The sequence below is a fragment of the Urocitellus parryii genome, chromosome 6 (assembly GCF_045843805.1).
Source record: "Urocitellus parryii isolate mUroPar1 chromosome 6, mUroPar1.hap1, whole genome shotgun sequence".
Classification (NCBI taxonomy): domain Eukaryota; kingdom Metazoa; phylum Chordata; class Mammalia; order Rodentia; family Sciuridae; genus Urocitellus; species Urocitellus parryii.
Genome location: NC_135536.1, coordinates 117,718,777 through 117,860,851, shown reverse-complemented (window position 1 = coordinate 117,860,851; position 142,075 = coordinate 117,718,777). Strand labels below are relative to the sequence as shown.

General features: G+C 44.1%; 4 protein-coding genes and 1 pseudogene across 16 annotated transcripts; 3 read left to right on the top strand and 2 right to left on the bottom strand.

Annotated features, from left to right (window-relative positions):
* Window positions 1-19,575: 19,575 nt before the first annotated feature.
* Cyp1a2 (cytochrome P450 family 1 subfamily A member 2) lies at window positions 19,576-25,281 on the bottom strand. Of its 2 annotated transcripts, none has more exons than XM_026387720.2 (7): window positions 25,263-25,281; window positions 23,616-24,455; window positions 22,863-22,983; window positions 22,339-22,428; window positions 21,934-22,057; window positions 21,066-21,152; window positions 19,576-19,897 (listed from the first exon to the last, which is right to left on the bottom strand). In XM_026387720.2, exons 2-7 carry the CDS (start codon window positions 24,444-24,446, stop codon window positions 19,603-19,605), a joined length of 1,548 nt encoding a protein of 515 aa, XP_026243505.2. In that variant the 5' UTR covers window positions 24,447-24,455; window positions 25,263-25,281; the 3' UTR covers window positions 19,576-19,602. The 2 variants fall into 2 exon arrangements, with proteins under 2 accessions (XP_026243505.2, XP_026243503.2); XM_026387718.2 differs by having other exon boundaries at window positions 23,616-24,458; window positions 25,263-25,277.
* A 15,662-nt stretch (window positions 25,282-40,943) lies between these two features.
* Window positions 40,944-46,866, top strand: Cyp1a1 (cytochrome P450 family 1 subfamily A member 1). The gene is made up of 7 exons (XM_026387713.2): window positions 40,944-41,028; window positions 43,574-44,436; window positions 44,958-45,084; window positions 45,169-45,258; window positions 45,352-45,475; window positions 45,616-45,702; window positions 45,867-46,866. The coding sequence occupies exons 2-7, from the start codon at window positions 43,603-43,605 to the stop codon at window positions 46,174-46,176; spliced, it is 1,572 nt and encodes a 523-aa protein (XP_026243498.2). The 5' UTR covers window positions 40,944-41,028; window positions 43,574-43,602; the 3' UTR covers window positions 46,177-46,866.
* A 1,660-nt stretch (window positions 46,867-48,526) lies between these two features.
* On the top strand, window positions 48,527-49,612 carry LOC113182019 (ADP-ribosylation factor-like protein 3 pseudogene; annotated as a pseudogene).
* Window positions 49,613-62,380: 12,768 nt separating this feature from the next.
* Edc3 (enhancer of mRNA decapping 3) lies at window positions 62,381-114,562 on the top strand. Of its 5 annotated transcripts, none has more exons than XM_026387714.2 (8): window positions 62,381-62,525; window positions 73,819-74,000; window positions 74,749-75,068; window positions 83,478-83,513; window positions 90,600-90,935; window positions 107,741-107,894; window positions 109,710-109,927; window positions 112,209-114,542. In XM_026387714.2, the coding sequence occupies exons 2-8, from the start codon at window positions 73,837-73,839 to the stop codon at window positions 112,541-112,543; spliced, it is 1,563 nt and encodes a 520-aa protein (XP_026243499.1). In that variant the 5' UTR covers window positions 62,381-62,525; window positions 73,819-73,836; the 3' UTR covers window positions 112,544-114,542. The 5 variants fall into 5 exon arrangements, with proteins under 5 accessions (XP_026243499.1, XP_026243502.1, XP_077655818.1 ...); XM_077799692.1 differs by lacking the exon at window positions 62,381-62,525 and adding an exon at window positions 72,781-72,858 and having other exon boundaries at window positions 112,209-114,562; XM_026387717.2 differs by lacking the exon at window positions 83,478-83,513 and having other exon boundaries at window positions 112,209-114,532.
* Window positions 114,563-114,853: 291 nt separating this feature from the next.
* On the bottom strand, window positions 114,854-129,639 carry Clk3 (CDC like kinase 3). Of its 8 annotated transcripts, none has more exons than XM_026387708.2 (13): window positions 128,957-129,636; window positions 125,479-125,630; window positions 124,591-124,807; window positions 122,392-122,488; window positions 122,049-122,115; window positions 119,543-119,659; window positions 118,652-118,818; window positions 117,404-117,498; window positions 117,183-117,312; window positions 116,866-116,948; window positions 116,260-116,339; window positions 115,850-115,940; window positions 114,854-115,223 (listed from the first exon to the last, which is right to left on the bottom strand). In XM_026387708.2, exons 2-13 carry the CDS (start codon window positions 125,628-125,630, stop codon window positions 115,047-115,049), a joined length of 1,473 nt encoding a protein of 490 aa, XP_026243493.1. In that variant the 5' UTR covers window positions 128,957-129,636; the 3' UTR covers window positions 114,854-115,046. The 8 variants fall into 8 exon arrangements, with proteins under 8 accessions (XP_026243493.1, XP_026243491.1, XP_026243492.1 ...); XM_026387706.2 differs by lacking the exon at window positions 128,957-129,636 and adding an exon at window positions 128,150-128,297; XM_026387707.2 differs by lacking the exon at window positions 114,854-115,223 and having other exon boundaries at window positions 115,230-115,940; window positions 128,957-129,639.
* Between the last annotated feature and the right edge of the window lie 12,436 nt (window positions 129,640-142,075).

The window sequence follows — 142,075 nt, the reverse complement described above, 5'->3', positions numbered from 1 at the left end:
ATCCCTTTTGTCTCTTTTCCAATTTTTTAATTCCAAATTTTAAATTTGTTCGTATTAGTTATACATGACAGTAGAATGCATTTTGACGTCTTGTACACTCCCCTCTACACAAATCAAAGTTCCTTTATTCTTCCCTACCCTTCTCCACCCCACTATGGCTCAGCATCTCCTTATCAGAGAAAATATTCAGCTTTTGGATTTTTGGAATTGGCTAATTTCACTTAGCATGATATTCTGTACTTTCATCCATTTAACTGCAAATGCCATAATTTCATTCTTCTAGAAGGCTGAGTAATATTCTATTGTGTATATGTACCATATTTTATTTATCTATTCATGTGTTGAATGGCATCTAGGTTGGTTCCATAGTTAAACTATTGTGAATTGAGCTGCTATAAACATTGATGTGGCTATGAGACTGTTGTATGCTGATTTTTAAGTCCTCTGGGTATAAACTGAGGAGTAGGATAACTTGGTTAAATGATGGATCCATTCCAAGTTTTCTGAAGCATCTCCATATTGCTTTCCAGAGTGGTTACACCAATTTGCAATCCCACCAGCAATGTGTGAGTGTACCTTTTTCCCCACATCCTCACCAACATTTATTGTTGCTTGTATTCTTGATAATTGCCATTCTGACTGAGTGAGATGAAATCTTAGAGCAGTTTTGATTTGCATTTCTCTAGTTGCTAGAGATAAATGATAAACTTTTTAATATATTTGTTAATCATTTGTATTTCTTCTTTTTTTTTTTTTAAGAGAGAGAGAGAGAGAGAGAGAGAGAGAGAGAGAGAGAGAGAGAGAGAGAGAGAAGAGAGAGAGAGAGAATTTTTAAATATTCGGCGGACACACATCTTTGTATGTGGAGCTGAGGATCGAACCCGGGCCGCATGCATGCCAGGCGAGCGCGCTACTGCTTGAGCCACATCCCCAGCCCTGTATTTCTTCTTTTGTGAAGTAGTCACTTCTGTTCAGTTCCTTAGCACATTTATTGATTGGGTTATTTGATGGGTTTTTTTTTTTTTTTTGGTGTTGAGTTTTTTGAGTTCTTTATATATCCTGGAGATTAGTGCTCTATCTGAGGTACGAGTGGTAAAGATTTTTACCCATTCTATAGGCTCTCTCATCACATTATTGATTGCTTCCTTTGCTGAGAATAAGCTTTTTGGTTTGAATCCATTCCATTTATTGATTTTTAAAAATTTTTCCTTCTTGAGCTTTAGGAGTCAGGTTCAGGAAGTCAGATCCTGGGCTGACATAGTGATGATTTGGGCCTACTTTTTCTTCTGTTAGGCACAGAGTCTGTTCTAGTGTCTAAGTCTTTGATCCACTCTGAATTGATTTTTGTGCAGGGTGAGAGATAGAGATTTAATTTAATTTTGCTACATATGGATTTCCAGGTTTCCTAACACAATTTGTTGAATAGGCTATCTTTTCTCCAATGTATGTTTTTGGTGGTTTTGTTTAGTATAAGATAACTGTACTTATGTGGGTTAGTCTCTGTGTCTTCTATTTTGTACCATTGGTCTATACGTCTATTTTGGTACCAATACCATGATGCCATTTTTGTTACTGTTGCTTTGTAGTATAGTTTAATGCCTGGTATTGTGATGCCTCCTGCTTCACTCTTCTTGCTAAGGATTGCTTTATTCTGGGTCTTTTATTTTTTCAAATGAATTTCATAATTGCCTTTTCTAGTTCTATGAAGATTGTCCTTGGCCTGGGTATGGTGGCACATGCCTATAATCCCAGCAGTTTGGGAGGCTGAGGCAGGAAGATCACAGGTTCAAAGCCAGCCTCATCAAAAGTGAGGTGCTGAGCAACTCAGTGAAACCCTATCTCTAAAGAAAAGAGGTAGGGATGGAGATCTGGCTCAGTAGTTGAATGTCCCTGAGTTTAATCTTTAGTATCCCCCCAAAAGAAAAATAAAAGAATGTCATTAGGATTGTAATAGGAATTGCATTAAATCTGTATAACAATTTTGCTAGTATGGCCATTTTGACTATATTAATTCTGCCTATCTAAGAGCATGGGAGATATTTCTATCTTCTAAGATCTACTTCAATTTCTTTCTTTAGGGTTCTGTAGTTTTCATTGTAGAGGACTTTTACCTCTTTTGTTAGATTGATTTCCAAGTATTTTATTTTTTTTTTCAGGCTATTGTGAATGGGGTCATTTTCCTAATTTCTCTTGCAGTGGATTCATCACTTATGTATACAAATGCATTGGATTTATGGCTATTGATTTTTTTTAAAGAGAGAGTGAGAGAGGAGAGAGAGAGAGAGAGAGAATTTTTAATATTTTATTTTTTAGTTCTCGGCGGACACAACATCTTTGTTGGTATGTGGTGCTCAGGATCGAATCCGGGCCGCACTCATGCCAGAGGAGCGCGCCACCGCCCAAGCCACGTTCCCAGCCCGGCTATTGATTTTATATTCAGCACTTTGCTGAATTCATTTATAAGTTTTAGAAGTTTTCTGGTGGAATTTTTTTGGATCTTCTAAATATAGAATCATGTCATTGGCATAGTGATAGTTTGAGTTCTTCTTTTCCTATTTGTATCCCTTTAATTTCTTTCTTCTGTCTGATTGTTCTAGCTGGAGTTTCAAGGACTATGTTGAATAGAAGTGGTGACAGAGGGCATCCCTGTCTTGTTCCAGTTTTTAGAGGGAATGCTCTAAAATTTTCTCCATTTAGAATGATGTTGGCCTTGGGTTTAGCATAGATAGCTTTTACAATGTTGAGTTGTGTTCCTACTATCCCTAGTTTTTCTAGTGTTTTGAACATGAAGAGGTGCTATATTTTGTCAATGCTTTCTCTGCATCTATTGAGATAATCATATGATTCTTGTCTGCAAGTCTATTGATGTGATGTATAATATTTATTGATTTCCGTATGTTGAACCAACCTTGCATCCTTGGGATGAACCCCACTTGATCATGGTGCACTATCTTTTTAATATGCTTTTTATGAGAATTTTTGCATCTATGTTCTTCATCAGTTTTCTTTCCTTGATGTGTCTTTGTCTGGTTTTGGTATCACTCATCATTTTTGTTCTATTGGAATTTCTTCATTTCTGCTTTTATTCTGAAGGATAACTTTGCTGGTATCATCATCACCACCACCATCATCATCATCATCATCATCATCATCATTATCTTGGTTAGAAGTTTTTTCTTTCAGGACTTGAAATACATTGCTCTATGCCCTCTTGGTATTTAGAGTTTCTTATCTAAAAGCTTCTGATATTGTAATGGGCTTGCCTTTAAATATAATTTGGTGCTTCTCTTTTGTAGTTTTTGTATTCTTTCTTTGTTCTGTACATTTGGCAGTTTAGCTATAATATGTCATGGAGAGGTTCTTTTTTGGTATATCTATTTGGGGGTACTAAGTGCTTCTTGTGTGGGGACATCCATACATTTCCTAAGAATTCATAATTTTCTGCTAATATTTCTCTGAATGGATTCTCCTATGCTCTCAGCATATAGCTCTTCTCCCTCTGGAATGCCAGTTATGTGGATATATTGTCCTTTAATGGTGTCCCAGAACTCTTGTATGTTCTCTTTGTTCTTTCTTATTCTTTCTCTTTATTTCTGTCTGAATGTAATATTTTGGTTGACTGATTTCACATGGAATCAAGAGTACGGCTAGACTCCAGTCGTCTCCAAGATTCTGGAATTTAATTACTCTGAATACAAAATCTCTGGGTATAGGTAGGGAGGAGTGTAGGTCCTTGTAGATCTGGCTAAATCCAATCTCTGTGCTTTTGGTGCACCTGTAACCTCATTTGCTCACCTGTTGTTCCAGGTAGGTGAGCAGTGTGTGAATCCCAGGTCAGAGATGGCTGTACACCATTGGTGTTCCCAGTGGCCTCAAAACAGAAAAAGATGGTGGTCAACCATGGGGGTGTTGAGCTCCCTGTCTTTGGAAGCATAACAGAAGTTGAATTCCTTGCTGAGAATTGGATGAGGAGTTAATATTTTAGGTTGGTTTATGAAGACCAGACCAAGGAATGACGGGAGTTAGGGTGGGGGTGCATCATTTGAATATTTTCAGCTTCTCAGAGTGTTTGCATAGGAAGGACTTGAGACTTGTCTTGAAGCTGCATTTGGAAAATAAACGCTTTCTTACATTGACCATTTATTTGGTGTTGGGTCACTGGGACTGTGGGTGAGGTCAGCAGCTATGGGAGCATGCATTTCTCTGTGTGACCACGAGGGGGCAACACAGACTGCATTCTCACTGCTACATTTCTCGCAGCAGAGGGTGCCCTCAAATCCTAGCCTAAGAATGGGGTGGAGGCAGGAAGATTCGGCAGAATTGGGCTGCTTTGTGGGGCAGGCAGAGGTAGGCCCCTCTCTTTCCCACAGAGGGGCCTACCTCTTCTTCCCACACATCACAAGTCTGGCTTTTTTTAGGGGCAGGCAAGGTGAGAAGCCTTCCTTTAAACAGTGGTTTCTGCTACTGGAAAAAGTTTGTAGGATTTAAAGACCACAGTTCCAGTTTGACATTTGGGGACAAATTCCACCTGGTTTGGGGCAGGGAGAACATGAGAATATGGCTCCTTGGGGAAAGGAAACCTAGTGCTTAGGGAGAGAGGACCCCCTTCCCCAGGGCACTGCTGACCCCTAGGTGGGAAGCATCAAGTGGGGACTCCAGACAGAGAGAGAGAGAGAGAGAGAGAGAGAGGGAGAGAGAGAGAGAGAGAATTTTAATATTTATTTTTTCATTTTTTGGCGGACACAACATCTTTGTTGGTATGTGGTGCTGAGGATCGAACCCGGGCCGCATGCATGCCAGGCGAGTGCGCTACTGCTTGAGCCACATCCCCAGCCCTGAACCTCAATTTCTATGAAAAGGAGTGAATAATAGTGTACAGCCTGCAGGATTGCCATACAGATTTGAATTGTTATAGGGTAATGAGGAATATGAGAATTGATTGCTGTGTTCCAGGAGTATTGGGTACAGACACTAGAGTGCCATGGAAGTGAGCTTGAAAATGCATAAGGATGCGCATACTCCCATGAGCTCAGGTTTGTATCTGATTGAAGCAACATTTTAAAAAAATATCTATTTTCAGTGGACACAGTATCTTTATTTGATTTTTATGTGGTGCTGAGGATCAAACCCAGTGTTTCACACATGGTAGGCCAGTGCTCTACCTCTGAGCCACAATCCCAGCCCCTGAAGCAACATTTTAAGAGGAGCATTGTGTGTGTGTGTGTGAGTGTGTGTGTGTGTGTTGTGTGTGTGTGTGTACATATGCATACACATGTGCATGCTGGGGATTGAATCCAGAGCCTCATGCACCCTGGGAAGGCACTCTACCACTGAGCTACATCCCCAGCTTAAATTTTATTTTGAGACGTTGTCTCATCAAATTTTCCAGGCTGGCCTTGAACATGTAATCTTCCTGCCTCAACCTCCTGAATAGTTGGGATAACAAGTGTGCACCACTGTACCCAGCAGACATCCAGTTTCTTATTTTTTTCCTCTCTGTGCCTGAGATGGGGGGTGGGCAGAGCCAGGGAAGTACCTGACTTCTTCCCCCCTTAGCCTCTGCTCCTTATCTTTGTTATCCTGGAAAGGCCTCCAAATGCATAACTGAGATAGTACTGAGCTCATGAGGCCAAAATATCTAGGTTGTGGTTACAGCTTTTCTGTTCCCTTGGGGAAGCTGTCTCCTTTCCCTGAGCCTTTGTCTCTCCACCTCTAAGATGCATTATTTCACACATGACTGTATGTTTTCCCCGAGAGTGGTGGTAATTTTCCCACAGGCAAACAGTAAGCCCTTTCCTGGGTCAGGGCCTTTGCACATGTTTTCTCTGCCTAGAATTCTTTTCTTTGCTCTTTTTAAAAATATATATGTATATATTTTAGTTGTAGATGGACATAATACCTTTATTTTATTTATTTATTTTTATGTGGTGCTGGGATCAGACCCAAGGCCTCACACATCCTAGGCAAGTGCTCTACCACTGAGCCACAACCCCAGCCCTGCTCTTCTTTTAAAATTCTACCTCTTCTCAGAAGTCTCTCCTGACCAAGTCATCATCTCTGTCTCTTCATGACAGCCTTGCTTCTTCTTGGTAGTAGTCATTAGAATTTGTAATTGGGTATTTATTTGTATGCTGACTTTTTTTTAACTGTTCTCTTCAGTAGATCATAAGTTTCATGAGAGCAGAAGATAACCATGTTAATCCTCTTCATTGACCCGTGTCCCTCAGCCAGCACAGACAGCATCTGGGGCATAATAAATGTTCAAAGAATATAATATCAATTTTTTTTTGAGAAAAAGGAAAAAGAAGGTTTATTGCTTTGCTAGCAAAGGAGAAACACAAGGGACTCTTGTCCTAAAGGCTGTGACTCTCCTGAGATAACACTGCCTCCCTAATCTTGTTATGGAGTGGGGAGAGGGGAGAAGAGAGAAAAAAAAAAAAACTTTTTTTTTTTTAAAGATAAACCTTAGAGCAATGAGGGCTACATTCAGAAGGTGAAGGGACCACTGTTACATTTCCCCACTGTCAATTTCTTTTAATTTAATTTTTTTTAGTTGTAGATGGACACAAACCTTTATTTTATTTGTTTTTATTTGTATGTGGTGCCGGGGATCGAACCCAGTGCCTTACACCTGCTAGGCAAGCGCTCTCCCACTGAGCCACAACCCTAGCCACCCCCGCCACTGTCAATTTCTACCTTCCATTTCTATGGAAAAGTGGGTAACAAAATCTCCAGGTTATTTCCTGCTGAGAGAGGGCAAAGTTGGGGGGAAGTGACCCAAAGTCCTTGTTTTCTTTTTTTTTTTTTTTTAAAGAGAGAGTGAGAGAGGGGAGAGAGAGGGAGAGAGAGAGAGAGAGAGAGAGAATTTTTAATATTTATTTTTCAGTTCTCGGCGGACACAACATCTTTGTTGGTATGTGGTGCTGAGGATCGAACCCGGGCCGCACGCATGCCAGGCGAGCGCGCTACCGCTTGAGCCACATCCCCAGCCCCAAAGTCCTTGTTTTCTGTCAGGTGGGGCATGGCCAGCTAAGGGTATTCAACATCATAGCAGTCCAAAGGTCCATGGTGGCAGTTGGCTGGTGAGTGGACCAGGTACATATAGGGCAAGGTTATGCTATGACAACAATAAACAAGACAGCAAAGCATTACTTTTTTGGTAACAATTAATATAAAAACAATATAATATCAATTATTTTTGGGGAAAAAGTATACATGTGATATAAAGTTCTAAAGTCACAAAAGAGTGAAATCTCCTTCAAACCCACATTCCCTAGGGACCTATTACTTTCCCTAGAGAAAAAGGTCACTTTTTCCTGTCCAGCCTTCTAATATATTCTCTGCATATATTAGCATATACTTGTATTTAAAAACGTAAATGATAACAAAACTACACACACACACACACACACACACAATTCTGGATAATCTTCTGTATCATGGCATTATTTTGTATGGGTCCATCATGATTTATTTGGTCATTGTCACTATTGCTGGAATTCATGGAACACTGTTTCAACCTAAATAACAGGCAGAGAGAAAAATCCAAAGATAAATCAGTTTATTTGGGAGTGGCATTGCCATGGCAAGACACATGTCATAGTAGACTGTGTGCTGTCAAAGAAGTTAAGGCAAGGGGAAGGGTCTAAAGGACAAATGAGGAGAATGGCATAAATTATTTTTATAAAACCATCTTTGGCCACAGGACTAGTGAAATGTTTTTCAAGGATCAATAACAAGAATAGCTTGAGTCCAAGATCAAACATAATTATTGGGCAGACATCCTTGCAGAAGTATTCTTTGTGTAAGGTTTCAGTGGCCTTTGTACAAGGCTGAGTTTCTGGCAGTCTTTTGTTCTCGTTATCAGGCATACATGCAGGAGATTCCCTCCTCCCTAGCTTCCTGGCTTTATTTATTGTTATTGTTTTTTTTGTTAGTGCTTGATGAAAGTGACTCCATTTTTGATTCTGTAAACTTTCGGCTGCAACAAAAATCCTTGAATATGTTATTGTTACTTGCATCAGCTTAACTGAAGGATGAATTTGTGGAACTGGAGTTGGTGGGTCAAAGGGTTTGTACTTTAAAAATGTTGAGAAGTGGGCTGGGGTGTTGCTCCATGGTAGTGGCCTTACCTTGCATGCTCAAGTTCTTGGGTTTGATCCACAGTGCGCATGTACACACACACACACACACACACACACACACACACACAAAAGGGCAGGTATTGTCAAATTCATTTTTTAAGGCTTCAGGTTTTTTTTTTTTGTATTTTGGTAAAATGTATGTAACATAATATTTACTATCTTAACCATATTTATGTTATTAAGTACATTCACAGTGCTTTGCAACCATCACCACTGTCTACCTCCAGAACTCTTTGCAGCTTGTAAAACTACAACTCTGTACTCATTAAATAATAATTTCACATTCCTCCCTCCCTGCAGTCCCCAGCAATCACCCTTCTGCTTTTTGCCTCTATGATTTTTTAAAATATTTTTTAGTTGTAGATGGACACAAAATATCTTTATTTTTATTCATTTATTTTTATGCGGTGCTGAGGATCCAGCTCAGGGCCTCACACCTGCGAGGCAAGTGCTCTACCACTGAGCTACAGCCCCACTCCCTACCTCTGTGATTTTGATACACTACATTCTTGACATCAAGGGACTCTTACAACGTTTATCTTTTTGTGACTGGCTCATTTCACTTGGCATAATGTCTCGAGCTTTACTTTTTTTCTTTTATGGTGCTGGGCTGTGTCCACGCAAGCACGCTATCCCTGAGCTACATCCTCAACTCTTCCAGCTTTACTTTTTGAACCAAAATTCACTTTCTGCAGTAGCAAAGATGAATGCCTGGCTTTTTCAACTTAGGAAACTTTTTTTAAAAAAATTTTTTAGACGGGGTCTTGTCACTATGTTGCTCAAACTGGATAATCTGGTCTCGAATTCCTGGGCTCAAGTTATCCTGTAGCCTCAGCCTTCCTGTAAAACACACTTTGACGGAGTCTAATTGGACATTTCATCTTTGTCAGTCTGATTTGTGAAAGATTGTACAGGATTTTCATTTTAAGTTATAGTTTTCTTATTATGAGGCCAAACGTCTCTTTGTATTTTAAAACTCATTTATATTTTCCTCCTTCATCAATAATGCATGTCCTTTATCCATTTTTATTGGATTATTATTTTCTTATAGGGATTCTTCATATTAAGGAAATTAGCCTTTTATCTGTGTGTCATTCAGGGTCTCACCCAGCAGGAAATAGATGATATGCTTAAAACAGTTTAACTAAAGGAAAGTTTAATACCAGAATTATTAAATATTAAATTAAACTGTATTAAATTATTAAATACAAAGTGTAGGCAGGGAGCAGGGGGCCTTGTAGGATAGTGCCACTGGCTGAAGCATGCTGACAAGGGATCAGAGGGAAAGGACTGTGTGGAGAGAAGACACATTGCCATGTCCCTTAGAGCCTCCATTCTGTGAATGCAACCAGGCACCCGCGGGCAAGGGGCTATGGATGAGGTCCCTGCAGTCAGCTTCCTGCAGGAGACAAGAGAGGGAATCCAGAGGGTGAAGTGGAAGCTCACTAGCACACATCCATCATGTATCTTCTGACTTTGTTTATGATTCCTTGGAATGCAGAAATGATTTATTTTTATATAGTAGAATCAATCTTTTTCTTTTATAGCTTTTGGACTTGTATCAAACTTAGAAAGGCTTTTTCCATTCTCAGATTATTTTTTTTAAATCAATTTCATCAGCTCTTACAATTTCATGTTTCTTCTGTCCCTTTATGGTTTTATTTCCAACATTTCAATCTTTGATCCATTTGAATTAATTTTGGTGTTATGAAGGAGGAGATGGATATCTAACTTTTTTTCATTCTATGCTTAATAATATATTTTTCCTGTGGATACGAAATGTTGTTATTTATTTACTCATTTATTTCTTGGGCTCAAGCAATCCTTCTTTCTCAGCCTCATGAGTCACTGGGATCACAGACATGCACCCCTACACCTGGTAATGTTACCTTTTTTTTTTTTAAGTTGTAGATGGACAGAATGCCTTTATTTTATTTTTTAAATTTTATGTGGTGCTAAGAATTGAACCCAGTGCCTCACATATGCTAGGCAAGCACTCTGCCACTGAGCCACAACTCCAGCCCAGCACTGTTACCTTTTAATGAGAACTTTTGTGAATGAATGTTTGAATAAATCAGTAGCATTACAGGAATGGGCACTCACTGTTGTATCATCCACTACACAGCATTGTACCTCATTGTCATCCCTAGGCCCTGCCTTAGGCCCATTCCCAAAGCCTTGCCACATCCCTAGGTCTCCAAAGTGGAGGTGGTATGGGTCCTGCGGCTACCTGGCCAAGAGTCCCAGTGGGGGTTGGGGACCAAGGGAACATGCATATCCAAAGCTAGTCCTGGGAGTTCATGTCCAAGCCTGCGGATGTGGAGTGCCCATGCTCTGTGGGTGCTTGTGCATGGGCAAGTGTGGCCAGGTGTATTCATGTGCGTGAGTTCACCAGGTGTGTATTCAGGTGGATCAGCACTCCAGCCAGGTATGTATTTGCAGGTGTGCCTGCAATCCTCTGTGCCCTCAGGGCCAAGGGAGTCTGGCTCAAGTGCCTGAGAGTCCTTCTTGCCAAGAGAAGAGAGAAATTTCTCAGTTCCCAGATTAGCTCTTCCTCCCAGGTAGGGGTGGATGTGGAGAGGTAGTGGCCACCTGGGCAATTGGGCAAGAGGGGGAAGCAAGCTTTGCTCCTCCTGCTCTTTTTTTTTTTAAAGAAATTTTATAATTTTATTTATTTATTTATTTATTTTTATATGGTGTTAAGGATCGAACCCAGGGACTTGCATGTGCGAGGCGAGATGTAGAGCTACTGCTGAGCCATAACCCCAGCCCCTCCTCCTACTTCTTAAGGATGGTTACACCTGAGGCTTCGGAGACCTGGACCTATTGACACTGCTTCCATGAATGGGGGAACTGAGATCCTGTCCAGAGTTTGGGAGGCCCATGGTGAGAAAAATGAGGCTGGGTAAGATCCAGGCAGATTTTGGCATCAGCCCACATACCAAGGGGCCATGCTGAGCCAGAACCTCCACCATATGCTCCAGGCCACGATGGCCCAGCACAGAGATGGTTTCATCTGTTACCCTACCATGTCCTCTAGGTGGGGACAGTGACTCCGAGAGCCTTTGGTCAGCAGCCCACCTGGTTATCCTGCGGGGTGTGGACTAGAATAGTACAAGAGTTGCCCCTGCCTCTATCTGCCCTCACCCCCACCCCTGTCTCAGAGAGCCCCTAGACTGACCATGGAGGTGCTGGACCCCCCTGGGATGGGATTGTGCATGAGAGACCGAGGGAGGGAGGGTTGGAGTATTGGCAAAGGTGCTGGTGATGCGATACAAATTGAGTCTCTGAGTTGAGTATTGGCAGGATTTTGGTGCATATCCCCCATCAGCAGTGTGCCCCATGCTCTCTTGAAGCATTTCCAGGGCCCTAACCTCATCCCTGTATGCAGTGTGAGAGTCTGTCCTCTCATCTTTTCTGGCTTAGCCTATGGGTCCCTGACTGTCCCTGGGCTGACTTGGTTATTCATTTAGTAGATCAGTGCTCATGGAGACTCCTCTGGGCAGGCACAGAGATGAACAGGGCCCTGGTCTCTTGCAGGGGCACCCAGCCCAGCTACAGGGAGGCGGTCAGGGATGCCTAGATGGGATGATCCCCTCTGAAAGAGGGGATAGGGGAAGCCATTCCAGGTGGTGGGGACAGGATACACCAAGAGGGAGAGGACTAGAGCATACAGAGGCCCTTCCTTTGAGCAGCACAGGGGTCTCCAGGCTTCCCTGGGGACAGGCAGCAGGGGAGTGATGGCCTGTCCCACTGGGAGGTGAGTTTCCTTCCGCAGCTCCTTCTCACGCGATGGCAGGAAGAGGTTGGGGGCCCATTGTTCCTTGGCACGCTAGCACCCCTTCAGCCATCCCAGCTTTGGGTGGAGGGAGGAGTGGGAGGAAGTTAGCTGAGCCCAGGCCCTGTCAAGACCCCAGTGAGAGGGTGCAGGGTCCTGGGAATGCTGGCTTACATGTATTGTGCCCAATGTGCTTGTAGCTGCACATGCTATTCCTGTGTATGGGTTTAGTCCTGCCCTAGGAACACCCTTCCCAGCCTTCCTGGTGTACACATGGACACTTGTTGTGTGTGTATCTGTGTGTGTATGCGTGTATGTGCACCTGTGGTATACTCACCTGGCACCTTGCACTTTATACTATCTCATAAGCCTCCCACTGGCCCCATGTGTAGGATTATCATTCCCAGTTGAAAGGTGAGAAAAATCTAGATTCAGAAAGGTTATGCAAGTGGCCCCGGATTAGTGGATTTAGACCAGGATCTGTGAGCTAGCCTTCTGCCTTATCACCTTTCCCTTTCCCAACCCTGGCTGAGGGGTTGGACTCATTTTTAATTACTGGTCCCGGGATGGATTGGGGAGTGCAGAGGTAAAGTGGTGGCCTAGAGAAGCTATCAAATGTCACCATGTTATCCTTCTAAAACCAGAAACATCCAATGGCCTGCAGGAGAGTGCAGGTGGTCCCAGGGAAGACAAGAGGCTGCCTCCCTCCTCCATGTAGATGAGGGGCACTGGGCAGGCTCCTTGCCCACAAATGCCCGTTCTATAGCCCGAGAGCTGCCCATCACAGCTGCATTCCAGCAGGGTCCTGGCAGAGGGGTAAACGGACTGCAAGGCTAATTTTGAGGGATAATTCCTGACAGGAGGGAGCTCAGCTCAGGATGTGACCACCTCCAGTGGCTGCTTCCTCTCAGGGACAGGAACCAGTGACAGGGATAAGGTAGAGAAAAAACTCATAGACTGACTCTTTAAAGTACATCAACTCTACTCTAGGAATATCCAGCCTGTTTGGTACCCCCACCTACAGGGCACTCACTATTGTTTTCAGACCATTTGCTTTGTCCTTAGATTCTTCTGTCAACTTGAAAACCCTTGCTTGGGAAATAAATTGCTTTAGGAAGAGATGTTCTGGGCAGATCTGGGTGAAGGGCACCCCAGGGACTGGGTTCATATGTATAGGGACCAAGGTAGCCATGGGAGAGAAATCACCCTGAGGGTGAAAGGAGCCAGGCAGGACCATCTGAACCAGGGTTACAATCCCCTTCAGAGAAGGGGTGATCTGGTTTAGAGTAAAGAAAATAAACCTGGTGAGGTGGCACATGCCTGTCTCTGTGGCTCCAGAGGCTAATGCAGGAGGATCCTGAGTTCAAAGCCAGCCTCAGCAACTTAGTGAGGCCCTAGCAACTCAACAGGAGCCTGTCTGAAAATAAAACATAAAAAGGGCTGGGGATGCGGCTCAGAGGTTTAAGTGCCCCCCCCTGGGTTCAATCCCTGGTGCAAAAAAAAAAAAAAAAAAAAAAAGAAAAAAGAAAAAGAAAGAAAGAAAGAAAGAAAAGAATGGTCCTTCCTTGAATTTATCAAAAGACTCAGCTTTAGGGTTACAAGAATACTGAGAGGAAGGGTGAGCTGCATTTTTTTTTTTTTTTTTTTTTTTTTTTTTTGCCAGGAGTATAAAGAAGTGAGAAGAGGAGAAAAGTGACACCTGTGTGGCCCTGCTAGCTTTCCTCTATTGTCTTTCCTGGGTCTGGTGTGCTGGGGTCACCTACCAAGGTAGTCAGAGTTTGTGACTTTTTCAGACCAGGGTGGAAATTACTCTAAGGAGACCCAACCACAGACTGACCTGTGACCCCTGACCTGTATCACCTGGCTCAAAAAGATTACCTGAGGGGCTGGGATTGTGGCTCAGCGGTAGAGCACTTACCTAGCACGTACAAGGCCCTGGGTTTGATCCTCAGCAACACATAAAAATAAATAAATAAAATAAAGATATTATGTCCAACTAAAAATTAATATTTAAAAAAAAGATTACCTGAGCAATCAAACTCCTCTCAAGAAGCTAAACTAAGAGATCTGAAGGAAAGTTCTGGTTGGTGGTAGATGTTTGAGATAAGAGAAATTGACAATCTGAACTGGTCAGGCTAGGAGGTCTAGAAAAGTCCCCTAATTTCCTCTGAGATACAGAAGTGAGATTCTTAGCCCAGCTCCTTTTCTACCATTTTATCTTTGCCAAAAGAATCTCTCCCTAGTGCACTGCCCTTGAAAGTTTGCCAGATCTTCACTGGATTTTGTCCAAAGACTTAACCCATTTTGTCCCATCATCCCAGATATAGGACACCTATTAAAAAACTTGAATTTTCCAGGTATGGTGGTACACTTCTGTAACTCCGGAGATTTGGGAAGCTGAGGCAGGAGGATTGCAAGTTCAAGGCCAGCTTGGGCAACTTAGTGAGACTCTGTCTCAAAATAAAACTTAAACAAGGCTGGGGATGCAGCTCAGCGTTAGAGTGCCCATGGGTTCAATCCTTCCAAAACAAATAAACAAACAAACAAATGGGGAAAAAATAAATTGAGCAACATATATACCACTTAGAGGCTGGGGATATGGCTCAAGCGGTAACATGCTCGCCTGGCATGCGTGGGGCGCTGAGTTCGATCCTCATCACCACATAAAAATAAAATAAAGATGTTGTGTCCACCGAAAACTAAAAAATAAATATTAAAAAAAACATATATACCACTTAGGGTCAATTTGAAACAAATATTATGTTATTAGAATTCTATTATTTTGAGAAAATAGGTGGATGATTAGAGCATTTGGAAAAAATATTCTTTATATGTATCACAAACAATTATATATATTTGAAAAAATATCAAAAGGGTATATAAACTCTAGATTATGATTTCCAACCTATTTTAGTGTACCTGTGTTGATTTCATTGAAATATTCTCAGAATTAAAAACCTGGGACTTGTGGCTGGGGATATAGCTCAGTTGGTAGAGAGCTTGCTTCGCATGTGCAAGGCCCTGGGTTCAATCCCCAGTACCACCAAAAAAAAAAAAGAGAGAGAGAGAGAGAGAAAGAAAAGAAAGGAAGAAAAGAAAAGAAAACCTTGGGACTTAATGGGTTAAATGAGATTGGCAAAACAGGGGTCAATGTTGGTACCCCATCTTCAGATTCAGAGGTGGCTGAAGAGGGGGGTCTGAGTCTGGTGACAGGGAGGGTCTTGCCCAATGTCATCCACACCTGAACTTATGTTTCCTAGTCCTCTGGCTGAGTGCCAGAGGCATGCCACCTGGTCAGCTGATTCTGTTTCATTTCCAAGCTGTGTTGTCCTATGCAGACTGTCCTGGCTTGGGGGCAGGCAGTGAGACACAGGCAGGAAAACTCTGGATGTGGAATAGAGCAGAGTACAGTCCTGAATCCCTCCCCTACCAATTCCAGTTTGTGCCCTCTGAACTTGGAGTCCTTTATCTCCAGAGTGGGTATAGCAGTGCCCATCTCCTGGGTGGATTGAGAATAGCCTGAGATGGTGGAAGGGGCAGGACAGAACTGGCCCAGTCTGCCTGCAGCCTGCTGTGGGGACAGCAATGGTAAGCAAGGGAGCAAAGTCTCTGTGTCCAGTTCCTCCTACCTTGGCTCTAGTCAGAGGGGAGCCCTAGGGCAGCCAGTTAAAGATTGGCCAGATGTGCGTGAGAAGCCCAGGCCAACCCAGTTCACCAGGAGCCAGATGAGGTAGTGATCATTGAATGACCACTGGGCCATCTCAGGCCTGTCCTGAAACTCCCCAGGGACCTGGGTCTTGGATTGATAAAGTATGGTAATGTTGTTGCTTGTTGAGGGGTCCTTATATGTGCCACCAGGATGCACCAGGGACCCTTCCACCAGTCTAGGGGCTCTGAAGGAGGGAGCCATGTCTGCTTAGACTGGAGCTCCCAGGGCCAGGCCATGTCTCCTCCCTCAGACAAGCAGTCCATTTCTCTTGGGACTCCCAGGACTGGGTTGCATCTCCCTACTCAGACAGCAGTCTTTGAGCAGAAAAATTTCCTCCTGGTACTGCAGCCCCCAGGCAGGGGTGTGATGATGTCAACAGGGCAATCTAGACAGGTATCAGCAGGGTCAAAGCCCTGTAAACCCACTCCTAGGACAACGGCACCTAAGACCTGCACTGTTTGAACTGCCTTCTGACTAAATTTTCAATCTGAGCTATTAATGGCTCCTTTTTTTTCTACAGAACGCATCTCTAATACAGTAAGAAAGTAGGCTTCACTTGATAGAGATCCTCTCTGCTGCCCAAGGGGCAGAAAGCTGGGGTCATGATGGATGGGTGGGCACAGCTATTCTTTCAGTATCCTTTCTACTTATTTCTTGGACTCTTCCAGAAGATTCCATCATCATTTTCCTTCCTCTATTTCCCACACTTGAATCCTAGGGTACCCTGGAATCCCTCTGTTGTCATTTGACTCCTTCAAACGCAAAGCTGTGTCCTTAGAAAGTAAGGGGCATTAAGGGGACTGAGGGTCAGTTCAAGTGTGTGTGGTGGGAAGGGGTTCAACTTGCTCCATTTGCAAGCTCCGCCCTCCTGTCTCTGTTTTTCAGAGGGAAAGACCTTGATCACATAGAAGATCACTACAGCCTTTGCATCTTGAAAAGAAAAAAACAAACTCATTATGCGCTTCAATTCTTGGGCTCTTAGGAGAGCAACTATCCAACTCTGCTTTTACTTTGCAGGTGAAATTAGGGAGCTAGAGGGGCGGCAGGGGCTCTGGCACTGTGGACATGAGCATGGGACACCATCAGGGACAGTGAGGAGAAGAGGGGAGGACTGAGCCTTTTTTAAATATGTTTTGGCAACATTTTGTTGTATTACTTGCTTTTTTTGCTTTTTAAAATATTTTTAGGAGTTTTAGATTATAGAAAAGTGAGTAGAAAGTACAGAGACTTTTCAGATACCTGCTCCTCTGCTCCCTGTTTCCCTGATATTTTATGATTATTTGCAATGTTGTGGATACATTGTTATTAACTAAAGTCCATAGTCACTCTTAGTGTTGAATGTTCTATGGGTTCTGACACATGTGATAATCTGTGTCTCAGGTTAAACAGCCTCTGCTCTAAACATCGTCTGTGCTCCTCCTAGTCATTCATCTCTTATCCCAAACTCCTGGAAACCACTGGTATTTTTATTGCTTCCATAGTTTTGCCTTTTCTAGAGTGTCACAGAGTTGGAATCAGACAGCATGGAACCTCTTCAGTTTGGGTTTTTTGACTTAGCAATATACATCAAAAGTTCTTCCATGTCATTCTGTGGCTTTGACAGCTCATCTCTTTTTATCAAACATACTATTTTACTGTGTTACTTGCCTTTTTGAGGAGAGTGTACTGGGGATTGAACTCAGGGGCACTTGACACTGAGCCACATCCCCAGCCCTATTTTGCATATTATTTAGAGACAGGGTCTCACTGAATTGCTTAGCGCCTTGCTTAGCTGAGGCTGGCTTTGAACTTGTGATCCTCCTGTCTCTACCTCCCAAGCCCTGGGATTACATGTGCCACCATGCCTAGCACTGATACTTGCCTTTTTAAAACAGACTGTGGTAAAATATATGTGCAATTTACCATTTTAGCCATTTTAGGTTTACAATTAGGTGGTGTTAATTAAGTACATCCACGAAGTTGTGCAACCATCACCACCATCTACTTCCAGAACTTTTCGTTATCCCAAACAGAAACTCTTGCACTCCTTAAACAATATCCCCATTCTTTCCTCCTCTTATCTCCAGTTAACCTCTCCTGTCCTCTCTCTAGAAGTTTAACTATTCCATTTCCTTCATATAAGTGAAATCAGGCAATATTTTCCCTTTTGCGTCTGGTTTTCTTCCCATGTGGTTGAGATTTATCCATGTTGTGCCTGTACTAGAACTTCATTCTTTCCCGTGGTTAAATAGTGTTTCCATGTGTGTGTTTACCATGTTTTGTTTACCCATTCATGTGTTGTTGGACAGCAGGCTATTTTCACCCTTTGGCTACTGCAAATAATGCTGCTATGAACATTTATGTACAAGGTTTTGCTTAAACATCTGTTTTCGCCAGCCACCGTGGCACACATCTGTAATACCAGCAGCTCAGGAGGCTGAGGCAGGAGGATGGTGAGTGCAAAGCCAGTCTCTCAGCAACTTAGTGAGGCCCTATGCAACTCAGCAACCCTATCTCTACATAAAATATAAGAAAGAGCTAGGGATGTGGTTCAGTGCTCAGTGGTAAAGTGCTCTTGGGTTCAATTCCTGGTACCAAAACAACAACAACAACAACAACAGCAATACCTTTTTTCAATTCTTTAGGATATATGCTTAGCAGTTGAATTGTTGAATCATATGATTTTTCTATGTTTAACTTTTTCTTCACAGTGGCTGCACCATTTTATATTCCCACCAGCAATGCACCAGGGTTACACTTTCTCCACATACTTGCCAACATTTCTTATTTTCCATTTTTAAAAATTGTAACTATCCTGGGGGACATGAAGTGGTGTCTCACTGTGGCTTTGACTTGCATTTCCATAGTGACTTGTGTGTATCGGATGTTTGTATATCTTTTTTAGAGAACTGACTTTTCAAGTCTTTTGTCCATTTTTGAATTGGATTTTTTTGTGTCTTTGTGGTTGAGTTGTAGGTGTTCTTTATATATTCTGGGCATTAATTCCTTATCAATATATTTTGTTTTTTTTTGTTTTATTTTGGTACTGGGGATTGAATCCACTGTGCTGTACAACTGAGTCACATCCTCAGCAACCCCCTACCCCTCTTTTTTTTTTTTTTTTTTTGAGATAGGGTCTCAGTAAGTTGCTGAGGCTGGCCTTGAACTCATGATCCTCCTATCTTGGCCTCCCAAGTTGCTAGGATTACAAGTGTGTGCCACTGTGTACAGTTTAATATGTTTTGCAAACATTTTCTTCCATTCTGTGAATTGTCTTTTCAATCTCTTGATAGTGTCCTTTGATGAGACCGGGGCTTTTTTGCAGGCAACCCAAGCACTTCTGGGAGCTTATTCTCCCTGGGTTGTAGATGGATAAATTAAGGCCTCTTAAGAAGTCACATGTTTTACCTCTTGAGAGTGGGATATGAGGAATCACAGTTCAGGGCTGAATCTCTTCCTCCCTTTTCCCTTCAAGTGTTCAAAAACGTGTGTCACACAAGAATGGAAGGAAGAATGTCCATCAATGACTATGAGGAAATAGACCCAGGCCTGGTGTCAGGACTCAGAAAACAGGACTTGTTGATATATGCTTGACATGGGTAGCACTTGTATGAATTATGTTAAGTCAAAGAAACCAGTCGCAGACCACACATTGTATCATTCCATGTATCTGAAATGTCCAGAGTAGACAAATCTACAGAGACAGAAAGTAGACTAGTGATTTCCCGTGCCTAGTGGGGCAGGAGAGGCATGATGGAGGAGCAGTCATTAAATGCTAAGGAGTATGAGGATTTTTGTGGGTAATACAATGTTCTAAAATCAGTGGTGATGATGATTGTGCAATTGTATAAAGACATGGAAGGAGGTGAATTATATAGTATAAGAATTGTATCTTAGTAAAGCTGTTTTTCTTTTTTTCCTAAAAAGAAAAGAAACAAGGGCTGAGTACCCATGAGCACCCCCTCCCCCACCTTGGCATGGGGGTGCTTTCTTCACTTGGAGAAGCGTAACCGTGCCTGGATTTGATCACAGCGGGCATGCTTCATGGTTAGCCCGTAGATGGGGGTCAGGTCCACCTTCACTCCTGGTGGCACACTGAACTCCAGCTGCTGCAGTAGGAAGGCCAGGAAGAGGAAGATCTCCCACTTGGCTGGAATCTCCCCAATGCACCTGCGCTTGCCCAGGCCAAAGAGCATCATCTTCTCACTCACAGTCTTGTTGATGGCCCTGTTGTTGGCAGTGAGGAATCGCTCAGGCTGGAACTCAAAGGGATCCTCCCACAGCTCCCTGCAAGAGTGACAGAGGAGATGGGATTTCTGGGCTAGAGAGGCCCTGGGAGAAAAGTCTTAGGGGAGACTTTTTTTTTGTTTTGGTTCTGAGGATTGAATGCAGGGGTGCTCAAACACTGAGCCGCATCCCCAACCCTTTTTCATATTTTATTTAGAGACAAGGTCTCACTAAGTTGCTTAGGGCCTCACTAAGTTGCTGAGGCTGGCTTTGAACTTGTGATCATCCTGCCTCAGCCTCCTGAATTTCTGGGATTACAGGTGTATGCCACTGCACCTGGCTTGGGGGAGACTTTTGAATAGACTTTCTGTTGAGAACACAAATGTTAGAATAGGTTGAAAGCAATGAAAACTTAGTGAGAAAGTGATCAAACTGAACTTTGATGTTTATTTCTTTTTACAAAATTCTCTCTGAAATGAGCAGCTTTAAAGATAGTGCTTTTTAACAATAATCTGTTGTTTTTAAAAAAGATGCTTTATCTAAAAGAAATTAAAAGAAGAAAAATGGGTCCATCTCCATCGTACTATAGATATAACATTAGCAAGAAGAATCAACAGTATGTCCTGTTTTATGCTTATTATTTTGGAGTAATTATTGATAGCACAAATACCAATAGCACATTTGTATTCAAGAGCATATCACCAGATGTTAAATTCTTTGGTCCCCTTTCCAGTGGACTAAAGTGATGTCTGGGGCATTCCCATTAGAATACCCTGAGGCACCTTCTCCTATCTACCAAAGAAGAGGTCCTGGAGGATAGGGCATAATCTGCAACAAGCTTCTGGGTCCATTTGTATGTGCACTGAAGTTTGGAAAACAGGGATCTATGTTTTGTCACATAAAATAGGCTGTAAAGCAGCTGAGTGCCCTGGTGCATGCCTATAATCCCAGGGACTGGGAAGGTTGAGGCAGGAGGGTTGTAAGTTCCAGACCAGACTCAGCAACTTAGTGAGACTGTCTCAAAAAGGAGGGGTGGGGGTGGCAGGGCTACAGATGTGGCTCAATGGTAGCATGACCCTTTGTTTAATCCCCAGTACTACAACACTAAAGAAAGAAAGAATAATTATATATAGCTATATAGCAATTGAGGCTCCTTATTTAACCAGGAAAAACAGCCTTCCTGATTGCTGAACTTGTACACGTTTTTCCATAAGGGATGTGTACTTACGGGTCGTGGTTGACCTGCCACTGGTTTATAAAGACACAGCGCTCCTTGGGAATGTGGAAGCCATTTAGTGCTGTGTCCCTCGTTGTGCTAAGGAGGGAAGAAGGATCTGTTAGGCTCAGGGTTTGTAAAGCTGTCTTGCTCTTTCATCCACCCCACCCCAATCTGCTCACTGCAGTCTTCATACTCCATTCTGGGAGGGAGTGTGAGAGTCAGGGACAAGGGGAAATATCCTTCCATTTCCTTGGCTTCTGTTCTCCAACTTCAACACATGTCCACTGAACTATGGAGCCAAGAAGCAAGTGGTCTGGGCCAGCTCTGGGGTATTTCAAGCCTCTTACTCCATGAATAACTAGATAAACATGTGGGCAGAAGTAAATGTTTACTAACTCTTAGGATCAAGGACGGTAAGTCCTAGAAGACATCAGAGGATACAGCTGTGCCAGGATGTGTTAAAACAGGTTCTGGGAAAGGGAAAGCCCAGGTCAGGATTGACCTTGGGCAAAGATAGGATTCTGGGAGTCTGAGAAATGTGTAGAAATCCTTCCAGGCAGAAGCATAAGAAAAAGCCCAGCATAAGCAAAATTGGAAGCTGGCTGGATCGTGTTTGTAAGGGTCGGTGAAGATGACCAGGCTGGAGGGGTGGGCACTTGCAGGAAGGATATATGAGTGGAGGTGAGTGACAGCTGAGGTCAAAAAAGGTGATTTTCTTCTGCGAGCTGCATGGTTGGATCAAGACTGGACTGGGTGAGGACAGACTGGAGGCTGGGGTCCTGGCCAGAAGAGCCAGGCCACAGCCAAGCCAGGGAATGAGAAGCTGGGAGGAGGGAACATGGCAGCGACTTGGGGAGTACAGAGTAGGCAGCTTTACCTGTGAGGGATGGTGAAGGGTAAAAAGGAAGTGTGTCGGAAGACCTCCAGGATGAAGGCCTCCATGTAGGGCAATTGGGGTCTGTCAGAGAGCCGGGGCTGCCGCTCCCTGCCAATCACGGTATCTGCAGAACATACAGGATGAACAGAGCTTAGGGGCTGCTCTGACTGCTCCTTGCATCGGTGTCCTCCATTATACTACATGTCCCTCCATGTGGGGGCCATGTCTATTCAAATGTCTGAGATCTCACAAATTCGCTTCCCCCAATGTCTTCCAGGCACTAGTGGGCATCACTATATGCCCAGGATTGCATATAGTAGGCACAAAACAGTTATTTGTAAATTGAACAAATGACATGGGATCCCAAGGTTTCTCCCAGTTAGAGGATTGGGGGACACAATGTACCTAACTCCTTCTGGATCTTCTTCTGTATCTCAGGCTTTGTCACAAGGTACATAAGGCTCCAGGAGATGGCTGTTGTCACAGTGTCAAATCCTGGGAAGCACAGAGTGAGGTGAGAAGGAGGAAGGAAGACAAGAACAAGGAGACCACCGTGGACCAAGCATCCACCAAGAAGGCAGCAAGCTTTGTTTCTCTGGCCACAGCTCATGAGTTTCCTGAGGGCAGAGGCTGAGTCTCTTCAAATAAATTTGAGATACAGACTTCATAATTAGCTGCTAGAATCACAGGGGCTTATATTTACAGGTCAGAGAACTTTTTATTGTTCAGATGGAGACGCAGAGGCCCAGAAGAGGAGAGGGACCTGATTGAGTTTCCACTGGGAGTTGGCGTCACAGATTAAGCTCAAATCCTGATCTTAGCCAGGTCTCTGTATCCTGTAACAGTGGACATGTGTTTGGCAGGTTAGTGGCTGGGCAAGAGTATGGGTGGACAGAGGGCTCTGATGGATGGAGGGGCAGGGGTCTTACCGGCTCCAAAGATGTCGTTGACAAGGTTAACAATGTTCTCCTGGGGGATGAGACCACCATTGGCTCTAGAGGCCTTCTCGCTGTGCTTGAACAGGGCGCCTACAATGTCCTGGACACTGTTCTGAGGGGGCACAAGATTAAAGGCACCCTTGACATTTCCAGGGCCAAACGCTGGGCCTTCCCTGCCACACACACCAAGAGGTGTCCTAGGGGCTTGGCAGTCCCCCTGGCCTCCAAGCAGTGGGCTGGGGCTCAGGGCAGGAGCTGGTAGCAGCCCTGATTTGGCTTAAAATGTCATTTCTTGCCACTTTGAACCTTTCTTCCAATCACCCCATCTGGTTACTAGATCCCAGGGATCCAGTTTCAAAGGAGGAAGAGGTTGATGTGAACACAAGGAAGAAAAAATGACATGAAACTGAGGATTAGCCTCTGTTGGTTTCAGGTCCCTTACAGACCAAAAGCCTTCTCGAGCATAATAATGGCCCCCCACATTACACAGTTCTGCCAGGACCCCATTCAGAGGCCTTTTCTGTCTGGGGCTTTGAGCAGCTGAAGGGAAGCTTTAAAAGATGAGGAAAGTGAGGCCCAGAAAGGAGGAGGAGATGGCTCTATATCACTCAGCTTCTCCAGGGAGTCCCAGAACCTTCCTTGTCCTTAGGGGCACATTAGCTAAACAGACATCTTGGAGCAGGGTAGGAGGGCCCACACCCTGGTCCTGCAGGTGCCTTGTCACCACCTGCATCCCATACTCACCTTGTCAAAGTCCTGATAGTGCTCCTGGACTGTTTTCTGCAGGAAATGCAGGAACCTCTTGTTGATGTTCTTGAACCTTTCCAGGGCAGGGTTGGGCAGGTAGCGAAGGATGGGTAAAAAGTCCACAGGATTCCCAGAGGAGGCAGTCTCCACAAATTCATGGGAGTTCTTCACAATATTGAGCATCTCCTCACTGCTCTGAGGGAAGTGCTTCCCAAAGCACATGGCACCAATGACTTTGGCCACTGACAAAACCACCTCGTTGTAGGGGTCAAAGTGTCCAGAGTCTGCCATCAGCTTCTGGAACCTGCCAATTAGGTTCTCAGCCTCCTTGCTCACATGCTCCTCCAAGTAGCAGGAGGACGCAGAAGTGGGGTCTGAGGCTATGGAGAAACTCTTCAGGGCATCCTGGGCCAGGCGTTTGCGAGCAGCCCACACTGGTCCAGAGTCTGTATTGAAGGTCATGCTCTGGCCATCAGCAACAAGGGTGGAGGTGTAGAGGTCTGGCCGGCCCTTGAAGTCATCACCCTGCTTCACTAGGGCCTGCCGGATGGTGTCCAGACCACTCAGCACCACCACAGGTGTGGTCCCAATGCGGATCTGCAGCACATCCCCATACTTCTGGCTGAGCTTTGTCAGTGCCAGGTGAGGGTTCTTCCCTAGGGTCAGCATGTGCCCTATCAGGGGCCAGCCCCAGGGCCCTGGTGGACTCTTTAGGCCTTTGGGGACCCGAGGCCTTGAGGCTCTTACCACCCAGAATACCAGACAGAAGATGGCAGCAGCCAGGAGCAGCTCTGTGGCTGAGACGGGAAGAGATTGGAATAACACCATCTCTACTGACTGCTGGGAAAAAGGAAGAAAGGCTAGGCTGAGGAGGGAGGTGAAGTCATTCATTCAGTCATTCATCCTTCAATAAGCACTAATACATGTTTTATGCTTGGGTCTCAGCTGGACACCAGAAAGACTAAGATACATCTATCATAGGTCCTATTCCCCGGGGCTCACTCTTAGCACATCACCGAATCTGAGGGCTGTAAAGGCAGGGCAGGATTTCCAACTGAGCATCTGAATTCCCAGGCTTGGCTCTCTCTACCCATTCCCCTAGTTTCCAATTCTGAGGCTAAGAATTGTGGAGAAAAACTGACCACTCTAAAACACGAAAGCCAAGGACAGCCCCCTGGCAGGCCCTGGCACAGGGTGTATGTTGGACATTGTGCCAAAGGGTTCCAGCCAGTGCAGGCTTCCTGCTGATACCGTCTGCATGCCAGGGAACATGGAGCCCCCAGCAACACTGAGGATGCCAAGGCCCCAGGATTGATGGCCCTACCCCGATGGCATTCTTTGTACCAAGAAGGATGCCTCCTCCAAGGCTCAGTACCTATTCCCTCATGGTCTTGAGGCTGAGGTGGGCTACAGCTAGGGCCAGGACTACCCTTGTGCCAGGAGTAGACCTCTTCCCCTTCTCTCTATGCCAAGTGAGGGCCCTTGGAGATGGCCTAGTTGAAAGTGCTCATTTAAAAACAGAGAAGCAGAGGTCCAGAACTGAGCAGAAAGGACTAGAACTCAGGCTCCTATACCTACCCAGGGTACCCCATCTCTCCATTTCTACTAGTTCCCAGGATAGATAGTATGGGTCCAGAAAGGTACCTGTAAAGGCAGGTGCTTGAGATCAGCAGAGTTGTGTTTCTAGCACCAGATGAGGGGGCCTTTTATAAATATCACCTTCTATCAGATTGGCCCGGCTGCTGTCCTGGTCATCTGATATCCAAGTTGGATCACTAAACAAAGTTGGAAGGATCAACCCTTGGCTTTGGGCCATGATCCCTCAGCTCCACCTACTACTCAGGGTCAAGGATAGTGTTTTGGCAATAGGCCTGAAGGGGTTCTGGGTCCCTGAGGATAAACGTCTAGCTCTTCTCCAGGTCCAGGGTAGGGGGCTCATTTATTTCATGCACAAGTAGGGTGGTGGAGAAAATTAGGTCTGTGGGTGGTCAAGACTTCTTTCCCATGGTGCCCATGAGGTAGGGTCCTGTTGGACAAGCAGTTCAGCCAAGCAGGGGCCCATTAAGTTCACTGTTTCTCTCAGAAGAATGCTCCATAGTCCCTTCTAACAACTGTGAAATCAGACAAGGGATGAGTATGTTCCAGTTGTCCCCAAATCTCAGTTCATGTCTCCAATCCAAAAATAAGAAAGGATAAAAATTCTGCATTCTAAAGAAAGCCTCCCTCACCCTCCTCCCTTCTGCGTAAGAATTGGGAAGAGATTAAAGAACTAATGAAAAAAAATCTATGCTTTGGGCTATTCCTTATGGCAACTGGCTTGGACTCTTCAAAATTGTTAACATCAGCTGGGCATGGTGGGGCATGCCTGTAATCCCAGTGACTTGGGAGGCTGAGGCAGGAGGATCTCAAGTTTTAGGCCAGCCTGGGAAATTTAGCAAGACTCTGCCACACAATAATAAACAAACAAAAGAAAAAAATTTTAAAGGGCTTGGGAAGTGTAGTTAAGTAGTGGATTACCACTGTGTTCAGTCCACAAAATGATCAACATCATTATGGGAGAAAACAATAAAAAGGACTAGGGCCTTGTTATGGTTTGAATATGAAGTACCCCCCAAAAGCTCCTGTTAATGCAGGAATATTCAGAGGTAAAATGGTTAGATTGTGAGAGCTGTGACCTAATCAGTCCCTCTACTTTGAATGAACTGGATGGTACAGTAGGCAGTGGGCATGGCTAGAGGAGACGAATCACTGGGGGCATGCCCTGGAAGGGTTCATCCGCCCCCTGACCCTTGTCCCTGCTTCCTGACTCTGGTATGAGCTAAGCAGTTCTCCTCCGCTGGGCCCTTCCCCCATGGTGTCTTGCCTCATCCTGGGCCCAGAACAATGGAGTTAGCTATCTATGGACTGAGACCTGTAAAACTGTGAGCTCCAAATAAACTTTTCCTCCTCCAGGTTGTTCTTGTCAGGTATTTTCATCATAGCAACACAAAAACTGACTAAAACAGGCCTGTTCTAGAACCAAAAGACTAAAGAGACATAAGAACCAAATGCAATACGTGGACTTGATTGGATCCTGGATCTAACAACAATAAAGTATTTGAAGGCATGAAAGACGTTTTTGAGAAAACCGAGGGCACGTGAATATAAACTGCAGATTAAATGATATTCTGGAGAGAATATTAATTTTCTTAGATATAAACACAGTATCATGATTATATGGGATTTTATCCTTATTCTTTTTTAAAAACATTTTTAGTTGTAGATGAACACAGTAACTTTATTTTGTTTCTTTATTTGTTTTTATGTGGTGCTGAGGATTGGACCCAGTGCCTCATACATGTGAGGTAAGCACTCCACCACTGAGCTACAACCCCAGCACTTATCCTTGTTCTTAGGAGTCTAATGCATTATTATTTAAAGGAGAAGTTTCATGATACCTGTGACCTCCTTTCAGATGGTTCTGTTAAAAATGTAGATTTTAGCCAGGTGCCGTAGTGCATACCTGTAATCCTAGTGGCTCAAGAGGTGGAGGCAGGAGGATCCAAGTTCAAAGCCAGCCTCAGCAAAAGCAAGGTGCTAAGCAACTCATTGAGTTACTGTCTCTGAATAAAATACCAAATAGGGCTGGGGATGTGGCTCAGTGGTTGAGTGCCCCTGAGTTCAATCCCTGGGACCCTCTCCCCCAAATGTAGATTTCAGCTGGCTAGGTTGGCATATGTCTGTAATCACAGCTACTCAGGAGACTGAGGCACAGGGATCAGTTGAGCCTAAGAGTTCAGGAATAGCCTGGGCCACGTAGTGAGACCCTGTCTCAAAAAAAAAAAAAAAAAATCTATCTATCTATCTGTTGATCAGAAGTACAAATGAGAAATGTCAGCTCTCAGTGAACCAAGGTGTCGATAACAGAAGTGTTCATTGTATAAAAGGAGACTTTGATAGACTCAGGTTTCAGTCACGTCTAAGAGGAGGATTGGGACAAAGTCTTATATTGAATATGAGAAGTAAATTGTGATTTAGATTAATTTGGGCTCTTTATTCCGGAAAATGAGAAAGTCATGAAATCACAGTGAAGATGTCAAGGGGCAAGGATGGGGACTCTGAGAAACAACAGAGCAGGTTTGAAAAGCATGGATGAGAGGAAAGGAGGGCTGTTTTTTGTCGGTGTCTCCCCCAGGTTTGGCTCACTCAGTAAAGTTAGGTAAAGTTTTATAAAAAAATGACTCTTTCCCTCATTAATTAACTAAAGTCCACAGTTTATTTAGATAGCCTTAGTTCATTTAATGTCCCATTTCTTTTTTTTCAACATTTATTTTTTAGTTGTAGTTGGACACAATACCTTTATTTTATTTATTTATGTGGTGCTGAGGATCGAACCCATTGCCCCACGCACAGAAGGCAAGTGCTCTACCACTGAGCCACAACCCCAGCCCTTATTTGTTTATTTTTATGTGGTGCTGAGGATTGAACCCAGGGCCTCACACGTGCTAAGGGAACACTCTACCGCTGAGCCACAACCCCAGCCCCTTATGTTCCTTTTCTGTTCCAGGATCTGTCTAGGATGCCACACGAAAGTTACCCATTAGGTAGGTCTCTTTGGACAATTCTTGGTGGTGACAATTTCTTATTCTGTCATCATTCTTGATGACTGATGTTTTCAGGAGTCCTGGTCAGGTAATGTGTAGAATGTTCCACTGTTAGAGTGTTTCTCTCCTGGTAAGCCTGAGGTTATGGGTGAGTAGCAGGTAGACCTCAGGGTTAATGTGCCATTTTCTTCATACCATCTCAAGGCCGCACCATCAACATTTTTTGATAGACAAGGTGGCACACGCCTGTAATTCCAGCAACGGATGCAGGAGGATTGCAGGTTTGAGGCCAGTGTAGGCAACTTGGCAAGATTCTATCTCAAAATAAAAAATAAAAATGGTCAGGAATGTAGCTGTCAGTTGAATCCCCAGTAGTGCAAAAAACAAAAATAAAGTAAAACAAAGCCAGCCTTAGCAACTTAGCAAGGTGCTAAGCAACTCAGTGAGGTCCTGTCTCTAAATAAAATATTAAAAAGGGGTGGAGATGTGACTCAGTGGTTAAAATACCCTGGGTTCAATCCCCGGTACCAAGAAAAAAAAAAAAAAAAAAGAAGAAGAAGAAGTAGCTTGGGCTGGCTGTGATGGCATATCATAGCCATTCCAGGAGGCTGAGGCGGGAGGATCCCAAGTTTGAGGCCAGCCTGGGCAACTTAGCAAGGCTCTGTCTCAAAAATAAAAAGAAATAGGAATATAAAGAAGTGTCCTTGGGTTCAATCACCAGTACCATAAAAAAAAAAAAGGAGGTGGGGAAGAGGAGGAGGAAAAGGAGGAGGAGAAGTTGGTGCCATGATTATTCAGAGAGGGAACACAGGGGGCTTCCAGGGCACTGTTTTTTGTTTTTTTTAAAGAGAGAGAGAGAGGAAGAGAGGACTTTTTAATATTTATTTTTTAGCTTTCAGTGGACACAACATTTTTGTTTTATTTTATGTGGTGCTGAGGATCGAACCCAGTGCCCCGTGCATGCCAGGCAAGTGTGCTACCCGCTTGAGCCACATCCCCAGCCCAGGGCACTGTTGATACACAGTTTTGTCAAGTTGTAAAAATTCATTGATCTATACATGATAAATTCCATTTTCTATATTGTTTCTTTTTATGTTATTAACAATGTTTTTAATGTTGAAGAAAACATTACAGGGCTGGGGATGTGGCTCAGGTGGTAGTGCGCTCGCCTGGCATGCGTGCGGCCCGGGTTCGATCCTCAGCACCACATACAAACAGAGATGTTGTGTCCACCAAAAACTGAAAAATAAATATTAAAAATTAAAAAAAAAAGGTTTTTTAAAAAAGAAAACATTACAAAGAAAAAGGAAAAAACTCTCTCATAGACAAATGTCCTAATATTTATAGAAATAATTGCCCATTTCTTTAAATATTTATTTTTTAGTTGTAGTTGGACACAATACCTTTATTTTATTTATTTATTTTTATGTGGCGGTAAGGATCAAACCCAGTTCCTCGCATGTGCTAGGTGAGCGCTCTAAAACTGAGCCACAACTCCAGCCCAATTGCCCATTTTTATTTTATTTTATTTATTTGTTTTAATTATTTTTTTTTAGAGAGAGAGAGAGAATTTTAATATTTATTTTAGTTTTCGTCAGACACAACATCTTTGTTTGTATGTGGTGCTGAGGATGGAACCTGGGGCCACACACATGCCAGGCGAGTGCGCTACCGCTTGAGCCACATCCCCAGCCCCAATTGCCCATTTTTAAAGTGTGGGCTGACCATAGTGACTTCCTTCCAAACATAACAATGTGGAAAGAGGGAGAAAGGGATAACTTCACAGTGGAGAAACCCAACACTTTCATTAGCTGATCAAGGTCAACATTATCAGTAATAAATAATCCTTTTTTTGTTTGCTTTTGTTTTGGGTACTGGGATTGAACTTGGGGGCACTCAACCACTGAGGCACATCCCCCGCCCTATTTTGTATTTTATTTAGAGACAGAGTTTTACTAAGTTGCTTGACACCTCACTGTTGCTGAGGCTGGCTTTGAACTTGCAATCCTCCTGTCTTAGCCTCCCAAGTCGCTGGGATTACAGGCATGTGCCATGGGTCCTGGCCCATTTTAACCATTTTAATTTAATATGTGTAATTCAGAAGCCTTGAATGTAGCTTCTGTTTTTTTAAAAAATTGATTATTATTTTATTTTTTAAATAATTTTTGTTGTAGGTGGACACAATACCTTTGTTTTATTTTTATGTGGTGCTGAGGCTCGAACCCAGTGCCTCATACATGCCAAGCAAGTGTTCTACCAATGAGCCACAGTGGAAGCCCAGTAGTTTCTCTTTTTAACATTTTTTTCTGCCACTCATCTGCAGCATTGACTGCAGTTGTAGTTCATTATCATGGCTGTGTGGTATTCCATCATGATATGTAATAGTCCACCATTCATTCATCCCCTTGACCATTGCTGGGCATTGGGTTGCTGTCTGTGGTGGACTATGAAGAGCCCTTCTGCCATGAGCATTCTTGCACGTGTGTCTGAATGCATGTCTGCTGCGTGGAGACCTAGGACTGGCACTGCTGGGTCATAGGATAGAAGAATCTCCAACTTCGGTAGATTCTACCAAGCAATTTTGTAAAGTACAGAAACCAACGTATATTCCCACCCACTATGGAGGAGAGTTCCAGGTGTGTTTCATCCTCAGCCACTGGATATTTTAATTCTTTCTTCATTTAAGTGACTCTGGAGGACATGTTGACTACTTTCCTTTTTAAGGTTTTTTAAAGTTCCTGGTGGTTTCAGGAGGAAAACCAGACCCTGCCTTAGCACCCAAAGACCCTGCTCACCCTTCTGGCTCTGCTGGCCGCCATATTCCCCTCACTCCATCCCTCTTGTCCTTCTCCATAAGCTCAGCCCTTTGTTGAGACTCACTCCCCTCCTGCTTTCCTGCCAACTCCTGCTCTTCACTTTAAACCCTACTCAGCTGTCACCACAATGGCCAGGTCCCCACCTCTCCTCTGAGTTCCCACAGCTGCCATACCGCCCTCCTCAGCAGCGCCCGTCGCACAGTCTCCTCCTGGGACCATGAATTCCTTGGAGGTTGCTATGAGTGTCCTCCAAAGGCCATTGCATTAGAGGCTTGGTCCCCAGCTTGATGCTACTGGGAGGTGGTAAAAACTTTAAGAAATGGGGGTCTGGGCATGGTGATGCACACCTGTAATCCCAGCAGCTCAGGAGGCTGAGACAGGAGGATTGCGAGTTCAAAGCCAGCCTCAGCAACAAGGGCCTAAGCAACTCAGTGAGATCCTGTCTCTAAATAAAATACAAAATAGGGCTGGGATTGGCTCAGTGGTTAAGCGTCCTTGGGTTCAATCCCCAATACAAAAATAAAATAGAAATGGAGTGCTAGTTGGAGGTCTTTGAGTCACTGGGACATGCCCTTGAAGGGGATTGTGGAACCCTGGTCCCTTCCTCTTTCTTTTTTCTTGTCACTTGCCTGCCATGAGGTGCCACATGTTTCCTGCCATGATATGGCCCCACGACCCAAAGCAACAAGGCCAACTGCTCATGGACTGAAACCTCTAAAACTATGAACCCAAATAAACCATTTATCCTTTTAAGTTGATTAACTCGGGTATTTGTAAAAAGTGATGGAAAGCTGACTAATACAGAGGTCAAGGCAATCTCTGATTCTCTGTGTTTCTAGTCTCTAGCACTGGGACTGGCACTTAGAGATCTGTTGAGTCAATTAGTGTACAAAAGCAAGAGTGTGAACCTGCACAAGAGCTTGTAAAAACTCTTCATAGTGCATTTCCTGCACTGGTCTTACAGGAATTGCAAGTAATAACACTCGAAGTTTATTGAGCAATTACTATGCCCCAAACTCTGTGCTGCATAGTTAACATGGCCCATCTGTTTTAGCTTCACAGAAGCCTATAAGATGGGTACTGCTATAGCCTCATTTTCCAGTTGATCAAAGGAGGTCTAGAGATGCTAAGTAATTTGCCCAGTGTCAGTGTAGAGAAAGAGCAGCTATGAATATTGGGCAGAGGAAAGAGCAAAATCAGGGGCCACTGTGACAGAAGGCACATTTGGAATTTCACCATCCAGACTGTGGGAACACTGCTGGCTTACTTGAAGAATTTATTCAATGCATATTCATCAGACTGACTGGTGGCCAGAACACAGTAATGGCAGTCTCTCACCACTCCTGTTGGGGTGTCCTCCTCTGCACCCCTCACGGGTTCCTTCTCACCTTGGTCCTGGGTATCCATGAGGAACCAGAGTTTAGGGCTGCTCTATCAGCCAGCCCAAACCCTAACACAAACTGTGGCCCCTCGAGGGAGGGACAAAGTTGCAGTCACCTCATGCTTAGATCTAGCAGAGAGGATGGGCCTTTGCAGAGATAGGTGCTGGGGGGTGCACAGGTGAATGATTAACCTGGGGGTGTCTCACCATCTACCAGATATGGACCCTAAGCTGCAGACTTGGGCACCCAATCCCTTGTTGCCTGTGTCTACCCAGAAGTCTGCCAGACTCCTCAATATGTTCAAATCGCCAAATGGTCACCTCTCTGCCCAAACGCCTTACCTCTGGGTCATCACCCAGCCTGAAACCCAGGAATCCTTGAAGATACCACACCTCTCATTCACCTCCTATAGAATACTCAACATTCTAGCTCTTGAAAACCTTGGAGTCAGAGCCTGCTCTCCATTGCTCTGGTCACTCCCCAGAGCAGGCTCTCAGCATCACTTTCCCACGTTGTCCAGGCTGCTCTTAAACTCCTGGGCTCAAGTGATCCTCCTTCCTCAGCCTCCTGAGCAGCTGAGATCATAGTCACACACCACCATGCCTGGCTTCCCAAGCACTTTTGCAGAAACCTTCTACTTGGGTCTACCACCTATAGGCTGGTGTTATCCAGGAGAACTTTCTGTGATGACAGAAAATATTCTATGGGTGAGGATGTAACTTGGTAGTGGAGGGCTTACCTAGCCTGGGTGAGGCTCTGGGTTTGAGATATTTCTCTCTCTTGTGGCTATTGAGCACTTGAAATGTGGCTAGTGCAACTGAGATGCTGAATAATAGTAATAACTAATAAGAATGATAGGTATGTGCACCACCACTGAATTTTTTATTCTATTAATTTTAAATTTAAGTAGCGTTTTGCAGCTTCAGGTTCAGTCCCTTCCTCATCCCTCCAATCTGTGCTCCATGCTGCCACCTAAGTGAGCTTCAGAAATTGCCAATCTGAGCATGTTGAATCCCTAATCAAAATCCCTTATTGATTATCGAGGTATTTGGAAAAGTTTAAACTCCTTAGCTCAGCATGTGAGCCTGTTCCTACTCTTATCTCTTCTCCCACTCCTTTCCGACTCACAAACAACTTTCTTGCCAGCCAGAGGGAACATTATGTAATTCTTCTAGTGTTCTGCCTCTGTGCATTCACGCATGCTGTTCCCTCTGCCTGTAACACCTGAGCCCCCTCCCAACGACTTCTTCAACAAACATCCTCAAGGAAATGCATTGCTTCTGGGTAGGAGATGCTTAATTGCACTGCAACATTATGACATATTAATGAGAAGGTATTCTCACCTCTCCATTAAAGCAAGTACTCCAGAACTTGACTCCAAGCTAGGTGTGGTGGCACACACTTGTAATCTCAATGGCTTAGGAGGATGAGCCAGTGATCACCAATTAAAGCCAGCCTTAGCAACTTAGCGAAGCCCTAAGCAACTCAGTGAGACACTGTTTCAAAATACAAAAGGGATAGGGATGGGCTGGGGTTGTGGCTCGGTGATAGAGTGCTCACCTAGCATGTGTGAGGCGCTGGGTTCAATCCTCAGCACCACATAAAAAATAAATAAATAAAGATATGGTGTCCCTCTACAACTAAAAAAACTCCATTTTTAAAAAAGTATATATTTAAAAAATAATAAAAATAAATAAATAAAATAAAGGTATGTGTCTATCTACAACTAAAAAAAAAAAAAAAAAGAACTATAAAAAAAGGATAGGGATGTGGCTCAGTGGTTGAGTGTCCCTGGGGTCAATCCCCAGTACCAATAAAAAAAAAAAAAGTAAAGTTAAAAAAGAAAAAAAAGAAAACTCGGCTCCAGGCCCACCCCCTCTGGGCCATTTGGACCCCCTACTCTGATCCAGAGCCTCCTTCTTTGGACATAGCTCTCTCAAAGTTCTAACACCAAGGTGCCATATTGCTTGGTGTTGTTCTTCTTCTCTAGACTGTGACCCACTGAACTATGCTGTAGTCGTACTCACTGGATTTTTAGCACAGTGCCTATCACAAGGTAGGTGCTCAACCACTTTCTCTGAGCATAAATTGTGATGCCAGCCACTGATGCAGGAGAACACTTTCTCAGTGAGTGAGGCAGGCCTGCTGTCATGGAGGAGGCTGATGATAAGCAGGTGAACATACAAGTGAAATCATTGCAGACCCGGGCTGTGCTGCGAATCCTCTGTGCCTCTGTGCCCCGTGTGCTGTGAAGCTGAGCCCTGCAGACTGGCAGTGGGCTTCCCACCCTCTGGCTTCCTGCTGGGCTCAGCCAATGGTAGAGTGCAACATGGAGGTGAGCTCTGCTTCCAGCTGCTGGGAGAGTGGGAGGAACGGCGTTGTTCTCTGCCTCTCTCAGTCCTCAGCCCTACAGCTGAGCCAATGAAAGGTTCTGGCCTGAGATGGGAAGGCAAGAGAATAAGGTTCGATTCCCCCCCCCTTCACCCCTCTGTGAAAGTGCTTACCAGACAATTCTCCTTTCCTTATAGTCTCTAAATTCTGGAAATGGTTCCTTCCTTTGGCTCCTTCAGGCCAAGGTGGTGAGGGCTCCTGACTGTTACTAGCTTTCCCCACAAGCTATTTCCCCTTTGGTCACAATATGGCTGCTGGAGTTCCAGCTGGCCATCATAACATCCAGACATGACAAGGAATGGGGAATATAGTTTGACCCTGGTTCCTGCAGGGACTGCCCCTGACAGACACAGGCAGGAGTGTCTTAGGAACATCATGGAGCCTTTGTACCTGGAGAGGAGTGAGCCTGGGGAGGGGAGTAACATGACAGGAGGTCAGAGAAGGAATAGGAATCAGTTCCAGAAGGCCTTGCAGACCATCCTAAGGATTGTTTCCCCCTGAACCTCCTCAGAAAACTCCTCCTGAAAATTTTACCATTGCCAGTCCTGAACTTGGGGAAAGGCTGGCATCCCCTTCTTAGCCAGGAGCTGCAGGGCTGAGGACTGAGAGAGGCAGAGAACAAATGGGGCAGCAGGGACTTGGTGACAGCTACTTGCTTCCTAGGGCATCCTCTAGCCAAGAGCCTCCAGCCAACATGGAGGTGAGCTCTGCTTCCAGCAGCTGGGAGAGTGGGAGGAATGGCAGTGATGTGGCGTGGACTCAACTGGCCAACTCCGCCTCACGCAGGGGTTCTCCCACAGGCACTGGCCAGCCAACAAACCCACATCGTGGGGACTTCTGAAGATACAGTTAGTAGCTTCTAAAAGCAGTTCTGATGGGGGCCATTCAGGCACAGGGGCAGAGCATGGGAAGCTGTTAGACAGGAGTAACTTCTTAGGACTCTGTCCAACCTGGGTAGGTCTTCTAGGGGCATGCACATGCCAAGATTCAGCCACCAGAGAGCTCTGCTGGGTACAACTCCGAGGGTGGCAGGTTTGGGTTATGATTCTTGTAGTTGCACATTCTCAAAACCCAACTCATACTAGAACAGGAAAAGGAGGAAAGAAAGAAAAGGAGAAAGAAGGAAAAAGAAGGGATAGGAGGAGACAGGAGAAGTGATGGTGATTTAGTTCATATTAACAGGGACGTTCGGTGGTAAATTTCAATGGTTTCAGGAATAAGTGGATCTAGGTGCATAATATCCTCCAGACTTTCCCTTTCTCCCTCTCCTCAGTGATTTTATTTAAACATGCCCACTGAAAACTCCAGACTTCAGACTTATTTTCCAACCAGCATAGCCACTTCTGGCAGGAGAACCTCCTTTTTCCAGTGACTTCTTTAAAACACAGAATTCTCATGGTCTTGGCCGGGGGTGGGATCAGCTGTACAAAACCTAATGACTGAGAATAATGGTTTGAATGTTCACCTAAGGACAAATGACTTGGTATTACCAAAAGAAGGGAGAATGGATGCTGGGTTCCACAAACCCCTCAGATGCCGATTATCACTGGGGTAATCATAAATCTTATTATCATATATCTTTTCAGAATGAAAGAGGGCACTTTTAATAATTATGCCAAGACAACAGGCTCAGACCAAGACTGTCCCACGTGAGTGTTGTCACCTTAACTATAGCAGCCAAGAGCCAAGGAGCCAAGGGTTGCCTCATTTGACCCCCAGTCCTGTAACTTAAATCTCTACGGCTCCCTGGGAACAGGAAGGAGAGGAGGGGAAGGTACTCAGGGCTCAGAGCTCAGCTGTGGTAGAGGGTCACTGAGTGGGGTGAGGATATACTGGGAGACAGTCCCAGCTCTGGGCATCCACCCAAACTCCACTCTTCCCCAAACAATACTCCCTGCCTGGTCTCCCATGCTTCTCTTCATGCCATGCATGCTGCCCGTGCCTTACCAGGTGCAAGCACATTCATTGCACTCTGAGACTCTTCTCCAGCTCTTTCCTCTCCAGGTCCCTTAAATGCCTCTGCCACTCTCCCAGCCTTCTTGGCTTCCATAGCATCTCAACGCTCAGCACAGGCTCTGTGTGGGGTGTGGCTCCTGTCTCCACCATAGGGTAGGACTTTGTTATGGGTCTTGTCTGTCTCCCAATCCCCTGCCACATAGACCTCAGCAGTGCCAACTGAAGACTCTAGGCACAATAGATTTGCTAGGCTAAGACCCTCAGCTGTCTGTATTCCTCCAGCCCAGAGAGTCCTCTCTCCTCCTCACTGCCCGCTTCCCCTAAGTTCCTGGTATCAATCAGCAGGGAATTCTAGCCAAAAACCTTCTCACGCAAAGGCATGCAAACTTTGACCCAGGACTGGGTGTTCAGCTCCAGGCCAAGGTCCTCAAACCTCCTGCCACTCAACCTTCTTTTCTGTCCAGGGCTCAGTAAGGGCTCCCTCCTGACTTTGTGGCTATTAGTTCAGACAGGGCTGGCTAAAGCAAAGTGCAAGGCCTCCTGCAACCCCTGGGCACCTGACTCCTCCTGTTCCAGGGTCTGGGGAAATGGAAGCCCTGGCCCAGGCCCTGATCTTGTCCTCTTTGGCCCCCTATGGTTTTGCTTCTAACCTTGGACAGAGAATCACAGCAGGAAGCGCCTTGGCCTGGAAGCAAGAAATCAGAGTTCTTAGTTGATTTGCCACATGTCACTGGACCTTTTCCTTCCTGGCATTAGGGTCTCCACCTGAGAAGGAATTGGCTTTGTTAACTTTGTTAATGAATTTGTTTGGAGTCAAGAGAACATGAGTAACTCAAAGCACCAAGAACAAGGATTTCCTGGGTCCCTGGCCAGGAGCCCCAGCACTAGATAGTCTTTAGGCCCTGCTGAGTGGGCTGCCATGAGTCTCTCAAGCTGGGGCTTTGATGGAGACTCAGGGAAATTGAGGGAAAGGTTTGTAGGCTGCAGAACAGGCTTGGAAGTCTGGGACTGCTTTGCTTCTCACTTCTTTTCCATGGCTTCCACATGGGCTCATTCTACTCTCTATAGCTCTAGTTCCAACTAAAACAGAAGGCCAGACTTCTTCTCAGGCGGAGTCAGGATGTATGGAGTGGAATTACTAGAAGAATTCTGAAAGAGCCCAGCTCCCTTATTTCCTGCCTATTCTGTTGCCCAAGCGCCACCATTAGAGCATTAGTACCACCATGATAGCATTAGCACTTTGGGTTCCACGTCACTCTTGCAGTAATACTGCTGTGTCCAATTCCTTTACCAGACATTAATGCCTTACCTGAACTTGGCACATCAAATCAATTTCCCACAGGTTGATTTTCTGTAAAACCAGAAAGAAGTAGCAAGTTTGGGTCTGGTTCATAGTAAATGTCAAATATACTGAGAATTATTTTGGAGAAAGGTGTTAGAACTGGAGACCAGGAGAAATCTGATCTGCTGTGGAGAAGATTCAGGAAGGCATTTTGGAAGAAGTGATGTTTTATCTGAGGCTCAGAGTAGGGGGGACTTAGGAGTAGAGGCTGGCAGACCTGGTACATTCTGCTAAAGATTCTTGTTTCTGTCCTGAGATGCCAAATCTGTTTTAAAAGGGCGGTGACAGAAAGAGGTTTTGCATTTTAAAAAATATTTTTTTTTAGTTGTAGATGGACACAATGTCTTTATTCTATTTATTTATTTTTATGTAAAGCTTCGGATCGAACCCAGTGCCTCACACTTGCTAGGCAAGTGCTCTACCACTGAGCCCCAGCCCCAGTCCCAAGAGGTTTTGCATTTCTGAAAAGGGCTCCTTGGGGAAGAAAGATTTGGAAAGATCAAGGTTAATGGGAACCCAGTTTGAAGGCTAAGTACTTTAGGGGTAATGATGAAGGTCTAGATGAGGGTGTGGCAGTGGAGCTGAACAGTCTTCAAAATGGAGAAGTGTCCTTGCCTCTTTAGTATATTCTGGGCACAGGAGCCAGAGTGATTGCTCAGCTCAGACCCCAGTAAAATTTCCATCTCACATGGAGGAAGTCTCATGTTTCTTAATGGTGTGCTCCCTGCACAGGTGTCAGGGTCCCCCCTGGCATCTCATCCCTTCCCCTCAGGGAACTAGATGGCAGGAGAATTCCCACGACCCCTACACATTTCCGTTGGTCTCTGGAATTACCACCCCTCTCTAGAAGCAAATGTGGAAGGCTTCTTCTTCTTCTTTTTTTTTTCTGTCTCCTTCTTCTTTTTTTATTACTTATTTATTTATTTTTTATTATTAGTTGTTCAAAACATTACATAGCTCTTGACATATCATATTTCTGTTCCGTTTGCTGGTGCACTCTTCGTCCAGATACCTGTGCACCTAGATTCTTGATTGAAAACTTCTGCTTCTGTAGTGTCATCTCAGCGAGTCGTTTGCCAACCACCCTATGTGGAATTGCACATCTTTTTGTCATTCTTACCCCTTCTATACTCATTTATTTTTTCCTATAGCACTTTTCACCTGCTGCTAATCTCTGCATTTGCTTGTCTATTAGCTGTTTCCCCCATCAGAATGTAAGGCCCATCCGAGCTGGAGCTTCGTCAGTTTTGTTCACCTCTATATCAATCACCGGCTCAGAATAGTGCCAGGCACATGGCGCTTGGTAAATATTTGCGCATTGCATGAGGTGGTATCTGACTGGAGTGGGACGTGAAGGGGCTAATGAGGTTGTTTTCTGGCCTGGGTTACAGGATACATGACAGTGCTGTGTTCCGGAGCTAGTCAGAGAAGGAGAGTGGTGTTAATTGGGGACAGGCTCAGCTAGACACGCGAATAAAACTTTTCTCCCTGGATATATCGCATGAAGAGAGCTCCGTAGGGGTCCTGACCCTGCCTCCAAGGCAGAAAGCCAGGCGTGCAGGGCAGCACAGGGACTGCGTGTTCTGCCGCAGGCGTGGACCAAAAATGTGGACATATGCAGACCTTCCTGGCATGCAGAAGCCTACTCCGCACGCAAACCCTGGCCCTTTGCACCGCCAGTCCCGCTCCATCCAATCGCGCACTCGCGACGCTTTCTTCTCTCTACCTCCACCCCCCAGCCCTACGCCCAGCAGAGATTGTCACTTTAAGAGCCACGCCCCCGATACCCCTCCCCCGCCTCGCGTGACTGTGCCGAGACCCGCGCCAAGCCGGGGAGTTGGGCGTCTGGGTGGCTGTGCAAGCCTCCGGGCTCTTCTCACGCAACTCCAGGGCACCGCGCCCCGGGCCAGGTGGGGCCGGGATGGGCGGCCCGACCTCTGCCCCTTGGAGGGATGTAGCAGGCGCACGCGAGCTAGCTTGGGGAAGCTGCGCGCCAGGCGCCCCCTCCCGGTTCCTGGGCTCCCACCCTCTACCTCGCCCCGAGACTCCTAACCCTCTCGTCGGCCACCGCACGAAGCCCCACTCTACTTTCTCTGTATCGCCAATCAAAGCTGTAGCAGTCCTGGGAATCAAGAGGGAAGCTCGGGGGCGGGTGGGTCCCGGGTGGAGGTGTCCCTGCGTTGCAACCTAAGGTGCCCCTAGGAGGTGGCAGCGAGCGTTAGCGCTCAGCTAGACTACACGCCGTACCATCTATTCCCGCCCCTCCGTCAAGGAGCGCGAACTTCTGCTGACCGTCCAGGCGCTGGGAGAACAGGGCTCTTGTGGCCTTTTGGGCCCCTGTGACCTTGGGGCTAGGGTCGCTGAGCTTCTCATGCAAGCTGGGACTCACTAGCCCCGGAGAAGGTGGTCACCATCCAGCGAACCTGCCCCTGTCTGCCTGCCACCCACTGGCTTATAGTGGGTAGAAAAGCACTTGCCCACCCTGTGTTCTGATGGGCGTAAAAATGATGGAGATGAGTACAGGTGCTCTAGGATGGAGCCCCCATACCCTCTCTTCAGGTTGTCTGGGACTTCTCCATCAAACCCCTCCCTTGGCTGAGTTCTGGGGCTGTCCATGAAAGTGGGGGTCTCAAGTGTCCCCAGTCCTCACCCTCTTCCGTGCCAGTACCTTGATGAGGTTCCCGTAGTGGGTTCTCATCTATACCCCTACCCACTTCTCCTTCCGGAAGCGACCATCCCCCTCCCTGCCCCTCCCTCTGTCCGGTCCCGGAGCTTCAGAGAAGGAGGCGTGGCCGCACGCACAGCCTCCTATAAAGGTAGTGGTGTCTGCACCCTCAACCTGAGGGTGGCAGTTCCCTGGAGCCTTCCCTGAACCTCTTTGGGGTCTCTGCCCCACAGACCACTGTACTTGGCTCAGCACCTCCTCGGAGGCAGCAGCAGGTGAGTGATGGGCAGCTTCTGTCTTGCTCCTTCCCTCCCACTAAAAAAAAAATTTTTTTTTTGGTGACTCCAGGTCTTTCTAGGTAGCAGCTAGTCTAGCACCACCAAAAAAGGAGGCTAAGAGCAACTGTAGTGACTAGGTAGTCTGGACCCTTAATGGGGAAACTGAGGCCAGAGAAGAAAAGAACTTGCCCAGGGTCCCATGGTTAGTAACAAATCTTTAGATATAGACACCCTCCTTTCAGGATTCCAGGACCTATGCTTCCTCTCCATCTCCATTGACTCCCTGACAACTCTGGGGCTATCTGGGATCCTGGAAGAGGACACACAGCTGAGGGAAGCTGGGAGTGTGTGACATTGGGGGTAGACCTTCTCCCTGGGTGGGTAGGGGTGAATGAGGGCATGGGATGGGTTCTTACTTGCTGTACTCTGCTAGCCCTGATGGCCTCTACCCTCCAAGGGTGGCTTATCAGAGCTGAGATGCCCTGGCCTGGTCAAGAGGGGCTGATCACAAGCCAGGCACACAGAAGCACACTGTACTCAGGAGACCGAAGCAGGAGGATTGCAAGTCCAAGTTCAGCCTGGAAAACTTAGGGCTAGAGATATAGCTCAGTGACAGAGTGCCCCTAGGTTCAATCCCCAGTAGGGGGTGGGGAGGTTGATCTGACCAGGAGTCCAGGAGCCTTTTCTACTCTGTCAACTGTCTCCTTTTGTCCTTTGCTGTGAGACCATCAGTTTGATGCAAGGAGCTAGAAATACCAGTCCCTGAAAACTCACCAGTCATATCCCCCTTGGCCTTTTACTATTTTTCAAAGTCTGGAGGTCCTTGGGGCATTTATTGTGTGGAAGGGAATACCATGGCACACCAAGGCTGGCAATATCCCCATCTCACTAAGGGAATCAGAGACCTATAGTCTTTGGGGATTCAGCTCCTCCAGGAAGCCTCCCCACCCCTGAGGCAGCTGTAGTGCTTGAGGGAGGAGCCTACATCTTGTCTTGTGTGGTTCTCTTTTAAGGAAATCTTGCAGGCAAGACTGTGAGGTTACCCAGGGCAGATCGGGGTCTTCTCTTTCCTAGAAAGCAGCTGGGCACTCTGAATTGGGAAATATTGTCTTACCCTCTTTTGCAGGTTATGTAATCGGAACCCAGAAAGGTAAAACAACTAATCCAAGGCCATTTGGACTAGACACTAGCTCTCTTGACCTCTAGTCTAGTTCTCTAGCAGATGCCCCAGGCAAAGCCTGATGCTTGGGAGAGAGTGGTTTGTGAATTTGTACATCCTTTCTAGGACAAGCCTAGAAGGTCTTTTCTCAGCTTCTGTTAAATTCAGATCCATTCCTGATTTCCCTTACTCCAGTTTGCAGTTTTCTTAACAGCCCTGACCTAGTGGGAACTGTCCATTTATTCTTTGTCCTTTTGGTGACTTGCAAAGGTGGGGGGGTAGCCTAGCCAACCTATTCATTAAGAATTGAGTACAACAAAAATATGTTCTGGATTTCTGTTACTGGGGACTCAATCTGACTGTTTTTCAACTACTTTTAAACTGTGGAGCAATTGAACTCAGAGAGCTGGGACTGAGAACAGTGTGGCTTGGGCAGTAGCCTTTCTGTCTCCTGTCCCCTCCCTACCATGCCCCAGGATTTGGCAGGATTCCTTAGGTCCTGAGCAGTAGAGAACAGGGTTCTGGGAGACATTCTCTCATTGATCTTCAAAGGAGGTTCCCGTGACAGCAGGTGGATACTCCAGGAAGCTTTCCCTGAGAGTTCCGAGTCCTGACTCTTATTTCTGGGTGATGATGGGCAAGTCAGTGTCCCCTCTATAGGTCAGTTTCCCCAAATGTGAAATGAAGCCAAAGGAGCAGATGATCCCTAATTCCTGAGAGAGCATGGTTTTCCCAGGTGTAAGGACACAAAGGGTCTTGAGGTGACCCATATTGTGATATGTTTATTTGAATATGTTTGTGGGGAAAAATAATGGGAAGCAAATGATAGTACTGATACTATACGAAAACCACAGAGAAAGATTAGAAGATTCTGTTTTAAATTGGTACAGCAGTTAATAGAAGGTATCGTGAGAGTTATAATCACAGCTTCTTGGAAGCCTGAGGCGGGAAGATGGCAAATTCAAGGTTAGCCTATCTATCTCAAAATAAAACATAAAATAGACTGGGGGTGTAGCTCAGTGGTAGACTGCTTGCCTAGCGTGTGCAAGGGCCTGAGTTCCATGCCCAGTACCAAGAAAGTGTTCTGAAAGCAGGTGGGGAGTCTATATCTAACACTTCCTGGGAGACATTGAACAAATTACTTAACCTCTCTTTGTCTCACTGCAGCCTCCCTTGTAGCTTATGGCCAAGACTGAAGGACAAATTACTGAAATTCTTGGTACACTTAACAGTTTCTGCCAACTCCCTTCTCTTCTTCGTGCCCAGTGAGCAGTTCTGACTGAGAAGTTTTCTCCTTTCTTTGACCAGCATATTGACATTTTAGGATATTGGCTTCTCCCATCCTCCATCTGATGGCTTGATTTTTTTTTCCTTTCCTATCAGCAACCACCTGGAAGATCCCTCCACAGATCATGCTTTCTGGTGGACTCCCGCTCTCTATCTCAGCCGCAGAGCTGCTCCTGGCTGCTGCCATCTTCTGCCTGGTATTCTGGGTGGTCAGAGCCTCAAGGCCTCGGGTCCCCAAAGGCCTAAAGAGTCCACCAGGGCCCTGGGGCTGGCCCTTGATAGGGCACATGCTGACCCTGGGGAAAAACCCTCAGGTGGCTCTGGCAAAGCTCAGCCAGAAATATGGGGATGTGCTGCAGATCCGCATTGGGACCACACCTGTGGTGGTGCTGAGTGGCCTGGACACCATCCATCAGGCCCTAGTGAGGCAGGGTGATGACTTCAAGGGCCGGCCAGACCTCTACACCTTCACTTTTGTTACTGGTGGCAAGAGCATGACCTTCAGCCCAGACTCTGGACCAGTGTGGGCTGCCCGCAGGCGCCTGGCCCAGAGTGCCCTGAAGAGTTTCTCCATAGCCTCGGACCCCACTTCTGCATCCTCCTGCTACTTGGAGGAGCATGTGAGCAAGGAGGCTGAGTGCTTAATCAGCAAGTTCCAGGAGCTGATGGCAGATGTTGGGCACTTTGACCCCTACAGATATGTAGTGGTGTCAGTTGCCAATGTCGTCTGCGCCATTTGCTTTGGCCAGCGCTATGACCATAACAACCAAGAGCTGCTTGATCTAGTCGACCTGAATAATGAGTTTGGGGAGGTGGTTGCCTCTGGATACCCAGCTGACTTCATCCCTATCCTCCGCTACCTGCCCAACCCTACCCTGGATGGCTTCAAGGACCTGAATAAGAAGTTTGAACACTTCGTTGGGAAGCTGGTCAAGGAGCACTACAGAAAATTTGAGAAGGTAAAGCCTAGGAAGAGGCAAGTGGGTGATGGGAAGCAGAGATAAGAGGAACAGCATGGGGTTTGGCAGGTTCTCAGGGAGGCTTCATCCTAGGGATTAGAATCTGCTAATGGAATGGACTCCTTCTTTGGCAGGAAAAATAGAACTTTTCTTGATTAGCCCTTCTATGCTTCCATCAGAGAGCAAGAGCCACTGAATAGCCACCCCATTCAGGATCTGGGCCAGTTGTTGCAGGAATCAGGAAGAGTTAGTCTCCTGGCCTCACAATAGAAGAAATTTAAAAAGCACATGCAGATGATGACAGTACCAGACTCTGCATCAGGGGTCCCTTGGGTTGGGGCTACCAGTATTCTAAAGTAGGAAAGGGCCTTGGAGAGGCAGAGAGAAGTGGGGATAGCAGCTGCAGGGAGTGTCACCTTTGAACAAAGGTGCTAGTGATAGCAATGGTGAGGAACCAGGCCCAGATGGAGAGGTAAGTCTGATCCTAGGATCTTGCTCACCTGTGTGTCCTTCTTACCCAGGGTCACATCCGGGACATCACAGACAGCCTGATTGAGCACTGTCAGGACAGGAAGCTGGATGAGAATGCCAATATTCAACTCTCGGATGAGAAGATCATTAATGTCGTTTTGGACATCTTTGGAGCTGGTAAGAATTACCCCATTGTGCTATTGCTATGTCCATGTACCCTGATCTGCCACCTGCCTAACTTCTCTATTCTACCCTCTCCAGGGTTTGACACAGTCACAACTGCCATCTCCTGGGGCTTAATGTACCTGGTGACAAACCCTAGGATTCAGAGAAAGATCCAGGAGGAACTAGGTAGGTGTTGACTCAGTTGAAGGGGTTCCAGGCAGGGGACACTGTCAAGGTCTGGGAAGCCCCTTAGTACATCCAGACCTTTGTGTTTTGCAGACACAGTGATTGGCAGGGAACGGCGGCCCCGGCTCTCTGACAGACTCCAGCTGCCCTATATGGAGGCCTTTATCCTGGAGCTCTTCCGACATTCCTCCTTCATCCCCTTCACCATTCCCCACAGGTGAAGCCTCACAGGCCAGTTGTCATCTGATTCTGGCCTTATTCTAGTTTCTACACCCAATCAGGAGGAAGGGATATGGCATGGGAGACAGGGGGATTCCCATGAGACCCTGAGCCTGACTGAACTTCCTCCTTCCCCAGCACTACAAGAGACACAAATCTGAATGGCTTTTACATCCCCAAGGGGCGTTGTGTCTTTGTGAACCAGTGGCAGATCAACCATGACCAGTAAGTTGAGAGGGATGGCCAAACTCCAGGATGGGCTGGGCCCACCCTGTCCTGAGCTTCGGATCTTCCTATTTATGGGCCACTTGCCCATTCCCTGTCCTTTGGGACTCAACCTACTTGATACTTCCTGAGATGCCACCTCAGCTGCCTCTGTCTGGTTACAGGAAGCTGTGGGGTGACCCATCTGTGTTCCGGCCTGAACGGTTTATCACTTCCAGTGGCACTGTGGACAAGACACTGAGTGAGAAGGTCATTCTCTTTGGCTTGGGCAAGCGCAAATGCATCGGAGAGACCATTGCCCGCTTAGAGATCTTTCTCTTCATGGCTATTCTTATGCAGCAGCTGGAATTCAGTGTGTCACCGGGCATGAAGGCGGACATGACCCCCATCTATGGGCTGACAGTAAAGCATCCCCGCTGTGAGCACTTTCAGGCACAGGTGCGCTCTTGTGGACCTGAGAGCCCTGAGGCCTAGACTCTGACTGCAGGGGTCTGAGATACCATGCCTGGGGGCAATCGCCTTTGTCTGCCTTATCTCCAGACAGGAGCAAAGAGGGTCTCTTGTTTGTCAGACTCCAGTTTCTGTTCAGGAAGGGCCAATACTTGTGTCTAAGAGGAGCAGAAAGCAGAGAAACTGTGTGGACTGTCTTGACACTAGGACCAGGACTAGAGAGAGGAGTGGTGTTTCAATCACCTTCTCCTTGTCTCCTTTCTCTATGTCAGAATAAAATATTGTTTTTAAAATGTTTGTATACAGTGGCTGGGGTTTGTGGCTCAGTGGTAGAACACTCACCTAGCACATGTGAGGCCCTGGATTCAATCCTCAGACCACATACGAATAAAGAAATAAAATAAAGGTATTGTGTCCAACTAGTGTAGTGTAGTGTCTACTAGTGGTAGAGCACCTGCCTGACATGTATGAGGCGCTGGGTTTGATCCTCAGCACCATATAAAAATAAATGAAGGTATTGTGTCCATCTACAACTTTAAACAAAAAAAGTTTGTATACAATGACCTTTTAATTCTAGCTTACATTGTAGTTACATGTGTGCATTTGTCATATATAAGAGCTTAAGAACCATTTATTTGTTGCCATAGATACAATTCTAATGTAAGCATCCTGAAATGTGCAGGAAATATTTAATTGAACTGAATAAAAAATGTTACCCACAAGTCCCATGGATGAGTGTTTTTCTGAGTCTGGAAGAAGCCATCAGTCGTGTGCATGTCACCTCCCACCCAGTCTTGTGCTAGGTTTTCCTATTGGGGGGACGAAAGGAAGCTGGCAGTGGACAGGTGAAGTCACTGCTCTCAGGCAGCCTGTGTAGGGAACAAGAATGTCACTTCACTGACTTCCTCCTTCTCTAACTTAACACACTTTCGTGGAGAGTTCTCTCTGAAGCAGACACTGGTAGTACAAGATGAATAAAGCAGTCTCTGGCCAGGGCACTGTGGCAAAGGCCTGTAATCCCAGCTATTCTGGGAGGCTGAGGCAGGAGGACTGCAAATTCGAGACCAGCCTCAGCAATTTATTGAGACCCTCTCTCAAAATAAAAAATAAAAAGGGCTGGGGATATGACTCAGTGGTAAAGCGCCCCTAGTGGCAACCCCCAGTACTGAAAAAGAAAAAGAAAACAAAAACGAAAACAATCATCTCTGATTTCAAGAGTCTCCCAGACTGGTATAGGAGACTGACTCAATTTATGGTGATCAGGGCTCTACCTGACATGCACATAGGAGGGGAGTGTCCAGAGCTCTGGTGGCAATATGTTGTTTTTTGGTGGGGCTGGCTGGGAAAGGGGATGCTGAGAGATTTCCCAAGTCTTGGGGATATCTCAGCTAAGCCTTTTATGAAGGACAGGAAGCAATCTCACTAGAAGGGCTCTCAGCTCAGAGATTGTAACTTGCTCCCCTGTGTTCATGCTCTGATTCTGCAGACATAATATACCCCAAAGCTAATCAGGTGGAGAACAAGGTCTTTGTGGTGTTCTCATTAGCCCACATTTCAATGTTGAAAATCCCCATCCATTTGGGAGAGCAGAGTTGCAGTATCCTGTAGAGGTGGAAATTAGACCCACATCACCAGGAGCCATTCTGACTAAGAGGCTAAGGGGAGACACATCTTGGGATTTGACCTTCTCCCAGCCATATCCCAGCCCATCCTGCCTCCTGAACATTGGGTAGCAGTTGCCATTAATGCTGTCTGGCATATGCACATGGCTCCCACTCACCAAAGGTTTCAGGTCACCATAAGGAACAAACTGAAATCAGCAGGAGCAAACTCTTTGTGTGTGGAGATGAGCTTTTGGTACTTAAAAAATAACATATGTTGGGGGCTAGGGCTGTAGCTTCCTCACATGCATGAGGCCCTGGGTTCGATCCTCAGCACCACATAAAAATAAATAAAGATACTTTGTGTTCATCTACAACTAAATATATATATATTTTAAAAAATAACATATGTTGCCAGGTGCAGTAGCACACACCTGTAATCCCAGTGGCTTGGGAGGCTGAGACAGGAGGATTTCAAGGTCAAAGCCAGCCTCAGCAAAAGTGATGCACTAAGCAACTCAGTGAGATCCTGTCTCTAAAATACAGTATAGGGTGGGAATGTGGCTTAGTGGTCGAATGTCCCTGAATTCAATCCCTGATAACCCCCCAATTTTTTTTTAAAAAAATAACATATAACATAGATAAACCTTGAAAACATGCTAAGTAAAAGAAGCTAGAGAAAAAAAGGGGACATGTTGCATGATTCTATTTACATGAAATATCAGAAAATGCAAATTTGTAGAAATAGAAAGCAGATTAGCGTTTGCCAGGGAATGGGAAGTAAGGGAAATTAGAGGTGCAGGGTTTCTTTTAGGGGTGATAGAGGTATTCTAGAATCAGATAGTGGTGATGGTTGTACCTCATGAATATACTAAAATCCAATGGGTTATGCAGGTTAAAATGGTAGAAAAAAAGATTCACTTTAAAAAAGATGGGGAAGGAGGAATGGAAACAGCACACACAAAACAATTTATTAAACCTATTTTCAGTAATCACATTGGTAATGGTAATATTAATACTGCTCTTTTGAGTTGGGCATGGTGGTGTGGGCCTGTAATCCCAGTAACTCTGGAGGTTAAGGCAGGAGGATTGCAAGTTTGAGGCCAGCCTCAGCAATTTAGTGAGGCCCTAGGCAACTTAGTGAGATCCTGTCTCAAAATAAAAAATAAAAAAAGGGCTGGGGATTTAGCTTAGTGATAAAGTCCCTCGGGGTTCAATCCTCAGTACCAAAAAAAAAAAAAGTATTATTCTTTTAATATCATAGTGTGATGTGGTAATTAGGGAGACAGGAGGAGGAGGAGGAAGAGGGACTCAGTGGGAGGACAGGCTTACTTTTCATTTTGCACAAGTTGAAAAGTGCACCAGACCAGGAAATGAGAATCCTTCTCCTGGGCTTGGATGATGCTGGCAAGACTACTCTGCTGAAGCAGCTTATGTCTGAAGACATCAGCCATATCACCTCTACACAGGGTTTTAACATCAGAAATGTACAATCACAAATCACAGGGTTTTAAACTGAATGTATGGAACACTGGTGGACAGAGGAAAATCAGATCATCCTGGAGGACTTATTTTGAAAATACTGATATCCTTATATATTTAATTAACAGTACAGACAGAAGAAGATTTGAAGAGACTGGTCAGGAACTAGCTGAATTACTGGAGGAAGAAAAGCTGAGTTGCATGTCAGTGCTTATCTTTGCTAATAAGCAGGATTTTCTCATAGTGGCCCCTGCCTCTGAAACTGAGGAAGGACTGAGTCTGCACACCATCCATGATCCAGTCTTGCTCAGCACAGGAGAGAGCATCAGAATGGCATACATTGGGTCTGAAAAAATATCAATGCAAAGAAGAAATAAAATCTAGACAAATGCAGAGCTGTGGGGACTGCATTGGGTCCTGAAAAACACTGACCAAATGTTTTTCCATCTGTGTACAGCTCCAGCTGTTTGAAGAGAGGGAACAACACAGTTTAAAAAGAATCCTCATTACAGCAGTAAATTTAACTGACCTCTAAGGTTCAGTATCAATTTTTAAAAATTTTAGTTGTTGATGGACTTTTATTTTACTCATTTAGTTATGTGCAGTACTGAGGATTGAACCACAGTGCCTCACACATGCTAGGCAAGCACTCTACCACTGAGTCACAACCCCAAACCCTAAGTATCATTTTTCAAATAAAGAAATTATATTTTTCCTTTACAAAAAAGATTGTAGTGTGATTCAGGATTAAACAAATAGGTAATTAATGAAGATAGTCTACTTAATCATCTCTTTTGTCCTGGGGAATCAGAATTTTTGTTATGGAAAAGAAGAGATACAGATGAAACATAGAAATGGTTAAGTTTATGAACTCATCCTATCTATCTTCCTAATGTTAGGGGAAATTACCAACTCAGCAATGAGTAGCCTAATTCCCTAACACCCAGATTATTATGAATTTTTTTAAAAAGTTAGGCCAACAATTTCACTTCTAGGTCAATTCAAAAGAATTGACAACAGGTGTTCAAACAAAGACTCATATAGGAATGTTTATGACTGTATTATTTGCAACAGCCAAAATAATGGAAATAACCCAAATGTTCATCACCTGCTAAATAGACAAACAAAATGTGGTATATCCATACAGTGGGTTGTTATTTAGTCATAAGAAGGAATGAAGTCTGAACATGTCTAAGTATGAACACATGACTATATTACCCTTTGGAATTGTTCCTGCCCTCCTCTACATCACTCAACAAGTACAGACAGTACTGTACTGCTCACAGAGGTGGTTTCACAGTTCCATTCCCAAAAGACAATATTTTTTAAAATAAATTTTAGCAAAGTGATATTTTACTACCTCTATATTTAACATACAATGGACACTTCTAAACATCTAGACAGACTAGGAGTTTCAAGTAAGAACTCAATTTGTTCACTGTGTACAGGATAGTCTTGAATAAATTGCACACATGTAACAATAGTTCTATTTTGAAAATGTCTTCAAAATGTGAATATTCTGGCCCTTCACTGACCCAGTGGGCTATAATGCTGAAATTTTCAGAGGACAATCTTTCCTAGGTATTTTAACACAAAATATACACAATTTGTTTATTAATTCTACGTTTGTCATACACTGGCAACTTCTTTAACATCTAGAAAGGACTCATTTGTCCTTTATATACACTACATACAGAGCAAAGTAAAACATGTTCAGACATGAGTTTTCTATATGTTTTGTGCATTTTGTTTTGTTGTGTATCTAGTATATAGATGGACAAAAGAGCCCAGGTTTTGTAACATCTAATCTCTAGATGTTAAAGAGTGTATGACCAAGTAGTTAGAAAAATTAGCACATTTTGTACATTTTTCTGTTGAAATCCATAGGAAAGCTTTCCTCTATCAATAACAATAACTTTTGGGTGTGAATTCGCTCAACCATCTCTAAGCATTCATATGTTTCTACTTGTTCACTGGATTGAAAGTAGAGAAAGGAAGTGAGGACCGAAAGGTTCAAGGACAAAATATTAGAAGATACTTCTGATTACAACCATGGTTGTGTGTGCAATTTTATTTACCAATACTGTGTGCATAGTGGACAGGTTCTTATGTGGAATATCTAGTCCTTCTATATATTTAGAAGTGCTTGATTAACTTAGAAGTAGTAGAATAAAACTTTGTGTAAGGGTCCGGCGAAACGTCGGAGTAAGAGACCACAAGAGACTCTCTTATGCAACAGCAGAAGGGTGGGTTTATTTGGAGACCAGCATGCTGGGGCCCGAGCTCTCTATAGCAAAGAGAGATAGAGCCCTGAGAACTGCTTGAGCAGAGCTTATATACTTTTCTTGGAGAGGGCAGGGAGGGAAGTTCATTGATGGGTCAGGGCGAGTGAGCAGTTTGCCTGCAACCGAGTGAGGGAGTGCATCCTGCAGTTTGGCAGTTGGGGACAGCACATCCTGGGAACAAGATTAGCAAACAGTTCACAGTTGGGGACAACACATCCTGGGAACAAGATTTCAACAGTGTTCTGTTAAGCATATAGAAAAACAGAGTGACAAGTACCTATTTTATTAACCTTTCATTTGTAAAAAGTTTAGCTTTTAAAAACTGATGGGAAATACTATGTCTGGAATTGTTAAACCACCTCTGAACAGAACACCGTCTGTACTTGTTCACTGGGTGGAGGGAGGCAGGAGGGAAGTTGCAAAAGATTTTGTAAAGTGTGCTGGACAATTTCAGCTTACCCATTGCCTTGCAATGTGCATTTTATTTAACTTTGCTTTCCTATATATATTGTGTATATACTAGACAAAGGAGTCTTAATTTTATAATATATAGCCTCTAGATATTAAAGAGTTGCCAATGTATAACAAAAGTAGAGTTAGTAAACTAACACACTTTGTACAAAAAAAAAAAAAAGGAATGAAGTACTGATACATACTACAACACGGATAAGCCTTGAAAATATTACATTGAGTCAAAGAAGCCAAACACAAAGGCTGCTGCAGTCTGGCTGGGCACAATTCAGGAGCCATTTGTCAAAAGAAACAAACTTTATTTTGAGAACCACACACGCCAAACAAAACAGCTCCTCAGGAAAAACCTTCAGAGCCCAACTGCCACCACCGGCTTCCCACAAGCCTCTCCACCTCCTCCACTCCTCCTGCTCTTGAGGCCGATTGGCTGGGTCACATGGGCAAAGCCAAAAAATCCCCCAGTGAGCAGCTCCGTGGTCTGAAAGGGCAGGGAAACAGCCCAATGAGCATCACCGCAGAGGAGCCAATCAGTTGTCAGCTAGAAGTTGCTGGGGCCGCTGTGAGCCAATCATCAGCTGGCAGCTGGAAGTTTGCTGGCAGCTGGAAGTTTGCTGGGGCCCCTTCGGCTGTGGCTCTCAACATCTCCCCCTCTCTGTTTAAACAGCAAGCATGTGGCTTAGGGACCTTGCCTGCCTTAGGTTGTCCAATAGTACATATGGTCCTTACCCATTATCGGATGAGCTGACCTCAAGGCGTCAGCCTCCTGTCTTAGGTTGGTACCTGCCGCAAACTGCCCGGCCCCGGGCCGGCTGAGTCCCGCTCCTGCTGCCGAGCACTGCCTGCGGCACCCCTGCTGAGCGATCCCCTGCTGAGCTGTCAGTGCACACGGGCTTGCAATCTTGCAACCCGGTTGGGCACAAAAACACAAGCCAGTCAAACTGAGACAAAGTTTTATTTAGAGAGAGGCCGTGTGCGTCCCCTAACAGGTGGGTCCGCCACGTGTGTGTTCTACCTGAGCCGGGGGGGTTTCCCCTTCCCCCGGAACACCCTCCTACCATCCTTTCCCAACCAATGGGAACTCTCCCATTACAAGAGTGACATGAGTAACCTGAGTCCTGAAAATGGGCCCAGCTAGACAGCATGAGTCCAATTACCATATGAATGTGAATTGCTGGCTGGCAGTCAATAAAATCCAAAGGTGCCTGTATCAATATTTTTGCTGTGGCTCCTAACAGGTACCATTGCAATTGGATCTTACCCGTCACTGACTACCGGTCCAGTATACAGCCACACCTGTGGATAGGTCTTTGTACACTACCACAAGTCGCTGCACCAACAGATAGTTCACAATGCATACAGGTGAGTTCACAATGCATACAAGTGATTCATAGTCCAGGCAAGTTCTGAAAGCAGTTCAGTGATGGCTCCTTTTGGAAAAATTGTACTTCTGATGACACCATCAGCATAAACACCCCAACACTACCACAAGTCGCTGCATCAACAGATATTTCACAATGCATACAAGTGAGTTCATAATGCATACAAGTGATACATAGTCCAGGCAAGTTCTGCAAGCAGTTCAGTGATGGCTATTGCAGAAGCTGTAGACTGGTTTTATCTTTGTCTTCACCGGCACTGGGATGAAGATAGGAATTCTGGCAATAATGGCTAAAGAAAAAATTATATAACATTCCAGAAGGCACTAAAAGAAAACAATTTTCTTAACAATGTACCTTATCTTGAACAGAATTATTAAATATAATGAAAAGGAAAGGTGAAAGTAAATAAACAGATCTGTTAACCTCCTTTTTTGTTCATATATTAAAACAATCCTCAACAGCTGTTTACCCAATTTAAATTAAACCATTTAAATCACGTGAAAAAAAAATATTTGGACTCACTTTTTCATGAGCGCTCATCATATATGATATATGGACATACGTACATTCAAACATATAACACAACACAAGTGTGCACACATAATATAATACATACAACACATAACATAATAGTAAAGGCCTTATAACTTTTTACAGGTGAAATCTCCATTGCAATGTTTAAAAACTCTATAGTCAAAAATAGAACTGATGAGCAAAACATTAACCTAGGTCTGTATGAGCTCAAAAAACAAAATAGAACTTCATGATGTGGGAAAGGGTAATAATAAAATAGATATTGAAAAAAGCATCCTGGTTCTGTCGCAGATGTAAGAATAGCCAAACTGGAGTTTTGGATATCAGTTGTTATGGATTTAAGCCAAATCATCTTCTTTTTGGTCTGTAGAAATCGATTTAGTTAATCTTTCTGGAATCCAAATCGGCTGCTGTTCTCCCTGTGGAAACACATAAACAGACCCCCAACTCCAGACAATCACTGGGTCAGGACCTTAGTTAATCTCTCTGGAATCCAAATCGGCTGCTGTTCTCCCTGTGGAAACACACAAACAGACCCCCGACTCCAGACAATTACTGGGTCAGGACCTTTCCATTGTCCTGTTAGAATATCCTTCCAAAGTACCTTGGGCTTATGTACATTTTTTGGACACATATGCCTTTCCGCAGCACTAAGCCCTGATGAATCCAAATTTAAAAAGTTTAGAGTAAAAAGGGTTATGTTAAGTTTATCTTTGGGGAATATATACCCCTCTTTTTGCTTTTTTTTTAAAAAATATTTATTTATTTATTTTTTTAGTTCTCGGCGGACACAACATCTTTGTTGGTATGTGGTGCTGAGGATCGAACCCAGGCCGCATGCATGGAAGGCGAGCGCGCTACCGCTTGAGCCACATCCCCAGCCCACCCCTCTTTTTGCTTTAATAAGTACATTTTAATAGTTTGATGAGCTCTTTCAACTATGCCTTGTCCCTGTGGAATGTATGGGATTCCTGTTATATGAGTAATGCCAAATGATGAGCAAAATTGTTTAAAAGAGGTAGAAGTATAACCAGGGGCATTATCTGTTTTTAACTGTTTTGGAACGCCCACAGTGGCAAAATTTTGTAAGCAATGAGCTATAACATCTTTAGTTTTTTCTCCGGCATGAAGGGAGCCCATCAAAAATCCAGAAGAAGTATCAACTGCAACATGCAAATATTTTAATTTTCTAAATTCTGGCAAGTGTGTAACGTCCATCTGCCAAATATGGTTAGGTATCAGTCCTCTAGGATTGACTCCAAGATTAACTTGTGGTAAAAAAGTCACACAATTTTGACATTGTTTTATTATTTGTCTAGCTTGTTCCTTAGTTATTTTAAAATGCTTTTGTAAAGTATTAGCATTGACATGGAACTTTTTATGAAAATTTGTAGCTTCTTCTAGTGTAGAGAAAATATGTATGTTATATGTAGTTTTATCTGCTAAATCATTGCCCAAACTAAGGGCTCCAGGCAATCCTGTATGTGCCCTGATATGTCCTATAAAGAATGGATCTTTTCTGTCCCAGATTAGACTTTGTATAGTGGAAAGCAAAGAGAAAACAGTAGAGGAAGGGGAAATCCTACCAGCATCTTCAAGGGATACTGTAGCATTAACTATATACTGACTATCGGAAAATAAATTAAATACAGAATCTTTAAACATCACAAAAGCTTGTAATACTGCATTAAGCTCTACCTTTTGAGCTGATTGTTTGGGTACTAAAAATGTAAAAGTTTGATCAGGAGTAACTACTGCTGCTGTACCATTATTTGACCCATCAGTGAATATATTTGGAGCATTTATGATAGGTGTTTTTCTTGTCATTTTTGGAAAAATTACAGGATGCAATGACCAAAAAGACAATAAAGGATTAGATGGTAAGTGGTTATCAAATGAAACATTAGATATGCACATGATTATTGCCCAAGTATTTAACTCATTAGCTAACTCATCAATTTGATTCATAGTATATGGAGTAATAATTTTATTGGGAGAAATTCCAAACACTCCCTTTGCTGCTTTTATTCCTTTGAGTATTAATTGTCCTACAGCCTCAGGATACCTAGTAAGAATAGTGTTAGGAGAATAAGATAAATGTATCCATAATAATGGGCCTTCTTGCCAAAATACTCCTGTAGGAATATTTTTTGTTGGTGGTATGATAAATATTAAAGGCAAACTTATATCAATTCTATCCAAATGCATATTTTCCGTATATGTTTCAATGATTTTTAATGCCTTTCTTGCTTCAGGCATTAACATGCGGGGTGAATTTGGATCTGATGGACCTTTTAGGATATCAAATAAAGGTCCCAACTCTCCTGTTGGTATACCTAGATAAGGCCTTATCCAATTTATGTCTCCTAATAACTTTTGAAAGTCGTTAAGTGATTTGAGTTGATCTACTCATATTTGAATTTTTGGTGGACGGACCATGGTTGAGGATAATAGAACTCCTAAATAATTAATTGGAAAATTTAATTGTACTTTATCTATTGCTATCTCTAGATTATAATTTTTTAATAAGTTTGTAAGTGTGGCATAACATTCTAGCAATGTGCTTTTATCTTTGTGTGCTAATAATACATCATCCATATAGTGAAATATTTGTAGTTCAGGATTTTGATTTCTAAGTGGCTGGATTACTCTGTTAACATAAATTTGACACATAGTTGGGCTGTTAGCCATCCCTTGAGGGAGTACTTTCCATTCATATCTCTGATCAGGACCTTCATGATTCAGTGCAGGGATAGTAAATGCAAAACATGGACTATCCTCAGGATGAATTGGAGTTGAAAAAAAACAATCTTTAATATCTATAACTAAAACATACCAAGTTTTTGGCAAAGCAGTCAATTGAGGAATCCCATAATAACCATCTCATTATTAATGGCTCTTAAATCTTGCAATAATCTCCATCTACCAGATTTCTTTTTGATGACAAAAATGGGAGTATTATGGGGAGATACAGAAGGTTGTATATGTCCTTCCGCTAATTGTTGTTTGACCAGGTCATGGGCTGCTTGTATCTTTTCTTTAGTCAGGGGCCACTGAGGAACCCATACTGGTCTTTCTGATTTCCAAGTAATTTTTATTGTCTCAGTGTCCCTTTCTGAAAATCCAACCCATGTCTCTCCGTTCCTTGATTTATTTGTATTGGTGCTGCTATACCTTGTTCTTGTTTTTCTAATCTTTTTCCTTCCCTAAAACCTTGTCTAGTCATAATAGTGGGTGCATTTTGGTTGATGTTATTTGTTAATGTCAAACCTAATTGATCTAGGACATCTCGTCCCCATAAATTTACAGGAAGATGATCCAATACATATGGCTGTATAGTTCCTTCACATCCTTTAGGATCCTTCCAATCTAATACCATTGCACTTCTATGGGGATTAGTCGCCACTCCTAGGCCTCGAAGCGTTTGAGTGGCTTGTTGTAATGGCCAATGTTTTGGCCATTCTTGATGAGAGATGATGCTAAAGTCTGCACCTGAATCCAGTACCCCATTAAATTCATGTCCTTGAATGTTTAGTTTTAGCATGGGGCGAGAGTCTAAATTTAAAGAAAGCATAGCCCAATCTACACCTGTGGAGCCTAATCCCTTGGAACCTCTTTCTACAGTACAACTGGAAAATTTATCATGTAGGCTGGGTATTATTAGTAACTGTGCTATTCTATCTCCTGGTGAAATTACTGATATACCCTTTGGAGAACTGGCTATAATTTTTATTTCACCTTCATAATCAGGATCAATTACCCCAGGACTTATCATAAGTCCTTTTAGAGTAGAAGAGCTTCGTCCCAATAATAAGCCTACTGTTCCTTTGGGAAGAGGTCCTTTTACCCCTGTGGGAATGATTTGAACTCCCATCTCTGGAGTTAGTACTGCTCTGGCAGAGGCGCAGATGTCCAACCCTGCGCTCCCTCTGGTTTGTCTGATAAGGGATCTAATGGACAATGTGTCCATTAGAAAGAAGCCAGACACAAAGGCCACATATTGTACGATTGCATTGTATTTATATGAAACATCTGGAGTCAGCAAATCCATAGAGACAAAAGGCAGACTAGTGATTGACAGAGAGTGGCAAAGAGGGAGGAAATAAAAATATACAGATTAGAAGGGAGAAATCAAATTGTCTTTGTTTACAGATAACATGTTTCATCTAAATAGAAAATCTGAAAGAAGTGACAAAAGTCTTCTGGAATTAATAAGTGATTATAGTAAGTATTATGGTTCGGCAGAAATGTTCAGAGGCAAAATGATTAGATTATGAGAGATGTAACCTAATTAGTGGATTAATCCATTTGATTAATAATTTGAAAGGGCTACTGTACTGGGTGGTAACTATAGCTGGTAAGGTGTGGCTGGAGGAAGTAGGTTACTAGGGGCAAGGCTTCTGGGATTATATTTTGACCCTTGATCCTTGCTCCCTCTTTCTGCTTTCTGGCAGTTGCAAGCTGAGCAGCTTTCCTTTGCCAAGCCCTTCTGCCTCATTGTTCTGCCACACCTTCGGCCCAGAGAAATACAGTCAGCCAACCAAACCTCTGAAACTGGGAGCCAAAATAAACTTTTCCTCCTCTAAGTTGTTCTTGTCAAGTACTTTTTAAAAAAAAGTATTTCAAGTTTCAAAGTTTGTTTGTTTGTTTTTTTAGTTGTAGATGGATACAATATCTTTATTTTATTTTTAAAGCCAACACAGTAAGGCTATAGGATACAAGGTTAACACACACAATTAATTTGCTTTCCTATATATCAGTGATGAACAAGTAGAGTTTGAAATTAAAGCATTAAATTGACCTTAGCACTCCCAAAATAAAATATTTAGGTATGAATCTAACAAAACATGTAAAAAAAACTATATGAGGAAAACCACAAAACTCTAATCAAAGATATCAAAGAACAAATACAATGAGAGATATTTCATGTTCCTGGATAGAAAGATTCAATATTGTCAAAATATCAGATCTTCCTAATCTGATCTATAGATTCAATGTCAATTCCAATCAAAACCCCAGCACACTATTTTGTGGGTATTGACAAACTGATTCTAAAATATATATGGAGAGACAGAAGACCCAGAAGAGCCAACTTAATGTTGAAGGAGAAAATCAAAATTAGAGAATTGACACTACTTGACTTCAAGAGTTACACATACAGTAATTAAAACAGTGTGGTATTAGTGAAAGAATAAATAGATCAATGGAACAGAATAGACAGCACATAAATAATTAACTGATTTTTTAAAAAAGAGCAAGGCAATACAATAGAGCAAACATCTTTTTTTTTTTTTTCAAGAAACACTGCCAAAACAAATGGACCTACACATGCAAAAAAAAATCATCTGGATAATTACCTTTCAAAAACATTAATTCGGGCTGGAGATGTGCCTCAAGCAGTAGCACGCTTGCCTGGCATGCTTGCGGCCCGGGTTCGATCCTCAGCACCACATACAAATAAAGATGTTATGTCTGCCAAAAACAACAACAACAAAAATATTAAAAAATTCTCTCTCTCTCTCTCTTTGAAAAAAAAATTAACTCAAAATGGGGCTGTGGGTATGGCTCAGTGGTAGAGCGCTTGCCTAGAACATGTGAGGCAATGGGTTCAAACCTCAGCACCACATAAAAATAAATAAATAAAATAAAGGTTGAAAAAAGGAAATAATGTAATGCAAAGAAATATTAACTCGGGCTGGGGATGTGGCTCAAGCGGTAGTGCGCTCCCCTGGCATGCGTGCGGCCCGGGTTCGATCCTCAGCACCACATACAAACAATGATGTTGTGTCCGCTAAGAACTAAAAAATAAATATTAAAAAATTCTCTCTCTCTCTCTCTCTCTCTCTCTCTCTCTCTCTCTCTCTCTCTCTCTCTCTCTCTCCCACTCTCTCTTTAAAAAAAAAAAGAAATATTAACTCAAAATGGATTAACCTAGGGCTAGGGCTGTAGCTCAGTGGTAGAGCACTTGCCTAGCATGTGTGATTCACTGGGTTTGATCCTCAGCACCACATAAAAATAAATAAAATAAAGGTATTTAAAAGAATGGATTATCCTAAATGTAAAATACAAGACTGCAAAACTCTTAGAGGATAGCATAGGAAAAAAACTAATTGACCATGGGGTAATAATGACTTTTTATGTACAACACACATTATGATCTGTGAAATAAATAATTGATAGGCTGACTTCAGTAAAATAAAAAACATCACTCTTTGAAAGACAATGTCAGGAGAATAAGACAAGCCATAGACTGAGAGAAAATATTTGCAAAAGACACACCTAATAAAGGCCTAGTCCTCAAAATAACACAAGAAATCTTAAAACTCAACAATAAGAAAATAATCCAATTTTAATTGGGCATTTTTAAATGGGCAAAAGACCTGATCAGACTTTACCAAAAAAGATACACATGGCATACAAGTATGTGAAAAGATGTTTAGAAACATGTAATTAGGAAATTGTAAATTTATCTATTATAATGGCCAAAACCCAAAACACTGATACTACCAAATGCTGTTAAGGATTTGAATCAAGAGAAACCTTTCTTCACAGCTAGTGGGACTGCCAAATGGTGTATTCACTTTGAAAGAGTTTGACAGCATATGAACTAGCAGTCACACTCCTTGGTAGTCACACAAAGGAAATGAAAACTATGTCCACCCCAAATCCTGACATGGATGTTTACAGCAGTTTTATCCATAATTGCCAAAACTTAGAAACAACCAAAATGCCCTGTTTAGGTGAGTGGATAAATTGTTGTGCACCCAGATAACAGAATATTAATTCAGTACTAAAAATAAACTATCAAGACCTGAAAAGATACAGAGGAATATTAAATACATATTACTAAATGAAAAAGGCCAATTCCAACTAAATGACATTCTGGAAAAGGCAAAACTATGGAGACAGTAAAAGGATTAGTGGTTGTTAGAGGTTGAGGAGCGAGGGGTGACTAGATAGAGCCCAGAGATTTTTTTTTTTTTTTAGTTGTAGTTGGACACAATACCTTTATTTTATTTATTTTTATGTGCCGCTGAAGATTGAACCCAGTGCCTTGCGTGTGCTAGGAAAGCGCTCTACCACTGAGCTACAACCCCAGCCCAAGCCCAGAGGGTTTTTAAGGCAGAGAAAATATTCTGTATGACACTACAATGGTGGATAAACGTCACTGTAGATTTGTCAAAATCCATAGAATGTACAATATCAATTATGAACCTTAATGTAAAAACTATGGACTCTGGGTGACAATTATCTATCAATGTAGCTTCATCAATTATTAACAAACATACTACCTGTGGCACAGGATGTCCATGGGGAATTGTGTTTTTGTGTAAGGAAGATACGTAGGAATTCTTTGTACTTTCTGCTCAATTTTGCCCTGAAACTAAAACTGCTCTAAAATTAAAGTTTGGAAGGAGGAAAACCAAACTACACCAAACCAAAACAAAACAAAACAAAGCCAGCCAGCCAGCCAGCCAAGGCCTTTTCAGAATTACGGAATTTCTAGTAATAGTAAGGTGATTGTCATGTGTTTGGGACAAGGGATGGGGAGGGTGGTGAAGCAGTTCCTCAGGATTTTTTTGGTACCAGGGATTGAACGCAGGTACATTCAACCACTGTGCATGTCACATCCCCAGCCCATTTTTTATTTTGCGACAGGGTCTTACTAAGTTGCTTAGGGCCTCTAAGTTGCTGAGGCTGGCTTTTAACTTGCAATCCTCCTGCCTTAGCCTCCTGAACCCTAGAAAATTTTAAAAGTTCCTGATTTTGTAGCAGAGCCTTGTCTGGAACTACAGTACTACCCTATTCTAAGATGCCTGGCCACGTGAAAGACTTCTAGTCTCTGTCCAACGGGTAAACTTTTTTTCAAAATCAAGGTTATCTACACCCTACAATTCCAAGGGGCGGAGAAACGCATCAGCCCGTGTACGGAACGCTGGGGGACGGGGGGAGTTAGGCACCGACTAACTTAGTGTAAGCTTTAAATGGGCTGAAGCTAATAAACTTTGAAGATCAACTCTGGGTCGACATTTATTTCCTTTAATCTGTTCGGGCGAGAGGTGGTCTATTCATTGCAAACCATAGCTGCAATTTAGCAAGGAGAGGGTCCCACGTGAACTCGCCAATCTAAAAGTACTCCACTTTATCTGCGGGATTGGCGCTGGCGGAGGACAGACAGGAGGGGAAGTAGGAGCTTGTGGTGGAGATTTGCAAGGTGGATGGTCCCCCGGAAACCTGCACCAAGGAGTGAGGGTGCCGAACCCCGATTCCAGACCAGATCCCATGGAATATAAGCAGGTGGGGCGTGTAGAACGGGAAGTTTTGCACGTTTCTGGGTGGGTCGCAAGGCCTGCCCTCACCACGTAGTCCCAACCTTTCAAATTTCCCAGGCGCCCCTCGCCTCAATTGCCGGCCCTTCAGTTTTCCAGGGAGTCGCGCCGGAAGTGACCTCATGACGGCGGCGTGGAGACGCGGGGTCGCTTCCGGCACGGCAATCGTGGTTGTGGGGGTGGGGTGGAGAAGCCCCCTCTGTGGGTCTTTTCGCGGTGCGGGGTCGGCTTGGTGTGGTGTGTGGAGGAGGCCCAGACCAGACGGCGCCGAGCTGGGAGCGAGAGTAGGCGGTCGGTTTGTGGGTGCTCGTGGGAGGGGGCTTCCGGTGTTGCCTGCGGGGTTTGCTTTTAGACTGTAGGGTTTCCGGTCTTGTAAACCTTAATAGAGACTGGCGCGAGGTAGGGGGGAGGGGTCCCTTCGAGTTCGCAGCGGACCACATACTAGGGGTGGCCCCAGAATTTTGGTTAGAAGTGGCAGGCCGAGAACAGAGATTCCGAATAGTGTGGAGATTGTGTGAGGCACTAGAGGCCTGGGCTCTGGGTTCTCCTTGTTCGTGGCTGTCGCCGCTCACTGCTTCGTGCCTTCGTTTCTGTCTGGACAGTGTAGCCAAGTGGCAGGCGTGAGCACCACATCCATGACTGATAGCTTCAGGACAGAGGTGAACGGGATGTGGGAGGAGAGGGTGACTGAGAAATTGATACCTGACAGGGCACAGCGTCTCCTGAACCCCACTGACTTCCCCTTGATTCATTCTTGCCCTTTGTAAGTCTGCCGTTCTTATTACCTGTACTCTTTGTGTGACGTCGATTCTATTTATCAATAATTGACTTGTTGGGTGGTTCAGGTGTTTTGGTGTGTGGAAGGAATAGCCGTTGTTGGCTTGACCAGTTGATATTCAGTCTCCCACTTGGCGTAGCTTGGAGTCATCTTAATCCCCTTCTGTGGGTACAGGGGAGGAACTCGGAACTCAAGAATGTTTCTTCTTCCCTAGCCACAGACTAAACTATTTAATTCTGCCATCTGTCACATATGGGTCTTAATTCCGACAGTATAAATGTCTCTGAGCAGTTTTGTATTTCAACTGGAAACCTCAGATGAAAGTCATCTTTTTTTTTTTTTTAACTTATGAGAAAAGAAGTTTACTTTGGTCCTTCTTTTCAAGTTAATGAATGGTATGTTAGTTGTACTTAGTACAAAATTCTTGTCAGTTTCTAGGTTTTTTGTTTTACTTTATTTTGAGAGAGGGTCTTGCTATTGCCAAGGCTGCCCTAAAACTTGTAATCCTCCTTTCTTGGCCTCCCAGTTAGCCAGCATGACAGGTGTGGGCCACTTTGAGGGGTTGTTATCTCTGTGTGATGTGAAGATTTGCAAAGAGCATGAGTTATTAATTGTCAAAAATTTTTTGGTGGAACTTCCTTGTGGGGTTAGGGCTGTAGACTAGAAAAGTCTAACTTTTTTGGCCTATGTTTCATGTATTTTACCTTGTCACTCCCTGCTGGTGTGCACACACAACAATATAAAGTTTATCTACCCTTTCTACAAATGATGCCCTCTGACATCCTCTATTTCATTTAAAAAAATAAATAAATAAAACCAGCAATTTCTAGTAAAGCCAAATACTGTATCTATTCTGATTTCCTGTGTAATATGCACAGCAGAAATGAGTACATTTTACATCGTGTACAACCAGAGAAATGAAAAGTTGAGCTTCATTTGTGTGAAAAAATAAATTTTAATTTTTTTTAAGAGAGAGTGAGAGAGGAGAGAGAATTTTTAATATTTATTTTTTAGTTCTCGGCGGACACAACATCTTTGTTGGTATGTGGTGCTGAGGATCGAACTTGGGCTGCACGCATGCCAGGCGAGCACGCATGCCAGGCTAGCGGGCTACCGCTTGAGCCACATCTCCAGCCCCAAATAAATTTTAACTTTAAAAAAAGGAAAAGAAATGAGTACATTTGCCAACCATGAAAACATATATCTGAATATGAATTATTTATACTAACTTGGAACTGGAAATAACCCTACTGTATCAACACTAGAGTGGATTATTTGCTTATTTACAGTATATGGCACAGGCAAAAAAAAAAAATTAACTTTTGGTATGTACAAAGGAAGTCAAATACTTTAAAGAGAGTCTTTATGCTTCCATTTATATGGAATTCAAAAATAGGCCAAACTCGGTTTTCATTATGTCAGAATAATGGCTACCTTTAGTGGGATACAATAGAGCCTTCAGGGGTATTTGGGTGGTGGTTACATGGGTGAATTGATGTGTAAGAATTCATGGAGCTGTTCACTTAAAACATGTAGACATGCTATATATGTCATAACTTGACAGAAAATAGAAAACAAAAAGCATCAAAGATAGTTCCTTTGTAGCTCCTATGTTTCCTGTTTCAGCTATGGACTCTTGACATAGAGTTAGTCATCCCTTAATGGATGAAGTGCTCTTCCTTAGTGTCTTCATCTGTTGAACCCAGTTGGTGGCACTCTTATTTAATTTAGGTTTAGTGTTTTGTGTAGAAAAAGGAATTTAATTAGTGCATAATAATTATACAGAACAGTGGATTTATTGTGGCATGTTTATACATGCATACACATGCACATACTTTGCTCAGTTTCCTTCCTTAGTTCCTCTCCATTCTCTCCCCTTATCACCCCTCCCCACAAATTCCTTTCTCTAAACCTACTGGTCTCCCTTCTGTTAGGAATTTTCTTTATAGAAAAAAACATATCTGATGAGTTTTGAATAAAGCATTAATGTGTTTTACAGAGGAACTTCCCATAAAAGGAAGGGGCAGATTGTTACACATTTAGTATGTTTCTTTAATTTTTATTTTTTGTAGTTGTAGATGGACCTTTAGTTTATTTATTTTCCCTTTATTTATTGTCTTCAATGTGTTGCTGAGTCTACCCCAAGGGCAGACTTTTTTTTTTTTTTTAAACATGGTGCTGGGGATTAGAACCCAGGGTCTTGAACCCCTGCGAAGCAAGCACTCTACCAACTGAGCTATATCCCCAGCTCTATTGGTTTATTTTCATGTGATGCTTAGGATTGAACAAAGTGCCTCACACATGCTAGGCAAGCGCTCTACCACTGAGCTACAGCCCTAGCTCTAGCAATTACTTTTTTAAAAAGTTTCAATTAATATAGAACTAAATAGAAGAATTGCACTTGTCAACTAACATCCACATTTTCAGAGTATTAAAAATTTGATTTATAGTTGGGCATGGTGGTGCACACTTGTAATCTCAGTGACTTGGGAGGCTGAGGCAGTAGGTTCATAAGTTCAGAGGCCAGCCTCAGCAACATAGTGAGGCCCTAAAGGACTGGGAGTGTAGCTCAGTGATAAAGTGCCCCTTGGTTCAATCCTCTGTTCCCAAAAAGAAGAAAAAGATTTTTTTTCTTTTTTAAATTTCATTATTAGTATAGTATAAACCTGGATGTAGAACATCAGGATATTAAAGATACATGTTGAATGGAGAAGTAAAAACTTTTTCCTATCTGGATAATTTCTGGTGTTTTTTAAAATATTGTATTACGTATATTGTATTATTCTACATCAATCTTCGATAAGCATTGGGATGGAGTATAATAGGGAAGAAAATAGGTACTTTTGTGACATTAAATAGGCAAATGCTGATCAGGAAGAGGAAATAACCTCAAGTGTTTGTGCCTTTTTTTTTTTTAAGTCAATATCATTGTGGCAGTTACATAGCATTCAAAATTCACCTGATTTCTTAAATTCTTTTTTTTTTTTATATTTATTTTTTAGTTTTTCCGGTGGACACAATATCTTTATTTTATTTTTATGTGGTGCTGAGGATGGAACCCAGCACCCCGCACATGCCAGGTGAGCGTGCTACTGCTTGAGCCACATCCCTAGCCCCTTAAATTCTTTTTTGTGTTGATAATTGCTGCAACCCTGTGATGGGTGTATGAGGCTCATTTATGCTATTCTCTCTGCATTTATGTACGTTTGAAATTTTCTATAATATGTTAAAAATATGGATGAGCCTAGTGGTACATTTGCTTTTATTTTCTATTGTGTTAACATAGTTTTTTTAATATAACTTTATTTATATTTTATGTTGGCAAACACTCTACCACTGAGCCACAACTCCGGCCCCTGTTAATATAGTTTTTTGATACTTGCTTAGTTAGATCACTAGACAATTATGAGTTTGATTAATCTTAGAGCTGGCTCTTTCATGCTCTGTGTTTCTGACAAGACATACTCTTTTTACTATAGGAGTGGTTTTTTTTTTTTTTTTTTTTAAATTGCTCCTTTATATTCCTTCCTCCACCCCTTTTTCCTTCTTTTGGATTCTACATTTTTTGTAAGTATATGTCTAAAATTAGCTTTTGAGTGGTTAAGACACATTTATTATGTATAATTCATTTAATATTTTAATATATTAAATCAGAAATCCAATCCAAGTAGTAAATATTTATTTATTGAATTCCTCTTCCATTCTAGGCTGTCTTGTTGGCTAAAGAAGACAGATATTCTTTGCCCTATTTTTGTGGAGTGACACACAATATCAACAAACAAGGAAATATAGATGGTGATTTCTTTTTCTTTTTTTTTTTTTTTAAGAGAGAGTGAGAGAGGGGGAGAGAGAATTTTAATATTTATTTTTTAGTTATCGGCGGACACAACATCTTTGTTCGTATGTGGTGCTGAGGATCGAACCGGGCCGCACGCATGCCAGGGGAGCGCGCTACCCCTTGAGCCACATCCCCAGCCCCAGATGGTGATTTCATTTCAAAGTAATTACAGAAGGTGAAGTTTGGAGAGTGATGATGAATAGCCGTGTTAGACTGGGTAGCCAGGGAAGATTTCTTTGGGGTGGTAACATTTTAGCAGGTAAAAGAAAGACAAGGTTGAACTAGCCATTCATAGAGCTGGGAAAAGAATGTTCTGGAAATACTACCTGGTGCAAAGTTCTTGAGGAACAGCCTGATGTATTTGAGGAGTATTAAGAAGGCCTTTGTGTCTGGAGAATAGGGAAAAGGGAGTGTCTTTGTTTTTCTAGCCTTCTAGAAAAATCTTGAAATATGATAATGTAAAACATCTCTATTTTTCTCTCATCTTGTTTTGGCTATTCTTAGTGTTTTGTATTTTCGTATGTATTTTAGAATCAGCTTTTCAATTTCTCCAAAAAGGTAGTAATTCCCCACCCATAAATTCCCCATTTATGGGTTTTGGGTATTGATCTCAGGGTCTCCTGCATGCTAGACATGCACTCTATCACTGACTGAAACCTCCAACACCTGAACTTGGGTTTTGATTAATACTTATATTTGATCCATAGATCCACATGGGCTGGGAATATGGCTCAGTGGTTAAGCACCCTAGGATTTGGTCCCTGGTACCAAATAATAATAATAATAAAATAAAAGTTTAAAATACCATTTATAATAGCATTAAAAGCATAAAATACTAATAAATTAATAAAAAGCAGGAGCTCTATAATGAAAACTATGAAAGATTATCAGAGAAATTAAAAGATTTTAAATGAAGAGAGGATTATCATTTAGAGGTTGAAGAACTTGAATGTTAATTCTCCCATATAGACTAAACCCAGTGGCACTCTGTCACTGAGCTACATTCCCATGCAGTACTAAGAAATTATGCCAAGAACTTCTATGTACCCTACTCAGTTCCCCCCATTGTTAACATCTTGCCAGAACCATAGTACAATATCACTATTAGAACACTTACATTGATACTGTCAAGATGCAGAAGTTTTTCATTACCACAAGCATCCCTCAGTTCTGTTCCTTCCACCCTATGCCTCCCTTAACCTTTGGAACCACTAATCTGTTCTTCATTTCCATTACTTTGTCTTTTCAAGTCTATTATTTAATCATACAAATGTAACCTTTGGAAGTTCGCTTTTTTACTTTCCCTCCCATGGTATGGCTATACCAGTTTGTTTATTAACTTGTTGAATGTCATCTGGGTTGTTTCTAGTTTGTAGCTATTATGAGTAAACCTGATACGAACATTTGTGCACAGTTTTTTTTTTTTTTTTTTGCACAGGTTTTTGTGTGAACTTGTTTTTCTTTTCTTTTTTTAAAGTTGTTGATAGACCTTATTTTATTTATGTGTTTATATGTGGAGCTGAGAATTGAACCCAGTGCCTCACACATGCCAGGCGAGTGCGCTTCCGCCGAGAAGAAGACAGATATTCTAGCCCCTTGTTTTTCTTTCTCTTAGATAATGCTTAAATTTCTTATAAACTGCCCAATTGTTTTCCAGACTGGCTGAACCAAACTTAATATCTCCCCTACAATTATAAGTGCTTCAGTTTTTCTACAACTTATTAGCATTTAATATTGTCACTATTTTTTATTTTAGCCATTTTGAAAAGAGTATAGTGAGTATTTCACTATGGTTTTAATTGCGTTTTCCTAATTAATGATGTTGAACATCCTTTCATGTGCTTATTGGCCATCTGTATATCCTTTCTGGTGAAATGTCTTGCTCGTTTCCCAATTAGATTGGTTTTGAAAGTCCTGTGTGTATTCTAGATACCAGTACTTTGTTTTTGTCAGATATGTGGTTTGCAAACATTTTCTCTTAGCCTGTCTTATCTTTATAACAAATATTTAGCAGAACAAAAGTTTTTAATTTTCAATAAGTTCAGTTGGTTAGTTTTTTGTTTTGTGAATTGAGTTTTTGGTATCAAGTCTGAGGAACTCTTTGTTCCTTGTTGCGTTGGATTCTGAAGTTTTCTCTTACATTTTTTTTTCCTAATAGTTTCAGATGTTGGTGTTTTACATTCAAGTCTCTAATCCATTTTGAGTAAATTTTTGTATAAAACATGAGACTTAGGCTGAGATTCCTTTTTTTTTTTTTTTTGCATTGATGGGTGTCCATTCATTCCTGTATTGTAAAAGCTCTGTTGCCCCATTGGATTATTTCTATATTTGTCAAAACTCAGTTGGGCACATTTGTGTGAATCTATTTCTGGGTTCTTTATTCCATTTCATTGATTTATATGTCTTTTCCTCCTCAAATGCCATATAATCTTGGTAACCAAGTTTTAGAATCAGGTGCAATGATTGTTTACACTTTCTTTTTTTTTTTTTTTTAAATATTTATTTTATTTAGTTCTCGGCGGACACAACATCTTTGTTGGTATGTGGTGCTGAGGATCGAACCCGGGCCGCACGCATGCGAGGCGAGCGCGCTACCGCTTGAGCCACAACCCCAGCCCCTGTTTACACTTTCTTGACTAAATCGATTTATTTTTGTTCCTTTCCATATAAATTTTAGAATAATCTTTTCTATATCTACAACAAATTGTGCTAGGATTTTGGTAGGAATTGCATCAATCCTGTATAACAATTTTGGGAAAATGGATATGTGTTGAATCTTTTTTTTTTTTAGTTGTTGATGGACCTTTATTTTATTTATTTATTTGTGGTGCTGAGAATCAAACTCAGGCCTCACACATGCCAGGCAAGTGCGCTACCACTGAGCCTGAGCCCCAGCCCCATCCCTGTGTTGAATCTTTCATTCCATTAATTTGGTACATTTGTCAGTTTATTTAATAACACTTTGATTTTTTTTGTCATTGTTGTATAGTTTTCAGCATGCAAATCTCCTGTACATGTTTTGCAAGATTTACTCCTAGTATTTCAATTTTTGAGCAATTATAAATAATATGTTTTTACTTTCAGTGTCCATGTGTTCATTACTAGTATATTGAAATAAAATTGACTTATTGCAAGATCTTCCACTGTGATAAATAAAAGTGGTGAGAGTGAACCTTCTTAGAGGGAAAGCATCCAGTTTTTCACCACTAAGTAGAATATTAGCTATAGGATTTTTTAGATAATTTATCAAATTGAAGGAATTTTCCTCTATTCCCTTTTTCTGGGAGGTTTTTTTAAATTTTAATTCTTGGGTGATGAATTTTGTCATGACTTTTCTGCTACAATCACAGGACTTTTCTTCTTTAGCCTGTTAATACGGTAGATTATGTTCATTAGTTTTCTAATTTTGAGCTAACATTGCATTTTTGAAATAATGTCCACCTGATCTTGCTGAAGAATTCTTTTTATTTATTGTTGAATTCCATTGTCTGGTATTTTGATGAGGAATTTTGTGTCTGTTCATGAGGGGTATTATTTTGTAGGTTTTGAGTTTTTGTACTCTTTGGTTTTGGTATCAGAATAATTTTTCTGTTTTTACTTAAGTTTTTCTCATTCTGTTAAATGATTTAAACATTAAACCAACCTTGCATTTCAGGAATAAATATCTAAATAATCATGGTATTTAATGATTCATAATTATTGCTGGATTTGATTTGTTAATATTTTGTTGAGGATATCTTGTCTGTATTTGTGTGGGGTATGGGTTTTTATTTTTTCTTCTAATGCTTTTGTGGGGAAGTTTTCACATCAGGGTTATACTGGCTTTGAACAAGCTGGGAAATATTTCATTCTCTATATTTTATGGAAGTTTTTTGGTTTTTTTTTTTTTTTGAAATGGGGTCTGACTGTGTTGCCCAGGCTGGTCTTAAACTCGTGGGCTCAAGTGATTTTCCTGTCTCAGCCTCCCAAGTTGCTGGAACAATAGTACATGTCACTATACTGGCTCCTTTTCTGAAAGTTTGTGTAAGATTGGCAGTATTTTTTCCTTAAATGTTTGATAAAATTAACCTGTAATGCCATCTAGGTTTACCATTTTCATAATGTGAAGATTTGAATTTATATAAATTTCTTTCTTTTAAATAGACTTTTTTGTTTGTTTTTCTTTTAGAACATCCAGTTTTTTTAGAGCAGTTTTAGGTTTGGAGCAAAATTGAGCAGAAAGCACAGAGCTTATGTACATCCCCTGCCTCTCCCACCAAGCCTCCACTATATGCTCAGCCAATACATTTTGTTTTGTAAGAAACTGTCAGACTTTTTTAGGTGGTTGTGCTATTTTGCATTCTCATTAGTGGTGAATGAGGGTTCTCATTCCCTCACATCCTTGGCAGCATTTAAAGTGTCAATCTGTTGGATTTTGGTGACTCATTTTTAAAAATTGATTTCTGTAATGATATGATATCAAGTGTCTCTTCATGTGCTTGTTTGCCGTGTTGTATATCTTTAGTGAGGTGACAAGTTCTTTTGCCTTTTTTGGGGAGGTGGGGGTATCAGGGATTGAACCCACCGGTGCTTAACCACTGAGCCACATTCCCTGTCTTTTTTTGTTTTATTTTATTTTTTAATTTTAATTTTTTTAGTTCTAGATAGACACAATACCTTTATTTTGTTTATTTATTTTTATATGGTGCTGAGGATTGAACCCAGTGCCTCACATGTGTGAGGCAAGCGCTCTACTGCTGAGCTACAACCCCAACCCCTTTTTTAATGTTTTATTTTGAGACAGGTCTCACTAAGTTGCTTAGGGCCTACTAAGTTGCTGAGGCTGGTCTTGAACTTGCAGTCCTCTTATCTCAGCCTCCCCAGTCACTAAGATTACAGTTGTGTTCTACCGTGGCCAACTTTTGCCCATTTTTAAATTGGGTTCTTGGTATATTTTAGATAATAGTTTTTTAAAAAAAATTTTATTTTTTAGTTATAGTTGGACTTAAGATATTTATTTATTTGTTCGTTTGTTTAGGCGAGTGCTCTACTGCTGAGCTACAACCCCAGCCCTAGATAACAGTTCTTTATCAGATATTTCTTTCTCAAATGCTTTCTCTCAGCCTGTGGCTTGTCATATTCTCTTGGCCAATTCAGTTTCTAAAACAGATACAGAGCTATCCAAAGGTTCTAATTCTGTATCAATTTTGATAACATAATGTCTTTCAGAGACATTCCTTATCACCAAGCAACATCCCATTTTATCTAAGTTGTTAAATTACTGGTACCTTTTAAAATTTCTTGCTGTACCTTTGTTCATTCCTGATATTGGTCATATTACCTTTTTTCTTGATTAAAAACTTTTGTTAAAAACTTTCAAAGAGTTAATATTGTTTCTTATTTCACTGAATCTTCTTTATTTCCTTTTTATTAATTTTGGGTTGATAATGTAATTTTTTCCCCTAAACTTCTTAAGATGGAAGCTTAGATCATTGACTTTAAATTTATTTTCTTTATTTAAAACTTTTTAACTGATATGTAAAAGCCTAAAAATTATACATATCACCAGGCACTGTGTTGTCTGTCTATAATCCTAGTTTCTAGGGAGGCTGAGGCAGAAGGTTCATAAGTTTGAGGCTAGCCTGGGCAACTTAGCGAGACCCTGTCTCAAAATCAAATTTAAAAGGGGATGGAGTATAACTTGGTGGTAGAACATTTGCCTGGCATGCATGAATTCCCAGGACCACAAAAAAATATAATTTTACATATTTATATGGAGTACCATGTAATGTTTGGATAAACATATCTATCTTCTTAAACATTTGTAATTTCTTTATGGTGAAAATATTCAAAATCTTTCCTTTTTGGGGGGAGGGGTAATAGGGCTTGAACCCTGGCGCTTTATCACCAAGCAACATCCCCAGTCCTTTTTATTTTTAGTTTTGAGACAGGTTTTGCTAAATTGCTGAGACTGGCCTCCAATTGGTGATCCTTCTGCTTCAACCTCTCCTGAGTCTCTGGGATTATAGGTGTGTGCCATTGCACCTGGCTCAGAATCTTTCTTTTCTAAAAGAAACATTTTAAACTATAAATTCTCCTTTTAAGCACATTTCACAAATGTTGGTATGTTGTGTTTTTGTTATCATTGAGTTCAAACTATTTTCTAACTTTTAATTTCTTTCTTGACTTATAGTTTATTTAGGAACATCTTACCTAATTTCTAAATATTTGGGCATATTCTAAATATTTTGTTATTATGAATTTCAAATTTAATTCTGTTGTGGACAGAATACACTCTGTGGTTTCAAACCTTTGAAATTTATTGGTACTTGTTGAAGGCCCACCATATGTTGATGAACGTATGGACTATAAGACAGTATATGTTCTGCCAGGGCAGTGGTCCACACCTATATTCCCAGTGACACAGGAGGCTGAGGCAGGAGGATCCTAAGTTCAAAGCCAGCATCAGCAACTTAGTGAAACCCTGTCTTAAAAAGGGCTCGGGATGTGACTCAGTGGTTAAGCACTCCTGGGTTCAAATCCCTGGTACCAAAAAAAAAAAAAAAAAAAGTATATTTTGTAGTTGTTAGATGTAATGTTCTATGGTGCCTTCAATTGGGTTTTTCTGGAGTTCAGAATTTATAACTAGAATTATTTCCAGACAACATATTCTCTTTGAAATCATTTTGATGAAAGATTTGTTAAAATATAATTAAATGATATATGTCTATAAAACATAATATAAACAATAAAGTAATTTGTATGATTTGATGTCTGGTCACTATCTAATGTATGTACTTTAAAGCAATTATATCTTTGTATACATTAATACTGCTTATTAATATGCATATTCCTGGAAAAATTTTGAAAATTTTTTTATATTTTATTACCTCAGTTAAGGATGTGACAGAATATGTCTTAATAATTGTTGAATTTAATTGAAAATGTCTATTCTTCAGGGTGTACTGAATGGTTTCTTCTCTTTTCAGTGGTCTCACATCTAAAACATGGCCACGGATTGGCTGGGCAGTATTGTGTCCATCAATTGTGGAGATAGCTTGGGTGTCTATCAGGGAAGAGTATCAGCAGTGGATCAGGTCAGCCAGACCATTTCTCTCACCCGGCCTTTCCACAATGGAGTGAAGTGTCTTGTGCCAGAAGTCACCTTCAGGTGAGGATCTTGACTTCTTCCAAATCCAGCCTGGTGATGCATGGTGCTTGATTGCCAGTGTTCTTTTGGATGGGACTACTTTTGAGTAGAGTCTTGTCAGGTGTGAGATTTTGCAGTCTTGGGTCTTACAGTCTAGCTGCTGTTCTCAGCAGAGCCTTTGTTTTGTAATTAGCTTTCAGATAATGATTCAGGGTTTATGAATCTTGTTTCTTATGTCTGTCAAGCACACAATCTTTATATTATTTAAATTCAGCATAACCTTTTTTTTCTTTTATGGTTTCAGGTTTCCTTTCTCAATTTTGTATCATTTATGCTTTCTCATGTTGAGGGTTCTGATTAATTTTTCTCCTACATAAATGTTTCTTTTTGTAAATTTGTATTAAAATTTATCCCCAGTAGCTAAATTCCTTAGTTTCAGAAAAGTCCTTTTCTGTTATTTGCCAACAAGTCTCAAGTTCATTGTGTCTTCATGTACATCTTTTCACCAGTTGGTAACACCTCCCATTCTTGTACCAAAAAATAAATAAAAATAAAAAGTTGAAGGCCATCAGGCAAGAGTTCCTTCCTTGATTTTCTGAATAGTTCCTTAATTCTCTCTCTACACATACTCACATATAACCTTTTTCTGTGGCTTACCTCCATACTAAAAATGCAGACTTGTAAGGGGTAGCTATTTGTTGTTGATTTCATTTTCATTCATGTTATCACTATTATAATTTTAAAACTTGGACTCTTTTATGTATTTCAGGGCAGGTGATATAACAGAATTAAAAATTCTGGAGATACCAGGTCCTGGAGATAACCAGCATTTTGGAGACCTTCATCAGACAGAATTAGGTCCCTCTGGTATTGGTTGCCAAGTGGGTATCAATCACAATGGCATGGGCAAGTTGGTCAAGAAGCCAGTCTCTTCCAGCAGTGCCCCTCAGAACATCCCTAAGAGGACAGATGTGAAGAGCCAAGATGTGACCATTTCTCCCCAGCAGCAGCAGTGCTCAAAGAGCTATGTGGATAGGCACATGGAATCCCTGAGTCAGTCCAAAAGTTTCCGTCGGCGGCACAACTCCTGTAAGTAGGGTCGTGTTGCTATTTCTTTTTAACTTAATATTTCAAGACTGTAAGCTATTATCTACTGCTGCTTTTTTAATAAGTCCTTTATTACTCTAATAAAAAAAGGATGCGAATAGGGCTGGGGTTGTGGCTTAGTGGTAGAGCGCTCACCTCAAATGTGCAAGGCCCTGGGTTCAATCCTTAGCACCACATAAAAATAAATAAATAAAATAAAGGTATTGTATCCAACTACAACTAAAAAATAAATATTTTTTTTAAAAAGGATGTGATAGAGCTTCATAAATATATAACATGGGTCTCTCATTTTGGGTCTAATTCCTCAAGATGTCAAGGGCAAAGAAGTGAGCTGTTACAGATGCATTCAAACTTCCTACCCATTCCCATCCTTCCTTCAGGGAAAGTCAGGGATCTACTCAGAGTTCATTTAGACTGTAATGTTGTTTTAAATATGACACCTGATGATGGTAAGTGACATCTGAATTGAACCTGCACTTGGGCTGTTCTAGGGGATTCAAGAGTGGCTTTTTCTTCTTGTTTCTTGGCTCCAATCCTCAATTAAAGGAGAGCTGGGAACTGGTGTAGACCTCTCTGATCTTTCATTTTCTGACTTAGGTTTGTTGTATTTACTCTCCTTCCTAGAACATCAAGGAGAACATGCCCTTGTGCATATTGCTTCCCAATTTTGTTTGGTAATAATGGATTATTGAATGCCATTTGTTGATTTTAGAATGAGAGTTAATTCACTAGAAGCTGCTATGCTTTTTAATGTATTCACTGAAGTAATGTGGTAACAGTGAATCATAACAGATTCACTTGTATCTGCTAGGTCCTTAAATGGATATTAATGTTCTTTTAAAATATTATTTCTTGGCTGAGGTTGTGGCTCAGTGGTGGATCACTCACCTAACCTGTAAGGCCTTGATTTTGATCCTCAGCACCACATAAAAATAAATAAATAAAAATAAAGGTATTGTGTCTAACTACAGCTAAAAAAAAATTTTTTTTAAATTTTTAAAAAGATTATTTCTAGATTACAAAATATTCTAAATATTACTTATTAGTTTTATACTCAGAAATAGTGGCAAGATATACTAGGAATTTTAAATGAGTATTACCTAATTCATATAAAGTTACTAGCTAGAGTCATACCTTGGCAATACCTTCTAAAAGATGGTTTAAAGTGAGCTAGGTCTCTCTGGAACCCACATGTAAGAAGTTGTTCTAGATGCTTCTTGTTGCCTTTATTGCTCCTGAACTGTGGTCCCCAGGTTTTAGTGTGCTATGTAAATACTAGTCGTTTCCTTTTTTTCCCCCCTCAAGCTCATTTCATATCACCTCCCCAACCCCCCACCCTACCACTACCCATTCATGCTCTTCCTCCCCAGCCAGTGCTGGGGACTAAACCTAGGGGCACTCTACCACTGAGCTACATTTTCAGTCCTTTTTTTTTAATTTTGAGAAGAGGTCTCACTCTGTCACCTAAGCTGGCCTCAGACTTGCAATCCTCCTGTCAAAGTGACTTCTTTAAGTGCCTGGGAAACAACTATCTGATTTGATGATTGAAGTTCAATTGTTACTTCTTCTGTATCTTTAGTGAAACTACAGAATGCTTGGATAGGAAATGACCCATTCCACATAGATTTTAGCCTCTTCTGAAAAAAACCTCTTTTTTAAAAAAATTTTTTTAACCAAAAATATTGATTTGTTAATAGTTCATATATTCTAACAGTTTAGGGCTGGGGTTGTGGCTTAGTGGTAGAGCACTTGCCTAGCATGTGTGAGGCACCGGGTTCAATCCTCAGCACCACATATAAATAAATGAATAAAATAAAGGTCCATCAGCATCTAAAAAAAATATTTAAAAAAAACAGTTTATAATGTCCCTGTGCATTTATTTTTCTTGCATACTTATTTAATATCTTAGAGTAAGTGTGGTATATTTGTTATAATTAGTGAATCAATATTGATACATTATTATTAAGTAAAGTTCGTATTTTATTAGATTTCCTTAGTTTGTATCTGATGTCCTTATTCCTGAATCCCATCTAACATACCACTTCACATTTAGTAGTCACAACTTCTCTGGGCTGTGATAGTTTCTAAGACTTAACTTTATTTATTTGGTGTTGGGGGTTGAACCCAGAGGTGCTCAACCTCTGAATCACATCCCTAGCCCTTTTTACAATTTTATTTAGAGACAGGGTCTTGCTGAGTTGCTTAGGGCCTCACTAAGTTGCTGAGGCTGGCTTTGAACTTGTGATCCTCCTGTCTCAGCCTCCTGAGCCACTGGAATTACAGGTGTGCACCACCACACCTGGGACAGACTTTATTTTTGATGACCCACACAGTTTTGATGAATACTAGTCAGGTGTTTTGTAGAATGTCCATCAATTAGTGTTTGTCTTATGTTTTCTCATGATTAAAGTGGGTTGTTATCAGTATGCTATGGACTCAGGTATATATTTATACTTTGGTTTATAATTCAGTTTATTTTGTTGTTCAAATTATTTCACCTTTAACCATTGGGATCTTTTTCAGTTGACTCTTGTGTTCTTTTTTTTTTTTTTTTAAACTATAAAGCCCATTTTTAGTTTCTTTAATTATTCTGGTGTATGTCTTTTTGTTGTGTTTTCCTGTGGTACTGTAATTGAACCAGGGTTTCATGCATACCAAGCAGGTGCTCTACCATGGAGCCACATCCCCAGCCCTTTCATGTTCTTTTGACATCTCCTAGCATCATTGTAGCATTCCCCTGGCCCCTAGTACATCTTTGCTTTCTGGCACAATAGGATGCTTGAGGCTTGTTTTTTTTCTCTTGAATACTGGGGACTGAACTCAGGGATACACTACCACTGAGCCACATCCCTAGCCCTATTTTGTATTTTTTTTAGAGACTAGGTCTCACTGAATTGCCTAGTGCCTTGCTTTTGCTGAGGCTGGCTTTGAACTTGTGATCCTCCTATCTCAGCCTCCCAAGCTGAGACACACGCCTGGTATCACAGGCGTGTGCCATCCAGCCCAGCGAGGCTTATCTTATATTTCCTGTCCTATCCCTGAAATCAGTCATGTCAACAAGGGGTCCTGTCTCCTTTTAATGTAGAATGGTATTAGCTACCAATATCTAGGCATAGATGTTCTCACTGCTACTGAGTGTTGTCCTTATAGCTTATGGCAAGGAAATATACGTATGTATGTTTAGCTAGTATATATATTTATGATATATAAATATTTCTGTTTATAACTATATATACTATATTGTGCTAAGTGAGTCCATACTATGTCTTCAACTTTAATCCATTATCACATTGATCATTCTAACCTCTTTTTGCTGTAACCTCCCACTGCAAAAGTGAGAAACCTGTCTCCTACCATCTGTCATTCATTTATTCAATTTCAGTATATATGTATAGTGGTACACATTGAGTATCCCTAATACGAAAATCCAAAATCCAAAGTACTCCAGAATCTGAAACTTGAGCAACTGATATGATGTCACAGTGGAAAATTGCATACCCATTCTGACAATGCAAAAGCACTGAAAATACTATATAAAATTACCTTCAGACTATGTTTGTAAGGTGTATATAAAGCATAAATGAATTTCATGTTTAGAATTGGGTCCTATCTCCAAGATATTTTATTATGTATATTCAGATATTTCAAAATTCCTGAAATCCAAGACTTCTGTTCCCATGCATTTCAAATAAGGGTACTCAACCCTGTATCAGAATTGTTAACTTTACCTCTTACCTATGTGGGAAACTGTCAAATACAGTGTTTTTTTAGAGTCTCTTTGCCTTTCATCTTAGACTGTTTATTTATAGAGTTACTTAGTTTTCTTACCCAATTCATTGATTTTTTTCTGTGTATTCATAATACAATTAGATTATCACATTCTGCTTTCCAGCCTGGGGTTTCTCCATCCTCCTGAATTAATTCTTAAATTTGCATATATTAAGTCTCGAGAATAAGAAGAAGTTCTATGGGTTTTATGCTGTGAAGTCCTATGGGTTTTGACAAATATACAGTCATGTATCTGACATTAAAATATCATACAGAATAGTTACACTGTTCTAAACAGTCTCCTGTGCTTTACCTATTCAGTTCTCTGGGTCTTTTCACCGGCCTTAACCCTGGCAACTATTGATCTTTTTACCATCTCTACAGTTTTTGTTTTCTACAGTGGCACATAATTAAAACCATTCTCTCTCTCTCTCTCTCTCTCTCTCTCTCTATATATATATATATATATATATATATATATATATATGCGCCTTTTCAGACTGACTTCAAACTTAGCAATATGCATTTAAATGTCATTCATATCTTTTGTGGCTTGATAGCTCATTTGTTTTTATTACTGAATAATATTGCACTGTATGGATATGTCAACATTTGTTTATCCAACTATATTGAAGGACTTCTTGATTGCTTCATGCTTTTGATGGTTGTTAATAAAGCTGCTATAAACATTTGTGTGCAAGTTTTTGTGACAATAGATTTCATTTCAGTATAATTAAATACCTAGGAGAGCAATAGCTGATTTATAATAAGAATTTTTGCTTGACCGTCCCCCCCCCCCCGCATTACTAACGTTTGTAGCAACTCACTTGAAAGAATGCAGTTAGCTTCAAATCAGTAATTTATTTGACCTTTAACAAGTCCCTTTGATACATAAATAAGTGGGGTCACTCTGAAGAGCATACTGTAGGTGATGCTTATTCTGTTTTTGCTGTTTAGTCAATTCTTTTTTTCTAGATTAACTGCACCTACTAAGGTGAAGAGATCATGAGGCAGTAAATGTTACTCTTTCAGGGAACTTTATTAGAATCTAGATTAGTATAGAAAATGTCTGATCTTGGACGTTGATGATGAGAGGTGGCTCAGAATTGGTTTCTGGTAGAAAATAAAGTTCCATTCCTTTTTGTTATTGTTGTAGAAAATAAGTTTTAAAAATCCTTAATTTTTTATTTTTATGTGGTTCTGAGGATTGAACCTAGTGCCTCACATGTACTAGGCAATCACTCTACCACTGAGCTATGTCCCCAACCCCTTTTTATCCATTCCTTGAGCCTATGAGTAGAAAATCTGTCTTAGGATTTTCTTCAGTATGTATTGATGTTGAGAGTAGTAGATTGATGAAACTATAGGAATGTAATCTCTTCAATTCTGACTTTTTAAGTGTTTTCTAAAGGTTAGCATTGAGTTGTTGAGGAATTTGTTCTAGTTACCTAATTCAACGTAGAATTCACTGATGAGAAACTTAGCACAAGCAGACTTTAATCTCTTCCCTCAGGTTGGTGGTGGGGATGAATAATTTCTATGAACCCAATTTCTGTGAAAAGAATACTTATCAAATGAAGGGATGGAGGGCCAGGTGAGGTGGTGTACGAATATAATCCCAGCAGCTCAGGAGGCAGAGGCAGGAGGATTGGGAGTTCAAAGCCAGCCTCAGCAATTTATCGAGGCACTAGGCAACTCAGTGAGACCTTCTCTCTAATAAAATACAAAATAGGGCTAGGGATGTGGCTCAGTGGTTGAATGCCCCTGAATTCAATCCCTGGTACCCCCACAACTCCCCCCCCCCAAAAAAAAAATGGAGGGATGAAATATCAGTGGATAGAAACTACTTAAGGCTTGTGAGGATTTAGGTCTGTGTGTAGATGCAAATCATGTTTGTCGAATTCCATCTCATAGCTAAAAATGATAACCATTAGTGGCAGATGAAAGGCAACCCTTTCTGAAATTTCAGTTTGTGAAATTGTCATTGGCTGTGTGCAGTTGTATAAAAATTTAATGGCTGAGTTAATGCTCTTAGGCCTGAAGAATATGAAAGTAGATAGCTTAGCCTTTAGCTCATTTGCACATAGGAAGAGATAGTTACATTTCCCTTTCTTTTACCCCTTCCGGGTATAGAGAATTTAAGAAGTGGAATTAAAACATTTTAAATTGAAAGATGTAGTATATTATCTTGTTGCAGTGTGGTTGGCCTACAATAGTCTGTTCAGGGTAACAGTCATCCCACCATCTGAGGTCAGAAGCTGTAATTTGAGTTTTTATGGTCCTACTGAAGTCCTCTTGACTTATCTCCTTGATTCTTCATATATCAAACAGACTAAAATGCAGGACCTGGAATTTTGGAGATAATCAGAAGTCCCAGATATTATCAGGCATCTTTTCATAAAGTCTGTTGAGTCTGGCACTAAAACTTGCAGTTTGACAATCACGTACCCTTTAGCATGCTAAGTGCAGGACAAAGTTTCCCTTTACAATATGTGTGTGTGTGACAAAAACCAATAAATTAGTGGCACTGAGGGTTACACAACAATGGGTTTGTTACAAGATGTCCTGGCCAAAAGGTCTCTGTGCCAAAAGCTGGCAGAAAAATGGCACAGGAAGGTGGCCAGCCTCCAGTCTTAACATATGCTTGGTCCTTGTTATCAAAAGGTAGTGTGGGAAGCACTGTTTATCTTTTCCAAAGGAAGTGTTTCACTTTCCCAGTGCCCAAAGGCCACCTTGTTTAATACAAAGCCAGGCACTTTGGGCTAAGGAAACTAAATACTGAAATAGCTTATTCACCCAGGACTTCCTAATTTTGTAGTAACTTATGAAGAAAGGGAAGAACAAAACAACTGAATGTTTTAGCTTGATTTTTACTTATTTTATGTTGTATTATCTTTCTTTGCTAACTTATACATCCTCTTGGAAATGTTTTCACTCTGCTTTTCTGGCAGTATTTAAAACATAGCTGGTCCTTAGTATATAGATTTCGAAGGAATGGAAAATTCTACATACAGAAGAGCACACACAGAACAACAATGACGACAGACCTGAGACCTTCTAAATTCACAGCCCTGGGTTTAGTACAAGTTATATTTGTAGAGTACTACAGCACAGCCAGAAATAGTGCCTAGTGCCCAGGATCATTAGGGCCAATTTAAGGCATCACCCATTATAAATCCTGTTGGTCTTTAGAGTGAGGCACTTTGTCAGCATGCTGAGAAGTGCTTTACAGCCAGCCATGGTTGTTTTCTTTGCCTTTTTATGCTTTTCTTTGCATCATATGGTATGATATGAAGTAGATACCATTTAGTAGATACTATTTATTTTATTTAATATAGATGTTTGATTTCTTAAATTCAGTAGAGATTTATTTACTTAATGGTAGACCAGACATAGTGTTGAGTGACAGATATGAATGATATGGTTCCTGCCCTTTTGTTGGTTTATAAACTCATTTTTTTTCAAGTGAGCAAAATGTGTTGTTTCCACACTGTACTCTCTTCAAGTACTTCTGAATACTAATATTGATATTAGTTTAATGTTTATTAGCCCTAAACACTGGACTAGTGGTTAAGAGAAACAATTGATAATATTGTATAAATCGACTTTAACACTCAAATAACTGGTCTTTTGCGAAGGTCATTTGTGAAGTCTGAACTGTCTGCAGTTTTTTGCTCTTTGAAGACTTTTGTTCTTTTCTGTTTTCTCCTACAACTGGCTCTTTTTTTTTTTTTTATCAGTATCTGTATCTTTTTCCTTCTAAGTTTTATTCTACCTTATCTTTGCCCTCATTGATCAATTGCTTATCTTCATCTGTCATTGTGATGGTTCAGGATAGTTTATTGTCTGTTCATGTTGGACATGACTGAACTTTCTTTCTCTGAAGCCCTTGCATCAGACTGTCAAAAACTTCATCTCGCTGTCTTTTTCAGTCACGCAACAAACTTGGCATAATTGTTGGTGGCTCACTCTTTCTCCATAGTTAATCTCAAATTGCCTTTCTTTTATAACCTCACTTTAGGATTTGAACTTTTGTTTGTTTGGCTGATATTTGTTTGATGTAGCTGTTTTGATTTAATTTGTAACCTCTTTTTAGACTCTGAACTTTTGTTTGTTGATGTTTATTTTATTTAATATAGATGTTTTGATTTCTTAAATTCAGTAGAGATTTGTTTACTTAATGGTAGACCAGATATAGTGTTGGGTGACAGATATGAATGACATGGTTCCTGCCCTTTTGTTGGTTTATAAACTCCTTAGTGAGTTAGAGCAAGATTACAGATCAATTTCAAAACAAAGAAAGCATATAGAGTAAGTGCTGGGTCATGAGTACTCAGGTGGGAGTGATTTTTCCAGCAGAAGTAATCAAAGATGGTGTATTTTGGCTGAGCCAATACAGTAAAAATAAACAGCTTAAAAGATCATGAGTAGGGATGATCTATATACTCAATAATAATATAGTATAATATGTAATTTATGTAGTCATAAGATTTGAAGAATTATTTTATGAGATAGGAAGAAGATGCTCCTAAGCAAAAAAAAAAAAAAGCAGGTTGCAAAACTTTGCCTTTGAATCTTACAATTGTGCTGTACTGAAGCTTTTTTTTTTTTTTTTTTTTTCAGTATTGGGGATTGAACCCAGGGCGCCTCAAATGCCAGGCAAGCACTCTGCCACTGAGCTACATGTTCTGTACTGAATGTTTTGCTTTTGCCTTGTGTGCTGAATTTCTAAACCTGTTCCTCTGTCCTGGTTCTTTTAACTTTGCTTAGATCTGTCTGAGCTACATGGTTTTCCTGTATATGTGGAAATAGTATAGAATTTGGAATCTGATAAAGTTCATATCCTAATTGAAACATTTATTAGCTGTGTAAATTTGGAATAGAGTACTTAGCCTCTCCCCCTTAGTTTCTTCATTTATAGACTGGCAATTTTAACCAGGTGTATAGAAACAAACAGATAACATGTATATCAAAGCCTAATAAGATTGTGTCAACAACATAGGTTCGCCAGGATGACAAGTAATGGAAGTTTTTAGTGTCTTTCTTCCTAAAGCTAGTAGATGACTATAGACAATAACAACATTTTTCTGCTTCCTAATACTTTGAAATTTTTTTTTTTTTTAAAGAGTGAGAGAGGAGAGAGAGAGAGAATTTTTAACATTTTATTTTTTAGTTCTCGGCGGACACAACATCTTTGTTGGTATGTGGTGCTGAGGATCGAACCCGGGCTGCACGCATGCCAGACGAGCGCGCTACCGCTTGAGCCACATTCCCAGCCCACTTTGAAATATTATAAGAACTAAAATAATTTTGTGAAAAAGCTCAGGTAAGGGCTGAGGTTGTGGCTCAGTGGTAAAGCACTTGTGTAGCACATGTGAGGCCCTGGGTTCGATCCTCAGCACCACATAAAAATAAATAAATTAAATAAAGCTAAAAAAAAAAAAAAGGCTCAGGTAAATGTTAAAATGCCAGATTGATTATATTAGTATGTTCTGGGTGTGAATAATAGAAAACCCTGCTCAATGATTTAGGGAATAAAGAAATTTTATCACAGTTAAGTCCAGGGGTGTCATTTCCAGGTATAGTACAGATAGGTCTTTAATCTTATTTCTCCAAGCTCTCCTTTGTGTATTGGTTTTGTCTCAAATTGATAATTGCTGGCTTTAGCAGATCTTGGGTGTCTCATCCAGACACAACTGAAAAAAGAGGTCTTCTCTTCTAATATATCATCTTTAGTAGGGTTTCTCAACCTCAGTGCTGTTGGCATTTGGGGCCATATAATTTTTTGTTGCAGGAGCCACTGTCCTGTGTATTTTAGGATGTTAAGCAGCATTCCTGGCCTCTGTATACTAGATTTCAGCAGCACCTTCACCACCATCAATTGTAACAACCAAAGATATTTCCCCATATTGTCAGCTTTCCTTTTGGAGCCAGGCATATGCCTGTTAATCCCAGCTACTCAGGAGGATCATGTAGGAGGATTACAAGTTCAAGGCCAGCCTTGGCAACCTAAGGAGATCCTATCAAAATTTCTAAAAAGTTCTGTGGTGGAGCACCTCTAGATTCAATACTGAGTACTAAAAAACAACAACAACAACAAAAAATCCTGCCAACTGGGAGGCAAAATTGTCAGACTCTGAGCCAGAAGTTTGGGAATGAGGAGGTTTTTTTTTTTTTTTTTTTTAATCGGAATATACTACTACTTTCTTCAACTCCTGCTCTATCATGTTTTCTTGGCCTATTGTTTCACATGCCCATGCTTAAATCAGTTATTTGCATGAGTACCACCATGACTGATTTAGAAATTAATCTACTCTCTTATCTGAGAGGAAAAGTATCTGGGGGGGAAAAAGTGGGATTTTGTTTTGATGGTAGAGGGGGTCTGGATGTTGGATAGGCAACAGTAAGATCTTCTACAGGGAAAAAATTCACTCTAAAATTGCTTACCTGTGGCAAGAGCCTTTTGAAAACACTGTGTTGGAAAGATATAGGTAATTTCACTACTAGGTATGCATAAATAATTTGGAATGATGATAGGATGATAATTTGAAATGATGATTAGATGAGGACTGAGCTTCTGGTTATATTATTCACCATTGAATGAATCTCTAGCACCTGACACAGGTCCCAGCACATAGAAGATGTTTAATGAATTTTTGAGTGAATGAATTAATTTAAAAAATTGCTGATCGGAGTGCTCTCATGGATGAAATGGTATTTTGGATTTAGTGAGCAATGAAGACCACTCCCATTCTTTTCTTACAAATAAACTGTATCCGGCTTCAAAGGAGTTATGCTTTGGCCTGAATAGTGCCTTAAAATAAAAATTAAATATTAACTCATAATATTGATATAATTTCATTAGATTTCCTCCTTTGGATCTAAACATTTCTGTAATATTAGTGTGAACCCTTGATTGGCTCACTAATTTATTAACTTCTATTATAACTACATATTAGATATTAGATATTAGACAGAAAAGTACAAAATTTAAAAGGAATAAATATCTATTTTTGCAGTAATATTAATGATTCAAAATGTTTTTTATTAAGACATAGGACAGAGTGATTAACTGTGAGTCATTGATTTTTTAAAATTTATTTATTTTTTATTTTTTTAATTAATTAATTTTTTTTAAGTCTGGGTGTCTCTGTGTTACCTAGGGTAATTAAACTCTTGAGCTTAGGTGTTCCTTGAACCTCAGCCTCACAAGTAGCTGGAAGTGCAGGCATGCACCACTGTGCTCACTTTTTATTGATTTTTCAAATGTTGGTATGCCACTAAGGAAAATAGCAATCAGAACCTTGAATTTCAGAGAAGAGGCTTCATAGAGCTAGTGCCCCTACTTATGAGGGGGTGCAGTGAGCTAGTTCTCGTTCTGTCTATTCATGCAAGAAATAAAAGCTGGAGACTGGAAGTAACTGCCAGGGCAACACTGGTGATTCCTCTTTTCCCTCTTTCTTCTTCCTTTTAGTCTCTTCCAGTACCCACTACTGGTGGTAGTATGTAATAGGAAACCAGCTCACAAATGAGAAATTCGGTTTGTTGAGTTATATCTCTGGCATCAGACTGTGGACTTAAAAGACAGTGGATTAATAAGTGATATACTTAACATTTTTTTTTTTTAGAGAGAGAGAAAATTTTAATATTTTTTAGTTATCGGCGGACACAACATCTTTGTATGTGGTGCTGAGGATCGGAACCCGGGCCGCACACATGCCAGGCGAGCACGCTACCACTTGAGCCACATCCCCAGCCCCTATACTTAACATTTTGAATGAAACGTTCAAAGAATTGGTCTAAAGTTCAGTGAATTTTGTTTTATTTGCTTTTTAATGGCAGTCATAGCTGGAAAGAATACTCTTGAGAGGCATGATGTACAGCAGGGTCGGCAGATTTTTTTCTATAAAGAGTGAGATGGCAAATATTTTAGGCTTTACAGGCCACAGTGTCTCTGTTCCAAATATTTTAACTTTGCTTTTGTGGCACAAAAATAGCCTTAATTTAACTTTAACACAGGTGGTGGGTTGGATTTGACCCATAGGCCATAGTTTGCAGACTCTCAGTGTAGAATATAAGCTTGGGGTTATGTTAGTTAGTGATAGTGTGAATTCAATAGTTGGAATAAGCTTGATAATTATTATTTTTTTAAGGACTAAGGATTGAACCCAGCTGATACTTTTTAATTCGGGAAGGCATCTTTTTTTTTTTTTTTTTTTTTTTTTAGAAAAAAAATTTATTAATCTGGATTGCAAAAGTAATAAACATACAAAGGAATTAGTTGATAGGGAAGGCATCTTTATAGATCTGATTATATTAATTTTTAAGGACCTCATTCTGTCCCAAAAAGACCTATAAAGAGGAATAGGGGCCAGGTAGAGTGCCTGTAATCCTAGTGGCTTGGGGGGAGGTTGAGACAGGAGGATTGTGAGTTCAAGGTCAGCCTCAGCAATTTAGCAAGGCCCTGTCTCTAAATAAAATATTAAAAAAGGGCTGGAGATGTGGTTCAGTGGTTAAACTTCCGTGGGTTCAATTCCTGGTACAAAAAAAAAAAGGAATAGGAAAAGTGTTAGTTCTGCAGTTCTTCTGTTCACATATGATGGGCATTTTTATTACCTTTGATACACAGTTTCTTTCTTTCTTTTTTTCTCCCCTCTCATATTGGAGATAAAATCTAGGATTTAAGGCACTGCTTAGGCAAGTGCTATAAGTACCACCTGTGCTATCATCAGCCCTACTACAGTTTCTTCAGTGGATTCTTTTAAGCCAGGTATTCATTTTCCTATGCTTTAGTTAAAAATTGATATGGTTGTACAGTGTTGAAATACTGAATGCCATTGAACTGTATATACCCTTTCAAAATGGTTAAGGGATTAGGGTTACTGTAGCTCAGTGGTGGAACACTTGCCTAATGTATGCAAAGCCTTGGGTTTAATCTTCAGCACTACAAAAAACAAACAGCCAACAACAAGAAAAGGTTAAAATAGTAAATTTTGTGTGTATAGTCATGTGCCACATAATGGCATTTTGGTCACCAGCAAACCACATACGCAATAGTGGTCTCATAAGATTATATTACTTAAGGCTGGGGATGTGGCTCAAGCGGTAGCACGCTCGCCTGGCACGTGCTCGGCCCGGGTTCGATCCTCAGCACCACATACAAACAAAGATGTTGTGTCCACCGAAAACTAAAAAATAAATAATAAAATATTCTCTCTCTCTCTCTCTCTCTCTCTCTCTCTCTCTCTCTCTCTCTCCTCTCTTCTCTCTCTTAAAAAAAAAAGATTATATTACTTAGTGACATAGCAGTCTTAATTTGTATGAGTATACTTTATGATGTCCAAACTATGATGAAATTGCCTAACACTTTTCCTAGGAGTGTCCCCATCATTGACTCATAACTCAATTAAAAAAAAAAGTTGATGTAAATCCACTTTGATAGACTTTTGTTATGGAATGTTGCATTTCCTCAGATATCTCCAGTACTCAGTGATTTGCTAGCATGAAACCTCATAAGGGTGCCTGTTTTCATCAGTACATTAAATTCATGATGTTAAATTTCTTTCTATTTTTAGATAAAAGAAAAATATTAGAATATTCAGTATCTTTCCGCATCCCAGTGGATCATTCTATACCCCCGGGGGATGAGAACATACATTAGAGGGAGACACCTATTTCCTGATAGTTTGATTTACTACTGAGGCAGAATAGCTGGTTGTGGTAGTTCATGCTTATAATCCCAGCAATTTAGGAGGTTGAGAATCAGGAGGATTGCAAGTTTAAGGCCAACCTTAGCAACTAAGTGAAGCCCTAAACAACTTAGTGAGACCCTATCTCAAAACAAAAAAATAAAAAGGACTTGGAGATGTAGCTCAGTGGTAAAGCACCTCTGGGTTCAATGCCCACTACAAAAAAAAAAAAAAAAAAATTGAGTCAGTGTATTGATAATCCTGAAAGCTGGACTGTTCTTCCCTTACTGACATGTTGCTAATGGTATCTTATTTTGACTGTATTTTCATACCTGTTCTCCCACTCCTAATCTATATTCTGTATAGATGTATTCTCATCTATGTTTCTGTGGCACTCTATATATAAACTTCTTTCATGACTTGAATCACATTGCCTATCACTATTTGCATACATATTTCTCCTCCTTTGCTGTTGAGCAGCATGTCTTGGTTATATACTGTTACCACACCCTAGCTCTGTCACACTGCATGTTCTCGGTAAATACTTTGACACATTGAAAATGGAACTTAACCCAAACTTTGGCTTCTCTTATAGTGGTTCATAATCAAAACTGTTTGTGGTATCTCTGCCACTCTTCTCCCCTTCATAATCTTGGTTGTCCTTTTTTTTTCTGGAAATTTAAATCATATCTTTAGCATATAACTTTTCCATATTAATATTTGGCATTAGGAAAATTTCAACATGAGTATATTTGAATAGTGCATACCTTTTAGAGTAATCATTATAATTGGTTTTGCTCATGTTGATTAATTTGTCAAACAAATATTTGCTGATTACCTAGACATTCTGCTGGGGAGACACCACAGTGAACATTTTACATACAAGGAATTTGAGACCCTAAGAAGTTGAATGATGAATATAAGATTATATAGCATTTTAATGATAGAACTGTAACTGATTGATAGGGCTTCTCACACTTGGTCCTTTGATGGGGAGTGCTGTGAGGAGAGTTAGAGCAGTGTAGCTGGGATGAAATTTGTGAGGGGGGTTTGCTCTTCCTCATTCCAATTGCTACTCAAGGGTTTTCAGTAATTGAAGAACTCCGTCTCTCAAAAGACAGTACATTACATTTATTTAGATTAAGACAGAGGTCCAGTGTGCATAGCAGTCCCTTAGTTCACCCTTTCAGGGTAGTCAGGTGGGGATAAGAGTATAAATTTAATTCAGGATTCTCTGGGATGGGTGGTTTGGAGAATTTTGTGGAACTTTCTGCCTTGGCTGCTAGATTAGTAGTTGACTGATGACTGATGTGTGGTAGCCAAATAGGGTCTCAGCAATGGAGGGTGGGTGGGTGTTCTGATGTTGATGTGTATCTTGGTGGGTCTCTACAGGATCAGCCTAATATGGACCTTGTCATTATTTGAAGGTTCAGAAACTGCTTACTTGAAGAGAAAAAATGCTGAAGAAAGAATTTAATGAAAATATCTAACAACAGCCCTAAAAGTCAGAATACCAGTTTATAGTGGTAGGAATATATCTGGCTCAAGATCTGCTATCTGTTTTCTAAAGCAAGTATTCCCTCCTATTGGGATCTAGCCTTAGTTGCTTCCTGGGAAAGCACAGAATAAGAGCCAGTTGAATACTATCTCCCTGTGGGTTTCATGTTATGAGGGCTTGACCTTCTTTTACTGTAGAAGTATTATGCTCTTATATGATTGAAGGACACTCAAACTGAAGCCACCTATGGTCTTGCCTTTCCACTTTTCTGATACTCAGTTGTGAAAGTGTCAGTCACTCTTTAAGAAGGACAGAACCGGTGAAGACTTTCAATAGTACTGCTTGTTGTATTCATCAGCTAGTCAGGTGGGTAATATTTGAAATCTGTTATTCCACATGAGATTTGTGGTAGTTTGTGCTACTTACTATGATTTAGAAATAATTTACCTTTTCCTTTGATTCCCATCATACTCTCCACAAATGACTAATATACTGTATTTTCTATTTCCACTGAGCAATTTGTGAGCACACTGACTTTAGTCCCTATATTTTCTCCAGGGTCATCTAGTAGCAGGCACCCAAATCAAGCAACTCCAAAGAAGAGTGGTTTGAAGAATGGCCAAATGAAGAATAAAGATGACGAGTGCTTCGGGGATGATATTGAGGAGATCCCAGACACAGATTTTGATTTTGAAGGGAACCTGGCCCTTTTTGACAAGGCAGCTGTGTTTGAGGAGATTGATACCTATGAGAGGAGAAGTGGTACCCGTTCCCGGGGCATCCCAAATGAAAGGCCTACTCGGTACCGCCATGACGAGAACATCCTGGAATCAGAGCCCATTGTTTACCGAAGGATCACAGTACCCCACAATGTGAGCAAGGAATTCTGCACAGGTGAGTTGCACTACCAGGTGTCACATCCCACAGACTGTTCTTTGATTTCTGTTATGCTTGAAACAGAAGAAAAACAGCTTTTTGAGTTAGAATCTTATACTGGGAAGTAACTTAAGGGGCTCAGCGATTGGCCTAGTATTATTGTTGCTTGGGGTTTGTGGCCAATTCAGTACCGTACCACTGAGAAGCAGGAATTCCTCTATCTGTCCATGTATATCCTGTATCCGATCTGCTGTTAAGTATGTTATGATTAACAAAAGCTTTTGTCACTCTGGCTTTTCTGAGATTGCCTGTACAGTTCAATTTTGTTTTACTGGTTACTTGTGGTATAAAAAACAGTTGAAGATGGGTAATTGAAACCACTGGCTAAAAATAGTCTCTCAATAAATTAGTTTGTCCTTGTTCTAGAATTTGGCTAGTATAATTTTCGTGTAACAAAGTAGTGCCTTGGTAGTTAATGTAGGTCACTATAGATGATAGTTAGGTCTTTTACCTCACTGATCTTTTTTGTTCCTGTGTGTGTGTGTGTGTGTGTGTGTGTGTGTGTGTGTTGTTAGATCCTTTTCTTCAAAACATATGGCCTGTGAAGCAGGTACAAGCACCTATGGGAGGAGGGGTCACCTCATTTCTGGCCCAACCCCTTCCCGAAAGCCATGCTATTAACAGGGTTTCTTGAAATAGGTTTGCAAACCATCGTTGTTGAGTGATCCTAAGAGCTAAATAGAAAATCATTATCATTTAAGAAGTAGAGATGGAACCAAGTACAATATTTTCATTTTGGTTTGAAATTTGGAATGTAGGAAATATAAATCTTAAATGCTTATAGTTGTTAACACGGAAAATTGTGGAGGCAATTTAGTTGTATTTGGAGGAAAAGCACACATGACATTTTTTGTAGACAACAGTAGGGTTCTTTTGTATTTGGTGAATATAGAGCTTGCTTGCATGTGTTTTCTTTTTTCTAAAATTTGTTCTTTTTAGTTATATGTGACAGTAGAATGTATTTTGATGTATCATACATACATGGAGTATAACTTCCCATACTTGTGGTTGTACATGATGTGGAGTTACACTGGTCATGTACTCATATATGAACATAGGAAAGGTATGTCTGATTCATTTACTATCTTTCCCATTCCCATCCTCCTTCTTTCCCCCATTACCCCCTTTCCCAATCCAGTGAACCTCCACTCCTCCCTTCCTTCCACTTATTGTGAGTCAGTATCCACATATCAGAGAGAATATTTGGCCTTTGGTTCTTTGGGATTGGCTTATTTCACTTATCATGATAGTCTCCAGTTCCATCCACGTATTAGTAAATATTCTTTTTTTGGCTGAGTTATATTCCATTGTGTATATGTACCACATTATTGAAGGGAACCTAGTTGGTTCCATAGCCTAGCTGTTGTGAATTGAGCTGCTATGAACATTGATGTGGCTGCATCACTATACTACACTGATTTCAAATCCTTTGGGTATATGCTGAGAAAAGGGATAACTGGGTCAAAGTTTTCTGAGGACTCTCTATACTGCTTTCCAGATTGGTTGCACCAATTTGCAGTCCCACCACCAATGTATGAGTGTACTTTATCCCCCTTATCCTTGCCAACATTTATTATTGCTTGTATTCTTGATAATTACCATTCTGACTTGGGTGAGATAGAATCTCAGTATAGGTTTTTTTTTTTTAATATTTTTTAGTTGTCAATGTACCTTTATTTTACTTATTTATTTATATGCAGTGCCAAGAATCGAACCCAGTGCCTCACACATGCCAGGCAAGGGCTCCACCGCTAAGCCACAACCCCTGTCCCTCAGTAAAGTTTTGATTTGCATTTCTTTAATTGCTAGGGATGTTGAATATTTTTTCATACATTCATTGATTGATTGTGTTTCGAGTTTTTTATATATTCTGGAGATTAATGCTGTATCTGAAGTGCAAGTGGCAAATATATTCTCCCATTTTATAGGCTCTCTCTTCACATTATTTATTGTTTCCTTTGCTGTAAAGAAGCTTTATAGTTTGATACCATCCCTTTTATTTATTCTTGATTTTACTTCTTGTGCTTTAGGAGTCTTGTTGAGGAATTTGGTTCCTAAGATGACATGATGGAGCTTTGGGCTGACTTTTTCTTCTAGTAGGTACAAGTTCTCTGGTCTAATGCCTAGGTCCTTGATTCATTTTGAGTTGATTTTTGTGCAGGATGAGAGATAGGAGTCTAATTTCATTTTGTTACATGTGGATTTCCTGTTTTCCCAGCACCATTTGTTGAAGAGGCTGTCTTTTCTTCAATGCATGTTATGGCACCTTTGTCTAGTTTGTATTTATGTGGGTTTTGCTCTGTGTCTTCTATCCTGTACCATTGGTCTTCATATCTGTTTTGGTGCCAATACCATGCCATTTTTGTTACTATAGCTCTGTAGTATAATTTAAGGTTTGATATTGTGAGGCCTCCTGCTTCACTTTTCTTGCTAAGGATTGCTTTGGCTATTCTAGGCCTCTTGATTTTCCAAATGAATTTCATGACTGCCTCTTCTATTTCTATGAAGAATGTCATCGGAACCTTAATAAGAATTGCATTAAATCTGTATAGTGCTTTTGATAGTATGGCCATTTTGATGGTATTAAGTCTGCCTATCCAAGAACATGAGAGATCTTTCTTTCTTCTAAGATCTTCTTCAATTTCTTTCTTTAGTGTTCTGTACGTTTCATTGTAAAGGTCTTTCACCTCTTTTGTTAGATTGAGTTTCAGATAGTTTCTTTTCTTTGAGGCTATTGTGAATGGGTTAGTTTTCTAAATTTCTCTCAGTTGGTTCATCACTGATGTATAGGACTATAATTGATTTATGGGTGTTAATTTTGTATCCTGCTACTTTGCTGAACTCATTTATGAGTTCTAGAAGTTTTCTGGTAGAGTTTTTGGTCTTTTAAATATAGAATCATGTAGTCAGCAAATAAGGATAGTTTGAGTTCTTATTTTCCTATTTGTATCCCTTTAATTTCTTTCTTCTGATTGCTCTGGCTATAGTTTCCAGGACTAAATTGAATAGAAGTGATGAAAGATGGCATCCCTGTCTTGTTCCAATTTTTAGAAAGATGCTTTTAGTTTTCCTCCAGTTAGAATGATGTTGGCCTTGGATTTAGCATATATATAGCTTTTACAATGTTGAGGTGTATTCCTACTATCCCTAGTTTTTCTAGTGTTTTGAACATGAATAGATTCCAAATTTTGTCAAATGCTTTTTCTGCGTCTGTTGAGATAATCATATGATTCTTGTCTTTAAGTCTATTGATATGATGTGTTACATTTATTGATTTCCATATGTTGAACCAACTTGCGTCCCTGGGATGAACCTCCCTTGATTGAGGTGCACTGTCTTTTAAATATGTTTTTATGCTGCATGTGCTTTCAATGTGAAAAATAAGCAGACTGTCAGATTAAGAAAGGGTAAAAAGGGCTGGGGATGTGGCTCAAGTGGTAGCACGCTCGTCTGGCACGCATGCGGCCTGGGTTTGATCCTCAGCACCACATACAAATAAAGATGTTGTGTCCGCTGAAAACTAAAAAATAAATATTAAAAAATTCTCTCTCTCTCTCTCTCTCTCTCTCTCTCTCTCTCTCTCTCTGTCTCTGTCTCTCTCTTAAAAAAAAAAAGGTAAAAATTATTTGTTCTTCACCCGCAGATTATGGTAGGCATATACCTCTTTACCAAGGAAATTCCCTGACGTGGCAGTTGGGAGTGTGACTGCTGAACTCCTTTGATTTTTACCACCTGTGTAAAGATAAATGACCTTGCTCAGAATCAGACTTAATTAATTTACAAGGTTTTGTTTTTCAAAGGCATTTAGTTATCCATTAGTCACTATTCCCATGTTCACTAGCTGTCCACCTCTGACTGGTTCCTCAGTTGTAAAGGAAGCTGCTCCTGCTGGTAGCCCTCTTTATCTACCTGGGTGGTGCTGCTAATGTTGTTGGATTATACAATATGTGATATCCTGAAATTTATTTACACTGCAGGAATTCCTGAGTTGGGGAAGATTATGGTCTGCCTTGGAGTCAAATGACTAAAAGGGTGATAATAACAGCGTGAAGTAGCAAAGTTTCTCAGATTTAAAAGAGCCTGAGAAAACACTTAACTAAAGTAGGTAAAAGAAGAGGTGGACATTTTTCCTATTTTGCATTCACCTCTCCAACTTGATTTTTACTTGATTTTGTTTTAAATGACAAGAGATATCAAGTTGTCTCCTCTCAAGAAACTATTTTCCTAAAATTGCCATCAGCAAACAGTATAAACCACAAATGCTGGTGGCTGGCCAAGAACCTGGGTATGTCATCTTGTGGTTTGTAGTGACCAGTGACATTCTACATTGTGCATAACAGTGAGGGGACAAGAAGCCCAGCAACTTCTTGTCCAGTGATGGTTTGGGTTTTGGGATTCTGACAGCTTGCTGCTGGTATCCTACATCAGGCCATCTTGTTGTTCTTAACAGTGAAAAGGGATAGAAATAAAAGCCCCTTCGTTTTGCTGGAAATAGAACAAGCAGCAGTTATCTTGCTGAGTAGCTTTTGTGACTGGCTTTCATCTCTACTTCAGCTTCAAGGTGTGTTCACCTCAAGCACATTTTTACCAAGCAGTATTCAGATAGTGCAGAGCTGAGGACACTTTTTCAGTTGAAACTATTATCTAAGTGTTAGGATCAGAATAAGGCAAAGTATTTAGAATATTTGAAGGAACAATTTAGTGCCATAAAATATTAGTGTTACTTGGTTATCTAGTGTAATTTTCTTATCTTATAGATGAAGACACGAGGCTCAGAGAGGCAAAAGCTCTTAACTTACCCATCACATCTCTTTTTCTCATCTGAATGGGGATAAGTTAAAGAGGAAAGGATGTAGTATGAGAAGGCTAGTTTAATAGCAAAATAGGCTACATCCTTTTTTTTAAAAAGAGAGAATTTTTAAATGTATATATTTATATATATATATAATTAGTTTTCGGTGGACACAACATCTCTATTTTATTTTTATGTGGTGCTGAGGATCGAAACCAGCATCCTGCACATGTCAGGCGAGTGTGCTACCGCTTGAGCCACATCCCCAGCCCATACATCCTTTTTAATAGTCTCACAGAAACAGTCCAGTTAAGATCAACAATTTTCTGGATAGTGCTCCAGTCTGGCCTTTTGACCTTCATGTCCTAGAATACTAAATATTTTCTGCTAATTCCCAGAGTAGCAAAAAAGACCAGCATGTTTATACCCATTTGGTGATGGTTTGGGTTTTGGGATTCTGACAGCTTGCTGCTGGTATCTTACATATTGACTTCATGCTAAGTGGTGTCAGCAGTGTACAAGCCATTATTTGCTAATTGCTCATACTCCTTTTGGCAATACTCTTTGCCAACTGTGTGTGGGAGGGGGCATGTTATAATCTGTCTTTTGATTGAGAAAACATTCAGGAAGCAAATAAATTTAGCATTTTGTTTCATCCAAATCTTTTCTCCCTGGAAAGTCCTTTTAGGTCCTTTGGCAGGGTTGCTGTCTCCAACAATCACAGACTGTCAGGCATTCTTCTAACTTGGGCCTACCCGGCAAAATAATGGTGTCCATTGTTCATCCCCTGAATTGATTAGAATCTTTCTGGCTCCAAGCTTGTAATTTGAAATTTTGGGAGACATATTCTGTGTGTGTGTCATTCACCCACGTGAATGTTAAGGTTTTTTTTTTTTTGGTGGTGCTGGAGATTGAACCCAGGGCCTTGTGCATGCAAAGAAAGCACTCTACCAACTGAGCTATACCCCAGCCCCTAAAGTTTTGTTGTTGTTTTTTTTTTAATTTATTGATTTTATTTAGGTATATATGACAGCAGAATGCATTTTGATTCATTGTCCACAATTGCAGCACTACATTTCTGTGGTTGTACACGATTTAGTGTCACACCACATGTACCTAGGGTAATGATGTCCATCTCATTCCACCATCTTTCCTGCCCCCATGCACCCTCCCTACCCTCCTCACTCTCCTTTGCCCAATCAAAGTTCCTCCATTTTTCCCATACCTCTCCCCTCCCAGCATCCACTTATCAGAGAGAATATTTGGCCTTTGATTTTTAGGAATTGGCTAACTTTGTTTAGCATGAAGTAAACTCCCTCCATTTACCTGCAAATGCCATGATTTTATTCTCTTCTAATGCTGAGTAATATTCTATTGTGTATATATACCACAGTTTCTTTATCTATTCATCTATTGAAGGGCATCTAGGTTGCTTCCACAGTTTAGCTATTGTGAATTGAGCTGCTACAAACATTGATGTGGCTGCCATCACTGGAGTATGCTGGTTTTAAGTCCTTTGAGTATAGTCCGAGGAGTGGGATAGCTGGGTCAAATAAATGGTGGTTCCATTCCAAGTTTTCTGAGGAATCTCCATACTGCTTTCCAGATTAGTTGCACCAATTTGCAGTCCCACCAGCAATGTGAGTGTACCTTTTCCCCCCACATCCTCACCAACATTTATGGTTGTCTGTGTTCTTGATAACTGCCAATCTGACTGGCAAGAGATGAAATCTTCAAGTAGTTTTGATTTACATTTCTCTGATTACTAGAGATGCTAAACATTTTTTTTCATCTATTTATTGATGAATATTAAGTTTAAATATAAAATGCTAGATCATATGAGTACTCTGTGGTTAGTGAGATGTTCCCAAAGAACATTGCTTTGGAGAGTGGTAAGACTTCAGAGACAGATCTTCGCTTAATATTAAATGTCCTAATATTCTAAAGGACAATTTGGGTCAGTCAAAATGCTGTGTTTATTATGTGTAAGTCATTCATAAGACAATCCTTGCCTCCAGTTTATTAAAATGTGATGGAGATGCAGAGATACTCTATATGCCCAGAGTCCAGTGAGGGTATGGATATTAGTGCACCAGGTATTGAGAGGCAGGAGGGCTCCTGGAGGCTGGATCAGGGAATGCTTCAGTAAAGGAGTGGGAATGGCAGCTTTGGAGCATGGGCAGGATTTCACCAGCTAGAGTGAAAGAGGAAGTTGTTTGTGGTAGGCTAGGCTGGTGCTTGTGGATAGTGGGAGTAAAGGGCTTTATGTGAAACTGGTCATACAGCAGAATTTGGGTGAGTAAAAGACATTAAAAGTAGCTTTGCACCAAAGCACGGGGGCCTTGTGAGCCAGTGATATCTTTGTTCTACAACCATGGGGAATGTTTGAAGGATTTTGAATTGGGAATATTATATGATTCCAATCTCCCTTAGAAATACTGGTCTCAGTAGAATTCAGGGTAGAACAGGGAGGAGGAGACAAGAGCAGGACCATTTATGCCCATTAAACAATTAATATGCCAAGGGTTTGAACTGTTGAATAGAAAGGAACACAAAGGGCTAGGTGGAGTGGCACATGCCTGGAATCCCAGTGACTCCGGAGGCTGAGGCAGGAGGATTACAAGTTTGAGGCCAGCCTCAGCAATTTAGCAAGACCTTGTCTCAAAATCAAAATAAAAAGGGGTGAAACTGGAGGCCAGTGGTAAACCATCCTTGGTTCAATCCCTAGTACCAAAAAACAAACCCCACCCCCCCCCACACACACACAGCTGTGGGAGAAGTGACAAAAAGGAATTTGATAGAATATGATGATTGAAAACAGGTGGACAGCTGGGCATGATGGCACATGCCTGCAATCTCAGTGACTCAGAGTTGTTGAGACAGGAGAATCATAAGTCAGTCTCAGCAACTTAATGAGACCCTGATTCTAAATAAAATAAAAAGGACTGGTAACATGGCTCAGTTGGTAGAGTGTGGGCAACAGTTGAATGAGCAAGGGGAGTCAGGAAGGAAGAATGACAGTGACCTGCATTATCTTGTGTTTTTTTTTTTTTTTTTCCTCCTCCTCCCATGCTTTGTGACTGAGATCAGAGGAAGCAAATAGTAATTAAAATTGCTACACTGAGGGATAGAGAGGTGAGGGGTAGGTTTTAAGAGCTTCAGTGAGGAGGCTTCTGTAGAGTTAGACTTGAATTTTGAGATTAGAGAGAGATTACTGAGCCTGTTCCCTTATTGATAAGTGGGATATTACTTGTCAGGTAAATGAGACTATAGAAAAGCAACTAGCACAATTCCCAGCTTGTAATTGTTAATGAATATTTGACTTCAAAGGGGGTGCAGTGGCACAATTCTATAGTCCCAATGACACAGGAGGCTGAGGTGGAAGAATCACTTGAGCTCGTGAATTTTAGACTAACAATATAACAAGACCACCACCCCTCAAATTTCAAATGTGAATTGCAAATGGCTATGTCTCTAAGTCAGGGATTTTAGAGTATAGGGCAGCCAAATGTATAAATACAGAAGTAGTAGAAGTGGATATGGCTTAGCCAGGTGTTGGTGGTACATGGCTGTAATTCCAGCAACTCAGGAGGCTAAGAGAGAAGGATTGCAAGTTTGAGGTCAGCCTCCCCAACTTAGGGATATCCTGTTTCCAAATCGGAGGTTGGTTGGCTAGGGGTATGGCTCAGTGGTTATACACCCCTAGATTCAATCTCCAGCACCAAAAGAAAGTGGATATAGCTCTTAGCAGTAGCAGAATGGGGAGCATAAGGACCTAGTTTAGGAGAAGCAGCAGCATTATAATCAACAACATAACAGGTAATGCTCATTTTTCTAGAACACTTCATGTGCTCACTTCACTTAATTTCCATGGCATCTCTATGAGCTTGTATTGTTCTGTGTTATCTATTCCATTTTGCTGGAGCTGGAGCTAGGTGTTCCAGTAAACCTTTGATTAGAAGTGACTTAAAAGTCCCTAGAGCCAGATGCAGTGGCGTAACACAGGAGTCAGAGGCAGGAGGATCACAAGTTCAAAGCTAGCCTCAGCAGCTTAGTGAGACATAGTCCTAAAATGAAAAAAAGGACTGGGGGAGCTGGGGTTGTAGCTCAGTGGTAGAGTGCTTGCCTGGCATGTGTGAGGCATTGAGTTCGATTTTCAGCACCACATAAAAACAAATAAATAAGTATACAATTTTCAAAAAAAGGACTGGGAATATGGTTCAGTTGTTAAGTGCCCCCCTGTGGGTTGAATCCCCAGTACCAGGGGAAAAAATAGTCACTTGAATTCTTTGTTTCCTGGGTTATAATAAAATTTTACTCATGAGCTTTTCCTTTGAGGTGGACTTTTATTAAGCCTCCACCATCTGTTCTGCACTCTGTAGCCTCTTCTGTCCTCAAGTATGTAGAAGCGCAGATGGAAGGCAGTAAGATACTGGTGGTGCAGGCTTTGCTTCTCTGCAGTGTTCCATCAGCTTTGCTTGAAGAATGATTCTCTATCTCAATACTATGTCTGCTGGAATTTAGGGAGCAGCAATACCTGAACTAGAGTTTGCAAAGAATCCAGTCAGAGTTTTGAGTGAAGCACTCTGGTTTATGCTCTAGCAGCACTTTCCTAGATTAATTTCTCTTGGTCTGTGCTCCAAAGGGGAGTAGCTGGTGAAGCCACTGTTGGTTTATCCCTACTGCTTTATGGTTGTACTCTTCCCACCTTGGCTAGCCAAGTTGTTGAGCCTTGATGGGGGGGGTCTCTTGCTTTTGAGACCAGTCACATTTCCATTCTGGCAGTTGTCTTCTACAGTTGGCATTCCGTTCTGCCTCTGAGCCTTGACCTCTTTATTCCATTTCTTGTCACTAAGATTCCCTGAAGAAGCCTTCTGATGCTTCTAAGACCAGCAGTGTTTTTATCTCCTCAAAACAGGTAGTTAGGAAGTGTGTGGGTGCATGCACACATGCATTCGTATGCACATATGTTTAGGAGTAATTTAATTCATGTAGAAATAAATTTAGATTTTAGAAGTAGCCACTGAAGAATTTTACCTTAAGGATAGGAATGCATCCTTCTGTAGCTGTTGTGCTGCTGACCAGGCTCCTGCTCATTCAGAATCATGCAGCTGCTGCAGTGGTGTTGAGTTGTCATCTTATTGCCTCCTCAAACCATCAGGGTCCGCAGACTCTGATCCACGTAGGTTCCTAGCAGAGTCTCCCCGTGACCATCAGCCCTACCTCATTCCTCTATCCTGTGTTCAGAGGTTAGATCAGGTGTTGCACAGAGGGCATTCTGAGGAACAGTTATAAATAGGAGACAGTAGAGGATAAATTATAGAGGTGTTCTGGACTAGGATGCCTGGAGGGATGACCTTGTACATCTATACCAAGTGGCACAACTTTTCATTTAGCAGAGCTAATGAGCCTAGTTTCTGAAATTGTCTCTCTGCAAACAGACTGTTGTGATTGATTGGGGCTATAGCATGTTCTAGCAGATCCTCTAGTGCCAGGGAATGCAGGTAGTAATTACTCCCATTTCTCTCTTAAAAACCTTCAGAGCTTCTGGGCCTATGTAATCAGGCAGATGGTAGAGCTTGCTTGTGTTTATTGGCAATCACATGAGGTCTTACGAAGGCCTGCACAGTTAAGATAGGTGTTTTGGCTGGAATATGACCCCAGTAATGAACCTTGTACTTCTCACAGATTTCCACTGGAAAAGACTTCATAGCAGCTATTGCCAGAATTTTAAGAGTTTTAATTGCAAACTAGAGGATCGGAAGCCTAGCACAGTATAGTCTGATAACCTGAGGGTTATTTTGTATTTTGTGGGTTTGGCCGGGTGAGGGTGGGGGTATGGAGTTTTATTTTTTGTTATTGTTGTTTGTTTTTTATAAATTCTTTGTACCTTTATTTTATTTATTTATCTTTATGTGGTGCTGAGCATCGAACCCAGGGTCTTTCATGTGTGAGGCGAGCACTCTATCGCTGAGCCACAACCTCAGTCCCTGTTTTTGTTTTTTGATGGTGCTGGTGATTGAATCCAGGGCCCTCATGCATACTAGGCAGGTGCTCTACTCCTGAGCCACATCCTCAGCCACAATATGAGTTTTTGATGATGCATCCCGATTGTTCATACCAGAACTGCATTGATCTGTACTCATGTGGCTACTTTGCTAATATATGTCCTCAGAACCACAGGGGTCTAGCCAGAGTAAGAAAGGAGTTTGATTTCAAATATCCACCATCTTCCTCAAATTCAGCACACCAAAGCTGAGTTGTTCATGCCCGCTAGTACCCTGATTCCTTAGCATTCCCATTTATATCCTCATACTCACCGTTCTTCAGATGTCCATCATGAAACTTTGGGCCACTTTTTCCTTTTCCTTCTCATAAATATTCAAATCTGGAGTCAGACACAGTGATGTATACCCATAAACCCACTTTTTCCTTTTCCTTCTCATAAATATTCAAATCTGGAGTCAGACACAGTGATGTATACCCATAAACCCACTTTTTCCTTTTCCTTCTCATAAATATTCAAATCTGGAGTCAGACACAGTGATGTATACCCATAAACCCAGCTATTTGAGAGACTGAGACAGGAAAATCACAAGTTTGAGGCCAGCCTGGGCAAATTAGCAAGACCATTCCCATCTCAAAAAAAAAAAAAAAAAGAAAGAAAGAAAGGAGACCTTTTTTTTTTTCTGATTGAATGGTAGACAGTGTGGATTCCTTTTGAAGCAGAAAATTTCTCTTTATCCTTGGTTATATTCATTCTGGCTCCAGGTTTGCTGTTTCCTTCATAATTTTTCTTGAAATTTTCTTTTTTTTTTTTTTAGAGAGAGAGAGAGAATTTTTAATATTTATTTTTTAGTTCTCGGCAGACACAACATCTTTGTTGGTATGTGGTGCTGGGGATCGAACCCGGGCCGCACGCATGTCAGGCGAGCTCGCTACCGCTTGAGCCACATCCCCAGCCCGAAATTTTCATAATCTGTTAGTTTGTCATGCTACCCCATAGATTCCCTCTGGCCCCTGAAATTAGTTCTGTTTGATCCTTCTATTCTTTTTCTGTACCCTTATCTGTTTCATTCTGCACAAAAATATTATGTAATATTTTTACAATACTCTATATGTAGCACTTCCCAATTGTCCCAATAATGTCTTTTATAGCTGTATTTTTTAAAGCAGTTGATTTGTAGAATATCCTTTAGTTTTAATTCTTTGTTTCCTTTTGTTTTGATTCATGTTAAACATGTTGTCCAGGATTGGAGTGGTGCTCTCTATATATGTTTCTGAAGCATCCCATCACCCCATATCATATTGTCTCATCATTGGGACATTTGATCACTTGATAAGCTGTCAAAAATCCTCCAGATTTTTTTCATTGTAAAGATAATTTTCACTCTCATAATTAGTAAGTTATCTTATTGAGAATAGTTGTGGAGCTTTGGTCTGGAAGAATGAGGCCCAATATGAATAAGAAAGTTGGTGCAGTTATAACTGGGAAAGAGAAGGAGTGGAGTAAGAGTCAGAAACATCTTGTACTCCAGTGTCTTTGATTACAGCTGGGCCCTTATCCAGCTGAAGACTGGAATGCCCTGAGGCTGACCTCAGATCTGTTGTACAGGTTTCCCTCCCCATTTGTCCAGTAATTTAACATACTTTTGTAACTTTTTTCTAGAAAACTGTTCTCCAAACACTGTGCTATTAAGGGCAAAGTGAGGAATAAAGGTTACAGCAATGAACAAGGCTGAGTTACCACCTCTGTGGAGTTTGCAGTATAGCAAGGTGAATTAAAAAGTTTTTAAAAAATTACTTACAGATGTATTAAATACAATGAAGGAAATAAGTTAACATGCTGAGATGAAGGGATATTCAGCCAAGAGTGAAAACCCAGCACTATGTGGGTAGCATCAGAAAAGAAGAGAGTGTCAGGAGAGGGAAGCCAGAAGGAACATGGAGTATTTAGGCACCAGAAGGCAGCCAAGGTGTCTGGGGTCTGGTGGGGGTTGGGTACAAGGTCAAGGTTATGTGAAAGATGTGGCCAAATTATGGAATGTCTTGTGGGCCATAAAAGTAGTTGACTATAGAGTCTTTACAGTGAATCCTTCTTTATGAGATACATTTGGCAATAAATTGTATTTTGTGTAGCTATAATGTAAAGCTCCTGGAACTGCCTTTATGTTGCTGGGCTGAAAGCACCAATTTGCCAGTGGTTTTGTATCCCAAAAGTGTGTGATATCACTGCCCCATTTTGTGTCTACTGCAGAATGGAATTAGAATTCACAGATCTAAAGAACTTCCATGCTCATTAATGAGTTCTGCTCTTTCTTGTTGATGAGACTTGGGACTCACACAGCCTTTCCAACTAAAGGGCCATGTCCAGATGAGAATTGAGTTAGATCTGAGAGAGCAATTGGTTGTGGGAGTCTGTTAGCAGAAAGGCTGGGGAGGTTGGGAAGAAAGGAAGAGCTTGGATATGGTGCAACAAGGGGTCTGAGGGAGGAGAGGTGCCATGGAAGGTGTGAGAATGTGCACACATATCCATGGGGAGGGAAAGGCCTCAGTGGTACTGGAATGAGCAGAACAGAAGTGAATACATGGCAAGAGTCAGGCACATGCAATACTGGACTAGGCTGCTGGATCTGTGGCCTCAGGAGGTAGCCATGCTGTGGAATGGGTTTGTGCAGGGAGGATCTTCTTTCCTGGCCTGACCTGCTTGTGCTTGAGTCATTTGCTTTGATGCCCAAAGGTTAATCAGATCCTAAGGAGTGCTCTGCATGTCACGAACTGGTTGTAATTATAGCTCCCTTTATTGTTTCATCTACAGCTGTAAAATACATATTAATATTCAGAGCAACCTCAACTGATTTTATTGCCTTGATTCCTAAACAATAAAGATCCACCTTCCAACCCAAACATAATTAGACTTGGCACATGTTCAGGCTTTGACAGTGTTATTGTTTGCATTTTACACGCTATGTTCTTGGTTCCTTTCCTTTGGAGTTTATTTTATTCCTTCTTCTGCCTGTTTCTGATAAGCCAGTTTTACTAGTTGGACTAGTGTGTAAATGTTTAAAATAAGAAATTGGTGCTGCACATTGCTTTCAGAGAAGCAATCAGAGTAAGGGATAGTGGAGTTCTAAACCCCATTACTGCCAGACTGTGAGCAGTCTAGGTTATAAAAATATGTCAGTTCATCAGCAGTGCCTCCACCCACCCCACCCCAACATAGACTAGTGGGGAGATGGTAAGAAGCTCAATGTCCAGCTGTACATCTAGCCAGCCAAGGTGGGGTAGGTAGCAGCATTGGCTCTGCTTTTCCACAGAGATGTTGGAAGTGAGAGAACAACCTAGCAGTAGGAGCCAGACCCAGAAGGGAGCTTGATTTGTTGGGTAGCAGCCCAAGAACTCTGCCCTCACCTATTCAGATTCATCAGAGAAAGTTCTGATGAATGGATAGAGTAATGCAGTGTCTTGGATGAATGTTCTACCTTGTGTAAGTTTGTACGTAAAGAGAGTGTTTGAAGTAGGTAAGGTATGACTTGTCTGACAAGTTTGAGATTGTTAGTGGCTTAAGACTCTTGAGAATTCAGCCAACTTTTTCACACTGTGATCAAGGGTTCCTAATGAGTTCTGATAACGTTTGCATGTCTGAAGTGGGTCATAAAAATGGCTCTTTTAATCAGCTGTTGACACACAAAGACAGGCTGCAGCCTCCAGCATTGGCACCTAGGACACCAGTGTGTGACATTTCAGAAAGGTGATAGGAGAGACTTTGCACTCCTACCTAATGGCATTGTTTGTTGCCTCTGCTCTAAACAGAAATAACACTTAGGCAGGTAGAAGAAAGCATTAGTAGAATAGTCTTTAAAATATTAGGCATTTTATATTATTATAATTACATTAAATTGTTTTCATTCTGCTGTCTTAAGAGGATACAGACCTGGATGCTATAGGATCAGTCTTTGTGCTTGGCTTCCTGTTGCTAAAATGTGCAGCTATAGCCTCACCGTGGTGCTCAGAATCTCTGCAGATGGGACTGGATATCTGGGAGAACTTATTTTATTCTGAAATGACTAATGAAGAGGCCAAGTTTTTTATAAAGGACTCTGGGTCAATGGGATGGTAATGAATTTGCTGAAAATTTAAACCTTAAAGTTAGGTGAGTTCCAAAATAGCACAAGGTTTCCATCATTTTTATGTTTGAGCACCTGATGAAAACTCAATCTATGTTGATAAGTGTGGCTGGAACAAATTGGGGAGGTGAGGGCCAAAGAAGTAAAAGACATATTTTCCTACTTTGAAGAGTTTACAATCCAATATAGCTGAGAACACAGGACCTAAAATGAAACCTGTTCCAGCTAGTCAAAACTAGTTAATTATGTGTAATCCCAAGATGACTTGATAATTAGAATCTGCATTTGTTGCTCCATCAGCCAGTGAAGTGAAATGGGGTTCTTAGGCAGTGGGTCTATTCTCCTATGGCCAGCCCTTAGGAGAGGCTTTGTCATTTATATAATGACAGTGGCATTTTGCAGGCAAGGAGACCTTGGTTGTTAAAGCAAAAGCAGTCTGTTGCAGATCAACAGTTTTTGAGTTTGCTGTTTTTTTCCTGTCTTGGTTTTCTGAGCCCTGAAATGTTACTAGTATGCTGCTATTAATGCACAGACTTCAAATGTATCAGCTGACTGTGGCTTTGAGCCTTCAAGAGCCAAGTACTTATAGTGACTGTGATTCTCTACAACCTTTTTAGAATTGTCTTTGTTTGTGGTGAATAATAAAGGTTCAAGATTCTTACAAGTAGCTTAAGGCAAGCTGTAGGTTATTTGCCTTGTATTCCTTCTCTGTGGTGTATTTGTTTACACTCACCCTGAATGGGGAGAAATAAATAACTTGAGAAAACATTGCCAGCTGAATTAATTAATTGATGCTGCTGATTGAACCCAGGGTGCTTAATCACTGAACCACATCCCTGCCCTTTTTGTTTTTTATTTTGAGACAGGGTCTTGGTAAATTGCTTAGGGCCTTGCTAAGTTGCTGAGGGCCTTACAAAGTTGTTGAGGCTATCCTTGAACTTGAGATCCTCTTACCTCAGCCTCCGGAATTGCTGGCAGTACAGACGTGTGCCATAGCATCTGGTTGCTAGCTGAATTCCTTAAGCAAAGAGGAAGGACTAAGATAGAGCAAATGGGGAGTAGATAAATGAAACAAGTCTTCTTGGCTAATCAGCTTCAGCAACTAAGCAAGGCCCTCAGCAACTTAGTGAGACACTGTCTCAAAATAAAAAAGTGGGGCTGGATTGTGGCTCAGTGGTAGCGCACTTGCCTAACATGCATGAGGCACTCAGTTCGATTTGCAGCACCACGAACAAATAAATAAAAAATAAATAAATAAAGGTCTATCAACAACTAAAAAATATTTTAAAAGTAAAAACAAAAAAGGGCTTGGGGATTGTGACTCAGTGGTTAAGCGCCTCTCAGTTCAATCCCTGGTACCAAGGAAAACAAACAACAACAACAACAAAAAGCAGGCCAAAGGGTCAAAGTATTAAGTAGTATCTGTTCACTTTTTGGACAGAATGAAGGGCCTGCTTGTGAAGAAAACTCCATTGCCCAGGATTGCTTTCCCCCAGTTTGGGAAAAGCATGTTCTCTTTTAATGTGATTGTTACATGGTGTGTGCCAGTCTTCTTTTGGTAGTACCCAAAACACATGGTGGGTTTGTCCTTCATGGTCTAAAGCTAAACTGCTAAGGGAAGATGAGTTTGATATGAAACAAGTTAGTTCATCATTTTCTACTTAAGCTCTGGAGGCTGCAGAGTATGCCTCAGTCCCAGAAGAGGAAGAGGAAGATGATAAGCCAGCAGAGGATTAGTCTTAAAATATTGGCATGTGCAGAATTCAGAATACAGTGTACCTCTTTTGGATCTGGTTTCCCATAGTCACTTTCCCATTATCTCTTTGCCTCCTATTGAACCATAGACTCTGGCCTGGTGGTCCCAAGTGTTTCCTATGAACTACATAAAAAGCTGTTATCTGTAGCTGAGAAGCATGGGCTGACCTTGGAGCGGAGACTGGAGATGACAGGTGTATGTGCCAGTCAGATGGCGCTTACCCTTCTTGGAGGACCTAATAGGTAAGTGCCTCTAGAACTGGGAAGGGTGAATGTGGGGTGATAAAGCTTGCCTAGTCACCCCCACAGTGCCTTACATGTGTGCAGGAGAGTTAGCTAGAGTTAGCTAGTTAGGTTGTCTTGTGAGCCTCTCTAGTCACTTGAAAAAAACCCACTGCCTATGATGGCTTTTCCCTCAGTTTTGGAAAAGCATGTTCTCTTTTAATGTGATTCGGCAGGGTTCTTTGCTCCTCCTCTCACTTGTCTCTTGGAAGTCCTCACTCTTCTCTCATTCTTCCTTTCCTTCATGACAGCAACTGTCTGGCTTTGAAACTCCTTTGACATTCACCAGTCACTTTCAGTGTCTGGGAATGCAACTCAGTCTTGAGCTCCATACCTGAAAACTTCTAGAACCACCCTGACTGCTGGGTAGGGCAATTTGAGATGTGGCATCTTCCCACCTGCCCTTGTGTTCATATACTGATAACCATGTGCTCAACAGTAGGGATACCAAGAACAACAAGTTGATTTCCAGTGTTTGTTCTCTCCCTCCTGTGGGTGCCGTGTTCTACTTTTATTCTTTAGGGTGGTGGGTGAGAGGGAGAATCCATTTGGGGAACAGACACAGCAAATCAGGTTCCAGCAGCACTCTGCAGCATCTATCTGCAGGCAGAGGCATTCATCATACTTCATCCAGATGCACAGAGTGGGGTTAGTGAGTGGTTTGGCATCTATGTAGAATGCATTGCTCAATTCCCCCAAAACTTATTTGGAAAGCAAGGTGGTTATAAAACTCCTCTTTGGTTTGACAACATCTGTTATCTTCCTCCCTTTGGGAGATGGTTGTCATTGTTCTTCCCCTAAGTAGGGACTTATAGCTTTGTAGTCCATCACACCTTCCTGCCTTGTGAGCCAGCCGTGCTGCCTATAGTTGGGCATAGATCCAGGGCTTTGGAAGTTCCATCTTCCACACCTCCTTATTCTAATGGTTTCTCTGAGACCTGAGGCATCTCAGCTTTGAACAATGACTGCTTCATCTAAGGCAGCTGCTTCCTCCATGGTCTACATAGTCAAGTACTTTCTGGCACTTCTAAGTGCTACTCATCCATCAGTCCACATAGTGTCCAGTGAAGTAGGTACTAACTAGTAATATCTATGGCATCACCCTTTTTAGCTTACTGGCAGCTTGGAAAAGAAAACTTGGATTGGCAGTGGATTGAGGACAATTTAGAACTACCCTATATTGGTACTTGCTGTGAATTTATTAGGAGTTGAGAAAAGGAGAAAAATTAGTGCAAGCTAGAGTAATCCCAGAAGTAGTAAACCTTGAGTCAGAACTCAAAGGGTAGGTAGGAGTTTGAAAAGTAAAGGGCTTTCTGGGCAGGGGACATGGTTTGCATATAAGCAGAAAAAGAGCCTTACAGGTGCTGGAGAGAGCGAGACTAGCCTTGCTTGAGCAGAGCAATGTTTTAGGAATGAAGGCCAGTGGAAGCTACAGGGATAGAAAGATCTTTGCCAGGCAGAGCTTGGACCTGATAGGTCAGACAGGGAAGAATCATTAAGCAGTGTTGAGTCAGAAAGAGGTGGTGTATGCAATGAGATCTGGGTGAACTCCTTGATGGGAAGACCCAGCAATGAAGTGACAGGGTGTGGGACTGTGGGAACAACACCCTATAGGCCTGGCCTGCTATGGAGTTTGGCCCCTTTGGAGCCTGGTACTTGGTGAGCAGGGGAGAGAGCCCTGATAGCAGCAAGTGCCTTTTTGTCTGTTATTGGGATGTCAGAGATTAGCCAATCAGTAATTGTTAACTGCTTTTTTTTTTTTTTCTTCTGTTCCAGGTTGAATCCTAAGAATGTTCACCAGAGGCCCACAGTGGCTTTGCTGTGTGGGCCCCATGTGAAGGGGGCTCAGGGTATTAGTTGCGGAAGGCACCTAGCCAACCATGATGTGCAGGTCATCCTTTTCTTGCCCAATTTTGTCAAGATGCTAGAGTCCATCACCAACGAGCTGTCTCTTTTCAGCAAGACCCAGGGTCAGCAAGTGTCTAGCCTCAAAGGTGAGCCCTAGGGCTGGGGAACAGTGGTAGAGTGCTCACCTTGTCTGTGTGAGAGCTAGGGTTCCAGGCACAGCAAACAAACCTACTCTAATGGAGGAGGGGGCAGAAGAGCGCCTACCTCCTTGGTAGTTTGATGGTCTGGTGGTGCCACCCAGTGGCAACTTGCAGAAAGGTTCCACCTGCATACAAGACGGTATTCTGCCTGTAAGGAGTCTTGGAGCTGCCTATGGGAAGAAACCTGGTGGGTGGCCTATTTTCTATCCTGTCTCCCTTTGCCCTCTCTCACTACTCATACAGAGAACTGGAGACCCACGTATTCATTTCACAAATACTTACAGAAAAGGCACTGTTCCTGGTACTGGGAATATGGGACAGATTTTTTTTTTTTTTTTTAATCCATTCTTCCATAGAGTTCACATTCTGGTTAGGCAAGGTAAATGCACAGATAATTAACACACTAGGTCATATGATAGTGTTATGGAATGAAATAGCAGGGAAGGGGGGAAAGGAATATTGGGAGGTTAGATGGGGAGTAGGAGACACGCATTTCAGGGTCAGCCATGAAGGGCTCCACAGATCACCCTGAATGAGGGTTTGGGCTTTTACTCAGGGTGGGCTGGAGAGTTACTGAAAGAATTGGCAAAGGAATGGTCTAATTGGACTCAGGTTTCAGATGAGCAGTCTGGTGCTTAGAGTTCATGATCAAGAGTACATAGGGGTGCTGAGATGCTATTGTTGAGACTTGGAGCAAGAGCTGATGGTGGCTGAGTGGCAGTAGAAGGGTGGGAAGTGGTTAGTTTCTGAATCAGTTCTGAAAATAGAGTCAACACATTGGGTGTAGGGAATGAGAGGAGAGCTAAGAATGATTTGGGTTCTTGGCTTGAGTAACTGAGGGCCTGTCACTGAGGTGGGACTTGGTGGCGGAGAGGGTGTGGGGATCAAGAGCAGAGATGTTTGAGATGATTGTCAGTTATTCAGTGGGAAGTTTATGAACCTGGAGTGAAAAGGAGGGGTCTAGCTTTGAGTCCCAAGTGTTTAGCTGAAGAGAGTAGAAGGAGGGTCAGAGGAGTAAGCTCTTTATTTCAGAGTCAGGGAGCTAAGAATCTAGCCAAGGAGACGAGAAGGAATGGCCAGGGAGAGAGAAGAAAGAGCAGGAGAGTGGCATCAAAGCGCCAGGTGAGAAAAGGAACGCAGTCAGATGTGTCCATGATCCATTCTAGGTTAAGTTTACAGGAAAGTTGAGAATTAACCTTAGATTTAGCAGTCTCATGTGCAGTGGTGGGGACAAAGTCTAATTGAACCAGGGTTTAAGTGAGAATGGAGGGAGAAAAATTGGAGCAAATATCCAGAGAGAGGGCCTTGCCAGAATGCAGAAGCAAGTCAGGGTGGAGCCTGGACTAAACAGTCTGTGGGCACCACTCTTTAGTGTCTCAAGACCCACAAGGACTCCACATACTGATGTGTTATAAGAGGGAAGCCATGAGAAATGTCATTACTGTGGGCTGAGAGCTGGGATTGGGAACTGGTGTGAGTTGAAATCTCCAATGTGATGCCTTCTTCAGACAGTTTTTTCCTCTGGAGGCTCAAAAGGTTTCGTAATCAAGCTACTCTAGGAAATGAGACTCAGGAAACAACCTTTGAATTTGGTCTTCAGCTGTTCTCAGGTTTAACTTCTTAAGCTAGTCTAAGATATGTGTACTTGTTGAGATATCCTGTTCTTATACTGTCCCAGGGGACTTGTTCAATCAAGCAGAGGCGCCTTTATAAATGCTGGGAGAGCAGTGATTGTTTCTTCCCATTCTTAAACTTGGGCTTCATAGAAAGCAGGCTAACTAGAGTAGAATGAGTAGGCACTCATGCTCTCACCTGCTCACTGGTCATCAGGTCATCAGCTCCTGTTTCTCTTGGACCCCATCAGGGTTTCCCTGTGAGGGCTGACTCCACAGTGGACTCTACTACCTTCCCAGAGCTTAGAATGTCCCAGATTAGTGGGCGTACAGAGGCCTGCCTGCAAGGCAGAGGTGGTGAGGGCCTTGTGCCTTGTGCTCTGTACTCTTGTCAGGTTAGTACTTCAGCCCCAAAACTCCATGAGGGAAGTGGTTCTTCAGATGACATACTCTCAGCCTCTGGCACCCAGTCCATCCAGGCTTTGGAACTCCCAGGGCCTTTTCATCCAATCCGATGTCTGGTAAGCAAGACCCTTTTGGGTCCACTTGTGCTCTCAGCACAGCCTGGCTGCTGTGTGCTGTGGGTACTCAGACAGTTTTCTTTCCACCTGCAGATCTGCCCACTAGCCCTGTTGACCTGGTTATCAACTGCCTGGATTGCCCAGAGAATGCCTTCCTGCGGGATCAGCCCTGGTACAAAGCGGCCGTGGCCTGGGCCAACCAGAACCGGGCACCAGTACTCAGCATAGACCCTCCTGTGCATGAAGTCGAACAGGGCATCGATGCCAAATGGTCACTGGCACTGGGCCTGCCTCTTCCACTGGGGGAGCACGCAGGCCGTGTCTATTTGTGTGACATTGGCATTCCCCAGCAAGTCTTCCAGGAGGTGGGCATCAACTACCATTCACCCTTTGGCTGCAAGTTTGTCATCCCTCTACATTCTGCCTAGAGGGGCCCTGGGCAGACTGGACTCTGCAGTCCCTTGCTCCTGCCACCAACCAAACCTGACGATGAACGCCTTAAGGATGTGAAGCTTCATGGACCTTATTGTTAAGTTTTTCTTTGTTTCTTCTGTAAAAGAACAGAACATACTTAAACCTGACCTGTCACTTGCCCGTGGCTAGGGAAGGCTTTCCCACTGGGTGTGGGGCGGGGTCAGGCTGAGCACCTCGGCTCCAGGCATCTCTGCACCTAGCTGGCCCTGAGTGCCAGGTGGGGCTTTGTTTACAGAATAGGCAGCTCTGAGACTGTGTTTCAGGTTTACAGCCCTTGGGCCTGCATGAGCGCCTTGGGGGTTGGGCTAGGTTCTGGAGGGGGCCTGTACCTGCTTTATTTTATAGCTTATGGCATACTGTCTCCTCTGCTTCCTCCCACCAAGCAGCCCTTCTAATCATGTAGACCAGGCTGCATGCAGCTGACTGCCAGAGGGTAGGCCTGTGCCCTCCATCCGTTTTGAGGGCTGTGGCAGCTTAGGCCTTCCCTCTGCCCTACCAGATTTTGACCTTTCTCTTGAGCGGATCCACTGGGATTTTTCTTTGGGTCTTTCCACTCCATCATTTTGAGAGGCAGGTAAAGGGATGCATCTGGATGGTTGGGATTTTAAGCTGGTTTTCTGTTGTCTTCAGTACAAGGTCACATGTTACCATAGTGCCCATCTTGCCAGCAGTGCCCACCCCCTAGCTGAGGGTTGACTCCTCAGTGTGCAGCTTTAACGTCCAGGATTCGGAAGGCCCTGGGGGAGCCTGGTGCTGAGCCATAGGAGGTTCCTTGGTGCTTCAGTCCTAGGCCACCACTTGTTGCCTCCTTGCCTGTACTTCCATGTGCCCATTTCCTGAAATGGTCCTTTGCAGCTGTTGTCCCAGAGCAGGGTCTCTCTCCTGCCTGGGCTCTACCCTTGCTCTTACTACTGGGCTTTGAATCCTTTCAGGTCGTCTACTCTAGATACAGACTTGGGGCTAGTGGCCCATCTCAGATATTCAAATAAGGCTGTTTCTGTATGAGCTGGTGGTGGGGCGTGGTCATGGGAACACCTACTGCTCAGATCTTAAGAAACCAAGACACAGGACATGCCTGGTCCCTGGAGGCTGGCAGGACAAGATCCATATCTGGAGAGTTGGCCAGGTCCCTTACAAAAATCTTTAAAGCCTTTGGTTTTGTTCTGTATGCATCACTTGTTGAAGAGTGCATGGGCTGGCTTGCCAAGAATCGTGGACACAGGATAGGCCTTGGTGTTGTAGGTTTTCAGGCTGCTTATCGCTTTTCTTTCCAAATAGGGCAGAGGGCTGGTCCCTCCTTTCCTCTCATTATCCCTCCAGTGTTGTCTCCAGTGGTGTGAAGAGGCCAGGGACTGGGACCCTTGTGCTCTGTATCCTTCCTGAGCCCTCTGCTCAGTCTCAGGGACAAGCTCCCAAGATGAGACCCTCTTTCTGTAGAGGCAAGGCCAGTCTGGGGAGCAGTCTATATAACAGGCATTTTAGCAGTAGTTACAGGTTTTGGTTATCTGGAAATACAGGCCCCCTGACTGGGTGTAGTGGAGAATTAGCTAAATTCTGGTCCTAAAGACTGTTAATGCCAATAAGTTGTCTCTGGGGTGATGGCCTTGTTGAGGGGCCACTGGGAGTTTGTGCCCAAACCTCTCCCTGTTTCTGCAAGTGGCACTAGATCTTCTCCTTGCCCTCAGCCTGTACATCCCCATAGGTATTAAAGATGGATGCAATTCCTCTACCTTCAGCCCTCTTGGGAGGCATCCTGCCCAGTGGCCAGTCCCAAGAGCCTCAGTCAGGTGGTCAAGTCTATCACTCACGCAGCTTTTGGGAACCAAAAACCAGCACTACAATAAAGCTGAATGACCGAGTCCTGTGCTGTATGAACTGCTCTGCAAGCTGCCTTCCCCAATCTAGGAGCCCCCCTGGATCATCTTGTACCCTCAATAGACCAGTCTTTGGGTATGTATAGCTTTTCCCATCCAGTGTCAGGGCTTAGGGGTATAGGAGCCTTCTGGGTCTTATTGCCTGCCACCTCAATTCCCATCTTGGGCTAGAACTGCTCTGCTCCTGGGCCCAGCCTCTTGTCTAGTCTGTTCATTGGCTCACCCCTCTGTGCCTGGCCCAGTTCACACTTAGCTCTCCACAAGCTGAACTGCTAAGAAAGACTTTATTAATAAGGTCAGGGGAAGGGAGAAGACAAGGAGCCTGGAGATGGACACACTGGTACCAGGGATTACAAACAGTAAGAAACACTTTATTATAACTTTACAACATATAAATAGCTTGAGTCAAATCTGTGCTTTCTGGCAGCTGGGCACCAAGTCTCCTCCCCTGCAGGCTCCTGCCTTCCTTCACATTGCACTGTTCATCGAGTGGCTCTGGCCGAGGCCCGGTGGAAGAGGCTGGAGAAAAGGGGCTGGCAGCCCAGTCCCGTTCTCCGTCTCCTTGAGCATGGGCCTGCTCCTGTCATCTGCTGGGGTTGCGGCTGGTGTGGAAGGACCGCTCCTCAGGGGTTAGGCCAGCAAAGAAGGGATGCAACAGGGCCTCCGCCAGTGTGATGCGCTGGGCAGGATCAAATTCTAACATCCTCCTCATCAGGTCAAACAGCTGCACATGCTCCAGGGAATCTTGGAGCATATAACTCTGCTCAAGGACACAAGGTGCCTCAGTGTCACGGCAGGGTCCACAGCAGTCCCCTTGCCTCTGGGATGCCTCCTTGGAGGACTCTACTTCCGCCCTCTGGGACAGACAACAGCAGCTCCTTGCCTTTCATGCCCAAGTTCTAAGGTTTTGCTCAGAACTTAGGCTACTGGGTGTCTTGCTGGGTTGGTGCCTCTACCCCACATGCAAAGTCCTGAGAGGTGGGTAGAAATCACCTCTGCAAAATTCACTTGTCCAGGCACCAGATGCAGTTGACAGACTTCCTGGCCATGTTTACATCTTCCCTCCCCCTTGCCTCAGTCCTGCCTAGTTCTTCCCAAAATTGAGATGAGAGGGAGGGTCAGGAAGCAGCAGGGTCTCTGACATCTGGCTCTTCTGATGTTCCCCAATTATATTCATAGCCACCCTGTGGGGAAGGGGTAGGGCTAAGGGCCCCTCTGGGGCAGCTTGCAGGAAGCCTCACTGCCAACACCCAGCAGTCTTGGGTGCTGTCTCCCACAGAGCCGGAACGAGGAGGCAGCCTTTAGCTGCCCGTTCTGTCTCTGCTGTTTGTCTGGTGCCTGGGGTCTCCTTGGCATGAGTTGAGCTGGGGGAAGCCAGAAACTGACCTTCAAAGGTTTGCAGTTCTCCTTCACATACCGGCCATCAGAGCTGTTCTCATCCCAAACCAGGCCCCCTTTGTAGAAATATTTCTGCTTTCTAAAAATTAAGGGAGAGAATGTAATTAAGAGAGGGAATGTAAGAGTGGTGGGAGATGGGGAATGGCAGCTCCTGGCTGAACCCAAGAGAGAAGCAGTCTGGGTCAGCAGGGCAGGACCCAACAGTCCTGACCCAGCAGGGCAGGAAAGTCTGGGCTGCAGAGTGCCAATTCAGTTGGAGGGACACATGAGGAACACTGTTAGGAGCCTGGAGGGCCATGTAATGTCCAAAAAAGACTGTACATATCTGAAGTGCCCTGCTAACTCACAGCCAAGAAAAGGCCCTCCACTGCCCTGAGAGAACCATCAGGGCTCCTTACCTGGTACGGTGGATCATGTGTGATGGGATGGGCCCTAGGATTTTCTCCATCATCACCAAATGCTCTCGGTTTTCATGGGTCTAGAGAAGGCCAGGGACAGAGCAAGTAGGGGTCAGTCCCAGCCTCAGCCCCTTCAGGGAGTACAAAGAGTGAGAAGAGATGGGCAAGTAGCCTCCCTCCCTGCCCAGGAAATGCAAATCTACCAATGGAACCTCCCAACCTCTGATGTGGAGACAGCTCTGTAGGTGAACTTGTCCACTGGAGTGAGTCTCAGCATGCTGCACTAGGCCTCGACTACAGAACACTCTGGTTTTTCACTCTCCTCAGTTTGGGTGCCCAATACCGATCCATTCTCAAGCCTGCACTCATGCTGTGCCCCCTTGCCTACAATTCGCTTCTCCCACCCACCCTAGTCTTCTGTCCTAGCAGAAAGCTCTTTCCTGAGTGTTCCAACTGTGTGCCAATCTCTGCCTTTTCCTGAGCATCCACAATTCTGAACAGTCTGGATCTCACATGACTGGTGGGGGGGTAGAAGACACCTGTCCCCCTCAGCCACTCAGGGCTTCCCACCCCAGGGCCCTGCAGCACTCAGCTCAAATAGTGTACCTGGAAGAGTGTGAAGCCCCGGTAGTACTCGAAGAGAATGCAACCGATGCTCCAAACATCACAGGGCTGTGCCCAGCCCAGCTCTGCAAGCCAAAATGAGGAAGAAGCTGTGAGACTTAGCCTAGAGGTCATGGGTTACTGCCACTCTGGCTGAAGGGACTCTTGTCCAAATGTACAAGGCCCACTCTAAGGCTATTCCTACAAGGCCAAGTCAACCTGTCTTGTGACACTGCCAACCCTGGTGGCAGATTGAGAGGCATGCCACCTCCTCTATGCCCACCCAGGGTTAACTGCCAGGTGTAACAAGGCTGACTCACCAAGAATCACCTCAGGCGGGCGATAGTGACGGGTGGCCACAATGGTTGTATGATGCTCATGGTCAAAGGTGGCACTGCCAAAGTCAGCCACTCGAATGCTGGTGTTCTTCACTGACTTTTCCTCACAGCTCTGAAGGACAAGGTAGGCCAGCCAGGTCAGTTTACCAGGTGGTAAACCAGCCCCAGCAGTGCCACACCCATGCCCCAACAAATGCTTTTACCTTGTGCTCATTGTAGAGGGTTTCAAACTCAGAATTCACAAACAGGATGTTCTCTGGCTTCAAGTCTGTGTGGGTCAGCTGGTTCTCATGTAGAACTAGAGAAGTAGGGGAAGAGGGAGAAGCAAACCCTGAGACCTTTGTCTTCCCCTCTGGCTCTCCCACCAGCTCTAGCCTAGACTCCTCCAAAGCCAGCAACTGCCAGAGCTGTGCATACGCATCCTCAGCAGAGAGCTGGACCTTATCTTATCTCCCCACTGGCATCCCTCTCAAGAGCTCTATCTGAGACTCTGAGGGTTTGCCTTTAGAAGGAGGACAGGGAAGGGCAGGTTTTCCATCCCCAAAACCTCCTTCCTCCTCTCCTTTGCAAAGACCAGGCCTCCTTTCCAGTCTTTCACCAAAGTCACAGCAAACAGCCTCAGGTGGCTTCCCCTCCCCAACACTCCCTGTGTAATTTGCAGGGTCTGTTGTGAAATGAAAACACAGGCCCCTTGCTCAAAACTGAAGTGTAACTGACCACAGGATCACTCACCCATGAAGCCAGCCCTAAGCAGGGATGCCTTTTGCCTTCAGCCCACCAACAGTGGCTTCACACTCAATCACGTCTGGCATATAAGACCCTCACAACTCTGTGACCCACCACTTCCCAATATAAGCCCTCTCTCCACTGGAGTGAGTCTCAGCATGCTGCACTAGGCCTCTGCTGAGCTGCTCCCCTTGTGCTTGATTGTCCCCCTTCCTGCTACCCATCCAGACCCCACACATCCTCGCTCTATATCTTATTGCTTTACGTAAGAGTCCTTTATGTTCTTCTGTAACTGTCACAAATCTGATGGTACTGAACACTTGCACCACCAAATATGTTCTTCAAAGCTGACAGGCAGATGGTTAGACAGAGGTAGAGGAGTCTATCAGGTCTAGTTTCTACCTTTTCTCCTATGCATGAACATGGGCGGCAGGATTGGCTCCTGGGCCAAATCTAAAGCAGCCCTTCCCTGTTTTCTTCCTGAGCACCTTCGGGCAGAGCCTAGCCCAAGAGGTCCCTGGAGGAGGGGGAGAGACTAGCCTTTCCACCCTAACACTAAGGTTCCTACGTAAAGATAGAAGGCCTTTCACTAGGGCCCCTGGGGGCCTCTTAGGCCCAACACAATGATTAGCAATGCTCTGGAGTGAATGGGGGCAGACAAGAATAACCAGGTGACTTTGCAGGAGTGTAGCCATCCCGTGCTCCATCTGAGGGTGGACACTTACATCTAAGGGCGTGGCAGAGCTGGTAGGCCATGTGTCGGACATGTGGTAAGGGGTAAGGCTGGAAATTATTCTCCTTCAGGAACTCAAAGGTGTTCTTGCCCAGGAGCTCAAAGGCGATGCACATGTGACCGTGGAAGTTGAACCAGTCAGACATCAAGACGCACAGGCTGGGGGAGAAGGATGGGTGGGGCTCAGGCTCTGTGCTGGGGGCTGCCTCACTGCTCCTCAGATGAAGACAGCCCCCACCCACTCCTAGGCCACTGGGTTGTACACCACAATGCAGATACATGTGAAGAGAGCAGAGCCAGAGCACATCTCCCCACTGGCCATCCATCACCCAGATGAACTCTGGGCAAGACTGAACTTCCTGCTGCACAGAGGGCCAGGGCTCTGGTCTGAGCTCATTCACTTACAGGATGAGAGAAGCCCTGCCTCAGTTGCTGAGGGTGAGGTGGAGTAGTGGCAGCCTACCATACCAAAGGACACCCCCTTGCTACTGAGCTTCCTGAGGGCCTGTGTGGACTTGGCCCTCTGTCCAAGCTTGGCTAGGCACCATACTAGGGCGGGGAGGACATATGTGCTCAGTGAGTGTCTATCTGCTAAAGGAAGGCTCTCCTCTAGAGGTCTCCTACTATGTGAGGTCCCCAGTTTTGCAACCAGCAAAGTCCCCAATTCACAAATGCAAGGCTGGAGCTTGCCTCAGAACACATAGCTGGCTGGTGTGAAGCCTGGACTAAAGTCCAACAGCTGCTTAGGTAAAACTCGCTCTGAAGTGTGCTGAGAAGGCACAGTGCCAAAGAGGTGACAAGACACAGTGAAACCCCAAGCAGTTGGGGCTGGAGCAAACTCTGTCCCCTGAAGCCTTCCCTCCCAAATACTGCAGATACTCACAACTTGTTCTCTTTGTCCTTCTCCTTGATTTTCTTGAGAACATTGATTTCTAGCCGGGCAGCCTCCCGGTACTTGCCCACGTTGCGGATGATCTTCAAGGCAACCTGAGACTTCCCTCTGGCACCCAGGAAGGAAACATAAGTTCTCATCAGTGGCTGCCCAGCCCCTCTTTCACCCTCCACCCTAACCTAGCAACTCCCAACAAATAGGCTCCATGAATAGCTTGCCTGAAGAGAATAGACACTTGAGGCCCAGCCTGCACGATGCATTACCAGATCTGTCACCTAAAAGCAAATTTGCCTAACATCTGAGTTAGATCTCTCAGGCTCCATGCTGATCTCAGGCTTTTAGAGCCCAGCCAGTGATATAAGCTGCAGGCCAGGCTGTCCCACTCAGAGCCCTCCCTACTATACCTCTTGACCTAAGCACATCTACAAGCCAAAGAGCCTCTGGGCAAGGGTTCCAGGAGGCCAGGGTACATACCTTCCCAGGCCCTCCTCCCTGCCTGCCTATCATCCACAGCATTTACCAACAACTGAAGAGTACCAGGAACTCTTATTAGGTGTCCAAGAAGGATCTAAACAATCCTTGCTCTGCCCACCTCAGTCTGCCATTTGCAGATGTGAACAGAGAAGAAAACCTACTGAGGCCCTGTCAAGGACAGCTAATGTTCAGATGCCCAGTGGTGACTTGGCAATGAATTGGCCCTGACCCACAAGGGTATATCTTCTGAGGCCTCCATCAATGTTCTTGGCTTCCTGGTGCCTAGGTACAGATAGGTCCACAGGCCCAAAGGCAAAGGCACCTTTTAGAGAATACCCTACTTTGTTCTCCCTAGACAATTTCCTCAGACCTTCAGGACCTCAGAACGAAGGCAACTACCCCAGCCTCCCAGCACAAGATCCTGCCATGGCACTTCAATCCTCAACAAAGGGAGTATAAGGCTTTTAGAGAAGCCCCCACCAGGCCTACTGGCTCTGAGGATGAGGCTTTCCTCTCATTGAGCTTCCACAAAATCACTTTGCCAGCCTTGCCTCCCTTTAAGATCCCCTGAAGGATCTGTGGGTCCTATGTCTTCTCCTTAACGACTTCAGAGGCTCATTTTCCCTCAGAGTGGCACAGCCCAGATAGCTTAGCTGCCCTTATGTGTCACAATTCTTGAATCTGTCCTATCCTTACACTCACTGATCCTCACCCTAACCTCTTGGGTCACACTGGATTCATGCATGTTTAAATGGGAACTGGGAGAAAAAGGAAGTTTCCTCTCGGTCATATCACTGCTTTACCTCATTGCCCATAGAAATGGCTGCTTCCTGGGTCTAACCGTCCTTTATAAGCAGTCCTCTTTTATTTTCAGTGCTAGAGATTTTATTTTATTTTTTTCAGTGCTGGACCTTGCACAAGCTAGTCAAGTGCTCAATCACTAAGCTACACCCCAGCACTGAGCAGCCCTTTTTTTCGGGGCAGGGTGGGGTGGTGTACCAGGGATTGAACTCAGGGGCACTTGACCACTGAGCAACATCCCCAGCCTTATTTTGTATTTTATGTAGAGACAGGGTCTTACTGAATTGCTTAGTGCGTGCCTCATTGTTGCTGAGGCTGTCTCTGAATTCACGATCCTCCCGCCTCAGCCTCCCAAACTGCTGGGATTACAGGCATGTACCATTGTGCACAGCTGAGCAACCCTTTTAATGTGGAAGCACAGGGTTCCCAGATCTGCCTTAATAGCTGAGATATGAAACCCTGTGCAGCATTCTTTAAAAGAGTGACTGACATGGCTCATAGTTCAAATGAGGTACCAGCAGTTCATGGCTAAGGTTACTGTCAGAGACCTAGTAAGGCAGGGAGGCAACTGGTTTCCAGGGGGTAGCCTCCCCAACCCAGAGTTATACAGGAATCTAGTCCTCTAGTCTTGAGGAATGGTAGAAGACAAAGGTGTTACACTCTTAGGCCTGGGAGGGAGCAGAGCGTTCCCAGCAGCACAATATATATTAGTATACCCCCCACACACTCTCCTTGACACTCAGCAGGGACTCTATGAGACTCTAGCCACACTGGGAAAGGCAGTGACCTGCTTGGTAAAAGTCCAGAGTCTTATTTCTCTCAACCAGGATTTGCACAGCCTTCCAGGCAGACTAGGGTAGGCGGCTATCAATTCTGGGCTGGACTTAGCAATATTCCCAAACCCCTGCCAGGTCAAGAACCTGAATGAGCTCACAGGAAGCAGCTCCAGGCCTCAGAGGAGCCAGAACCTCAGCTCTGCTCTGATATCTACCATCATAGCCCTGAAGAACTGGGGCAAAGCCATTTATTGACCAGTTCTTGGGCAGGGACATCACATGCCTGCTGAACCTCAAGATTTCTCCCTTATTTCAGGAGGTCAGCACAACTCCAACATGTACAGATCAGAATCCCACCAAAGAGTTTTCTCAAAACTCTGAGAGCCTCAAGCTAACTCTTCCTAGGATGACATCTGGAGCCAGCTGTGCTGCCCCAGCTCACTCACCTGGCATGGTCCAAGCACTCCACCACCTTGCCAAAGGTGCCTTCACCTAGGTTCCCCACGATCTCATCTACAAGAGAAAAGAAGTAGGGCATGAGAGTCCGAAGGGCAGGAGGTCGGCGGCTCCTGCAAGTTCACAGCATTCAAATTTTCAAAAACAAAAGAGGTTTCTCTCTCACTGCTACTCTCTTAAAAACGGAAGTTGCTAGTGTCTGTGTCATTCAGGCAATTACTGTGGCCCCACTAAGGCGCCACGCGCACTAGAGGCCCCTCCAGGCAGGAGAGGTCTCGTCTAACAAGGGGGGTAGAAAGTAGAGAGGTAAAGTTTTACGAAAGGTGGCTGTACATCGCTCTTGGAGCCAATCGCCGATCCGGCACACCAGGTGGCCCTCCTTGTCATCTTCCACACTCCGGCTGCTGCGCTTACTGCTCTGTTGGCTTCTCTGCATGCACCGCCCCCCGAAACGCCATCCGACCAATCGCATGGTAGGCGGTTCCGATTGACAGATTGAAGTGTCAGTCAAAGGCAGAGGTGGAGACGGTGAGGAGCCGGTGGGTTGGTTGGTTGGATTTTCCAGATCCCAGCATTTCATAAGGCACACAGCATATATAACGATAGGGATATTGCAAGGGACACGTCAAGACACAAACTGACTTCAAAAACAGAAAAGTAAAAACAGCTACAGGTATGTAAAGAAACTCCGATATTATCTATAAGAGGAGCGCCACAAACGCTCAGAAAGATGTACAGCCTCTGCCGCCAAGGGGCCGGGCCCTAAGGACAGCCTCAGCCCTGACTCCCTCTTCTTCAGTCTTCCCCCTCCCTGGCCCTCCCATGGTGCCTTTAGTCAGAGCTAAAGACACAGTGAGAAACAGCACAAGAAGGCAGCTGGCCCAGCCTGGGTCTGACCAACTGGACTGGTCGGAGGGCTACCCTGGCTTCAGCTGCAGAATGTCCAGCCTGTCCTTGCCTGCCTCCTTCACCCACACAGCCTTCTTTGCACATGCCTGACAGCTGCCACACAGAGCCAAGCTGCTACCTGCCCCCAGACGGCACCCTTGGCCAGAAGTAACCACACTACCAGAGACAGCCTTCCATTAGCAGTCCTCCTGCCACCAGTCTCAAGCAGGAAAGGAACCTGGGATCTTCTGGGATGGCTGACCTCCAGTCCTCCTACAACAATTGGCCTACACAGGCCCCAAGTCAGCTCCTGCCCTGGCCTTGGCACCTGTGCTGCTCACAGGCCAGGCCCATCCCAAGCCTTACAACCACAGAGGGCACCAAAAGAGAAGAAGCAGAGCCACAGACTTGCACTGCCATTCTGTGGCAGCATGTGGCACTGTACAGAGGCCACATGGCCACGACGGATTTGCACGCACAGAGTCAACCATCAACCCATGGCCGCTCAAAGAAGTCACAGAGAGAGCTGGGCAGAGAAGATGCCTAGCCCCTCCACTGATCCTCAGGAGCCTTATGGACGGCAGAAGGGAGGCAGGGAAGAGGGATGTGGAGAAGAGAAAACAGCACATAACCTCAGAACACACACTGGCTTTCTTCCCAGGGGACTGAGTGCAGTATGGGCTCCTGGTCTCAGCCGAGATCTGTACCACCCTCCACATCAGAACACTGGCCAGCCCTGTTCTTAGTATTTGGCCTGCAACAGGGTGAGGCCTTGAGCTGCCTGGGCTGTGGACCTCTTTGCCATTTCTTCCAAAGTCCCATCATACAGACAGCTGTCCCTCCTGTGACTGTTCCTCCTGCAAAGAAGTGAGGCTGAAGAGGGCCTGGCTGAAGTCAAAAGGGAAGCTCCCAATCTGAGCTGTCTGACCATATATGGTGACGCACACCTGTAGTCACAGCTGAGGCGGGAGGATGGCTTGAGCTCAGGAGTTCAAAGACCAGCCTAGGCAACACAGTAATTACCATACCAAAAAAAAAAAAAAAGGTGGATGGGTGGGATGGAGATGTAGTTCAGTGGTAGAGCACTTGTACAGCGTGTGTGAGGCCCTGGGTTCAAGTCCCAGTAGCACCATAAGAAAGAAAAAAGTCAGAGCTGATTGACATCCTCTCCCATGGGGGCACTGTGGCCTCAGGGCCTCTGGGGAGGAGTGTGGAAATGAGACTGCAGAGGTGGGTGCAGTCCACATGTCAGAGCACTCAGCTACATTGAGGGTGATCTCTGGTAGGAAGGACCAAGTCATGTAGCCCAAGGTCACATACTGACAACCTACTGGGATTCCTGAGAAGTGTCCCTGGCCACTTGCACCATGTGGCCTAGGTCTGGAGTAGTGTGTAGACACAGACAGGCTGGGACCAGCCAGAGCTGGAGCCAAAGCCCTATAGCTGCCCCTGGCAATGGGCCAGAAGACAGAGGGCCAAGGTCCCTGCTCAGCCCTGCACCTGGACCAGACAACACATACACACACACATGCACGCACAGCAGCGCGCAGGGCTGGCAGTACTCACCCAGACCAGCCAGCCTGAGAGAGGTTAAAAAGAGATGAGGCCTTTGGCCCCAGCCAGCACACTCTGGCCACCACTCACCGAGGAGGCGCTGCTACAAGACCTGGTGCGGCGTTTGTGGCAGTGATGGGCATGCTTTCGGGTCCGGTATGGCCCCCTGTCCCGTGACCGCCGACGATGGCGAGAACGTGAAGATCCATAGCAGTCCTCCCCAAAGGATGGGCTCCGCTCTTCACACCGGTATGTATCGCTGTCTCGGCGCTCCCGGTATCTCCTCTGGTAGGGCAGGCGGTCGTGGCTGACAAGAGGGGGATGGGGATACCAGTCAAGTGTGGCGCTTGCTCCCACTAGCCAGTCCCTGTTAGCAGGTAAGAGGCCTGTGGGTCCCTAAAAAGAGCTTTCAGGGAAAGCTTGTTGGAGAGGCATAGGACTGAAGGGAAGTGAGCAGGGGAAGGTGTGAAAATACCAAGCTCACCCCCCCAGAACCATGGATAATGTCAGCATCCCTCCAGTGCCACAGAAGGCAGAGGACAGGGGAAGGTGAACATGTGGAGGGAAACAACTCTCTGAAGTTACCTATAGCTTGCTATGACTATAATTTTGGTCTGGGGCCTGAGACAGGACCAGGGACCAATCTTTCCTAGACTGAGACTATGTTCCTAATTCCCAATAAGGAAGGCTCAGGAGGTTGGCAGGGGAGACACTGGCTTAGAAAATGAAGAATGTATACGGAGAAGAGATAGAGACACTCCAGAACAAAGAAAGGGTGGCAAGGAAGGCTGCTACTTAAGGCCAGAAAATGCCGGTTGAGATTAGACAAGGAGCCCAGAGGGGTTAGGGCAGGGATGGGGGAAGGAGAGCTGGGCAGAAGTAGAGTCATCCCAGAGAGACTGGGGCTGCCAAAGCCTCCAGACAATCTTCCTTGCCCAGCTAAAAGGAGTCTCTCTTTCCTACCCAGCTCCCACTCACCTTCTGGATCGAGATCTTCGGGGTGGAGGTTCCCTTCGGGCTGGGTAACGTAGTCTCCCTTCATGTTCCCGACTGTAAGACCGTCTCCTCTTCCAGCGGTAGCTGAGGTACGGGTCTGGCTCAGGGGAGCGGTATCGCTTACAGTGATGCATCTAGGCAGTGAGAAAGAGCCCTGCTCAACACACAGCCTGCTGCCTCCAGCCACAGGGTGGCGTGGGGCACACCAGATGCTCCTGAAGAAGAGGCCCATTGTTATGTTTGGGGGCAGCCCCTCCCAGGGGTTTATGAAGTGAAGAAGAACTCTGAGGTCACACTGGCCAAACAGCAGACAATGGGTAACTCCCTTCTCTGCCAATGAACAAATAAACAGCTGCCTCCCTGGCATGGCCTGAGGCCCAAGCACTCAGGGAACTGGGTGGGCCAAGGTGGGAATACAGGGTAAAGATGGTGAGCACTATCACAGGGATGCCAAGGTAGGGGGAGAAAAGGGAGACTCCTGTACTCAATTCCCTTCTGCCTGTGGGGTTCTATGACTTGAATGCTCTGGAAAGCCTGAGACCAAAGGGCAGCTGTCATGGAGCCAACACACAGAGCAAAGAGCCAAAGCCTGGTTTGAGAGGCTCAAAGTTACCTGGCTGTGGCCCTAAACTGGACTCATTCAAGGCAGTAAAACAAGTCAGCACCAGGAGCCACAGCAGAAATGAGAAAACAAGCCCTTGGAAAAAGAGGCACACAGTGGCTCACCGGCACTCCCTAGCTTATACAAGGGTCTAGCCAAGTGGACATGGACATGGACCTGTTCAACCCTTTTTGGCCCACACTAGGTCTCAGCACCAGCAGGATGTCAGGATCCCAGAGTGCCTAAGTTGCTTGCCTGGGGTGCCTTATGTTTCCCTAACAATACAGGTACCATCCCCTCTTCTATCTCACCTGCTCCATCAACCTCTTCCATGCCCATCTCAGGAGTAAAGGACTAGCTGGCTGGCAAGCCTGTCTATACAGATAGGCAGGGCCCCACCTCAATATTCCTGTCCAGTGGCAACTTATATCCACCACAGGAAACTACCAAGCTGGATCAGCCATCAGCTGAGAAAGGTGGATATGTGAGGCCAGCTCCCTGTTCCACCTGCATCCCAGCTTCTGATGTTACTTCCACAGGACGGCTAGGCAAGAAATTTGGACAGCCTCTTTCCAAGCATCTACTTGGCCATGGCCAGTCTCCCATCCTGGGCAGTCCTGGGCTTGCCCAACCAAGCACATTTTGGACAAATCCACCAAGGCTACCATATCTCTCCAGTGCAGTCTATCAGGATGAAACAGTTCCTTGAGGATAAGCAGGATGATGTGGCATACCTGCCACTGCCCCTGGAAGCTTTTCCATGGTCCTAAGAAAGGCAATGCCCTCAATCTCCCCAGTAGCAACACCCCCTTCAACACACCTGAAAGCCTGATCCCCAGCAATCCTTGGAGATAAACACTATGTAAACTCAGTGACAGAGCTTATATTTGTTGTTCTGATGATGATCTGACTAATGTCTCACTGTTTTTCTGCAATTACCTGGGTCAGGTGCCCAAGCCATGGACTGAAAGCCTTATTTCACTCCACTAATTAACCCAGAAGACGCTCCGCTGGTCAGGGCACACTCCTTCCCACAAGGCAAGTGTCATCCTGTTCAACCTCACTGAGCAGACAAAGCACCAAATCTGGATGTGGATATGGTCTAATCCACATCCCTTCATCCCAGGACTTAAAGGTTTCTTATGTCCACACATGTTTACATGAATGGAAAGTCGTAGACTGGGAGTCAGGTGTCAGTCTGAATTGTGACAATGCCACTGCCAGCTGTTTGCCTTTGGGTAAGTTGTTAAAACTACCTCATCTTTATCTTCCTCTTACAACAAAGAAACAGTAATCTCTTAATTAAATAAGTCTTTCTTATAAATCAAATACCTTGGGCCCACAAGAGGTACTAAAGGCACTTTTCATTAACACTAAAAAGGTTCCATATAACCCTTCAGTGCTATTAAGTGTCTTAAGGACATTTTATAAGCCTCTTCTTCAAGGGATCTGAGAGAAGAGACCTCTGGCAGAAAACCCTGACTAAATCCCAGTGCTGCCACTTACTTACTAGCCTTGTGACCTTAGACAAGTCACTTTAGGCCTTGGAAAATAAAGATAACACACTTTTATGCCTGGAAAATAAGACAACACCTACCAGCCTGGCAAAGGAATTGCAAGTATGAGAGCCATAAAGTACCACACACAAAGCAATAATAGAGAAGACAATCTCTCCTATAACTTTCGAGGCAGGTGAAATACAGAAACACCAGGTGCTTCTCCTCATCCTCTCAGCCAGGGCTTTGGCAGATCCCTTTTCTCACCAACTGTCACTGATTGTCTGAGATCTCAGCAAGCAGGTAGTTTCAAGAAGCTAAGGGACACAACTGTGCATCGGGAGGCTCTACACATGAAAAAGCAATGAGAAGGAAACCAAGACAAGGATGCCAGCTTTTCTCTGAGCACAGGCCTAGTCGGCTTCTCCTTTGCTTTTCCTGGCCAAAGAACTGGGCTGACAAGAACAGCCAGCCAGGTCAGCGGCTGCCCTCCCGGATTCAAGCCACCCCAGTGCCCCATGGTTATTTTTGGCTGGCACTGCCCCACCACTGCAACCTCAAACCTGCCACCTCGGAAGCCGCGGCCGCCGCCGCCGGGTGAAACGCTCCTCCTTTTCAAGGGCACGGAGGAGGGAAGCTGGAAGGCCGCCAACTCCGCCTTGACGGGGGCTTGGCTCAAGCAATTCCCACCCCGGCTCCACATCAGGGCACCCGCACCCGGAACTGGAGCATAGACTCCCGGCCGGACCGAGGAGTAGCCTGGGCATTTGTACAGTCAAGTTGGCCTGGCCTGCTTCCTGGGCTGAAGCGGCTCCATCATAAAAACAAAACACGATGGGACCCGAGGCCCTCGATCACATCCCTTCCTTCGCCCGGTCCCCGGTAACCGCCACTAGTGGTACGGAAGGAAGACCCGGCGGGCTGAGGTGGCCAGCCTGGGCTAGAATCAAACTCCAGGCGGCGCGGGGAAGAAGAGCCTGCGGACTAAGCCTCGAGTCGGGAGTAGGGAAGCGGTCCCGAAGCCCTTTCAGGCTATCCTAGGTCGGACCCCGAACTCTTCCGGCGGGCAGACGTAGGGCAGAAACCGGATCCTCGCAGGGGCCTCAGAGGCCGCTTGGGCTCCGCCTCCAACACCGCGGGATCCAGAAGTTGGGGTCTGCAGTGGCCGCCCTCCGGGAGAGAAGCGGCGGGTCAGGGGTGAGAGGTCGGGGCCGCGGCCTGAGGCGAGCCGATGAGGAGAAAGAATCGGTGTAGGCCGAGACTGAACCGAGAGCACGGGTACCCGCACCAGCCTGCCCGCCCAGCCGACGCACCCCAGCCGCCGCCGCCGCCGCCGCCGCCGCGGGCCCCGGCCCACACTCACCGTCTCCCAGGCTCGGGCTGCGGCTAGGCCCCACTGCCCGCTCCAAGCGCCTCTTCCGCTTCCGGCTCCGGCCTCCGCCCGTGGCGGCCCCGCCCCCCCAATCCCGCGTGACGCAGCCGTAGTCGTCCCGGGCTCGACCTGGCCCAGAGGCCTGGCCGCTCTAGCACTCAACTCGGAGGCTCTGGGGGACCAGCTTCCTCTGCTCCGGCCGGTGCCGCAGCAGTGAAGACTAGTTCCGGGAGGGCCGAAGGGACGTTCCGGGCAGCGGCCCGGCTCCCCACGCCGTGTCTCCACGCACGTATCCCTAAAAGCCGGATAGGTGCGCGTCCCCGGCTGACAGGGCGCTTGGAGCCAAAAGGTGGAGCCTGGTCGACTACCAGGCTCTGCCCTCTCCGCTGTCGCTGCCCCGCCGTGTCCGCCTGCGCGCGGAGAGGACTGGCATTGTTTCCCTGAGACCCGGAGAGCACACGACAGAGGCCCTTGCGTCGGGGCTCCGAGAAGTGGGACGCGACTCCACTTAAGTGAAAGAATCAAACCACATATTATTCTCTCGGTTCGTGCGGGTTTTTTGAAAGCCGTGGTGGCACGCCCAAGATCGCTAGTGCTTGCAGAGCAGATTCTGGGAGGACACCCATGAGCGAGCCAAGACGGCGGGGTCCCTTGGCAGGGCAGTGGTCTGGGGAAGAGGACGTCCCCCTTTTATTTGAACTCCATTGGGGCGTCTTACTGCCATGAGCACTGATTCTTACTTAAACCCCCGCCGAACCCAAGCCCCATGCCCTGCCGCTTCTTCAACGAGTAATTCGAAGACCCCCTTTGACAGTGGCCTTGAGTGTGGGGCCAACTAAACCCCGTCCACCTGCTGGCCCGCGCTGGATCAGGGCCAAGGGGAGTACTAGGCACATTCCCAGAGGCGAAAACAGGTTGGGGTCCTTTGGGAAACCTCACTTTGTGAGCGTGCGCGCCCCGCCCGCTCCCGCAGTGGCGTTCCCGCCCCCGGCGTCTCTCAACCAAGCGGGCGGGCGGAGCGCCTAATTGCCCCACGCTACGCGAGGGCCCGGGGCGCCGGAGCTGCAGGCTCGGAGTGGAGGGTCCCGGTGTAGTGTACCTCCAAGCCCCGCCCCTCCTCGGGCCCGCTCCACGGGGACAGCTGGGGTTTCCCCAGCACCGCCAGGGCGCGGGTCCGCCGGTTCCCTTTCCACGGAGGACTGGGGATGAGCGGCCCTGCAGGCTCTGTGGCAGTATACCCATCCTCCAGAGCCGCAGTCGCGGCTTCTTACTCTTCCCGAAGTTGGGGTTTGGAGGATTATTACTTGAGTGATAACCCCTTGGGTAAAAACCTCCGCCATGCTGCACCACGCCCACCTGAAGTAAACAACAGAAATTAAAAGCTTAGTTCAGCATCAAGACCGACCCCCGAGTACCCTTTCAATCAAATGCACCCAACCACCGCCACTCCCGACCCTCACAATATAGACATTTAGGAGCCACTTAAGTGTGTACTTCGGTAACCCAGAGCCCAACTGTGCCGGCCTCTAGATCCCGCCCCTCAGGGATCTAGAGGCCTGGGCCACAACAGCAGGATTGCTTCCCATCAGAAGAGGCGGGAAGACTCTTCCCACACCGCTCAGTGTTGCTTGCAGTTTCCATGACTGCAGGACACCAAACCATATCTGCATCTGAGCATAGGACAGAAGTCTTCAGAGAGGATTCTGTCCCTCACCCTGCCCCAGGCGCCAGGCTCTGATGGGGTGAGTTAGGCAGTCTTCTCACCAGCCCTCCTACCTTGTGAAATCTAGGAGTCCTTGCCTCCCAGCAACAAAGAAGCACTCTTTCCCTGAGGTGGGACAGGAGTCATCTCGTAGCCCCATTCCACCCTGGAACATTGCAGTCTGGAAGTCTTCCTGCTTGAGAGTTTACCAGTAGGGTTTCATTCCTTGTTTAATTTCTTCCTAAAAGAACTCACACCTTTCAGAGCGACAACCCCATGTGAATTTTTGGTAACTACTCCAGTCCTACTCCTCCACCCCACCATCCCTCCAGTGCTCCTTGCTGAGAGGGGAGCTCCAGGTTGGGGCCACCCCCAGAGGAAGCTGCTCCACAACTCTTGCCCCTCCAACCCATGCTTTCTCCAGTCTCCACCCCTGTGGTCATCAAGTCTTTTCTGTGTGGTTGAAGTCTGCAGCGGGATCCAAGGCACCAGAGAGATGCTCCTGCCCTGTTTTCATGCAAATCCCACAGCTCCTCTTGCACCTCTTGGTCTCCTTTTATCCCCAGGTTCCTGGACTCTGAACCCTAGTCCTGCTGTACTGGTGCTCTTCTTGTCTGCCACATTCATCTCTGCCTTCCCTGAGCACAGCTGATTCTCCTTTGAGTCTCAGCCCCAGGGTCACTCCCTGGAAAGCCCTCCTGGAATCCTGAAAAGGAAGTCAGGCTCCTCCCTGTTCTCTTACAGCATGGGGTGCCACCCTGCCTTGGCTCAACATGCCCCCAAAATATGGCCAATACCCACCCCCCAGTTCTTCCCACTGTGAGCCCCTCTGAAACTAAGTGAAGCTCAGCTCAGATTGAGTCAGGGCACAGGCTGCCATGGAAAGCTCCTCACTGCTACCTGGGAAGGAATACCTAGGTAGGATGGAGTTGTGGATGCTGTGCCAGGGTATGGGAGGTGAGACCAGGTGCCAGCCTTCATTGAGGTCTTGGGAGGTGGTGACACATAGGGAGACAACTGGATCAAGAGGGGCTGCAGGAATCTGGGCCCCAAGTGGGAATGGGAGGTGTGGCAAGTCTGGGGTTGTTGCAGGGATGGCAGAGGTGACCAGGGTCCCCCCTGCTCAGATGGAGACACACTTCCTTTGGCCCTTGCAGAGCTGGAGCAGAATGCCTGGTGCCTGGGAGTGGGAGGGCAGTGGCAGGATTGGGCCCAGACCCTGAAGGTGAAGAAGGTGGTGGTGAGGAGTAGGGGGTGGCAAAGCCAGCCAATTGGTCTTGTCTACCCCATGAGTTCCCTCACCAAGTGATGAGCATGGGGATGAGGCCCCCTGAAGCTATGGAAGCGAGAAAGGTGCCAGAGTAGTGACCTGATGTGAAGGCTTCTGATCCCCTTGGAGCAAGCCCAGGTGCTGAGAGGCAGGAATGCAGGCTGGGACTCAGCTAGGCTCAGTGTGAGCTGCTTTCTGAAGCAGAAAGTGAGGTTCCCAAGCACTTCCCCATGTCTTTTTTGCCTTTCTGCAGCCCCAAGGAGATCTAAACTAACGAGTTCTCCTTGCCAGGCCAAAATCTCTAAAGCTAAATTGTAGAGGCCCCAAAATGTTTCCCTAATGGCTGCCATTTCCAGACTCCCATGCTGGGAGGAGGAGCACTGTGGAGCAGCAGGGGCGGGAGAAGGTAGATTCTGATGCCAGGATGCTGCATTGGTGGGAATTCCAGGTCCCCTGGACTCCCACATGATCTGGGCCATTTGACCTCCCCTCAGAGCTTCCCTTTCCCCCACAAACACACACTGGCTGCCCATGCAGATTAAACAAGATCATGTTTATTGACCATATGGCTGCCTGTAGTGAGCACCACAACTCACAGAAACTTGGATTTGAGAACTGGTTAGTGAATTTGAGGCTAGTGTTTATTCAAAGTCCAAATCAACAGAGGGACTCTGGGGCCAGGGGTCAGGATTAAGCCCTGCTTGCAGAGCTCACTGTGACAGAGCCCATAGATCTGATGCTTAGCCCTGTCACATGTCTTCAGCTGACACCTCTGGCCACTAGACTATGTCCATCCACCGAACCCCACTGAAGGGTGCAGGTGCATATGGAGAATTAGTCACGGCACCCCACCACGGCAGGGCCTATTCTGAAGCCTGGTTCCTCTCTCGGTGGCAGGTGCTCAGAAAGAGCTCCAGAGTGGGACTGGATATGGATAAAGAGGGAGCTGCAAGTGCAGCCTGCAGAGAGCAGGTGGCAGTGGGCTTAGCTGGTCAGCCACTTTCAGACAGCACTGGAATCCCTTGGAGCAAGTCCAGGTGCTGCAGAGGCAGGAATGCAGGCTGGGACTCAGCCAGGCTCAGTGTGAGCTGCTGTTCTGAAGCAGAAAGTGAGATTCCCATGCTCTCCCCCATGTCCTTTTTGCCTTTCTTCAGCCCCAAGGAGATCTGAACTAACAAATTCTCTTTACCAGGCCAAAATCTCTGGAATGCTCAGGGCTGGTGCCCACATCTGGTATCATATTCTCAAGAGAAGGTTTGCCAGGGCCTGGGGCATCTGAAGGAGAAAGAGGAGAATGGAGTCACCAACAGGGATGTTGAGCAGAGTCATCTCTGGGTAGCACTCCTGGAGGTGTGCGGTGTGTCGGAGAGGCATGTGCTGGGCGTGGCTGGGTACCAGCTGGAAGCAGAAGAAGGGCCAGAGTCCCTGTGCTCAGTGATAGGAGAGCTTCCTTAGAAGTTCAGTCTCCTGATGAAAGTGGCAGTTCCCAGAGAAGGACAGGGAGATGTGCAAGATGAGGCTTCTTGGGGAGGTCATCCCTGCGCTGTGTGAGGGTACAGCCCAGGCTAGATACTCAAGACTTTAGTGACCCAGTTTCTCAGCCAATAGCTAACCTCCTGGATCCACTGCTTCCTAAAGGCCTGGATGACCCTCAGGACCCAGTTGACAACCCATCCTCTTGTGCCTTCCTGCTCTCTAGCATTCTGCAACTGCTTCCCCAGTTCTCTTACTGCTTTAAGCTCTGAAGTCATCAGCAGCTGGGGAGGAAAGGTAGTATGTCTCAGGCCAGCACATCTGGAGCCTGTAGTAATAGATAAGAGCTGAGTAGGTCCCCAGAGCCTTGGGCCACAAGTTCCTTGTATTTAAGCCAGTGTTCAGACTCATTCTGGCTGGCAGCAGGGCCCTTGGTTGGAGTCTGTCTGCTTTATCAGAGGCTGCAGACTCTACCCTGCCTGGTGGGGATAGGGAGGCTGGACCAGCCCTCCCCAGGGGCTCCATGCTGCCTTTAGCATCCCCCCACCCAGAAGGTGGAATTCTTCCTGGGCCACCTGGAGCAGAAGAGGCACCAGCTGTGGGGATCCCAAGGACAGGAGGAGTGGAAAAAGCCAGACCAGGTCATAGAAGACAAGTGAGGGATGGAGAGTCATGTGGGCAGGAATTGAGTGTCAGAAGAAAGGCAGACATGCCCTTCTGACCCCAGGATCTTACTACTGTAGACAGAGGTGGAAAAGGCTCAGCCGAATTTGGACCATATGTGCTCCTTGTTGCAGAGCCCAGCCTAGGGACCTCTGGGGTCGAGATAATAGCAGAGCCTCTCCAAGTGGGTGTATGGAACACTTGCCCTACTGTACTTTCAACCCTGCCCTATACTTTACTCTCTGATCTTCATTCTGGGAGCAGTAGGTGGAGAAGGAGGGCAATGTGAGGGCTTCTGTCCAGCCTGTCAGGGATCCCCCCAGCACTTGAGAAGACCCCGAGACCATCTGGCTAGATGGAGAATCTGAGACCAGCGGGTAGGGAAGAGCTTGTTTGGGGCCATAACTTGAATTGGAGTGAGGCCCCTGCCACAATATGTCTCTTGGAGGCACCAGGGGTCTACCAAGACCACCTAGTGTGTTGAGGCTGGGAGGAGGTACCAGAATCCTATACTGTTTACTGGAGTCACTGGGGCCAGGCCTGCAGATCCAGGAGCAGAGCTGGGATGAGGACCAGGTGCTTCAGGGTTTAGAATCTCCCTGGGGGCTGCTGAGACCCCTGATCAAGCTCAAGATATAGCCCTCCTGCAAGAGCAGCTGCTGATTCTCATTCAGGTCACTACAGTGGGCAGGAGCAGCCCCATGTGGTTGACAGAGACAAGGGAGGCTGGCCCTGTTGCTGGGGGACTCTGAGGTTGAGCAAGGGGTTCTAGGGACATGGTAGAAAAAAGGGTGACTAGAAAGACAGACTGGGGTAGGGCTTCCACACAGCGCAACTCGAAGCGCAGTGCACCGGGGAAGTCTGCATAGCTGGCACTCATGGCTGGTGTGCAGCCTGGAACGAGTCCATAGTCAACACCTGGTGGTGTGGAGATGCCTCTGAAGGTTGGGTGGTCATACGAGGACTTCTGGAAGAGTTCCAGAAGAGGACCAAAGGTAGTCTAGAAGGGAGGGACTCTAGGTAAAGGTCTGGGTCAAGGCTGAGTCCATCCTGACAGAGGCTGAGCCACCACTCCGGTTAGGCAGGGTCTTTCAAGTAACCATGAGATTCTCAGAAGATCTGAGCTGGAGCCACTAATGACTAGGGACTTTCTCAGAGCAGCTAGAGCAGCTGCAGGGGGAGCAGAAGGTGTTGGGGGGCCATATGCAGGCCTTAGAGACAGACATGCCTGGCTACTTGGGGAGATGTTCGTGCTGCCAGCAGCTCTGTGGGTTGATAGCACTAGGCCAGGAGGCCTGGTAGGTGGCTACTTAGGCCCATCCCTGGGTTTAAGCTAGGCCAAGATGGGTGCCCTGGTCTTACATTGGGTGAAATGACTGTTGGCAGGAGCTGGGCCAGTCTCTGTTATGGTTTGGATCGGGGAAGGGTCCAGAGCCCCAAACCTGAAATCACACAGCCAGAGCTCAACTCTCTTCTCTGTATGAGTGCTCTTTATTGTCCCAGTCTGGCTCTTTTGGGTTTAGGGTGGCCAGGGAGCCCTGAAAAAGGCCTTTCTGCCCTACCCCTCTTCCCCACAAGACATGGTGAGGACATCTAACTTGCAGAGAAATCATTGAAACACAATGGGGTAGGGTGATCTGAAGTCCGTGCTATACCTAGACTGCTCCATTTCTCTCAGCACACTCCAGGTCCTGGAGGTGCTAGTTTTCTTCAGGAAAGAACTTGAGAAGCAAGAATCATGTCCTGGGCTTCGTGAGGAGGTGGCTGAGTATTGGAAGGCTTGCTGGTACATGTGGCAGTTGCCCTGAAATTTAAAGAGGAAGAACTGCAGAGACTCCAGAGACAGAGTAGGCCTGGCAGATGGATTATCTCCCAGTTCTGAAAGCTACAAGTTCACATCAAAGTGTCACAGGGCAGGGCTAGCTCCTCTTGAGGGCTGTGAGAAGGATCTGTTCCAGGCCCCTCCCCTAGCTCCTGGTGGTTCCTGGGAATGGTTGATATTCCTGAGCTTGTATGTGACTCATCCTGGTCTCTGCCTTCATCTCTGCATGGCATTCTCCGAGTGTGAGTCTGTCTGTAATCACGTTCCCTTTTTATAAGGACCCCAGTCACACTGAATTAACTCCTAGTCTCATGACCTCATTTTAGCCTGTTTACCTGTGTAAAGATTCTATCTTCAAATAAGTTCATATTCAGAAGTCTCGGGGACTTCCACATCTTTTTTTTTTTTTGAGGGGGGTGCAGGTGGACACAATTTAGCCCACAACATCTCTTATCTTGCTTCCTGCTACTTTCCTGTTGGGCATCTTGGGTATGACTTGGGACCCAGCTGCTCTCATATTATTTTGCTCCTCCTGTGACCCCAGGACTTTCACACAGCAGCAGAGAGTCCAGAATGTGTGTAGGAGGAAGACTCATGAGCAGCAGGTGGGGCAATGCTCAGGAAGCCTCCAGCACCTCCTCCAAATCCTGGCTGAAGTTGAGGCAGGCAGGGGCCAGGTTGGACCCTGCCAAATCCAAGACTCTATGGGAGTGCCTGTGGGTATGAGAGGAAAGGGGGTACTGTCAGATGGGGACACAATCTGTCCCCTCACGGCTCCTACCTGGCCAGCCACAGAAGGAGGACACAGACTCCGGAGAAGGAGAATGACCAGATGGCTGCTGGGATTGAGAAGTGTGAGATGGGGTGAGGAAGAACTCATGTGGGATCAGGGCCCCCAGTGAACACTTCCTGAAGACACTAAAGCCCCCTCCCAAATCTGAAATCAGGGGCCTAGTGCAAAATAGTGGGAGGCCCAGGCTCTGCCATAGTCACCAGTCCCTTCTCCTCCTAGGGCCTTAGCTTCCTCATCTGTATAATGGGTCCCTACACTGATCTCTATAGTGCCTGGGGTTTAGGTCCCGCCGTGTAGGGCCTTTGGGGTGCAGTAGGTCATCTCTTCACAAATGGACCCCAAGCTGAAACCGATGCTGTGGGCAGGAGCAGCATTTCAGCTGCTGCTAGCACTGAAATTTAATATCAACTGCTAGTGTCAAGTATTGGGTGTCCCCAGGTCATCCTGGCCTGATCCTGACCCCACCCAAGGTACAGGGACCTGAGAATCTGAATAATCCAGCCAACCAGAAGGAAGGGAAGTCACTCCTGAAGCAGCCCAGATGCTCTCAAGTCCTCACCATCTGTCCTTTACCCACAGGGACAGGCCCCAGGCCAACCCCAGGAGTCTGCGAGTGGAAGTGGAAAGTGGGCCCCACCCAACCTCCGGTGGAAGTTTGGCTTCTCTCTGGGGACCACACTGGCATTTCCCCTGAGTGAGTGCTGGCTGAGCCCACTCCCTCAGGCTGTGAGTGTGGCGGAACTTTTCCTGGGCCCATCATGAAGTAGGGTTTCTACCAACATCCAGATGGAGGTTCCTGTCTCAGTTCTGCCAGACTGGCCCAGTGGCTGTGCCTAAGCCCCTTGTCTCCAAGGCTTAGGATCCCATCTATACATTGGGAGCTGCACTGAAGGGATTCCAAGCAGTTTTAACATTCAGAGACCCTATTGCCCTATTCAATGTACTCACTGGGTTACTGTCCCAGGGTTACAGTCTCCCCAGCTCCAGAGAACTGGGCTTGTGTCTCCACACATCAATCTACTGACTTTGGTTGGACTAACGATATTTAGAATGGTGGTGGTGCCTGGGATGGTGGCACACCCCGTAATCCCAGCTACTCAAGAGGGTGAGGCAGAAGGATTACAAGTTTAAGGCCAGCCTCAGAAATTTAGCAAGACCCTGTTCAAAATAAAACTTTGTAAAAAGGGAAGGGATGTTGCTCAGAGGTAGGACATCCTGGGTTCAATCCCCAGTACTACAAAAGAAAGGGAGGAGGACTGGGGATGTGGCTCAAGCGGTAGCGCGCTCGCCTGGCATGCGTGCGGCCCGGGTTCGATCCTCAGCACCACATACAAACAAAGATGTTGTGTCCGCCGAAAACTAAAAAATAAATAAATAATTTAAAAAAAAAAAAAAAAAAAAAAAAAAAGAAAGGGAGGAGAAACCAAGGAAGGAAAGAAGGAAGGAAGTTGCCTTCCCAAAGGTCAAGCTGGCAACAAGGGCTGAGGGTGGGGCCTCCTAGGCAGAGGATGCAGCTTTGGTCTCTCTTTGCCCTCTAAAGACACATTGGGCCCCTGTTTCCAGGAATCTGAAAGAGCTGAGCTCAAGACTACCTGGAGGAGGGAAGGTAGGGCCTGGGCCCAAAAGGAAGGGGATAGGGTGGGGTAACTGTCTTGTGGGACCCAGGAGTCAGCATAGAGATGTCTCCATTAAGGGCCAAGGGTTGAGCAGGTTGAGCCTAGACTCATCCTTGGCCCAGAAACACAGGCTGTCATGGCTTCACACTTTCTCAGAGGTGACCCTGGGAAGGGGCTAGACTCTTACTCCTTGGCAGGAAGTTCTCACTAATCTCCACGAAGCAAGTGCACTAAGGACCCAGGCTGTGTGGGTCCAGCCCTATGCACTGAGACCCTGTGCAGGGAGACAGGGCAGGACCTAGAAATAGAGGACTACCTGGAAACCTGGGCTCTGGGCAGCACTATGTACACAGGGAATATTGAAGGACTGTCACCCATGGATACTTTGGGACTCAGATGTAAAAGGAAAGAGTTAATTAAGTGAAGCACAGAGGGTTTGGGGCAAGCACTCTAGATCTTTAGTTACCTGTACAATTTGGAAATTAGTCATTTTGCTCTCTCTCCCAGTACTGTTCCATCAGCGCTGTACCTGATGCTCCTATTATGGCCCCTTCTTTGGGGGAAAGGCATAGTCTTAAGAGAATGGGGCTGCAGATCCAGGATGTGGCTATATCCTTGGGGAAGGACCAAATTAAAATGAGAGTCAACCCTGCTGCTCTCTGGCCCAGACTTCCTGCAAGAGGTGGGCATGGAGCTAGCTCAGATGTGGACTGAGCTCCACAAGGTCTAGGATATGCTACAAGTTGGAGACTTTTAGCTAGAGGCTCAACAGTGGGTGCCAGAAGCTGCTCAGCGCCAGATACTCAACAGCAGTACTCCAATTCAGCATGGCCCAGCCCTGCAGAGTCCTACAGGCTTCCCCAGGTCCAATCTTTGGTGCCCAGCTAGCCATCACCTTCCCTTCCCCACACTGGGTCAGTCAAGATCCTGCCAAGACCCTGAGAGTGGGCTCACTACCTCTCTCCCAGCTCCAGTTGGCTCCCTGAGCAGCTAGGGCCTCTGGGGAGGAGATGGTGGAAAAATGAGGTCACAGGGCAGGGGTGTGGGATACTGCTTTCCATCATGGAGCATTTGGCAGGCCTTATAATCCCTCCTCTTTGTTACAGGATTGGAAACACAAGTCTTCTCATGCCCTCAGGAGGAAGGGTGGGGCTAGGGCAGCAGGTATGGGGGTGTGCTGCTGGACCTGGGCCCCACGTCTCTCCTAACATGTCTTCTTTCTCCCTGATGAGGGATACAGGGAAGAAGCTAGAGGGCAGGCAGGTGGGTTCTGAGGGTGCAGGGAGTCAGGACATCTAGGTTCCTGGGCCTGGGTGTCAGCTGGAGGAGGGTGGTCTTCAGACCACTGCACAATCCTATGCTGCACTGTGTGTCGCTTACCTGCTTGCCTTTGCTAAGTCTGCTTCCTCATCTCTAAAATGGGAACGACAGTCCCTGCATATAGGATTGATATGAGGATTGCACAGGACAGTATGTTTGTGCCTGGTTCAGGGCTTATTTTCCTGGTCCCCTATTTCCCCGCTACCTGGGGTCCAGGTGGGTTGAGCTGGAACTAAAGCCATAGAGCTGTGCACACATACCTATGACCCATAAGTTTGAGTCACAAAGTCCCTTTTGCCCAGTGTGCAATGATCAAGCCTTCATTTGCCTTCTTACTAAACTCAGAAACAGGACATTGCTGTGATCAGCTGCTCAGGATCACCAATGTGACACAGACACTGAGTGGAGGCAGTGTTTGCTTGTGCTTGGAAGCTATTCCACTATGAGGTCTTCAGCTTTGAGGGCTGTGGGGAGGAGCTCCATGGGGCAGGGCTCCTGTCTCTGATCCAGCTCCTCTTCAGGCACCTTAGGAAAAGAGTCAGGGCCACTGAAGGGCACTGGAAGGCTCCAGCCAATTAAAAACCCCTGCAGGTTGCATTTATAGCCCTCCAAAGAGGCAAGAGTGATCCCTCCTTGTGGGACCCAGGTCTAGTTCCTTTGTGCCTTGGTCTCCCCATTGACAACTTCGAGGGAAAATAGAAGGCTGGGAGGGTCCTTCCAGCAGGAGCTTGGCTGGCCTCCCTCTTTCTGGCAGAGCCAGAGCTACCCCATGCCTAGAGGCTACAGCCTCTTAGTACCACGTGGAGTCTGCCTCTACTCATCTGTCTCAGATTCCAGCTCCAGCCTCTGAGCCACAGGGAAGAGGAGCACCTGAGAACAGCCGGGAGCCAGGGGACATACCCAGGCAACATGGAGACCATGGCCCAGTGCACCAGGGTACAGATTCACAGCCTCTTAGTGCAGCTCAAGAGATTGAAGTCAGTCCCTGGCCCACAGCCAGTAAGCGGGTAGTCCTGGCAGTAGAGGGACTGAATTGAGAGGTCTTGAAGAGCCAAGAGTGCGCAGGGATTCCTCAGGGAGGAGCAGGCTCCTGTGTTTGTGTCTGTCAGGGTTTGTGCTAGGCAGCTGCAGTCAGAGGTCTCCCTATCAGAAACCTCTCCCTGTCCCCGCCTACCTATGGGACTGAAATGTCCATATTGGCACAATGTTAAGATTTCTGACTTTCAAATAAGGCCACTTGGCCCTTTCCCAGGGCATTCTGTGGCTAGGAATAGAGCTGGGAGAGGAGTGGCCACTGGGGGTACTAGTGTCCTTGTAGGGCATCATTGGTACAGTGCCATCAATGTGCCCACCAGCACCCCCTTGGTCTTACTGCTGAAGGCCTTGGGCACTGGGCTTCAGACATTTTGGTGAGTTATTCACTTATGCCTCAGATCACATCACAATTACCATTTCACAGACAGGGAGAGAAGGGCAGTGACTTGCCCTAGGTCACACGGCAAAACAACAGCCAAGTCCCTAGCCCCCTAACCTGTCCCAGAAAGGCGTTTTCTTCTATCATACTTCATATTCTGAGCTTGATAGCACGACTGTCCTCAATAGCCACAGGCAAGTTTGGCTTAGGCTGTGTCTCTCCTTCAAGGTCATCTGGCTACTCTTCTTTACCTGAACTCCTCTCCCATTCTGCTTTGCGATTCCTCCCCTATAGAACTCTTGTCAGCCAGGCTCCATACCCAGAACCCTCCTTCCATCTACTCTAGACTGAAGTAGCATTGTGAGGATGAGGCTTCATGCCACCCTGTCCTTCTTTTCTGGGGTTTCCAAGATGCCAACCCAGATTCACATGATTGCTCCAAGGCTGGGTATCGAGCCCAACTGGCCATGTGGGCCCCTGCCTGGATCACTGATTGGAGCAGGGCTAGTCCCTCTTGGGCTGAAGACCAGACACATAAAACTTGGGACCTATCAGTTGTCCTGGTTTTCACCATGTGGAAAGAGCTGGATTTCAGTGACAGTAAATGGAGAAAGTGGAATTGGGATGAAGAAATTATAGTTCATCCAAGGGGGTCTCATGCATGGAGAAGACAGACATCCCCAGTGCTGCTCCCAACTAGCCTTCTGCCTCCCCCTTCAGTCCTCTAGCCTCATATAGCCCCAACTCCTGTATGTCTCCCTGACACACAGAGGACCCACCCCCAGTGAAGGGAAGGCCAGGGGCTTGTCAAAGATCACCTACCCTTCTATCCCTTTGGATATATATATTGAGATGGGGCTTCATTATGTTCCTTGGGCTGACCTTAAACTCCTGGGTTCAAACGATGCTCCAGCCTCAGCTTCCCGAGTACTGGGACTACTCCTGTGTGCCCCAGCGCTCAGCCCCTCTTGGCCTTGTCTATCTTGGATCCCTAACTCCTGTGGAAGGCCAACCACCAGCTGGGTACCCTCCCCCTG

Bases quoted from the DNA above. Each gene is read 5' to 3' on its own strand.
- Cyp1a2 (XM_026387720.2), bottom strand. From the start codon at position 24,446: ATGGTGTTATTCCAATCTCTTCCCGTCTCAGCCACAGAGCTGCTCCTG. The intron at 22,429-22,862 runs GTAAGACCCCTG...TGTGCTTCCCAG, and splicing joins CAACGACATCTTTGGAGCCG to GATTTGACACTGTGACAACA. The intron at 21,153-21,933 runs GTAAAGCTGCCT...TTCCCTCCTTAG, and splicing joins CCCTTCACCATCCCTCACAG to CACAACGAGGGACACAGCAC.
- Edc3 (XM_077799692.1), top strand. From the start codon at position 73,837: ATGGCCACGGATTGGCTGGGCAGTATTGTGTCCATCAATTGTGGAGAT. The intron at 74,001-74,748 runs GTGAGGATCTTG...TATGTATTTCAG, and splicing joins GTGCCAGAAGTCACCTTCAG to GGCAGGTGATATAACAGAAT. The intron at 83,514-90,599 runs GCAAGCACTCTG...TATTTTCTCCAG, and splicing joins CAGGGCGCCTCAAATGCCAG to GGTCATCTAGTAGCAGGCAC.
- Clk3 (XM_026387705.2), bottom strand. From the start codon at position 128,296: ATGTGGAGCCGGGGTGGGAATTGCTTGAGCCAAGCCCCCGTCAAGGCG. The intron at 124,808-125,478 runs GTGAGTGGGAGC...CCCTCTTGTCAG, and splicing joins CGAAGATCTCGATCCAGAAG to CCACGACCGCCTGCCCTACC. The intron at 116,949-117,182 runs GTGAGTCAGCCT...TTTGGCTTGCAG, and splicing joins CCCGCCTGAGGTGATTCTTG to AGCTGGGCTGGGCACAGCCC.
- Cyp1a1 (XM_026387713.2), top strand. From the start codon at position 43,603: ATGCTTTCTGGTGGACTCCCGCTCTCTATCTCAGCCGCAGAGCTGCTC. The intron at 44,437-44,957 runs GTAAAGCCTAGG...CTTCTTACCCAG, and splicing joins ACTACAGAAAATTTGAGAAG to GGTCACATCCGGGACATCAC. The intron at 45,703-45,866 runs GTAAGTTGAGAG...GTCTGGTTACAG, and splicing joins TGGCAGATCAACCATGACCA to GAAGCTGTGGGGTGACCCAT.